This window comes from Amblyraja radiata, chromosome 29, assembly GCF_010909765.2.
Source record: "Amblyraja radiata isolate CabotCenter1 chromosome 29, sAmbRad1.1.pri, whole genome shotgun sequence".
Classification (NCBI taxonomy): Eukaryota; Metazoa; Chordata; class Chondrichthyes; order Rajiformes; family Rajidae; genus Amblyraja; species Amblyraja radiata.
Window position 1 is genome coordinate 25,507,498 of NC_045984.1, and position 144,179 is coordinate 25,651,676.

At 43.0% G+C, this 144,179-nt stretch overlaps 3 protein-coding genes across 6 annotated transcripts in view; 1 reads left to right on the forward strand and 2 right to left on the reverse strand.

Moving 5' to 3' along the window:
• Window positions 1-6,213: 6,213 nt before the first annotated feature.
• On the reverse strand, window positions 6,214-57,401 carry haus8 (HAUS augmin like complex subunit 8). The gene is made up of 13 exons (XM_033046943.1): window positions 57,327-57,401; window positions 47,833-48,020; window positions 39,233-39,257; window positions 35,229-35,266; window positions 33,991-34,055; window positions 31,283-31,316; window positions 30,210-30,305; window positions 29,863-29,918; window positions 25,900-25,980; window positions 23,783-23,941; window positions 15,321-15,462; window positions 12,875-13,007; window positions 6,214-8,369 (listed from the first exon to the last, which is right to left on the reverse strand). Exons 1-13 carry the CDS (start codon window positions 57,344-57,346, stop codon window positions 8,252-8,254), a joined length of 1,155 nt encoding a protein of 384 aa, XP_032902834.1. The 5' UTR covers window positions 57,347-57,401; the 3' UTR covers window positions 6,214-8,251.
• A 415-nt stretch (window positions 57,402-57,816) lies between these two features.
• On the forward strand, window positions 57,817-94,174 carry ncln (nicalin). 4 transcript variants are annotated; one of them, XM_033046947.1, is made up of 15 exons: window positions 57,817-58,177; window positions 72,100-72,290; window positions 72,611-72,755; window positions 73,545-73,639; window positions 75,052-75,132; window positions 78,000-78,103; window positions 79,818-79,906; window positions 80,910-81,052; window positions 81,831-82,009; window positions 83,871-83,958; window positions 84,552-84,590; window positions 85,585-85,748; window positions 88,296-88,349; window positions 90,528-90,606; window positions 92,319-94,159. In XM_033046947.1, the coding sequence occupies exons 1-15, from the start codon at window positions 58,003-58,005 to the stop codon at window positions 92,376-92,378; spliced, it is 1,686 nt and encodes a 561-aa protein (XP_032902838.1). In that variant the 5' UTR covers window positions 57,817-58,002; the 3' UTR covers window positions 92,379-94,159. The 4 variants fall into 4 exon arrangements, with proteins under 4 accessions (XP_032902838.1, XP_032902835.1, XP_032902837.1 ...); XM_033046944.1 differs by having other exon boundaries at window positions 57,826-58,177; window positions 72,608-72,755; window positions 84,552-84,641; window positions 92,319-94,174; XM_033046946.1 differs by having other exon boundaries at window positions 57,826-58,177; window positions 72,608-72,755; window positions 92,319-94,174.
• A 47,867-nt stretch (window positions 94,175-142,041) lies between these two features.
• s1pr4 (sphingosine-1-phosphate receptor 4) overlaps window positions 142,042-144,179 on the reverse strand; it is an 8,698-nt gene continuing 6,560 nt past the window's right edge. The window contains exon 2 of the mRNA XM_033046948.1: window positions 142,042-143,913. Coding sequence (XP_032902839.1) covers window positions 142,699-143,799 — 1,101 coding nt within the window. The 5' untranslated portion in view covers window positions 143,800-143,913 and the 3' untranslated portion in view covers window positions 142,042-142,698. The remainder of the gene's footprint in view (window positions 143,914-144,179) is intronic.

Consider the following 144,179-nt stretch of genomic DNA (forward strand, 5'->3'; position numbering starts at 1 on the left):
TCTGGGATGTGGGAGAAAACCAGGGCACCCATAGGAAACTCTCGGTCACAAGAACGACGGACAAACTCCACACAGACGGCACCCAAAGTCAAGATCAAACCTGGTTCTGTGGCGCTGTGAGATATAATCAGATTGGCTAATGGGATGTTGGCCTTTGGATCCAGAGGTCTGTATAATAAAGGGTAATAAACACTACATACTTACAAAACTTAGCTAATACCTGAAACATTTTATCAAGTACATCTAGGAAGCATGCTGATTTTTTAATAACCAGGTGTAGGTAGATCCCGTAGGGAGAGAGTCCTGGTTTTATTAGACGTCAGTTGATAGTCTATCACCTACAGTGCCTTCCATAATGTTTGGGACAAAGAACCATCATTTAGTTATTTCCCTCTGTAGTCCACAATTTGAGATTTGTAATAGAAAAAAAAAATTGCATGTGGTTAAAGTGCACCTTCTCAGATTTTAATAAAGACCACTTTTATACATTTTGGTTTCACCATGTAGAAATTACAACTGTGTTTATACAGTCCCCCCATTTCAGGGCACCATAATGTTTGGGACACAGCAATGTCATGTAAATGAAAGTAGTCATGTTTAGCATTTTGTTGAATATCCTTTGCATGCAATGACAGCTTGAAGTCTGCGATTCATGGACATCACCAGTTGCTGGGTGTCTTCTCTGGTGATGCTCTGCCAGGCCTGTATTGCAGCCATCTTTAGCTTCTGCTTGATTTGGGGGCTAGTCCCCTTCAGTTTTTTCTTCAGCATATAAACGGCATGCTCAATTGGGTTCAGATCCGGTGATTGACTTGGCCATTCAAGAATTGACCATTTTTTAGCTTTGAAAAACTCCTTTGTTGTTTTAACAGTATGTTTGGGATCATTGGCTTGCTGTAGAATGAACCGCCGGCCAATGAGTTTTGAGGCATTTGTTTGAACTTGAGCAGATAGGATGTGTCTATACACTTCAGAAGTCACTATGCTACTACCATCAGCAGTTGTACCATCAATGAAAATAAGCGAGCCAGTACCTTCAGCAGCCAAACATGCCCAGGCTATAACACCCCCACCACTGTATTTCACAGATGAGGTGGTATGCTTTGGATCTTGGGCAGTTCCTTCTCTCCTACATACTTTGCTCTTGCCATCATTCTGATATAAGTTAATTTTCATCTCATCTGTCCACAAGACCTTTTTCCAGACTGTGGTTGCTCTTTTAAGTACTTCTTGGCAAACTGTAATCTGGCCATCCTATTTTTGCGGCTAATCAGTGGTTTGCATCTTGCAGTGTAGCCTCTGCATTTCTAGTCATGAAGTCTTCTGCGGACAGTGGTTATTGACAAATCCACACCTGACTCCTCAAGAGTATTTCTGATCTGTCGACAGGTGTTTGGGATTTTTCTTTATTATAGAGAATTCTTCTGTCACCAGCTGTGGAGGTCTTCCTTGGCCTGCCAGTCCCTTTGGAATTAGTAAGCTCACAAGTGCCCTTTCATTTGGTAAGCCTAAAGGGCCTGTCCCACTTGGCCGTCATTTACGCGACAGGCCAGTAGTGACTGACGCACGACGGTCGCGCACGTCATCATGCGTCCGCACAGCCGTCTGGATCGCGTGACGTCATTTGAAGATAGACACAACATGCAGGAGTAACTCAGCGGGACCGGCAGCATCTCTGGAGAGAAGGAATGGATGATGTTTCGGGTCAAGACTCTTCTTCAGTCTGAAGAAGGGACTCAACCCGAAACTTCACCCATTCCTTCTCTCCAGAGATGCTGCCGGTTCCGCTGAGTTACTCCTGCTATTTGTGTCTATCTCCAATCGTCTCTGGCCCCGCTCTGGGGGGGGCGGATTCAGATGCGCAACGGCCGTGAGCCCCACGATCGCTTGCCTGCTTCTGCTACTGTTGGAGGCGAGACGTTTCGCCGCGCCAGGGTGTCCCACATGGCCGTCATTTATACGACAGGCCCGGTGGCACGCGAAAAGTTTGTGCAGAACGAAATCCTGGAGCGCTGCGCGATACCGCGCGCAACTCCACACTCCTACACGCCACGCGCCCGTCCCGCACTACCCACACGCTACCAGGTCGTGTAAATGACGGCCAAGTGGGACAGGCCCTTAAGGTTTGGCTGATGTCGCTAACAGTTTTATTCTTGTTTCTCAGTCTCATAATGGCCTCTTTGACTTTCATTGGCACAACTTTGGTCCTCATGTTGATAAACAGCAATAAAAGTTTCCAAAGGTGATGGAAAGACTGAAGGAAAGACTAGGTGCTGAGAACTCTCTTATACCTGCATTAAGGAGGCAATTAAACACACCAGAGCAATTACAAACGCCTGTGAAGCCACGTGTCCCAAAACATTATGGTGCCCTGAAATGGGGGGACTATTTGATTTGATTCAATTTATTGTCATTGCACTTTGCAGTGCAACGAAATGGTTTAGCCTGCAGTCATAACATAGAATAAATAACAAACACTCAACACAGTTTAAGTCCCAAAGTCATTGTCTCTTCCCTCCTTGCTCTCCCTCTGCGCTGAGGCAATCCAATCCATGTATAAACACAGCTGTAATTTCTACATGGTGAAACCAAAATGTATAAAAATGACCTTTTTATTCAAAGTTGACAATGCGCACTTTAACCGCAAGTGATTTTTTCTATTACAAATCTCAAATTGTGGAGTACAGAGGCAAATAAATAAATGATGGGTCTTTGTCCCAAACATTATGGAGGGGACAATATAACTGAGACAGTGAGATCACAAAAGGAGAAGGTGGTATCAGAGATTGTCCAGGTGAATTTGAGGGCAGGGTGGAAGTTCGTGGTGAAGCTTAAAGCTTAATTGCCCAACGTTGATAAGAATTCTACCCAATGTTCAGTTAAAAGAAAGTGGGATACAAGTTACAACAAGAAATGCTCACTTCTTTCACAAAGTAAACTGTGACATTGGAATCGCATCCTTTGCTCCAGTTCATTGGCTATAATTAAGAGGGAGTTAGATGTGGCCCTTGTGGTTAAAGGGGTCAGGGGGTATGGAGAGAAGGCAGGTATGGGATGCTGAGTTGGATGATCAGCCATGATCATATTGAATGGCGGTGCAGGCTCGAAGGGCCGAATGGCCTACTCCTGCACCTATTTTCTATGTCTATGTTAGAAAGAGTTGGAAAACAGTCTGTACATGGAATGTCTGCAGTGTGTATGAGCTCAGAGCTGGTTATGGAAGGGACAAAGAAACAAAAGCTATCAATGATCACGGCTGTGATTCAGTTGTATTACGAGTTGGTTCTCGGGTCAAATATGGGCAGTTTTGCTAAAAAAGACTATGGATACGTCCAATCAATCTAAACAGATAGGGACCAAAACCAGGGGGAGCCGCATCCAGAATCATTCAGAGATAATTAAATGGGAACCAAAGTTTGCCAAGATATAAAAGGTGTACAAGATTATTAAAATATAAAAGTTTTATATGATTCTTCAAATTGCTACATTACTTATATGATTATCTGACTAGCCTTTCGTAGTTTGTAATATTTTGTATTATTTGTCATGTTTTGCATTACAATATAGTTACTTAAGTTCAATAAACTTTGGACAAGTTTGAGTTGTGTTGCTCCCAGCCTTGACTAGTTATAGTCCAACCAAGTGAGTTCATGGCTCATTACAGAAGCTGGGAGGGAGTATTACTTACAAGATACTAAATATTCAACGGCAATCGTATTGGCAAATTTCTGTCACACCCTGGGGATTAACATTGACATAAAACTTAGTTGTATTAGTCACATGAATACAGAGTCAAGAGAGTTTTTATTGTTATATCTACCGAAACAGAAGTGAAATTTAATGCCTAAAAACCACACCAATATAATGCAAGATAAAGCAAAGCCCTAAAGTCCCTAGTGCAATCAAGACAGTTTGTAGGTCGAACATTAGTTGGCGTTTGTAATGTTCAATAGCCTGGTGGGAAGATTGATGTTTGCTGTAGGTCTCAGTCTTCAGACTCCTATACCTTCTTGCAAATGGCAGGAGTGAAATGAGAGTAGCCAGGGTGGTGTTGTCCTTGATGACGTTGACTGCCTTTTTGGAGATAGTGCCTCTAATAGATCCCTTGAATGGTAGGAAGATCAGTCCGTGTGATGGACCGGGTCCCATCCATCACTTTTTGTAATCTACTTTGTTCCTGGGCATTTGAGTTGCCAAACCAGGCTGTGTTGCAACCAGTCAATATGCTCACTACCATACACCTGCAGGCACTTAAGAGAGTATTCATTGACAAACTAAATCTCCTTAATCTTTTAAGGAAATAGACATTGATGGGCTCTCATTACCATTGCATCAATGTGCTGGGTCCAGGACAGATATGCATGCTCAGCAATTTGAAGTTGTTGACCCTACACCACCGACCCAATGAAGACAGGCTTATGGATTCTTAGCCTTCCTCTTCTGAAGAGAACCAGTCCCTTTATCTTACTGACATTGGGTGCATAGTTGTTGCTCTGGTATCAAACGGATGATTGATCTCCCCCCTATACTGACTCGTCACTATCCGTAATTTGTCCAACAATGCTGGTGCTGTCAGCAAATTTAAAGATAGAGTTGCAGGTTCCGGCTATAGGCATCGGTCTAGAACGAGTAAAGCAGGGGACTGAACACATTGCCTTGAATTGTCCTTGTGCTGTGGTTATCAAGGAGGAAGTATCGTTGCCACCAGATGGCACCCGCAATGGCCACCTCGCCAGCAGTCTGTCTTATCCCTTCTGTTTTTATTATTTTGCATATGTCATGAATGTTTGTTTTAATGACTCTTGGTATGTTTTATGTGGGAGGGAAAGAGATTGGGGGGAAACTTTTTTCGGTCACTTACCTTGACGGAGATGTGATTTTTCTCCGTGTCGCATCTCCACCCCACCTTTGCCACCTACAACGTGGTATGGCCTTTCCTGGAGAGCGGCCCGGAGCTTCAAGCCACGGGTGCAGCACGGATTTACCATCGTGGAGCCTGGGATCTCTTGCCGAGGATCGCCAGCGTTGGAGCTCCGACCGTGGGGCCTGTGGACTTTAGCACCGAAGCTGCGGCTGACTCGGGAGCTCCATGCCACGGAGTGTTCCGATCAGTCCCGACGCCGGAGTTTCGATCATCCCGACGAGAGGGCTTGAACAGCGGACCATCGGCAATGGTCCCATTCAAAGACCCCGACCACAGATGAACAAAGGGGGAAGATGACTGAACTTTATTGCCTTCCATCACAGTGAGAAATGTTGATTGCACTGTGGTGGATGTTTATGTTAAACTTTATTTGATGTGCTGTGTGTGTGTTTTTGCTTTTTACTTGGTATGGCTGTATGGTAACTCAAATCTCACTGTACCTTAATTGGTACATGCGACAATTATATTTAATCTTGAATTTGTACCGATTGCCTTCTGTTGATGAAGTCGTCGAGGATCCAGTTGCAATGGCATTACAGAGATTGTTTCCTGAACTTGGTAACCAATTTGGAGGGGATGATGGTGTTGAACACTAGTAGCTGGCGATGAACAATGGCCTGACGTATATGATTTTAGCAAGATCATGTCCCCCATTGTTACACAACAGAAACTCAGTATTCAACAATGGAGATCCTGACACCCCAAACCCTTTCCACCATCTGCAATGTGCAAATCACAGCATTGACAGCATACTCCACATTTAACTGGATGACTGCACTTTTAGCACACCTTGACCAGCTCAATAGCATCCAGGACAAAGTAGCTTGGTTGACATCACATAGACATTCCAAAACATTCTTTTCCTACACTGGCACACCATGGCTACAGTTACTGGCTCAGGGAGCTCCAATTGCAACTCCCATATTCTATCCATGAAGAGCAGCAATCACATGGGAACACCATCGGCATGGAAACAGGCCCACCAAGTCCACACCAATCTTCGATCACTCATTCACACTAGTTCAATGTTAGCCCACTTTCTACACATTTTCGGGATGTGGGATCACCCGGAGGGAACCCACAGTCACAGGAAGAATGTGCAGTCTCCATGCAGATACACACTATTCTTTTTAGTGATGTTCATATCTGTGAATAAACAAGAAATATTTGATGAATGATGGAGTGACATTTAGATGCTGCTGCTATAGCAACTGTTCCATCCCCTAGACAATGCATTCCAAAATTCACAACTTGAGAAAGGTTGAAAAAAAAAAAAAAGTACAATCGCAAAGGATCCTCTTGGCTATTTATGGACACATTGGAAAGAGAACAGAACTGGCATCTTACAATTAAATTATTATGTTTGGCAGTAGACCATCTTCCATTTCAGTCTTCAGCAGAGAGTTGTGCCAATACACACCATGCAGCCTATGGAAGGATAACCAGGTGCATTGCAATATTCCATCTGCAATAACCTAAAAAAAACAACCTTTGAGTTTTGCACTTGCCCACGATGACACACTGGAGATCAGGTATAATGCCAAAGGCAAGAAAAACAAAGCAAAAGCACATTAGCCCTCGTCAAACAGCTGATCGGCAACGCAGAATCAGAAGTCGAACGGGGTGACCTCTGGCTGTGTTTTCTCTGTCGAGTGGAAAAAGGAGACAACTTGGAAAATAGGAGAATTTATAAAACCATTAAGAACTTCAGGATTCATACCAATCCTCAAAACTACACTTAAGTGCAAGCAAAGATGTAATTACCATAAGTAATCTTTAATGATACGCAGCACGGGAATAAAACTGCTTTATTGCAAGTTGGGGAACTACTTTTAATGAGTTGAGAAAACAGCAATTTCTTCTAAAACCTTATAGTGCACGACTGGTGGGATTGATTATTCTGTCGGGGCCCAATTGAATTGCAAAACAGATGTTTATAGCTTAGACAGAAACCCTCGTGGGGATTTAGCATTGCTGTATAATTTAAAAAAATTCCCAGAACAGGATTTATCCTAAAAAATATTATAATTTCCAATCATTATTTTGTTCAAAAGCAGAGTATCAAAACAATTAGCAAGTATGCCAAACACAATCCCTCAAAATATTAATTTCAAAACAATTTCCAACTAGAGCTTATTATGAATGAACTTTTCACCTGTTGAGGTAAAAATATTAAGAGAACAAAATTGGTTGTCATCCATTGAACATAGAACAGTAAAGAACAGGTCCTTTGGCACAAGATCTATGCTGAATATGACACCAAGACAAACTCTTATCTGCCTGCACATAGTACATATTCCTCCATTTCCTCAATATCCATATGCCTATCCAAAAGTCTCTTAAATGCCACTATAACATTTGTCTCAACCACTCACCTCCGGTAACACGTTCCAGGCACTCATCACCCTGTGCAAGAAAATTTGCCCCACACATCTCCTTTAAACTTTGCCCTTCTCACCTTACAGCAATGCCCTAATACTAGACTTTTCCATCCTATGTAAAAAAATTCTGATTGTCTATCCTAACTATGCCTCTCGAAATTTATATACTTCCATCAGTTCTCCCTACAACCTTTGGCGTTCCCGAGAAAACAATCCTAAACAGTCCAAGCTCTCCCTGTAGCTAAAACCCCCCCAATCTAGGCATCATTCTGGTAAACCACCTCAGTGACCTTTCCAAAGTTAACACATCCTTCCTGTAATGGGGCGACCAGCTCCGCACACAATACTCAGAATGTGGCTTAGCCAAAGAACTGTCAACATCCTGACTCGTACTCAGTGCCATGACCTATGAAAGCGAGCATACCATATGTTTTCTTTACCACACTGTATACTTGTGTTTCCACTTTGAGGGAGTTATCGACTCAGACACCAAGATCCCTCTGTACATTGCTATCAAGCGTCATGCCAATATTTGTACATTTTCCCTTGCATATGACTGCCCAAAGTGCCGCACCTCACACTTTCTCGGATTAAACTCCATCTGCCATACAGCCGCCCATTTCTGCATCTGAGCTAATGTCCGCTGTACATATTGACAGCCTTTACTCACTGTTGGCGACCCAGCAATCTTGGTGTCATCTGCAAACTTACTAACCAACCCGTCTGGCTTGCATCCAAGCCGTTAATATACATCAAACTTTTACATCCAGGTCATTTATCTATATCACAAAAGCACAGGTTCATTACAATAAACAGTGGTTGTCAAATTCAAAATAGAGACCATTTATTTAATGATTTCTTTATTCTGTGCATCGTGCATTTGTAAAATTAACTGGTGAGTGATATTTAGCATGTTGCATATATGCAATGAATGCTGGGGAATGGCCTATTTGAAAATTCCCAATGACAAGACATCCATCCCCAAATCTTGTTCATCTAATTCTTGGTGAAGTACAGTCTCTCTGCTGGTGGAAGAGGCCAATTCATCAATCTTCCTGGAAAAGCTGAAAAAGTAAAAATAATTTGGTTTCAAAATATAACAAGATAACCTAGTCAAAGGATCAGACATACATTCTCCTAAAAAAAACAAAACATTTTCACACCAAGCAAGCAACTGAGATGGTGAGCTAGAAGTGTTCATTGCATAACTGTGCATTGCCCTGGGGCACACACAGATAGTAGGCTGATGTAATGCTGAAAGAAACAAATCAGCACCACTTTCAATATCATTGATGTGTGTCAAATATCAGGAAAATTTATAAACGGTTACAACTTCAGGTAGGGAAATATAGCAATTTGTCTATTTTAGCCACTCGCTCTCCAAAATTCCCCCATTCTCTACAGAATGCATCACTTGATGCCAAGCGATAAAGTTTCACAAATATTGGTAAAAGAAGTCCAAGATAACAAGCATCATCAGGATAGTCAACTGTGTGCACGGTTTCGACCCGAAACATTACCCATTCCTTCTCTCTAGAGATGCTGCCTGTCCCGCTGAGTTACTCCAGCATTTTGTGTCTACCTTCGATTTAAACCAGCATCTGCAGTTCTTTCTTACACAACTTCCACTTGTTTAAAACAGACCAAGTGCTGGAATAGCTCAGCAGGTCAGATAGCATCCCTCAAGAACATGGATAGGTGGTGTTCCCTCAGCCTGATGGTGGCGGGGGAAGAAAAGAATGCTGAAAGAGCAGAGGGGCAGGGGAAAGCAAGGCAGCTAACAGACGAGGGGTGTGAGCCCAGGTTTGGCTACAATCAATGTAGCTTACAACTCAACAGTATGAACACTGAATTATCTAATTTTACATAACCTCAAACAGCCCCCCCCCCCCCCATCTATCTTTCTCCCCCACTCCCTCCTTTCTGTTCTCTTATTTTCATTTCATGTTTCACTCAGTTCAATAACTGGGGGTGAGCAGCATCAATACAGTCATCTACCAAAGAAAATTGTTAATTTATATTGTGGTTTAACGCAGCTTTTGTATCGCTATGCTATAGTTATCTTTTATGAAACCGGAAGAGCAGGATTTATAAATCAATTGCAGCTTCAGTGTGAAGATAAAATCAGCACTTTGACGACAGAAATTCAATATATTTACATCATTCATAGTGTTCAACAACCATAATTTGGAGAAGAGTACTGACGTTTCAGGCTCAATGCAGACCAATGCCACAAATGTTAACTTGTTACTCTAGACCTAACACTTTGCCAAACATCTTTACAGAACCAAAACCATTTGATCAGCATGGATATTACTGCCAGGATAGTGTACATTTAAGAATCAAATAATATTTTACATCAGAACAATTTCAGAGCTTAGCACTGGCTAAAGTATTTTTCCATATTCATTGGTCCACAAATAAAAATCAGAAAGTGGTCAGAATACCAATCAACACTCGTGGAGTTAGGAAAAGTAGTTAGTTAAAGTTTCATTTGATGACCTTAAATCAGCAAGTGGAAAAGCTGGAGGAAGTTTTAAGTTACGGGGAAAAGTTAGAGAGATCAGTGATAGAATGGAGGTCAGGAGAGACTGACCAATACAAGGGGCGCTTGTACAAGCCGAAAGGGGGTCGCAAAGGCTGGTGAATTACAGAAGGAAGATCTGGCAAAAGATGTACATGGAAGACAACATGTGAAATCCAAAATTACAAGAGGAAATTATAGCAATGCACGTGATACAAGGCAGGAATGTGTGCCTAATTAAAAGAGGCAGTTCCATTTCTCAAACATAATTGGGCTTAATAAGAATAGTCTGAGAGGGCTACGACAAAGGTCTAACAGCAAATGGCATGAGAATTAAAGTTTCTTTGGAAGAAAGATACCCGATAGAGGAATTAGTCAATGTTAAATTTCCAAAATAAACCACAGTGAGCACTGGTAGTACAAGTAAATAGATTCATTACCTGGGACATGTCTTATTGACTCAAACCTGTATATAGTCAAAGCACATCGACAGGTCGTATCACTGTCTGGTTCAGCAACTCAATCGCCCAGGAACAAAGGAGATTACAAAAAGTAGTGGAAATTGTCTAGTCCACCACAGGTACTGACCTGCCCACCATCTTAAAGATCTAGAGGAGACACTGCTTCTAAAAGGCAGACAACATAATCAAGATTCTACACCACCCTGGCCACTCCTGCCTCTCGGTGTCCCAGTGACCTCCCGGTTCAAAAACGGCCATGAACCGTCGTGGCTGCACCAAAACCTTCAGGTTTTTTAATTTGATTTTTTGGTTAATTATGTTATCTACGAGTGGTGTGTTTACTTGCCTTTTACGCTGCTGCACGCAATTAATAAATTGTTCCATTGTCATTACAAGAGCCAAGCCCAGTCATATGTCAGACATATGACGATGAAACTAGGTTCTTGACGTTAATGGGGTCTTGGAGCAGGGACAGAAGTGGTAAATTGCCAGTGCTGTATTTCTTGCAATTGCAAAAAGGACAGCCGGTCTGATGGAGATGGAACTGGTTTTACTGTTCCACAGTAGTCTAGGTCACTGAAATGGATGTGTTTGTAGTGGAGGGAGGCATTACTTGCTGTTCTATACTTATTATTAAGATGAGCCCAGGCAGAAATGCTTTGGCGTCGCTCACTTTTTCTTTAAAAAGAAAGCACAAATAGCATCAACTCAGCACCCGTCTGAACCACTCTGAAGGGGGAAATTTCTTTATCAGTGCATACTATATAACCAAAAGTGTATTGCATAACCACTGTGAATTATATAACTGTATACATTGCATTGTTCAACAACACAGAGGCTCGACCAGCCCCGATCGCCGGTGCAGGGGAGCTGACATCCCCCGATGTAGGAGCTGATCGTCCCGATGTGGAGAGCCAAAACACCGGCGACTGCGGGAGTCAAGATTGTCCCGTCAACGGAGGGCTCGAGGCCCTCGACCGCAGGAGAGGTCAGGGAAGAGATTTGAACCTTTTTTTTCCGCCTTCCATCACAGTGAGGAATGCGGAGTCACTGTGGTAGATATTTATGTTAAAATGTATTTTGTGTTCCGTTGCTTTTTATTTGTATGACTGACTTGGCAAATGAAATTCCTCGCATGTTGCAAAACATACTTGGCTAATAAAGTATTATTGTGATTGATACACAAGGGTGTTAGCTCACACAGTGGGATATCTTCATATTCCATGGATTTTGGTATATTTTTCCAGCACGTTAGTTTGTACTAAAATTAAGAGCAAATATTAAGCTTGAGGATTTAATTGACAAGACTAGTTACTTGATTGTCTAGAGTGATATCAATCATGACACTAGGGTTGATGAGGTAAATGCCAACAAGTTGTTTTTGTAATCTCTGCATTTATGGTGCAAAGTCAATTTAAAAAAAGTAACAAATTCTACAGATTTACAAAGTAATGTGATGAAAACCATTATTTTTAAATTAGAATCCTTGTATATACGTATCAATTGTAAATGTGCAGTTTTATCATACCCGTTACAAACTGCAGAGAAGCAGAATTCATTCAGAATAGGCTGTGCTGTGGTGCATAGATATTCCTGATTAGAAAACAGCAGCAGATATAGCTCACTCGATCGTGAACTTGAAAGCAAATGTTTAATCTTTGATAATCTCCCTCAAACTTCAAAAGTGAGAGTTCCAATTGAAAAGCCCTTGTCTTCTATAAAACAAGCTGTGGAGCAACCAAGAGAAATATCCACTTAGGCTCCTAACCAGCAATGTGAACTGTATGGAGGTCATAGAAACATAGAAAATAGGTGCAGGAGTAGGCCATTCGGCTCTTCGAGCCTGCACCGCCATTCAATATGATCAAAGGTCATTTAACTCTACTGCGCAGAATCATCTACAATAATTAAGAGGATTTAACTATTCAAAAAAAATCCAGAATCTTGTCAAAAATAACTGACTCAAATTTCATACTTTTTCCTAATGCAAGATGTTGTTGATAACAAATGCAGATGTTCTAAATACAACCTTTCTCCCCCCATATTTGAGAAATACTGTGTGGTTTAACTTAGAAAATAACAATTAACTTTTCCATTGCACACCATTTGCCACCTTACTCTTTAACATCAAAGGGTCCTAAATATAGCAATTAATTCAAGCAGAATACAAACAAAGTCATATCTACCATCAAGAAAACTCAATGTCAGCTGCCTGATGGAGTGACCATTTTGCTATTCATAACTGCATCTCAAAACTAATCGTGGTTGCAAATGTTACAACTAAAGTCAAGCTGTTTTGTGTATCACCATAACTGAATGGTCAACTCCTGCTGAATTTATTGGACTGCATTAAGCCACCAACAATATCACCCAAAGCTAAACATTTTCAAATAAGACTGTGATCAGAAGAGATTTATACAGAAGTTTGAAAGAGAAAACACAACCACGCTGCATTTTAAAGTTTGGATACAAGTCAACTAAATTTAGCTACGCTTTATGTTGCGCCATCTTACAGTAGATAAAGGGATCAGTGAATGGCACAGGATAACTTTAAACAAATTGGAAAAAGATTGTACACCAATACCTTTTTATCTCTTTATCTGTGTTTTCAACAGTCTCCGCAAGCTCCTTATTTTCCGCCAAAGCTTTGGAATAATCTTTATCTATTCCAACATCAAGAAGCTGCTCTGTGGTCCGAAGATGAACTTTTAGATTTTCTGCAAAGGAGGACATTCATAAGTCTATGAAGATACAACCACCTGAAATAGGACAAGGGAATAACTGTTTCTCTTCTTAGAATCAGAGCATGAAAACAGGCCCTTCAGCCCAACTTGCCCATGCCGACCAAGCTATCCCATCTACACTAGTTCCACCTTTCTGCATTTGGTCCTTACCTCTCAGTCTTTTCTATCCATGTATCTGTCCAAAAGTCTTAAATGTTGTTATATGACCTGCCTCAACTACTCCTCTGGCAGCTAGCTTCATATACCCATCTTAGTAGGTGGGAAATTTAGATGAACGCAAGCAGCACTTGGTTTTTCCTGTGCCAACTTCATTCATTAAAAAAAATTACACATCCTTTTCCTTGAACCAGCAATTCCCAGGCAGCCACAAAACAGCTCCAAGTTAAATTAGCAGAGTTACATTAAAGAGAATGGTATGGTGTATTTGGTTAGATTTTAAAAAAAAAATATGCATTTAAGCCTAAGGTTTAAATCAAAACTAGACCAATGGGATGAACATGGCCTGTGCATGAACAGGCCTGGCTAAGAACTTGGGCAGTTCTGGTCCAGTCTGTGCTATAAACAGGCCCAGAGCTCAAAGCAACCCCCAATAAAGCATTTAATTAGCACTCCTACCAGTAAAATCAAGGCAAATATATATGGTTGAGACAGTAAAGCAACTACCAATGCATGATATATCCCTTCAGAAGCCAGCATGACAAGTAATGAATGAATCCGAGTAGTGAAAGCTTCAGAAAGTCAGCCCTCAAGTGCTTGCCCATCAGCATTACCGGCAAGGGCTGATAACTGGCCATTGACATTATCAAATAAATAACATATAAAAATGTCATAACCCAATAGAACAGGCAACGATGCATCTCATTCTTGATCAAACTTCAAAACAGGTGGATGCTGTTAAATAGCAAAGGAGATCTTGCATGAATTGAATGTTGCTTTGCATAATATTTAAATGGATGCATTTTTGACTGGTGTCAGATTATATTAATGCTTTCTCTGCCAAATCCATTCCATGACTCAGACCACCAGAAGCACAATTCATGAAGGGCAGTGCACCTGTTTTCTTTCTCCCCCCCCTTCCCTCTCACCAAATAAAAACAATTTATGTAATATTAATTGGTTGACAATTGCAATGCAGGAGAACATTTTTGAAATTTACAAGACTCTTTCAATGACTCAGCTGATTCAGCAAAAATGCTTCTGTGCTGAGTCACCACCCAGCTGCCCATACTTCCCCTGATCACCAGCCAGTGGCCCATATTAGAAAAGTAAAAGACCGTATCAAGGGCCAGTGCAATGTATTTAACTTGGCTGTAAAATGCCACAAGTTGAATAGCTCCCAGCATCCACCAATGGAGATGATCGAAGTGATCTATGAAACAGAACCCCCGCCTCAAACAAATAATACTGGAAGAGATATATAGTACTATCTTTAGTAATTAAATAACGACTTGATTATTTATCCTAAATAATCAAAGAATTAATAATTCAATAATATTGTAAAAAGCAAAGGTTTAACATTCATGCTTATCATAAAACGGATCAGAGTGCTAGATACAGCGAAAGCTACGATACCGGACATCGTATATTATAGTGTGCGCGCGCAGAAGAATGCATGTCAAAGATGACAATACAAATGTAGAAACTATGGATCAAGCAATTTCGGCCCAAGTTAGTGTCACAGGATGACCCCAAGAACAGCTGTCTATTGTAGCAAGGCTTGTTTGCAACAACAGGCTAGCAAGAGAATGGGCAACATCACTGGCCAGAACTCATCCTTAACCAACAAGCTCAATGCTTCTGTGCTCACTTTGATCTGAAGGTCAATGGAATTACATCTGCCCATAAAGCCTCAAGTTTACTTGTACCCACAGTTACTGTTGCAGATGTCAGATTGGTCTTCCTGAAATTCAACCTACAGGAAGCAACTAGCCCTGATGGAATCCCCAGCCACATACTCAGGACCTGCAGAGCAGCTGGCAGGAGTTTTCATGAACATCTAACATCTTTGCACGCCATTAGTTCTCAAGTCTTAGATGCCAAACTAGCAAACCTAAAGCTAAAGGTTACAACCCATGACCTTTTAAAATTGGCACTATCACCTCTTGCTCTCAAGTGAAAGAGAAAATAAATGCCGTTGTGCCACAGTTGATCATTTCAAGCACAAGGGGATGATTCAATGCGTTTTGTTGTTTGCACTGTATATTTGCACTTTGATCAAAGGAAACAAAACAAAGTTCTTGCATAGTCCACATCATCCATCTGAATTTGAAAAGTATTTAAACTTACCCAAGTCCTCCCTTGGATCGTCTGACATATGTATATTCCTCACTTGAAGGCTGTGCCTGGTTGCATCAAGAGCTTGACCCAAGGATTTGTACTGATTTTTGAACTGCTGTAAACATGGCAATGCCAGTTTTAAACATTCCATCTGCAAGTAAAATTGAATTCAATCTATAATTAAAGTACAAAAGGAATGAATATAACAAGCTCAAGTATAATGCAGATTATGAAAATGCACAATATTAAGGAAAAAATTAGCACCTTGTCTATAATAGTCTTCCTTCCATTGCCTTTAAGAAAAAAAAGTGGATGCCGCGGCATTGCTCCAAGACTTATCCTGACTATTGATGGCAATGCCAAACATCACAGCTGGATTCTCAGTAAATTGTTATAATCAAAAATTGATATCACAGTCCTCACATGCCCTCAGTTTCTACGAGAACTGACAAGGCAAATATACAAATCCTATCAATGCATTTCCTTACAATTCCAACTAGCATTGAAAACAATTGTAAAATTAATAGGCAAACATTTTAAAAAGTGCACTCTTCCTTGGATTTTTCACGCAGAAAACCCAATTGTTGCATTCCAATACCTTGGTATACAGCAAAAATGACCATTCAGAAAGTATACAGTGCATTCAGAAAGTATTCAGACCCCTTCACTTTTCCACATTGTTACGTTACAGCCTTATTTTAAAATGGATTATTCGGGGTTTTTTTAAATCATCAATCTACACACAATACTCCAGAATGAAGAAGCAAAAACAAGTGTTTAGAAATGTTCGCAATGTAATTAAAAATAAATAACTGAAATATCACATTGACATAAGTATTCAGACCCTTTGCTAAGACACTCAAAATTGAGCTTAGGTGCATCCTGTTTCCATTGATTATTCCTGAGATGTTTCTACAACTTGACTGGAGTCCACCAGTGGTAAATTAAATTTATTGTACATGATTTGGAAAGGCACACACCTGTCTATATAAGGTCCCACAGTTGACAGTGCATGTCAGAGCAGAAACCAAGCCATGAAGACAAAGGAACCTCAGAGACACGATTGTGTCAAGACACAGATCTGGGGAAGGATATAAAATAATATCTGCAGCATTGCAGGTCCCGAAGAGCTGTGACCTCTGTCATTCTTAAATGGAAGAACTTTGGAACCACCAGGACTCTTCACAGAGCAGGCTGCCCGGCCCAACTCAGCAATCGGGGAAGGGCCTTGGTCGGGGAGGTGACCAAGAACCCGATGGTCACTCGGAGCTCCAGAGTTCCATTGTGGCGATGGGAGAACCTTCCAGAAGGACAACTATATCTGCAGCACTCCACCAATCAGGCCTTTATGGTAGAGTGGCCAATCAGAAGCCACTCCTCAATAAAAGGCACATGACAGCCTGCTTGGGGTTTGCCAAAAAGCACCTAAAGGACTCTCAGACCATGAGAAACAAGATTCTCTGGTCTGATGAAACCAAGATTGAACTCTTTGGCTTTAATGCCAAGTGTCACATCTGGAGGAAACCAGGCACCACTCATCACCTGGTCAATACAATACCTACGGTGAAGCATGGTGGTGGCAGCGTCATGCTGTGGGGATGTTTTTCAGTGGCAGGAACTGGGAGACTAGCCAGGATCAAGGGAAAGATGAACAGAGCAAAGTACAGAGAGATCCTTGAAGAAAACATGCTCCAGAGTGGCTTCGTGACAAGACTGTTAATGTCCTTGAGTGGCCCAGCCAGAGCCCCGACTTGAACCCAATCGAACATCTCTGGAGGGACATGAAAATAGCTGTGCATCAACGCTCCCCATCCAACCTGATAGAGCTTGAGAGGATATGCAGAGAAGAATGGTAGAAATTATCCAAACACAGATGTGCTAAGCTTGTAGCGTCATACCCAAGAAGACTTGAGGCTGTAATCACTGCCAAAGGTGCCTGAACAAAGTATTGAGTAAAGGGTCTGAATTCTTATGTAAATGTGATACTTCAGTTATTTCTTTTTAATTACTTTGCAAACATTTCTAAACACCCGTTTTTGCTTCTTTTTTAAAAAATTGTGGGGTATTGTGTGTAGGTTGATGATAAAGAAAAGTGAATTTAATCAATTTTAGAATAAGGCTGTAACGTAACAAAATGTGGAAAAAGTGAAGGGTTCTGAATACTTTCTGAATGCACTGTAAGTAGAAGATGAACCCTCATAACTAATATATTTACACATTCATGATCTATGGTTCAGTAATTTTAGTTATCATGACTGACCAGGGTCATGATCTGAATTTTTTTTACTGTGTTAGCATTGATGCAAAATGATTATTTGAAATTTAAATCAAAGAACGGAATTTAAAAGCATATAAATTTAAGTGGGAATGCGATTTATCTTCATCAAGTTCCTTTTCAATTACATTTGCAGAATGAATCTTCTGCCGAGTGTTAGGCACATCATAAATAACATTTGACATCCTATTTTATAATATTGTTGTCATTGTGGAGGATATAGAAGTGGTCATTAAGCTCGTCCTGCAGTCCTGGTAAATTCTAATTACATTTTTCTCTAGGAGACACCACAAACTGCAGGCGAGCAGCTAATGTGCACGCATGTCACACGCATCATGTACACATTTACATTCAAATGTGGACAAGCTTGTAATGTGGACAAGCTTTCCCCTTTGAGAATAGGGAAGATTCAAACAAGAGGACATGACTTCAGAATTAAGGGACAGAAGTTTAGGGGTAACATGAAGGGGAACTTCTTTACTCAGAGAGTGGTAGCAGTGTGGAATGAGCTTCCAGTGGAAGTGGTGGAGGCAGGTTCGTTGGTATCATTTAAAAATAAATTGGATAGGCATATGGATGAGAAGGGAATGGAGGATTATGGTATGAGTGCAGGCAGGTGGGACTAAGGGAAAAAAGTTGTTCGGCACGGACTTGTAGGGCCGAGATGGCCTGTTTCCGTGCTGTAATTGTTATATGTTATATGGTTAAATACCACAGCTTTCCCATGTGGAAGTATTTCACAATTGACCTTCTTAAATACTTCAACCTTAGTGCTTGTACTCTGGTGTTGTAATTACTTAATTTGGAAAAAGTAACATTCCAACTCGCTGCCTCAGCTCTGGCGATTCAAGGTTGATCCCAACCTCAGGTGCTGTCTGTGTAGAATTTGCACATTCTTGTGACTGTGGGTTTCCCCTCGGGTGCTCGGGTTTCCTCCCACAGCCTAAAGACTGCAGGTCAGGAGGCTAACTAGCCTCTAAATTGTGTTTTAGTGTGTAGGGGGGTGGTCGAATCTGGTGAGAGTTGAAGTTCATGTAGGAAGAATAAAATAATATGAATGCAAGTGGGTGGTTGATGATCGGTGTGGACTTAGTGGGTCAAAGGTCCAGTTTCCCTGCGACATCCCTTGGTCTATCACGTGGAATAAATTAACAATATTTCAGAATTTGTCCTCGATGTTACGATGGATACTTCAAACTTTACCTCTCACGCACACAAGAAATTATTGATTTCTGCAGATGCGCACCCTCTCACCAATATCTTTTTTTCATTTATTGTCCAAACAGCTTCCTCTTTACCTCTTCCCAATGAGTTGTTAGGGATAAGAATTGAGATTGTGGCTTTGTTTCTACAGCTACTACAAGCCCTTTCAAGGCAGACTGCAAAAAACTCAAAGCATCTTCAGAGTGTGAGATGCTTTATTAAATTGCTGGGCTGAAGCCAGTGTTGGAATGTGTTGTTCTATGACACCAAAGAGTTACCCAACTAATGATTCATTGTTAATCACTAACAATCTTAGAAAACTCTTCAAGGCTGCCACAGGAAAACAAGATTGTTTTGGCTGCATCATTAGAAGCACAACGGTATGCGAGAAATAATAAAACGTTTTATGCTGCACCTGTTGCAGTTGTTAAATAACCAACCAAATCTCAACAGCACGTTTTCCAGTAACAATGAATACTAAGGACCAAAACATTCATCAGTTTTGATTTTTAAAAATGGTAATGGTATCTTCAATGTTTTTATCTACCTCATTGGTTGACCCTCAGACTATCTTTGTTCAGTCTTTGCTGGCTTTACCTTGCACTAAACGTTATTCCCTTTTCATCTATCTATACACTATGTTCATCATGTATTGTCTTTCCACTGACTTGATAGCTCGCTACAAAAGCACGGACTTCATGTTAGTAGTGGTATCTTCAGTGTTTTATTTCTTGTTTTCGACATAAAAAATGTTGACACTAAATCGCAAGATGTGTCATTTCCCAAAGTACAAAGATTATGGCCATAGCCTTCATATTTACACTGCTGGTTCATTCCCAGCATAATTCATCTAAAAGTCAGTCTTCCCAAGACATTGTGGGCGACAATCTATGTCTCGACTCCAGACACTCTTGATTAGTGAACAAATCAAATATTCTGCTGCAAAATGGTTGGATATATATCCCAACCTCATCCAATGTTCGAGTTTGCACACATTCAGAAAAATATCCTGCTGTTTTCTCAGCTGTTTCTGTATTTGTGATTAGCAAATCATCTGGTTGCAAGGTAGAAATCATATTCGCTCATCCTACATTAGCAAATCACATGAATAAAGCAACAGCAATTAGGTTGTTTAGAACACTGATGTGGTGGGATAATAGAAGACCCATTTCTATATCCTCGAGGTTTTACAATTTGAATTGTTGATTCTGGACTGCCACGGAGTTTAAGAAAAGTGATTAAAATGAAAAGGTTTTTTTTTTTAAAAGAGAAGCTGGCGAAACTTCACTGCTAAAATTATAGCTGTCCCTCTCTTTAGCTAAGCATAATTAATATGTTGCTATTTAATATTAATTTTATTTAAAAGTGCAAGACAAATACTGTGGCTTCTCCAGACCCTCATTTACGGTGTGACAGGCAACAGAACTTGCTCCATAATTTGAGGCATGACACACAAGCTTCAATGTCCTTCTCATGTTATAATTACCAGTTAGGAACAGGTGCTTAGATTATTCAGATATCATATGGTCTCTATTGGACTTAATCCATAGCCATTTTTCGTTTTAAGCACCATCACAAAACCAGTAAGAATCTGAGGTTGTATGGAATTACACTCAAATAAAGATTGGAGCTCTACCATATTTTCTGGTCTCTTCATCTTTACAATATCTTCTACTTTGTCCTTGATGGGTTGTAAAGTATTGGCTTTCATTTTCAATCCAAGATCAAGTACAGACTCAGCGACCGTTCGCCAAACGGTCCACCAAGGCCTCCTGCATCTCCCAGTTTGGAGCCATTTTAACTCCCCTTCCCATACTGACCCCTTGTCCCGAGACTCCTCCATTGCCAGAGTGAGGCCACATACAACCTGGAGGAACAGCACCTCACATTCCACTTGGGTAGCTTACAACCAAACAGCATGAACATTGAATTTTTCAGTTTTAGCTAAATAACCTCCAAACCCCCCAACTTTCTGTGCTCCACTTGGGTGTGCACCCATTTCTCCCTTCCACCTACATTCCTTCCTCTGGCTTCACTCGCCAGGCTTTGTCCTGCCCTTACTCTCCTCCACTCCCCCCCCACCACAATCAATCAATCTGAAGGGCTCTTCAACCGTAACGCTATGCCCTCCAGTCAGTCCATAAATCACAGAATAGTTTTTAGTTTTAGAGATGCATCACAGATGGAGAGATACAACAGGCCCTTCGGCCCACCGAGTCCACACTGATCAGCGATCCCCGCACATTAACACTATCAAAACAGACTAGGGGGTAACAGAATCAACTATTACGCTTATTCCAAAAAAAGATAAAGATTTAGAAGATCCGGGCTCATACAGAGCTATATCACTTTTAAATACAGACCAGAAAATCTTAGCAAAGACTTCAGCAAGAAGATTAAGCAAATATATTAGTAAATTGATAAACCCTGATCAAACGGGGTTTATACCCAAAAGATACTCATTTAATAAATTTGAGACGCCTGTTTAATATAATGTACTCGCATAAAGTAGAGGAAGAAGATATATCAATTATTTCTTTGGATGCAGAGAAAGCATTTGATCAGATAGAGTGGCAATACTTATATAAAGTACTGCAAAAATTTAATATGGGAGAGAATTTTATAACATGGGTAAAATTATTGTATGATAAACCGATGGCAAGAATTTTAACGAACAACATGTTATCTCAAAAATTTCTACTGTCAAGGGGTAATAGGCAGGGATGTGCGTTATCACCCCTGCTATTTTCCCTTATGATAGAACCTCTGGCTGAAAGTATAAGAATTCATCCGAATATTCAGGGCTATAATACTAGGGACTCAAAGAATAAAATCTCATTATATGCAGACAATATACTTTTATATATTACAAAGTCACAAACGAGCATACCAAATTTATTAAATTTAATAGAGGAATTCGGGTCTTTTTCTGGATATCGAATAAACTGGAATAAAAGTGAAATCATGACATTAAAACCTCAAGAACCTACACACTTATTGAAGTTCCCCTTTAAAATCGCAACAGAAAAATTTAAATACTTGGGTATTCAGATTACTAGAAAATATATAGCATTATTCAACGCTAATTTTATACCTTTATTAAATAAACTTAATACGCTGATTAAATTTTGGAAAACACTTCCTTTATCATTATCAGGTAGAATAAATGCAATAAAAATAATCTTCCTACCACAATTACTATACCTATTTCAGTCTATACCGGTATATATACCAAAATATATATATATATTTTTTTTTAAATTAGACTCTAATATTACTAATTTTATTTGGGATTATAGATCACATAGAATTACAAAAAAACACACAGAATTACAAAATTTATTGACTGGATAGTTCTACCCAACAGACAGAATGGATAAAAATGGAGAAAGAGGATTGTCATCCTTGTAATATAGGAACGATCCTCTTCTCCCCGAAAAAACTGAATAACACAATATAAGAAGAACCCAATTATATATGGTACAATAAGAATTTGGAAACAAATAAAATTATCTTTAAAATTAAGAAATGTATCATTGTTAATGCCAATAGCGAATAACCCTTTATTTAAACTATCTCTTATTGATACAACATATAACCAATGGGAAAGTCTCGGAATTAGAAGGATCGGGGATATGTACGAAATGGGAGACCTACTATCATTCCAACAATTACAATTAAAATTTAAACTGAAAAACAACCAATATTTTAAATATCTTCAGATTTGCGATTTCATGAAAAAATATATACAAGGATATCAAAAAATAACTCCTGAATTATTGGAAGAAGCAATGAATATTGAAGCTGACTCACAAAAATTAATATCATATTTATATAATAGTATTCTAAATATAGACCTACCATCGACAGAGGTACTTAGAGAAGAGTGGGAACGGGAACTAATGATAAAAATTACGAAGGTTACATGGGAAAAGTATTTGATATATATTCACAAATGTTCGATTAATGTAAGACAATCTAATTCAATTAAAAATTTTATATTGATTATATTATTCAAAACAAGATTGAACAAATTTTGTCCAAATATATCCCCCATTTGTGATAAATGTCTATCCCAAAACGCAACTATAACACACTCCTTAGTTTCCTGCATAAAACTTTATAGATTTTGGAATGATATTTTCAAAATATTTACAAAATTATTCAAGATAAGAATGGAACCTAATACTGAAATGATTATATATTTGGAGTAATGGAAGATGGGAATAAATTGAACACATCTCAAAATTTATTTTTTAACTATTGTTTAATAATAGCAAAAAAATGAATACTTAAATTTTGGAAAAATACATCAATACCAACGCTTAAAATGTGGATTGCAAGCATGTTGGACACCGCACATCTTGAGGAAATGCGATTCCTCCTAATGGATAAATCAGACCAATTCATAACGAGTTGGTCTCCATTTGTCATCTTTTTGGAATCATATGGTGCAACACAATTGTAAAAACTAACTGTTTCAGGACTGGACGAGGGTTGGTCAAGATTATAAACAATGATCTCCTTACCTTATTTTTTTTTATTTTTTTAATGTCATATTCTCTTTTTTCTGTTTTCTTTTTATCAACTTTCTTCACTCATTCATCTTTCTTCTTTTTCTTCACACACTATATATCTCACGCTTTTCTATCCTTTACTATCTAATTTCTTTTTCTTATTCTAATCTTTCTTTAATATAACAAAAATAATAAGAAGCTGTACATAAAATGTATTATGAAAATATATATTAGGCACTTTGGTGCCATATGATTGTACTTACTTCTAATAAAATAAAATATTTTTTTAAAAACAGACTACGGATTATTTCTATTTATATCAAGCCAATTAACCTACAAATGTTGGAGGAAACCGAAGATCTCAGAGAAAACGCATGCGGTCACGGGGAGAAAATGTATGTGTGGAGAAGTTACACAAAAGGACACATATCTACAACCTATGAATCTTTTACTATAGACAGTTCACATTAACTCACCTGCTGCTCTATTACTGAATTCAACTGCTTTTTATTTTCCCGAATAAGGTACTCTTGTTTATATTCAAACGTCTCTCTACGCGAACGTTGGTTTTCCTCTTCAAGTAGCAGCAAGTTCCGTTCTGCATTTTCTTGATATTTTTCCAAACTAATTTCCCTCTAGGAAAAGGAGATTAAAAAGTGTTCATTACTCTGAACTTTCATTCTACAAATGTGTAGCACAAAAAACATTCAAGAGCTTAAACCAAAATTCCACCTCCCAAATATAATCATAAATGAAGAGCAGTGACATTTACTAACTCTGACAGAATGCTACGAGGCAAATGAAACATACACACCAAAACAGGTTATTAGCTTATCAGATCCTAACTCCAAGATTCAGCAGCGACTTGGAGAAAAGCCTGTAAATGTTTATTTTTAATTTTTAAATCAGCCTTAAATTTGATCAGTAACCAGGCAGGCCAAAGGCTCTCAGGATCAAAACCTAGTTAGTGTTAAGAAAACAGAACTTTGGATTTAAAGGAGTACCATTGTTGGCCTCTCTTCCTTTTGGCTAGATAAAATATTCTGCTCTAAATTGCTGGACAAGGACAAACATCAGGCTGGGATATAATATTCTCAGTACAGAGGTCACATACACAAGTGAGAAACTGCTGGCAAAATAAAAATTAGCAGGGTTCCAGCTGGCACACCTCTTTGAACAGACTCATTTTGATTTAACCTTCATCATGCTAAGGATCACTGCTTTGGTCACATGCTGCATGGAAAAATTGGGGGAAGAACAATGAGGTTCAAATAGGGACATTCTTTGACAGGAACACTCGGCACCAAATAACAGATCAATGTGAGAACAACTGCAGCAACCAAGGGAGTTCACCCATCTAGTTGGGTTTATTCTTGTTATGTGTGCAAGATACACCAAAAAGCTTTTTGTTGTGTGTTATCCAGTCAAAAACCACAACGTTCTTCTAAACCAGAAGACCTCAGACCATTAGAATTGATCATATTTCCAAACATGAAACCTCAATATTTATGTCCCTCAGGGTTTTGTGCTCATTTCCTTGCTTTGCTCCCTAGACGACTACAACTGTGTGGCCAAGTGCAAAGCATACATTAGGGTGGGGTTTTTTTTTTTTTTTGGTTAAATTTTCAGGTTCACTGATAATCCCACTGATGTCAACCAGATCTATGACAAAAATTAGATGAAGTACTGTAAAGAGATCAAGACCCTCATGTCGTGGTGTCAGGATAATAACCTGGCCCTTAATGTAAACAAGATGAAAGAGATAATTGCTGACCTAAGGAAACAAGGGAGTGAATAGAACCTTAACCTCAGCGACAGTGCTAGTTTGCATCTTTATCAACAGCAACGTAACCTGGTCCCTTCACACTGATGCAGCGACCAATAAACCTCAACAGCATAGCTCCTTTCTTAGACACCAAGACTTGGCACATCTTCAGGGATTCTCTCAAACCTTTACAGATGCACCATAGAAAGTAATCTGACAGGATGCCTTTCAACCTGGTACAGCAACTGCTCTGCTCTTGATTGCCTGCAGAGTGTGATGAACACAGCCAGTCCATCACAGCCTCTTCTTTCCATCCAGTCCACCTTCAAGGTGCATTGCATCAGCTTGGCTGGAAGGATTGTTGAGAATGGCCATCTACTCTTTTTTTTCTCTTCTATCTTCTGGGAGACAATAGAGGAGCTTGAAACCTTGGGAACCCAGACTCAACAGCGTCTTCCCCACTGCTGCTATCCTTTTTCACATCCAATTCTAGAGGTGCTCCCGCATGGTCTTAACTCTACCTCATTCGGTTATTTCATTTTGTGCTTTAATATTCTTTGGCACACTCTGATTTTGCACTATAAACAAGTCATTAACCACTGGTCTGGCCATGTTGAGAAAAAAAGCTTGCATTATGAATTCTGCATGAGATTGTGGGTGGTGGGGGGGGGGGGGGGAGGGGTAAACAAATGGTTAAAAGCACGAGAGAAGGTTAGATCGGCTTTCTTGACTATCAAACACTTCTTTCTCAAACAAGTATATTTTGCTTCTTGTTAATCATTTCCCGTCATAAGAGTGTGGGATATATTAAAAACAATTTAATCTCACCGTAATGGCCATATAAGAAAACAGCAAGCTATCGCAATCCATTTTTTCTATAGCATCATCCTCAGACAGGGTTGGAGACACCTGTGTAAAAGTAGTAAGATTCTTTGAAAAATTGTTTAACATGACAAATTGAATTACTCATGGCGAAAGCATCACTCAAACTGTGACCGTTAGCTTCAGATTTTTAATACTTCAAAATATGCTCCTAGGCAGCAAATCTGCAAGGCAACCCTCCATATTCAATCAAAAAAGACTTACTTTATGCAACTTTCGGAAATTATAAAGTGCTGAATAATCGTAAACCAACAAATTACAGTTCATTATGTTTAAGAAGGAACTGCAGATGCTGGAAAATCAAAGGTAGACAAAAATGCTGGAGAAACTCGGTGGGTGCAGCAACATCTATGGAGCGAAGGAAATAGGCAACGTTTCGGGCCGAAACCCTTCTTCAGACTGATCGGGGGGGGAGAAGATAGGAAAAAGGAGGAGCCCGAGGGCTGAGGGAGAGATAGGAAGGGGAGGAGACAACAAGAGCTACCAAAATTGGGAGAATTCAATGTTCATGCCCCCAAATTACAGTTCATGATGTGGCCTTTCTTGCACCATGGGGTAGATAGTTTGGCAGCCAATCTGTACACAGCAATCTCCTAAAATGAAATGACAACCTGGTATGCTTTGCCCCTCACCAACCAACATCCTCCCAACTCCATCACCAAATCTAGCGATCTTGGTGAAAGAGAAATTAGCCAGGCAATAAAGAGATTATAGCTGGTCTTAAGAGTAATAGATTGATAGAGCATCGAAACAGGCTCGTCGGCCCAACTTCCTCACATCGGCCAACATGTCTCAGCTACACTATTCCCACCCGTCCGCGTTTGGCCCATATCCCTCCAAACCTGTCCTATCCTCGTACCTGTCTAACTGTTGGGATAGTCCCTGCCTCAACTACATCCTCTGCAGCTTGTTCCATACCCCCACCACCCTTTGTGTGAAAGAGTTACTCCTCAGATTCCTATTAACTCTTTTCCCCTTCATCATAAACCCAAGTCGATTCATCTCCTTTGAGCAAGACACTTTATACATCTACCCAAGTTATTAATCCCATGATTTCATACACTGCGATAAGATCTTGATATGGACTTGCAACAATACTCTGGGATCATTATTCTATTCGAGAGCCTCATTTTAACATTTCATCTAAATGACAGTATTTTACGTATTCTGCTGAGTGTTAACCCAAATTTTGCACACTGAACTGGAAAGAACCCACAGCCTGCTACTCTGAAATGGGAGTACAACCATTGAGGCACAGATGATACTCAAATGTTATATCCATTGAGATGAGACACAAGGTGGTGCTTATTAGCACAGGTTTGACGCAGTTTTAGATGTCGCCCTCATTGACAACTTGGCAAATGATCCAGTCCACGTCTGTATGGAGCGAGATGAAGACCGTATTCAGAGATCTGCTGAGACGGGGCAAGTACCATTCACACCACAAAGTGCCAGGCAATGATAACGCCAACAAGCAAGTCTAACCATCTACTTTTCATGCCATTACCATGTCATCCCAAATCAACTGCCTGGAGAATTACGATTGACTAGAAACTCAACTAAATTTACATTATAGTGTGGCAACAAGACCTGGTCCAAAATTGGGTCTTTCATTTCCTGACAGCCTGAAACCTTTCAGACAGTCAGGAGTTATACTGAAACTCCATTTGCTTGGATGAGTGTAGTTCCAAGTCTGGCATGATCAGACCAATCTACCATTCCTTCTATTGAGGCAAAGTATGCACCATCTACAAAATGCCCTGGAGTTATGTCTCAGTCTCTCACACAGCACCTCCCAAACTTGTGACATCTACCATTGAGTGCCACAGAATACCACCACCTGCATGTTCCCCATCACACTGTCCCAGCTTGGAAATGTCGTTGGCTGCAGAAACGACATTTCGTTTGGACCTCAACGGGGTCCAAATGACAAATAAATTGAATTGTATTGTATTGTATAGTTGATCATCACTCCCAAATCCAAATTTTGGATCCCCTTCCCCAGCATTAAAAGTATCTTCACCAGAAGACTGACGCAGTTCAAACTGGCAGCTCCTCACCACCTTCTCAAGGGCAAATTGGGATGGATAATAAATGCTGGCCTGGCCAGCAACAACCAGAACCCAAAAAAGGAAATAGATAAAACTATCAAATTTATTTCTACATTCCATTAATGGATCAGATAAACTGAGACAGGACGGACTTTGTGACATAACTGCATTCAATTGTAATGCTTTTGTTTAATTAATGTTAAAATAATCTGATCTCACATGGACAAAAATAGGCGAGGTGTGCAGGTTGACTGGCATCCTCAAGTAGAAGAGGAAACCGCAAAGTGCACAGCAGACCAAATTTACACCCGATCCTGCAAAATTATATCACTCAAATTCAGATTAATCGTTGGAGATAATTTACTGTCAATCATAATCTCAAGGTCACACTACTAAAAAGCTGAATTTCTAGACCATAAGTAGGGAGAGTTATTTTGGATTATAACTATTACTATTTAAAAGATGCCATTTAACATCCATTAAACTGGATAAATGAATAATTACTAGGAGCACAAATCAACTCCTCCATTCAACCATTGATCTATCTTTCCCTCTCAACCCCATTCTTCTGTCTTCCCCATAACATCCTTACTAATCAAGAATAACAATACAAGAAATTGCAGGAATAAACCATCCTTACAGGTACAGCAGGCTGTGAAGAAAGCTAATGGAATGTTGGCCTTCATAACAAGAGGATTTCAGTATAGGAGTAAAGAGGTTCTTCTGCAGTTGTATAGGGCTCTGGTGAGACCACATCTAGAGTATTGTGTACAGTTTTGGTCTCCTAATTTGAGGAAGGACATCCTTGTGATTGAGGCAGTGCAGCATTGGTTCACGAGATTGATCCCTGGGATGGCGGGACTGTCATATGAGGAAAGATTGAAAAGACTAGGCTTGTATTGGAGTTTAGAAGGATGAGGGGAGGGATATTAAAGAAACATCAAATTATAAAAGGACTGGACAAACTAGATGCAGGAAAAATGTTCCCAATGTTGGGCGAGTCCAGAACCAGGGGCCACAGTCTTAGAATAAAGGGGAGGCCATTTAAGACTGAGGTGAGAAAAAACGTTTTCACCCAGAGAGTTGTGAATTAATGGAATTCCCTGGATGGATTTAAGAGATAGTTAGATAGAGCTCTAGGGGCTAGTGGAGTCAAGGGATATGGGGAGAAGGCAGGCACGGGTTATTGATAGGGGACGATCAGCCATGATCACACTGAATGGTGGTGCTGGCTCGAAGGGCCGAATGGCCTCTTCCTGCACCTATTTTCTATGTTTCTAAACATTCACGTCTACTGTGCCATTCATCAAGACCATGGTTGATCTTCCTCTTCAGCCCCAATTTCCTCCATTTTCCCCATATCACCCAATCTACATTCTGAATGACCAAGCTTTCACAGCCCCCTGATGAAAATAATTCTAAAGATTCCCAATTTTGACAGAAATCTGTTATTGTCGGTGATTCATTTAAATTGAAAAAAATTCAGTATTTCCTTCATTTACAATCGTTCAACATACACGTTTTTTTTATAGTCAGGCTATTTTTCACTACATTGAATCATACACCTCGCCACACACATGAAAACATTGTACTGAAAAATCCATTATGCTGAAAAATCCATCCTTTCCTAAAATCAAACCCCCGCTCAACGGGAACAGAATCCTTTCACAAATCATGAAATTCCTTCAGGTTTAAAAAGTTGGGAGCTTAAAGTGCAAGTTCGCAGTCTTCCTTCCGGGTCATCCACACATCTGATCTGCCAAGGTATAAATCAGCCCAGACAACGTTTTAATATTAAAAGGCTAAATAATTCCTGAGGCTGCACCATGTTTATTGCACAAGATGCGCAAATTCTTACCAAAGAAGATTCGAAAGTGGCTGTACATTCTGGGACTTCAACTGGGGAATATTCAGCTGAAATTCAACATGGAAAATCATTTTCTTTATCTTCTATAAAGGCAGAAAATAAATACACAATTTCCAAAAGAGTGTTTTGTTAAATCTGACACAAAAAGCTCAAACAGGTCACAGTTGAAAACATCCATATTCCAAGTATTAATATCATGAACCTTCATGCTATCAAGTCTTGCACATCTTGTTTATATTATTCTTTGTTGTTAAGCGCCCCCCCCCCCCCCCATCTCAAACATATGAGAAAAAGGAATCGGACCTGGAGAATAGCCTTTTCTCCAGGAGGGAACTTACATTTCATAACTGACAAATCCCAGTCTGGAGGCACAAGCATGCTTTCTTCAATCCCTGTAGAATGGAGGTTAAAGAGTTTCTTCTCTGCATTGTGTCCTGTTGAAATAGACAGCACATCAACAACCCACTGTTCAATTCATTAGGCACAACAATTGACTTGCAGTCTGACAAGACTAAACTTTGATACCCCACCATTTGAAAACTATGACTTTGCAGTATCTGTCTAACATTTGGGTAATGTTTTGAATTCTACAGCCAGAAACTTACTGACTTGTTTCCCGCATTCCCTTTAAATTTTTTTGAGTCACTGAAACATCTTTTAAAAAAGCGAATTAAAAGTGTTCGAGTATCAATAAAATAACTTCTGATAGTCCAGTAAATCTGATAGCCTGGCGTCAAAGCCCCAAGTGTACAAGATTAATAGAATTTTACTGTGTTTGCTTATGGGAAGTGACAACACTAACTTTAAAGAAATTTTTTGCACCATAGAATTAAAGCAAAATTATTCTATCTAATCAGGTGCATCAACAAAAACGTCCCACATAAAATAAAACAATTGTATAAAAAGCAGCTTTCTCTTCAAGTCATATCTGCAATATTGTTATCGTTTCACTATGTACCAGTTAACAATAATACAATTGTGGGAAAGTGTTTTAAACAAGGTAAAGAGTACACCACTGGAATTAGGGATTAGCTGAATACACCAAGAATCTTAAGGGTTAAATGAACAAAAATTCATGTTTTGGTGTAATCAATTTTGGCTACAAGTTCTAGATAAAGATTGATTGAAAGATACCGCATGGGAACAGGCTCGTCAGCCAGCTGGGTCCATGTGGACCATCAATCACCCATTCACACCAATACTGTTATCCCACTTTTGCATCCACTTGCTGCATACCAAGGACAATTTTAAAGAGGCCAATTAATCTACAACCCACACATCTTTGGGATGCGGCAGGGATGCAGAATACCAGGAGGAAACCCATGTTGTCAGAGCTCTGAGCAGCTCATTAACTTAGAAAGATCTTTATCTGGATCCTTGGTCCAGTTATCCATTGGTTACAGCTACTTACGTTTTAATTCAGGTCCAGAACTTTGGTCATGAATCTATTAAATAAAGCAGCAAATTGAGATTAGCAACACCATGAAACAATTAACTCACAGAACATTCTAAAGTGGTGGCTGATTTGAGTTTAACTTGAACCCATTTCGCCAATAGTCACGATTTGAGTCTGAAGAAGGGACTCGACCCGAAATATCACCCATTCCTTCTCTCCAGAGATGCTGCTTATCTCGCTGAGTTACTCCAGCATTTTGTGTCTAAAGTCACTATTTTCTCTTTACCAAATTTTTGATTTAATTTTGAGGTTCCTTCTTACACAGTCCCTCAGGTTGGAGGATGACACGTTTTCACTCCAGTTCTATAGATTTCAAGATCACTGATGAGGCTAAAGCAGGACCTGCGGGCTATGCAATGGATAGGGTAAGAAGTGTCCAAAAGGGTGAGCGGTTGGATATTTTGAGCTTCCAGCTCCTTTTGCAATTTCAACTGGTCTACTTTATGCTAGGATCCCAAAAGCAAGTTTCTCAGTGTCATCACAAATGCTCCCTCACTGCTAAGCAGATATAGGTCAGGGAATCCCAGGTGTCACAAGGACAGGAATAGTCTATCCATTCCTTTGAGTCTTCTCCACCATTCATTAAGACTATGGCTCATCATATACTCCAGCACCATTTTCAAGTACTATCCCCTTAAATGTCAATTATCTAAATATTCTGAAATCTATTAATCAATTGAGCACAATGCCCAATACTTCAGAATAAAGATTCCAAAGATTTACCATCTGAATGCACGAGTTTGGAGACAGTGTGGAAGTAGGCCCTTCACCCACCGTGTCTGCGACAACCAACGATCCCTGTACACTTGCTCTATCCTACACACTGGAGACGATTTACAGAAGTCAATTAACCTACAAACCTGCACGCCTTTGGAATGTGGGAGGAAACAGGAGTACCTGGAGAAAACCCACACATGGAGAACGTGCAAATTCTGTACAGCTAGCACCCAATGTCAGGATCAAGCCCGGGTCTCGTGCATTGCAAAGCAGCAACTCTACCGCTGCGCCACTGTGCCTCGCCAGTGATGACATTTCTCCTCATCTCAATCTTAAACAGCCTCTCCATCATTCTGAAACCTTAAGTACATGTCTGTATGTTTTGCAGCCAAACTCCATTTAAACATTTGAAATTCCAGTAATTGTTCGGTACCGTACATTATTTTGTTTCCTCTGGCACATTCACAATCCCAAACTTAATTTATGGTGAAGATTACTTTGGTAGTTGTATTTTGACCTCCGGGCATTAACAAAAAATAGTTTGGGACGCTTTAAGTTATATCTGTACAACATTGACACGATGCCCAGCAGTAGACATGTTCAAGGAGACAAACATCATCACAGATTTCAAACATTGAATCAGAGATATCCAAGGGTTACTATAAGAAAATGCATTTTGGTCAGTTACAATACAATACCATTTATTTGTCATTTAAACCTCACATGAGGTTCAAACAAAATTTGGTTTCTGCAGTCATACAAGAAAAGAACCAAGACACACACCAATACAATTTACACAAACATCCATCACAGTAAATCTCCTCCTCACTGTGCCAGGCGATGTAAGGCCCCGCTCCAGGTCACCTTCAACCCCGCAATTCGGGTGGGAGAAGTCGCCGTTTCCGGTGCCCCGCAATGCGGTCTCCCACCGGGGACCCGCGAGCTCCCGGTGTCACCATCCACCAGAGTCGTGTCGCAGCAGCCCGCCACCACAGCTCTCCACACTCCGAAGCCGGCCAGCTCCACGATGGTAGGTCCGCAGCTCCACCGGCTCCGTGACTTGAGCCCCCAGGTCGTTCCGGTTGGAGGCTGCTCCACGGTGCTAGGCCCCAACGACAGCGGAGACCCGACAGGGAAAAGGTCGTGTCCCCGTACAGGGAAGAGACTTAAATGTTTCCCCCACCCACCCCCCCCCCCGCCCCCCCCACACACACAGTCAAAAACCCACTACAAACTATACCCTCAACAGGACAATAAATTAAAATAAAAAAGACAGACGGACTGCAGAGGCCGCTGCGACGTCGGTCGCACCGCCCACCCGAGTTAGCTATGCAAGCAAAAATAATTACTACTAACCATGCCTAAACATAGAGGCGCTGATTGGGACACACAAAATAACTCATCATCAAACTTCAGAATCTCTAATAAAGGGAACTTAGTATCCAAAAAGAAGCTGCTAGGGTCCTTTTATCTCAAGGATCTTAATGGAACTAGTTTAGATGGGACATCCAAGTCAGCATGGCCGACATGGACTCTGCGTGTATGACTACAACCTTCCAACAAATCATTGCCTTGGGGAAAATAATTTGAGTTAGCAAAACGAATACAATTCAAATGAATATAAATTATAGGAAAAGATAAAATCATAAGACCTTGTGTGTCAGGTCTCATTGAAGCTATACAAGAAAAATCTGCTGAGCTAGATTTAACTAATCTAGTTAAACTAATCTTTTAGCTTTAACTAATCTTTAGTTAATTATTTAATTAAACTAATTTTAGTTAAGTTTAAACAAAAATTTTAAGTTGAAAATTTTTAATCTTAATTTTTAAATTAAGTTATCTTTTACCCTATTAGGAACTGTTACAACATTCAAGTTAGTAAGCAATGCAAACCAATGTTTTATATGTTCTCAGCAAGAATTTCTTCGGAAAGCAACATTTCTAACCTTATTGACTACTTTCTTCTTCATGGCTGCCGCTTCTCGAAATCGAGATGGTACAACACGGCCCCCTACAAGGAAATGCATTGGGTAAACAATTCACAAATGTAAATGCTACATACAGAACATAGAACAGTATAGCACAAAAACAGGCCCTTCAGCCCACATTATCTCTGCCGAACAGGATGCCAAGACCAACTCTTATCTGCCTGCACGTAATCCATATCCCTGTGCCCATCCAAAAGCATCTTAAATGTCACTATTGTATTTTCCTTTAGCACCATCACCTGCAACGTGTTCCTAGCATTCACCACACAGTGTAAAAAATACTTGACCCACACATCTCCTTTAAACTCTGCCTCCCTTACCTAAACGCTGTTTCTAGCATTTGATTTTTCTATTCTGGAGAAAAAAGTTCAACCGTCTGCCCTATCTACACCTCAATTTCATACACTTCTATCAGGCCTCCCTGCAACCTACAGCATTCCAGAGAAAACAATCCAAGTCTGTCCTCGCCCTGCAGCCAATAATCCCAAATACAAGCATTAGTCTGAAACAGATAGACTCAAGAGTACTGTACAGCTGCGATGGGTAGAACACAATTGAGCAGTAGTGAGTAAAGTCATGAAACCAAATGTTGCACTTAAGAACATAAGAAAACAGAAGGTGTTGGTCACCAAGCCAGTCCCATCATTCTGAATGATCATAGTTTGATTCACACTAGCCACAGCTTCCCTTTTATGGCAGTACCCCAGAGTACTCAATTACTCAAACGCTAACATTTATCCACCTCCACCTTTAATATATTTAACAATGCGGCATCCAGTTCTCTCTGCAGCAGACAATTCCACAGGTTCACTGGTTGCAGTTTTAAACACCTTGTCTTGTATCTATTTCCCCTGGTTCATTAATTTTCACCAGGAAAAAAAAAATCTTGACATCTATTTTAAAGATAGAAAAGTGCTGGAGTAACTCAACGGTTCAGGCAGCATCTGAAGGATCCCGACCCAAAACTTCACCTATCCTCTCTCCCCCCCTCCACCACCACCCCATAGCTGCCTGACCCGCTAAGTCACTCCAGCACTTTGTGTCTATCTAAACCAGCATCGGCAGTTCCATGTTTCAATATCTATCCTGTCAAGCCTACTTACTTTCTAGTATATTTGAACCCATTCTTCCCCCTCCCCACCATCTACAATGCACAAATAAATTGGCCCAAACACTTAATTCCAACTTGCTCTCACCTTTCAACTTTTCACGAAATTCCTCCATTGAGGATGTTCTGGAAAAGAAAATAAGCCATTAAAGCCCAATTCAATGATTGAAAACGCTTCATAGATAAAATAGTAATTAAAATAATCAGCATGAAATGCAATGCACTGTACAATGAATTAAGCGCCACGGTATAAATAAAAAGTTATTATCTCAAAGCAATGAAAACATCCAGCCATAAGATTACATATTTTCTTCTTCCAAACTTGGAATATGCCTGGTATGTATTTGGAATAGCATAGTACTAGATTAAAGTGACAAATATTGATTGTTTCACTATTAACAGCAGCCCCCAAGCAAGGTGGAAAAAAATATATGCAGAACCAAACACTTTTCCAATGGTATTTAAAGTCATACAATGGGACCACAACATCAGCAAATCAGTCAACATTTGAAAAATACTTTAAACATCAGAATGCAATATTAAAAATGTTACTTTCTGATCTCAGAAATCACAGGTAAAGACCACAAAATCCTTAACTATTTGGTTCATCTCGGGTATCTCCAGTAAACTCCATTGATAACCTTAGCAAGGAACTGAAGGGTCCCAACTTGAAACGTCACCTATCCATGATCTACAGAGATGCTGCCTGACCTGGGCGGCACTGTGGCGCAGCGATGGAGTTGCTGCCTTACAGCGCCATGGACCTAGGTTCGATCCTGACTATGGGTGCTTGTCTGTACAGAGACTGTACGTTCTCCCCGTGACCTGCATGGGTTTTCTCCAGGATCTTCAGTTTCCTCCTACAAAACGTACTGGTTTCACACTCCAGAGACGTACAGGTTAGTTAATTGGCCTGGTATAATTCTAAATTGTCCCTTGTGTTTGTAGGATAATGTCAGTGGGTGGGAATCGAAGGGCCTATTTCCACGCTGTATCTCTAAACTAAACCTTCTGAATTACTCCAGCACTTTGTCTTTTCTTACCAAGGAAACTACCCAGTCGGCATGTCCATGTCAGTTTATCAACTTTCCAACATCCAAGCTTTGATTTAAAATATAACATCCAATCAAGATCTATTAACAGTCTCATTTTTTCCCCTTTAGTTTGGTGTCAATTTGCTCTATTTACATTCTAGGTTAATGAAACATTTTGTTAAAGGAATTATGCAACTACTCGTTATGTTGACCAAGTACGACTAGGGCTTCTGTTCTGCCTTTACTACATGATTCAAAGGAGAACAAAATGTATTTGGCAGAAGTATACAAAAGTCTACACTGTTGTTATTCCCAAAGGTAAATTCCAGTTCAAACCTACCATAGAATGAAACCTGGGCTTAACAAGGTCCTTTCACAGACAGAGTTTGCAATTAACTTGAGACAAAAGTCTGTTTGTTGGTCTGACCAGGGCAACCTGAAATGTGTTTGGGAATCTTAATTTAGTTTGGAATGGACTCAAGGTTGAATAGGATGATACAGTAACATTTAATGAATACATACACCACTGCTAGAATAGAAGGTAGACAAAAGTGCCGGAGAAACTCAGCGGGTGCAACAGCATCTATGGAGCGAAGGAAATAGGCAACGCTTCAGGCCGAAACCCTTGGGGGAGGGAGAAAAGAAAACTGCACTTTCACTTGACGGCACAATACGAACACAAATATGAGAAACACGGAATTACAGATGCTGTTTTACAAAAAAAGACAAAGTGCTAGAGTAACTCAGTGGGTCAGGCAGCATCTCTGGAGAACATGGATAGGTAACGTTTGGGGTCGGAACCCTTCAGCCCGATTAACAATTGTCAGTTTAAGCAAAAGTTAACAATTATACCATAAAAACAATGGAGAGGCAAAGCAACATAAAAGTCCATGGGCAAAAATTGCCAGTACACGATGCAAAATGTAATCCAAAACGGATAATGCAACATTGACTTTTATATCAAAGTGTTAGATCACTGAAATGAGGAAGTGATGCTTCACAGATATGAAACTCCGATCTGATTGTATCGGGAGCACAGGGTTCAGTTTTGTTACCACTGCCTTAAAATCAGCCTGAACAGGCATTCTGCATGTTGTTCAAGAAGGAACTGCAGATGCTGGAAAATCGAAGGTACACAAAAATGCTGGAGAAACTCAGCGGGTGCAGCAGCATCTATGGGAAGGAACTGAAGAAAGGTTTTGGCCCGAAACGTTACCCATTTCCTTCGCTCCATAGATGCTGCTGCACCCGCTGAGTTTCTCCAGCACTTTTGTGTACCAGGCATTCTACATGTTCACCAGCATAATGCTTGTTAGTACTTGCATTCTCCAGAATGCAATATCGCTGAAAAGCAAATCATAGAACACAGAAAGAAGCCTTTTCACTCCTCTTCCGTGCCAAACACAATTCAATAGAATTGCAAAACACCTTGCGGCTTCTTGAGCCGATCTTACAGCCAAGTACAAAAGGTAACACGAGACCGTTTTACACAAGATACCTAATTCTATATATGGCTGGAGTAACTCTGTGGGTCAAGCAACATCTCTGGAGGACATAGATAGGTGACGCATCAAGTCTTTTGGGGAAGGCAAAGCCTGGCATGTGATAGGTGGATACATGTTGGAGGAGGGTTAGGGTGGTGGTGTGATTGGCAGATAGAGAGAGAGAAGAGGTTCAAAATGTAAAGCCAGAGGGAGAGACATAGGTGGATGGAGAGGAGGGGGAGAGGAAGAGGAGCAGGTGGGATAATGGGAGAAAAGGGTGCACACTGAGGCGGGGAGGTTACCTAAAATTGGAGCATTTAAAATGATCTATTCTTTAAAAGCTTAAACTGCACTAATTAGCTCAACCTGTGAGAAATTAGTTTGAGTGGAACAGAAACTATAAAAGCTGGAGAGTGACAAAAGTTATAGATGGTGACTAGGACATGCAAACCCTGACCAATAACAAGGTTAGCCACAGTTGGATATATTTATATCTTACTGATACACTGAAGGACAGAAGGGTGTGGCCAAAGAGCTCTGTCGAAATAATTGGACATTGCTTCATACCAGTTGAATATTCAGCATTTGCGTTGGATTTAAAAAAAAAAAAAAAAAGTTTTATTCACGCGTTACATTAACTCACTGCTCAATAAGGATAAAATTTACGATAATTTGAAAGACTGATTTATGAAATTGTTTTCCTACTTAGACCTGTCGTAAAATATACCAGTTAGGACTACCATTCTGGCTGTGGTTTCAAAGGACTGCAGGAGCAGTAAAACGCAAAGCCAAGTGCAAATTCAAGAAGTATGCACAGGGGAATCTATGCTTCATTAAACCATTTATAGTCAATGTAAAACAAAAATAAAGAGCTGCAAATTTCCAACTATTTTCCCATATATGAAAGTAATGGAATAGTTGGAAATATTATTGTGCACCACATCTTTGTAATGTTTAACATAAAATTAAAGCATTTACCATTTCATTGAATCATTGAATAAGTATAGCATAGTAGACCATCATGCTGGCTCCAACACTCTACCAGAGCAACTAGTTGCACCCCACAATCCGAAACAGTTCCATCCTCGACAGCCATGCAAACTTTTCTACACCATTTATCCAATTCCCTCTTAGCCATAAATGGCACCTCCACATCTGCATGCAGTGCATTCCAGATTCTAACTAAAGTTCAAGGAGATTGCTAAATTGTAGTCATCTCTGTATTTAAAATTTCCAAAAAATCATCCTATTGGAATCTCAAATTAATTTGCACCCTCAAATTCAATTTCAAACACTAAATTCACTAAAGAGGAAATCATCCTCCTAGTCAGTTCCTCAGGACAGATGATTTAATTTTGTGTGGCCGATGAGACCAAATGGGAGAATCACAGACCCTTCCACAGATGGCACAGGCGGTGCCCAATTGGCCAACCAGGTGTAGTTTGTGAGGTACATTGTTTCTGCCACTTAATCAAGGGCTCTGTACACTCCCAATGGAGGGATTGCCTCAACATCCATTTTAAGCAGTAGCCAGTCGTACATTCGACAAAATCTAGAGCACTTTCAATACTTACAGATTTGATCCACTTTCATCTTTTACTGCAAAACAATTGAAATAAAATTACTGCACTGCATTCCACTGCTGAGAATCATTAAATTTCAACTACAAAGATTGCATCAGTATCCACAGTGAAATGTGACATGCAGACAAAACGAAAAGAAATGTCACATTTTAAAATCCAACTTCTTCAATTACATAGGATTTAGACCATAAAAGCCTACTATCCACAAAACAAATTTTAATAATCTCTTGATGAAATACAGATAGAAAGCTCAGCATTAGAAAGGAACTGCTTTGAAACGCTGGACCAGATACATGGCTTTACCAAGCATGATGCGATTATAACAATCATTTTTCCCCTACTGACCCTCATGACTCCTTGCCCACATTTCTTATTTTAATTGAAAGAATTTGTTCACAATACAGACACTGATTTAGTGTTCATCATCACCGAGCTCCAGAAATAATGAAGGTTATATTGTTAATAAATATGTATATATAAATAAATAGCTGGCTGGGTAGATCAGAAAACAACTTGGTACTGATTGAAAAGATTCAGTGTCCTTGAACTGAAGAATATTACAAAACAAATACTACTGTTAAAAATGTTTGATGCTGCAATTCTTTTCTGGCATTTATTCATAAATGTATTGAATTCAATTTCACAGCTTCCCATGATTGGGTTTGAATGCAATTGCTACAATGCTAGTTAGTTCTACAAATCAATAATGCACCGAGACAAGACTGCCAAACAAGCAAAACATTTTTGGAATTCTGTAGATTCGAAGTTTCTCATTGTTTATCCAGCAAAGGCAGGGTGGGAACACCATTCAAAGCTTTACCATTAGTGTAAATAGGATAGAATAAGGAAAAAAATGAAAACATTTTTTTTTTTTTTTTTTAAATGTTACTTTATTACGAGGGAAACAATGCTCAATATTTTGGGCTCCATCTATAACACCAGTTCAAACTTTACTCAAGGGTCAGGATATTTTCCAGAAACAAGACGGCATTAAAAGTCTAAAAAGAATCACAAAAGTTCCTCTTGGTTAGATGTAGACCGTTCTATCTGCCCAGAGAGTTTACCTCCACTGTTGTGACTGCAGCCTATATCCCTCCTGATGCTAATGCCAAGCTTGCAATGAAAGAGCTGTATACTGCCATTAGCAAACAACACTCACAACCCCGAGGCAGCCTTCATTGTTGCTGTGACTTCAATCACTCCAACCTGAAGACTGTACTCCCCAAATTCCACCAACATGTCTCCTTCGCCACTAGAGTAGACAAGACACTGGACAAAGTCTACACTAACATGGCTGAAGCTTACAAAGCCGTCCCCCTCCCCACCTTGGTCAGTCTGATCACCTCTCATTGTTCCTGCTCCCTAAGTACTCCCCACTCATCAGACGGGTTAAACCTACTGTGAGGACAGTTAAAGTCTGGTCAGAGGAAGCGGACTCCACACTTCAGCAGTGTTTTGGAAACACTGACTGGAAGGAGTTTGCAGCCCAGGCCACCCTTGACTCCCACACGGACATTGATTCATACACATCCTTTGTTCTGGACTTTATAAACTCCACCATCAATAGTGTCACCTCCCTCAAACTGGTGACCATATTCCCAAATCAGAAGCCATGGATGAACAGCGAGGTCAGGCTAGTGCTGAAAGCACGGGACACCGCTTTCAGGTCAGGCGATGCTCGAGCCTACAGTTCATCCATGGCTAACCTGAAGAGGGGCATCAAGAAAGCCAAGCACAGCCATAAGCTCAGAATTGAGGAGCACTTCAACAGCAACTTCGACCCCCGACGCATGTGGCAAGGCATCCAGACCATCACGGACTATAGACCTACAAAACACCACCCCCACATCCAGCAACGCCTCCTTCCTTGAGGAGCTTAACCACTTCTATGGCAGCTTCGAAAGGGACAATCTAGACAGCCATCAAGGCTGTGCTCCCTGCTGATCACCAACCCCTCACACTCACCCCCTACGACGTGTACGTGGCACTGAGTAGGACTAATGCACGCAAGGCTGCTGGCCCTGACGGCATCCCCGGGCGCGTCCTCAGGGCCTGTGCTGCGCAGCTGACAGACGTCTGGACTGACAGCTTCAACCCGTCACTTGCCCAAGCAGTTATCCCCACGTGCCTTAAAGCCACTTCCATCGTGCCGGTGCCAAAACACTCCACTGCGGCAAGCCTCAACGACTTCCGCCCAGTTGCACTTACTCCCATCATCACCAAGTGCTTCGCGAGGCTGGTCCTGGCACACCTCAAAGGCTGCCTACCCCCCACATTGGATCCCTATCAGTTTGCCTACCGCAAGAACAGGAGTACGGAGGATGCCATCTCAACGGCACTTCACTCCGCCCTCTCCCACCTCGACAACAGAGACACTTACGTAAGAATGCTGTTCATCGATTACAGCTCAGATTCAACACCATTATACCCTCTAAACTGATCACCAAACTCGGTAACCTGGGCATCGACCCCTCCCTCTGCAACTGGATACTGGACTTTCTAACCAACAGACCCCAGTCTGTTAGGTTAGACAAGCACACCTCTTCAACCCTCACCCTGAACACCGGCGTTCCACAGGGCTGTGTGCTGAGCCCCCTCTACTCCAATTCCACCTACGACTGCACATGGTACTAACACCATCATCAAGTATACAGATGATACAACGGTGATTGGCCTCATCAGCAACAACGATGAGTCGGCCTATAGGGAGGAGGTCCTGCTCCTAGCAGCATGGTGCGCTTACAACAACCTGGCCCTTAACTCCAAGAATACCAAGGAGCTCATTGTAGACTTCAGGAAGTCTAGGGGCGGCACGCACCCCCATCCACATCAACGGGACGGAGGTGGAACGTGTTTCCAGCTTCAGGTTCCTGGGGGTCAACATCTCCGATGACCTCTCTTGGACCCACAATACCTCAACTCTGGTCAAGAAGGCTCACCAGCTTCTCTTCTTTCTGAGGAGACTGAAGAAGATCCATCTGTCGCCTCAGATTCTGGTGAACTTCTACCTCTGTACCATCGAGAGCATCCTTACCAACTGTATCATACTATGGTATGGCAACTGCTCTGTCTCCGACCAGAAAGCACTGCAGAGGGTGGTGAAAATTGCCCATCGCATCACCGGTTCCTCGCTCCCCTCCATCGAGTCTGTCCAAAGCAAGCGTTGTCTGCAAAGGGCGCTCAGCATCGCCAAGGACTGCTCTCACCCCAACCATGGACTGTTTACCCTCCTACCATCCGGGAGGCGCTACAGGTCTCTCCGTTGCCGGACCAGCAGGTCCAGGAACAGCTTCTTCCCTGCGGCTGTCACACTACTCAACAATGTACCTCGGTGACAGCCAATCACCCCCCACCCCGGACACTCCTCCCACAGGAAAAGCACTATGACTGTATGCATGTAAATAGATTTATTTATTGATATCATATTCTATGTCGCTCTTCCAGGGAGATGCTAACTGCATTTTGTTGTCTCTGTACTGTACACTGACAATGACAATTAAAGTTGAATCTGATATGAAAAAAAAAATGTTTTAAAGTACGATCCGATTGAGTGAAAAGATACTGATAATGTATGAATTTTTTTTTAGTTTTTTTTTTTTTTTTTTTTTTAAACATGCTATCCAGTCAGCAAAAAGTTTATACACGATTACAATAAATCTATTACCAAAAGATAAACTATCACCTCAACACAACATGGCATGGTCCAAAGCCCCATGATTTAGTTAACGTTCATCAATGGTTTTAAAAGCAATAAAAATAAATATATTTTCAAGCGGCATGCTTTGCATTATAAACTGAACGGTTATGTTCCTCATCACCCCAACTGATTTACTCCAGCCTTGGGGTATTACGTACTGAGAGAATTCCTCAAGTTTACAACAGCAACTGTTTTTTCCACCATTAAATATGAAAAAGAATGACATTTCCACAAAGTCAGCAACTTTTCTCAAGTTAGCAGCTGAATGATCCATTGATGCTGGTATTCATAGCTTGCTGAAGTTGTAAATCAGGGCTGCTGCTGCAGATTTACTATGTTATTGTAGCTGTTAGTGGAACAAATGAATTGCATGCATTCGACTGATAACATGGGTAATTCCAACGCCAGGATGAAAAAATAAAATGTAGGTACAGATTACATTTCAGATCTTAACTATTGAAACATCACAGTGGCGTGACTGGGTGGGTCGCAGCTTTGCAGCTCCAGGTTCAACCCTCACTCCACAGCTGTTCATATGCAGTTTGCATATTCTCCCTCTGTCCATATGAATTTCCGTTGGGTTCTCCAGTTTCATCATACATGCAGTGACATGCAAATCGATAGACTAATTAGTCAGCATGAATTGCTCCTTATTTGTAGGCAAATGTTAGAATCGGAAGGGAACTGGTTGACATGTGCGGGGAATAATAGGATTAGTGTAGGGAGGTGCTCGATGGTCAGTGTGGATTCAGGGAAAACACTGACAACTTAATCAGCTAATCTTCACATGGAAAACAAGCTACTATTATCAAACAAATCAGCAACAGAAACTTTGGTTACATTTTTTTTGCCGTCATACTCAAAGTGTCCACTAAAGTCCAACTATGACCCTGGCAGAGAGTAACCAACAATGATTTTCAGGCAATAGTGAAGTCTAGCCACCATCCACATAGCAAGAATATATCTATAATTAAATATAATTAAAAGTCTCATCTTGACCACTTCCTGTCTGCGCTGTACATTGATTTTAGAAAAAGCGCTACCATATATCGCTATGATTTTTGGCCATCTTACTCGGTCCTCCTCCGCTGAGGCAGCCCTGTGGATTTTTCCAATCAATGAAAAATAAATACGATATGAGTGTTTAAAAAAATCTTGAGATCAGCTGATTGACAGGCGAGATAATCAATCACCATGACGTCCCTTCCGGGCTGGGGGTGGGGGGGGCAGGACTATAAAATCCCGGATGCCTGGACACGAGTCAGTCACTCTGGAAAATGGCGAGGGAGAGACAACAACTGTGATTCTAAGCTGCGAATCAACTGAACCACGAGTCTGCAATGTACTTGCAATAAATGATTTGTTAGCCCTTAAGGACAATGTAATGAGTTGTTTGGCAATTTGGTGGCCTGCACTCTGCCCGAAATGCCGTGAAACTGAATTTGGTGGCCTGCACTCTGCCCGAAATGTTGTGAAACTGAATTTGGTGGCCTGCACTCTGCCCAAAATGGAATTTCAAGGAATAGCCATGATTGAACTGCTAGCCCACCAGCCCCGAGTGACTGAGCTGCCAGTCCACCAGGCCTGAGTGACTGAGCTGCCAGCCCACCAGGCCCGAGTGACTGAGCTGCCAGCCCAAATATCCATTTGGCCCACAATGTCCATACTAGCCCTCTGGAAACCAGTCCCTTCGGCCCGTAACATCCATACTAGCGCTCCAGAAAGCACACACCCCCCTACCCCCTCCACCAATATTTGAATTGGAGAAGAGGAGGAATATTGCGTTGGGGGACCAGCCCTCCGATGTGAACATGGGACCCAACGGGTCTCACTTAATCTAATAGTATTGGGAGGTCGCACGGAAGGTCATAAGGTCAAAGGGCATGACGCACGGAGTCGCTCAATGCCAAAATCACTGCTGCTCACTGACTTGCGAAAGAGCAGCGTGTCGGCGGATCGAGGGAAAGTCCCGGCCCACGACCGCTCGTGGCTGGAGGACGACTGAGCTGTCTGAGCCAGAGCACCAAGGTGTAAGCGGCCGAAGGAGCGGATCCCTCGGGACAGCCCCCACTCTTGTCCCGGGGTCAGTGCTGTCCGGCCACGGCCGCCCTCTGCCCCTATTCGGCCACACTGTCATGGGCTGTGGGTCGGCAGCGCCCACACATGGGGCCGGATGGAGCGAGGCCGCGGCTTTGAGCAGCGGACACACAGGGCCATAAACCCAGCAATGACCCCGTCAGCTGCAGCAGAGTTGGGGACAGTCTGGTCCCTCCGCTCACCCAGAGTGACTGACCACACTGCACCGACATCGGACCCGACCCACACACAGGGTGATTCACCCCCCGACCCACACACTGGGCTAGTCACCCTGACCCCCACTCGGGGTGATTCCCCACCCCACACCCGGGTGCCGGGCTGTCTGTAGCCCCGCCGCCACGTTTCAGCCGCCAAAATCTGGCCACGGGGACAGATGGCCCGGGGTCCACAAGTGTGGAACCAGTCAGCATGGAGTCCGGATGCTGGGACAGAAGATGGGCTCGCTGTACTGGCATCCATAGTAAGTGCTTACCTGACGTTCACCACGTACTCCAGAAGGCGTTGCGTGGCAACAGTAAAGGACAAGTGTCAACTGTGAAATCACTCTCTAGACAAGGGATTGCAGATGCTGGTTTACAGCCAAGATCACATTGAATAACAGTGCTGGCTTGAAGGGCCGAATGGCCTACTCCTGCAACTATTTTCTATGTTTCTATGACATAAAGTGCTATAGATACGCAGATCAGGCAGTATCTCCTGAGAACATGGATAGGTAACGTTTCAGGTCAGAACTCTTCCCTCAAAATGTAGCCTATACATGTTCTCCAGAGATCTGACCGACCTGCTGAATTACTCCAGCGCTGTGTTTTTTTGCTGCAATACAATTAACATTTTACACTTTTCATAAAGGGTCCACCAGGAGACCGAGGATAATTTATCTTACAGATCTTCTGCGATTGAAGCACGGATGATTTGTTACAATGCAACCTTAAGTTTAAATTTCCAAATTTCACAGAGGAAAATTACATTTCCTTTCATGAGATTACATTTTGAAACACCACTTGCAATTCTTTCCTGTTTGATTCAGAACATACAAATCTTGAGAATTAAATTAATTCAACTTAAATGATGGCTACTAAACAAGGCCAGCTAAGACATTCAATTGATGGAGCAGCAGAAAGCAAGTAATGAAAAAAAAACGTAGAGCAAACAAAATAGATACATAAAAGGCAGCGGGGGGGTGAATCACCCTGTGTGTGGGTCGGGTCCGATGTCGGTGCAGTGTGGTCACATCTCTGAAGATCTTTCCTGGTCCGAGAACACTAATGCAATCATCAAAAAAGCACATCAGCGCCTACTTCCTGAGAAGATTACGGAGAGTCGGATTGTCAAGGAAGACTCTCTCTAACTTCTACAGGTGCACAGTCGAGAGCATGCTGGCCGGTTGCATCGTGGCTTGGTTCGGCAATTTGAGCGCCCTGGAAAGGAAAAGACTACAAAAAGTTGTAAACACTGCCCAGTCCATCATCGGCTCTGACCTTCCTTCCATCGAGGGGATTTATCGCAGTCGCTGCCTCAAAAAGGCTGGCAGTATCATCAAAGACCCACACCATCCTGGCCACACACTCATCTCCCTGCTACCTTCAGGTAGAAGGTACAGGAGCCTGAAGACTGCAACAACCAGGTTCAGGAATAGTTACTTCCCCTCAGCCATCAGGCTATTAAACCTGGCTCGGACAAAACTCTGATTATTACCAACCACTTTCTGTTATTTGCACTATCAGTTTATTTATTCATGTGTGTATATATTTATATCATGGTATATGGACACATTTATCTGTTTTGTAGTAAATACCTACTATTTTCTGTGTGCTTAAGCAAAGCAAGAATTTCATTGTCCTACACAGGGACACATAACAATAAACTAACTTGAACTTGAACTTGAGTAGTACACTGAACAAAGCTATAAAATAGTGACCTGCTTGAAGGAGAGAACATTTAGCTGATTATCGAGTGTGGCTAAATCTTGAGAATATGAAATTACATACATTTTACATAACTTAAACTGCAAAGCTCATTTAAGTAAATCATATAAAGGTACAAAGGTCATTCAGCACAGAAACTGGCCCTTTGGTCCACCATGCTCAGTTTTTTTATCCACCTACTTTACTCCTATTTCCTTGCATTGGGATTACATTCTTCTATTGTTTGCCAATTTAGGTATCTATCTAAATGTGTATTAAATGGCACCAATCGTATGTGATTTACCACCACCTCTGCCAGCGGTTTCTAAATGCAAAAAACACCAACATTTGTCCCTCAAAGTCCCTTTAAAACTAATTTTCACCTTAAACCCATGTCCTCTTGCATTTTGATATTCCCGCCACTGGGAAAAGATTTGACCATCTAACCTATCTATGCCTTTCAATCTTGCACAGTTCTACCAGATCTCTCCTCAACCTCCTTCAATCCAGGATTAGCAAGCCCAAGCTTTCCAATCACTCTAAATAACCAAAGTCCTCCAGCCCAAGCAACATACTGATTAAACTGGTCCACAAATGAAGATTTAGCTTAAAACACAAAATAAGTGCATCAGAGACTCTTAAAGATCTGTAAGTATTGTTTTCTAAAAATGTAATGCATTGTGTCAAGCCTTTTCACACTGGCACTGGGAGATTAGACAGCAACAGGCTCGAAAGAAACCCACGTAATATCTGCTCTCAAAAGTTCACACATAAATAGTTCTCCTTGAGATATCCACCAATAGACTTCCAGAGCCCAATCAACCACATCACAGAAGTCATGACACTGGAGGTCAGAGTAGAATCTAGGAAGGAGAGCATGTTTAGTTACTTACTCTTATCTTGCCCAAAAGAATCTCTCCGCCTAAGTCTGGTTGTTGAAAGCTTGGTGGTCAATTGACTTGAAGCAGCTTGCATGGTTTCTCTTTGGCAAGATTGCGTTGAAGAACTGCCGGCTATCTTTGGCTCATTCACAGTTTTTGCCTGTTTACTGGCAGTCAGGTTTGTCGATCTGTTAGCTCGTCTTAAAATAATAAAGTCACAAAATTAACACTTGTTATATTTCACAGTTTTACATGCTAAGCATAAAGTTATGCAAGTACCAAACCCAGCCGCTCTATTTTAAGGAGACACTTTGTTAAAGTCAGATTCGCTTCAAACAGATAACAACATAATAAAGTTAGTAAAATGCAGCAGTCTTTATTATGCCCAGGCGGGTGTGGAAGCCAACCTACAGACTTGCTCGTGTTCCACACACCGATGTAATGTTCAGTTAGATGTATTTATACTCCAATAATCAGCAATTCTTTATCTTAGAGAGCACTATACTGCCTCTTGTCTTGTCCATATATGGTAATATCAAAGATTGACAGTTTCTTCTGATAGAGGAGAGGTTATGTCCATATGTTATGTCTTTCTTTTTTACCTTGTTGAATCAATGTCTGTGCATCTTTCTGAATGTTTATATCAATAGGGCTAAATTTCTAGTGTTCTTGTGCTGATATCTCACTAGTGTAGTGCGTGGGTCTCAAAAGAAGGCACGAAGTACAGTGTTTTGAGAGGCACCTTTTATTATGTTCCTCCCAGTTGTAGGGAAGTCCAAACGAGAGGAAGATGGCATTCAAACCCCTGCCTTTAAACCCTCTGGCTAAGGGTCGCCTCCGGACTGAACCACTCCTGTGCCGAGGGGTTCGACACTATGATGGCACGACCCTTGGGAGCCGCCACAGGACCCCCCCCCCCAGAACCAGAGGCACGAAACGCACCGGCGGGAGCACGACCCGGCCGGCCCGCGTGCGGAAGTCAGCTACTCATGGGGCTTGCGGAGGCATAGGTGGAGGGACAGGTCGAGGGACCGGCGGGAGGACAGGTGGAGTGACAGGCGGAGGGAGCCGTGAAGGGGGGCGCCCTCGAGGCCGAGGTTGGGCAACCAGCACCGGCTGGTCAATGTCCAGGTGTGCCGGCTTCAAACGATCAATCGACACTGCCTCCGGCCGGCCCCCCAGGTCCAGGACAAAAGTCGACTGCCCGTGCTCCAGCACTCGGAACGGGCCCTCGTACGGCCTCTGGAGTGGCGTCCGGTGGGCATCACGCGCAGGAAGATGCAAGGGCAGTCCTTGAGGGCTGATGGCACGTGTGGGCGAAATGTCCCATGGCGGGACGTCGGGACGGGTGCGAGCCTGCCAACTTGCTCGCGAAGGCGCTTTAAGGTGGATGAGGGCGTTCCCTGCTGCCCCGGCGCCGAAGGCACGAACTCCCCGGGCACCGTGAGTGGCGACTCGTACACGAGCTCCGCCGATGATGAGGCCAAGTCCTCTTTGGGAGCAGTCCGGATGCCCAGCATGACCCACGGCAACTCGTCCGGGCCGGAGAGTCGTGCCTTCAGTGCTGCCTTTAGCTGCCGGTGGAACCTCTCCGCCAGACCGTTAGCTTGCGGGTGGTAAGCCGTGGTGTGGTGTAGCCGCACCCCCAGCAAGCGAGCCATGGCTGACCACAGCTCGGAGGTGAACTGTGGCCCCCGGTCTGAGGAGATGTGCGCCGGCACTCCGAAGCGAGCAATCCAGTGCGCGGACAACGCACGAGCACACGTAACCGTTGATGTATCGGCCAACGGAATGGCCTCCGGCCACCGCGTGAAGCGGTCCACCATTGTCAGAAGGTGGGTGATGCCCCGGGACGGTGGGAGAGGCCCTACAATGTCTATGTGGAGATGGTCAAATCGCCGGTGAGGTAGACCAAACTCCTGGAGAGGCGCACGGACATGGCGCTGGATTTTTGCCGTCTGGCATGGAATGCAGGTGCGAGCCCAATGGCCAACCTGCTTGCGCAGACCGTGCCACATGAAACGAGCGGCCACTAGTGCCGTTGTCGCCCGGATTGATGGGTGAGCCAGTCCGTGGATCACCTCGAACACCCTCCGGTGCCAGGTGGCAGGGACGATGGGGCGCGGCTGCCCGGACGACACATCGCACAGGATTGTCACTCCCCCAGGACCGAGAGGGACATCCTCAAGGCGGAGGCCGGAGATGGCAGTCCGGTAGGCGGGCATCTTATCGTCCGTGAGCTGTGCCTCTGCCAGAGCAGAATAGTCAATTCCGGGCGCCACCTCGAACACGGCGTTGATAGCGGGGCGGGACAATGCGTCGGCCACCCGGTTCTCTTTCCCCTTGATGTAGCGGATGGATGTCGTATACTCCGATATGTAGGCCAATTACCGCTGCTGTCGTGCGGACCAGGGGTCGGAAACCTTCGCCAGGGCGAAAGTGAGCGGCTTGTGGTCCGTGTAGGCGTGAACGGGCGGCCCTCCAGGAAGTAGCGAAAATGGCGCACTGCCAGGTACAGAGCGAGGAGCTCGCGATCGAACGCGCTGTATTTTGTCTGCGCACGGTTGAGGTGCCGGCTGAAGAAGGCCAGGGGCCGCCAACCTCCGCCCGTCAGTTGCTCCAGCACAGCACCAACCGCCGACTCCGAGGCGTCCACCGTGAGAGCAGTCGGGGCATCTTCCCGCGGGTGCACCAGCAGTACGGCCCAAGCAAGAGCCTCCTTCGCGCCGTCAAAAGCTGCCCCTGCCTCGTGGGTCCATTCAACGTTCTTGTTCTGCCCACCCGCCAGAAGTTGATACAGAGGCCGCATGATGTGGGCCGCGGATGGCACGAAACGATGATAAAAGGCCACCATGCCGACAAACTCCTGCAAGCCACGCACCGTGCATGGGCGGGGAAACCGACGGATGGCGTCGACCCTGTCAGGCAGGGGAACCGCGCCTTGAGCAGTCACGCGGTGGCCGAGGAAGTCAATCGCGGTTACGCCAAAACGGCACTTGTCTAGGTTGATGGCCAAACCATGCTCGCTGAGCCGCTGACAGAGCTGCCGAGGGTGGGCGCAGTGCTCCTGGTGCGAGCGGATGGCCACCAGGATGTCGTCCAGATACACAAACACGAAATCCAGGTCGCGACAAACCCCATCCATTAGGCGCTGAAAGGCCTGCGCAGCGTTCTTGAGGCCGAACAGCATCCGAGTGAACTCGTAGAGTCCGAATGGCGTGATGATCGCCGTCTTGGGTACGTCATCCGGGTGAACCGGGATCTGGTTATAACCCCGTACCAGATCCACTTTTGAAAAAATTGTGGCCCCAGCCAAATGGGCGGTGAAGTCCTGGATGTGGGGTACGGGGTATCGATCCGGTGTTGTTGCGGCGTTCAGCCGTCGGTAATCCCCGCAAGGTCGCCAGCCCCCGCTCGACTTAGGGACCATGGTGGAGTGGGGACGCCCAAGGGCTGCTCGAAGGGCGGACGATCCCCAAGTCTCCATTGTGCGGAATTCCCGCCGTGCCAGACACAGTTTATCCGGCGGCAGTCGGCGTGCTCGTGCATGGAGTGGTGGGCCAGTAGTCAGGATAAAATGCACCACTCCGTGGCTGGGGGTCGATACTATGATGGCACGACCCTTGGGAGCCGCCACACTAGTGTTTATATTAAAAGGCCAAACATTTAGTGTTCTTGTGCGAAAATCTTGCTAGTGTTTATATTACAGGACAAGATATCTGGTGTTATTGTACTGAAATCTTGCTAGTGTTGAGAGGAAAGGTTAGCTTCCATTTTGTAACCTAAATCTACAGCAGAATCCATCTTGTAACTTACTACTTCATTTAACTCTTTCAACTTGTTTTGTTTTTACTAAGGGAAGGTGTGGAAGATAATTTGTGTAGAAGTACAACTTTACTACACAAAGCATTGCAAAAGTCTAATTACACAGCATACTACAAGACTGGTGGAACCTAATAATTTAGCAGTTAGCAGTTGACACATGACAGAGCTTAAAAAATAAAATATCACTTTCAATTAGTATGTACACATATTTACAGTGAAAACTATCAAGATTTTTTGTGGAGTTAACAACCAGCCACACAAAAGCAGCTGAAAGCATATTGACTTTTAATGACCATGTTTTATTAAAATGTTTGCTAGTTGATCACATGAACATGAATGAATCTAGTTTTAGACACATTCCCTTGTAGCTGTGCTTTCTTTGGCCATAAGATGCAAGTCACCGGCCATTAATATAGTGCAAGCTCAACAACTGTACTGCAGCAAGTAAATTTCATTATAGAAATAAGGAACTGAAATGCTGGTTTATACAAAAGGACACAAAGTGCTGGAGTTACTCAGTGGGTCAGACAGCATCTCTGGAGAACATGGACAGGTGACATTTCGGGTCAGGACCCTTTGTTAAAATACAAGACTAATTTTCCAGAGTTCAGTTATGGATATCAATTTTATTAATTGAGCAGATGTCATGATAGAAATTCTAACTCCATAGTAAAAAATAATTTGACAAAGAGCTGTCAAAGGATACTTTATTTCAATGCCTTCTGTTGCCATTATTTGTCAATACTGAACTAAAACAAATGCTATGACTCCTTTCATTAAGACATTACTGTTCGCACCACAAATTTACACAGCATTAACTCTGCACTACACTGGATAATTTACATGCCCATGAAAAGTATATTACATTGCACATACAAATTATGTGAAGTTTCCCACAAGCATGCTCTGCCATTTAATAAGATAATGGCTGATCGGATTATGTTCTCAAATCCACATTGTTAGCATTGCTAATTATTTGTGGCACCTGAATATTATCCAACTGTTAAACATGCACTTGGACACCTAGTTCCCTATGCATTTCACAGCTCCATTACCCCCCTTTTAAATAAAACGCAAGAACATGTCATTTCAATAGTAATCAGTGCCTAAATCCACACCAGCCACAACAGCTATTGCAGGTCTGGGCACATTAGCAAATGGCGGATGTGCGGGAGTGGGCGCCGTCTGTGTATGGCAGCCTGCCCGCAGTCTGCCTCTACACCTTTCTTTATTTTATTTTATGTTAGTGGAGGTCTTCTATGTGGGGGGTGGGGGTGGGGAAGGGGGAAACTTTATTCTTAGTCCCCTACCTGGTCGGAGAGGCAGCATCCCTCCATGCTGTTTCTTCGCCCCGTCCTCGCGGCCTACCACCGAAAGGGGAGCGGCGTTTTCCTGTCGGGACTGGCTGGGACTACAGCTTCGGCGGCGGTGGCGCAGCGCTGGGATACCAACAAGGAGCGGGCGATGCCTACCGGGTCACCGTGCGGTAAGCTCCGGAGCACTTTGGTCGCCGACTTCCAACATCGCGGAGCTGTGGCTGCGGGCGTTCGGCCGCGGGCGGTGCTGGATTTGGATTTGGAGCGCCGCAGAGCCAGAGATCGAGTTCGCCGGGGTCGGAGCTCCAGCCGGCGCGGCCGGAGGACTACGAGTGCTGCGGTCTCCGGTCTCCGGGGAGGGGACAGCCGCTCCAGACTTTTCCAAGCCGCTGAGGAATGTTTCACCCGACGCCGATGTTTCATCTTTACGGCAAGAGGGCCCTGAAAATCATCGGACTGGCTGCACGGCCACAGATGGGCCCTGACCTCGGGATGTTTCACAGAGGAAGAGGACTTAACTTTCTGGTGCCTTTCCCCCGCAGTGGAAATGTTTTGATTCTGCTGTGGGGGGATGTTTGTGTTGAACTCTGTAATATGTTGTGTCCATTTTTATTCTTTTTTTTTTTTAAACCTTTTTCTATGGTTTGCAATGGAACTTATTATTATTTAAATTATGTGAAGCGCTTTGGGGTCAATGCAAATTGTCTTAAAATGCGCTATATAAATAAAGTTTACTTACTTACTTACTTAGCAGATAGCATGCATTGCTCAAGCTAGTAAACAATTTATTGCAATCCACAAACTTTGCAAACACCCAAAATTCTGCTGACTATATCTTAACTAGATCTAAATTCCATTCATCCAAAGACAAAAGCATCTCTGGAGAGAAGGAATGGGTGATGTTCTGGGTAGAGACCCTTCTTCAGACAGAGTCAGCGGAAGAGACAGAGATATGGAAGGGTAAAGTGTAAAAATGAGAGATCAAAGGGGATGAAGGTAAAAAGGAAAATGTAGAATGGATCATTGTTAGCTATGGGGAAGGTGAAACTAGTCTGAGAACTAGGATGGGGAAGGATGGAGAGAGAGAGAGAGAGAGAGAGAGAGAGAGAGAGAGAGAGAGGGAAAGCAAATGTTACTTGGTTAGAGAAGTCAACATTCATATCACTGGATTGTAAGCTTCCTAAGCAAAATATGAGGCGCTGTTCCTCCAACTTGCATTGGGCCTCACTCTGCCAGTAGGAGGCCCAGGACAAAAAGGTCAGTATGAGAATTGGAGAAGGGAGTTAAAGTGTTTAGCAACCGGGAGATCACGTAGGCCTAGGCAGACCGAGTGGAGCAAAACAATCGCCGAGCCTGCACTTAGTCTCCACCTCACTCGCTTGCTAGACCAGTGTCTAACCTAACAGCCTCAGGTTAAAAATTCCTTGCGATTTGGAATTTTCTCCCGATTTATTACCCTGAGATCTTAAGGTTTCTCCAATTGCAAGATATTGTTTTCATCATTCCCATAATGGCAGTCATGCCTTTGTCTGCCAACTAAAAGTTCCAGAATTCCATAAGACAGAATTAGGGCATTCGGCCCATCAAGTCTACAAATTCATGGCTAATTTATTGTTCCTTCTCAACCTCATTCTCCTGCCTTCTCTTCATAATTTATATTGCCTTTACTAATCAAGGAAGCGTATGTCAGAAGTGGTATTTCCTTACTAAACCTTGCCATTTCTCTCTCACCCTTCAAGGGATACCTATTAAACCTACCTCTTTAACCAAACTGAGTTTACAATGTTTTATTATGTTAAATAAGCTTATAATAATGCAACAACCTACTGGAGGAACTCAGAACAAGCATCATCTGTGGGTGGAAAGGAGCAGTCAATGTTGAGTTGAAACACTGTCAAAACTGAGAGAGGAGAGTAATGGGAGTGAACAGAGAGGTGATTGATAGAGGAAAAGTGAAGTACGAGAGGCTTATTGAAAGGGGAGGAAACATAGGAACTGCAGATGCTCGAATCGTGTGTGGAACAAAAAGCTGGAGTAGCTCAGCCAGTCCGGCAGTACTTCTAGAGAACCTGGATAGGCGATGTTTCAGGTTGGACCCTTCTTTAGTGTTAAGATGCAAATGATGGATTTGCGACTCTAAAGTACATAGATAATGGATCAATAAAGACAGAAGAGAACAAAGTGGGCAGATTTTGTGTTTTCACACCTTCCTGACTGCCTCCCAACACCACCATTCACACTTCCCCTTTGGCTCCATATGTCCAATGGAGCTTTGCACCAAAAAGCAAACTTGCTAGTGGATTTAATCATAACACAGATTTTATTTAAAAGGGATAAAGAACACCTATCTTTGCCAATGGTGTAAGAGCACCTATGCCAGTTTACTAAATAAATCTCATTTCTTGCATTGTTCTTTTTCCTCAGAATCCATTCATACATTATCCCAATAACTCTCTGTATAAAAGTTAGTCATATAATCATCACCCCCCCTCCTTTTTATCCTTCTGGTCAATAACCATATCTCCTTCATTATGGTCAATAAAATATAAAGTTATATGGTACTTTGAAACTGAAATACCAATCTGTTCTTTAACTGGAGATTGAGAATTACCAGTTGAACTAATGAAAATTATTTCCTTTCAAAACAAAATTGAAAATTCGGAGGAAAGATTACTTGCAGAAGACTGGAATAGAGGACAGAATTAGTCTGGAGGCAAAGGGCATACACTCAATGGTCACCTTTTATGCTGCAATAATTAGTTACACAAATTATATAATGTCTTCCATTAAATTTGACCAACACGAAATCTTGATCAGGTTTAAAATGAATTCAGTTTTGGGGCCCTTGAAATATCTAAAGTACAAAATAAACTCAGTAATTCATTTTTCCTTCCTCCTTGTGATATTTTGCATTCCTTATTAACGTAGAGACAAATGCCCTGTGCTAATCCACACCTTCTAACAATTAGTATCGATGAAAACAAGCTATTTTGATTTGGCCCGAATACTTCAACACAAACTCCTACCAAAATAAGAGTCTATCCCTCATATCTTTTTCCTCAATTTCTGAAAATCCAAACATCTATAGCTGTCAGATTTGAAAACAAACAAAAATTAAGACTCCAGAGCCATCCAGGATAGTAAATTCTAAAGATTCTGCTTTGTTTAGTAGTAAATGGTGCACATTTATTATAAGAACATGACACCTAGTTTTATACTAATCTACCAGAGGAGGGCTCAACGGTGTCAACAAATGTTGTTTGCTTCAATGAGTCATCTCTCATCCTTCTCAACATCTGAGAATGCAATTACAATTTCCATTGCAAAATATGTTCCATTGCAAGCAAATTTTAGATAAGGGCACTGAAACATTTATGCAATACTGAAGGTATGCTCTCATTATGAGCATGTGACGAAGCATTCATTCTTGCACCCAAAGCCCCTAAAATACTTAGCACATCAAGCAGTATCAGTCAGGGAATGGATAGGCAACATTTCGGGTCGGCACATCGAAAAGTCACTTGTCCATTCCCTCCACAGATGCCGCCTGACGCCCTGAGTTACTCCAGCACCTTGTGATTTCCTTAAGATTACAGCATCTGCCATTCCTTGTATCTCCTCTAAAATACTAGTTGGCTTTCCAATTCCCCACAAACCAAGTCCAAAGCACCCATAAGAATATCATCAATAATATCTCAATCTCTATTTTTTTTTAAACACTTCTGACTTTTAGAAACATAGAAACATAGAAAGTAGGTGCGAGAGTAGACCACCAGGTCCGTCGAGCCCGCACCGCCATTCGCTCATGGCTGAACACTAAACAGACACACTTACCCACAAACAGTAGACACAAGACACAGAACACAAGACACTACCCTCCCCTTTATACCTTTTGTCAGCGTTCCAGCTGTCGTGTTGGTGCCCATTAACCTAATTTGTTCGTGCTCATTAACCTAATTTGGTCGTGATACCCTTAAAGCCTGTTGCATTCTCATATACTTCACGATCCGCATAGTTTTGGCTCATCACTCTAATATACTTAGAAGGGATACCGACCCGAAACATCACCATCCCTGGTCCCGCTGAGTTACTCCGGCATTTTGTGTCTTTCTTCGTATATTTGTTCACCAAACCCTCGGTTAAGACTTCTTCAAACATTTCCTTAAGAAAATCCTAACAGTCTCCTGACACTGTAAAGGGCTCATCCACTTCATGTACTCTGCTATATCATCCTTATGAAATGTTAACCATGATCACCACAGTAAGACCAATGAAATGATTGCAACTTCCTTCCTTTATATGCACTTGCTTCCTACACGATAAATATTAAGCAATTAGCCATAGTCATAAATCCATTTTACTCACAGACCACCACGACCCGCCATTTTTACTTCAAAAACTGCCGCCCGCTTTCCTTTTAACGGCGGAAAGCCCGCTTCCCCTCGCAGCCCGCCCCCACCTGCTTACTATTGGCTCGCATCCACGCCAATCACCTCAACCTGGCTCTGATTGGCCGGTTCTGTAAGTCCCGCTCATATGGCCTTCAACGATAATTGGACAAACCGGACGTCAATCATCGCACAGGCCAACCACTGGTTGCGCATGCGTACCTATTCCACACGATTAATTGTAATCTGAACGTCCGTTTATTAATCCTTAAATATCTGACTGTTTTTTTGATAAAGATACGACAGATAAAACTGGATTACTTGGGGGGGAAATCCATGAGAGAGGGCGAGGCTTGATATGATTGACATTAAGACCAGCCAATAGGAAGGCGGATCTGTCGTCTTGTTGAGAGGAACAGCTAATCAGAGGACAGGGGGTTGGGCTAACGTTAGTCCCGCCTACTTCGGGACTGAGCCGTCCATGCGATGCCTGTAAGACCCTTACCGCAGGGGTAGTGTGGCAACGTGTGTGTACTCGGGTGGGTGTCGAAAGAAATACCAGAGATTTTGTTGTTCCAGATCGTTGTTTTTCTTTGAACATATCGTGCAGAGACGTTCATATCAAAGCGATTGTTGAGAGAAAAGAACCGACAATGTTCGAAGAGGCAAGTGAAGTGTTTGACAACATGTTCAAGGGTTCATTCCCATTGACTTTCATCGTCTTCATCCCCGCCGTGTTGATCCTGGTCTCGCCGTCGCCCACCGAGGCGGCCCACGAGTTCACCGTGTACAGAATGCAGCAGTACGACCTGCAGGGACAGGCTTACGGTGAGTACCCCGCCCTCTGCCTTCCACGCCCACTTTTATTTTCCCCAATGCAAAAAGGCAAAATCAAAACTCGAGCACAGGTAGAAGATGGAGCAACATCTGATGAAAAATCACCCCAACTGAGAGGTTGACATGTTTCCCTTCCACTTCTCCCCATGCCGTGTGGGTGGGGAGAAATGGGAAGGGCCAGAGATGCTTTGAAATGTGTGAGCTGTAACTTTAATACAGGGAGTGAGTTGTATGATCTGGATTTTACTGCCTGCAAAGAATCATTTAAAGCCCTTGAAAATAAGTTGGATAGGCACGAGAAGGAAAGATTTGCAGGGCAATGAAATAAAACTGACGGGGTTGCTCGAAGCCGGTACATTTGATAAAAAATACAAAGTGCTGGAGTAAGTCCGCTGATCAGGCAGCATCTGAAGACGTTGAAAGGTGACATTTCGGGTCAGGACCCTGCTTCAGACTGATGTTGTGTTGTGACATTGGATGTTGTGGCCTGATGTACGGTTACAGTTCTTTAGAGTGGTGGAAACAGAATCCTGTAATCTCTGCAGAAAATGATAGGAGTTAACCTTTCAGGTCCATGAGTTTCCATCAAGTGTTGCCCGACCTGCCAAGTATTAACGTATACCAATATGTTCTCCGTGTTAGTTATTTGTGTTACCCGATTAACTTCCCTGTACCATCCCTGCAGGCAGCGAGTTTCTTGGTAACAGTTTCTTCCTGGTATTTGTCACCCTTCCTCTCCCAAACGATCTTCAAATCAGATGTGGTTAGCTGGGAATTTGCATAATGTAACCCCTGGAAAAGTTCTTTAAGGAAAGCTGACACTCAACAGGTAAATGGTAATTGATGAGAAATCACCAAAATGAAATAGTAACGTTTCTTACTCCCCATAGAAGTTGTTTGGCCGACTATAAGTTAAATTGATCAAATAATATGCTGGTGCGCATATTGACTGAAAGTTGATGAAGAGATATTTGACGTGGGAGTGTGAGAAATAACTGTTTTGACTGGTTCTGATTTTACAGTCAGTCAGGGCTTTGACAAGGACAAAATATTAAAACAAAAAAACTGCAGATGCTGGACTAGCTCAGCTGGTCAGGCAACATCCCTGAAGGACATGGATAGGTGACATTTCAGGTTGGGACGCTGAAGAAGGGATGCTGCCTGACCCGCTGAGTGACTCCAACTTTGTGTGTCTTGCTTTGAAAAGGACATAAGCACTTCAGCAAATGTATTCGTTAAGTTATGAGGAAAGAATAGGGGGCAGGAACTGACTAACTTGTTTTCTGACAGAAACGTCCAAGAGCTATCCTGGTCTCTGAAAGTTTCAGAATGAAGGTAGTGGTTAAAGGAAGAAAATAAATCACTCTAGCCGCCCTATAATTTTTGAGGTTTTGGAGGTATCAAAGAAAAAGTCTTGCCTTCACTTCCTAAAATCCTTTTGAGTACTTTTGAAATGTAGTTATTTCTATATTGTGGCAGTTGCTTCTTTATAGCAAGCTCCCACAAACAATGACTGCAATCGTTCAGTGCTGTTGCTGATGGATAAATGTTGGTCGGAATCTGAGAAATGTTATCTTGCAGTTATTTAAAATGGTACCAAAGTCCTTAATTGAATATTTAACACTTCTGACAGTGTAGAATTCCCTCCATGATCACTCAATGAGCTGAGCGTTTTGGGGAAGTTAACATTCTCAAAGATTTCTGCTTGTAGGACTTGATTTTGAATGTCATCCTTGTTTGAGACTAGAGGGAAGGTTGCCATCTTATTTGATTGTAGATAGCATCACAGCTGAACATTATTCTGCCATTTGATCATGTCCACACAAATGTACTTGACAGTGGGGGGTTTTCAGCTGGTTGCATTATTGACTTGGTGCCTGATCCACAAAAATAAGGACAGTATCATAGCAATGTAATCTTCTATCTTGATGCAATTATCTGTCTTAAAACATTGCAGGTAAATTATAACTTTTGATCTTTGCTACGCCAACTATAACCCTACACACTGACTTTTGCCATTTTAGCCATTGTAACCATATGAAACTGTCCTTAGCCAGCTAATCTGTCAAACGCATTTATAAATGTAGGCAGGGTGTAGGGTGTACTTGATAGCCCTTGATTATCAATCATAAAATTGTGTGCTTGGCCCCCAGTGTTCAATTCTTTACTCTGGATTCCTTGAGGAGATGTTACTATGGATTACATCCTAAAATATTCTGGATTTTCCTGTACGTTTCTTATTGTTTAGGTGTAGATCCAGTGAATCGCCTAAATCAGGGGTCGGCAACCTTGTTATGCATCGGGTCCAGGACGCATGTCTGTGAGCAGATGGTGGGCCACATCCATCACGTGTACACGTGGATCCAGCCCTGGATGGCAGGCATCAAATGACGTGTTCACATAGATCCCACCCCTTCGGGAACGCCACCCGGAGCACAGGCCCCTAGTTACGGGCGCTCACGAACATGGCATACCTACGGACCATTGCCTTGGCTCTGTCCTGAAGGCGGTGGCTCAAATATCACGCTCACTCATCCCCGGCCTATTGACAACCCCGATCCCGACAGTGAAGCCCAGACACGGAAGGTGCGCGGCCATGCCGGCGGCTTTGCGCAGGATGCGGTACAGCCAGAGCCCGACCTCATGCAGAGCGATGGGCAGCAGGATTGAATGCGTTTTTTTCACAGTGTTTCACCTGACCCTCGGTCCGAAAATCACCTTCCAGGTACCGGAGATGACGGACGTCTGCGGGCCGGATGATTACAGGGAAAAAATACACCTGCGGGTCGGATGAGTTCGGATTACGGGCCGCATTCGGCCTGAGGGCCGTAGGTTGCCGACCCCTGGCCCAAGTGCTCGAAGGCTACTGAATGATCCTTCCATAAGCTAAGGTTTTGTTCGATTCACCTGTACCTCGTTGCGGGAATTGGACTTTGTCTAAGGAACTGATGCACCACTGAAATGGTGAACTCTATATTCTGCACTTTGTATCTTACTTCACCTTTGCGCTAATTATTGCACTTAAGTTTGATCTGATTGTAACTACGCATATCTGATTAGTTTGGATAGCATGCAAAACACACTTCTTCACTGTACCTCAGTGCTCGTGACAGTAATAAACTTGAAACTAAACCTAAATATTATGAAATTCTTTCCTTGTGTGCAATAGCCTTCATTTTTTATTGGCCAATGTAGATATACCAAACAACCTCTGTTGACATGAATGAGCCTTTTCCCAAGTTATAGCCCTGGCTTTAATGAAATTTAACCTGCTCATCGAGATTCGTGATTTTGCTCATATTTTCGGGTTGAACAATTACTTTGGAAATTAAAATGTTTTTAATGGAATTAACATGGCAAAGCAGTTCACAAGTGTTTCCAGACAGTTTAACACTGCGCAGAGTGTCAGTAACAAGGAAAATCATCAAAAGCTGAATCCAAGATATGGGTTTTAGGGCAGGAAAAGATGTAGAAATGAGCATTAGCCTAGTTAGGGTAAAAGCACAACGAGATGCACGGAGCCTTAAAATTTTGTTCACGCAAAGTATTCATAGAGATTAAGGGAAATAAAGCATTAAAATAATCTGGACATGAATGATAATTGACTGAGGCATTGCCAACATTGGTCGGCAGCATGAGAAATTGGTGAATGGAATTTGGGGTGAGGGTATGTTGAGCAAAGCTTTTTCATCAGCTCAATTTGGAGGCTGTTTGAAGGGAGGCTAACATAGCCTAACTGATGCACAGATGGAATTTTCAGTATTAGATAAACTGAGTGGTACGGAGATGTAGTGATATCGCATTAAAATGGAATGAAATGACATTCATGTGGGTCTTATCTCTGTCAGCGCATCTCAATTTTTTGTGCTGGCAATGAAGTATTTACAAAGTGTAATCACGGTAATGTTGGAAATGCGGTCGTCAATTTGTTCATGGCAAAGTTGAACTAACGACAGTGTGAAACTATCCAGATGAAATTAATTTATGATATGGTTCCGAAACATGTTGATTGTTCTGCTAACTTAATATTTGTTAGAGCATTTAAAATAAATTATCCTGTTTGAAATCTACTCCTTAGTTCCTCTTTCTGATAGTGACCTTTAATGATGTAAGTCAAGTCAACGATGTTTGTCACAGTAAAAAACTAAACGTTTAAGAAGGAACTGCAGATGCTGGAAAATCGAAGGTAGATAAAAATGCTGGAGAAACACAACGGGTGAGGCAGCATCTATGGAGCGAAGGAAATAGGCAACGTTTCGGATCTGAAGAAGGGTTTCGACCCGAAACGTTGCCTATTTCCTTCGCTCCATAGATGTTGCCTCACCCGCTGAGTTTCTCCAGCATTTTTGTCTACCAAAAAACTAAATGTTTTTATTTTCGGAACTTCTCAAACGTGCTGTGTCTGATGAGCATGAATGACAGTTAAAATGTCCATTTTTTTAACTGAGAACTATCCAGTGCGCACTTGCTTGAAAACCAACCATTTATGTTCATTTTATGTTCATGTTTTCTCTTGGGATTTGCAGGATATTTGAATATAATATTGGTCAAATTAATGAAATTATGGATTTAAATTTCGTGGCATCCATGAGAAACTCCAGACTGAACTTTGATTTCTCAGTTGGGTTGGCTGTATGTTGAAGAACGGTGGCACTCTTTGATGAAGTAGAGGGAGGATTAGTAGAATCTGAACCATCACTACCAGATCGAAAATCTAGAGGGATGCATCTCATTGCTATATGCTTGGGGAATTCTAGCACAGGATGGTTGGTATATCTGTTTATATAACAATTGCTGCAGTGTAACAGCAAATTCTAGTGTATATGAAACACTGTATTCCAACAAATGCATGAATTACGCTTATTTTACACTAACTTTGATAATAATAGTATCCTGAATGTGTAACACTACAGTGAAATTTCATCTCATCCGTAACTAGTAAAGTGAGCAATTGAGATGACAGATTGAGTATATTGCACTAAAAATGTGTTAGTTGGTATCATTTATTTTTTCTTTGTGCTGTAAAAGTACTCTGATAACATGGATGGTCAATGTAAAAAGGCTTTCCACTTTGACCAAACACATAGCTAAAGAGTTCAGAAGGGTGACAGGCTAACAAATTTATTGACTATTGAAAATAGCTTCAGTAACTAATGACTTCAAGTCCTGAGACAAATGCAAACAAGCATTAAAGAAGCTCGTTTTTTTAAATCACCCTTAGTCACATCGTAAAATGACATAATAAGTTATGATTAAACTTCCTTTTCCAATACAGAACAAGTGGATATTATGGCTATGATCTTTTGTGTGCATTGGCCAGTCAAACCAATGCAATGTTTTATTTCTGCTTCAAGAAACTTTTGGTCAGTTGAGTAAATCCAACCATTTTGCCTGTAGAATATCATCACCATTGTGGGTGGGAATGGTAGATTAATGTTATAATGGGAGTTCTTGGGCAGATGACCAAAAAAGATTTTCACACAAATTGTGTTTCAGGAGTGTGTTGAAAGGGGAGATTGGGGAATGGCAATAGTGAGGGATTTCATAGCTCAGAGCCTTGGTAGCTAAAGGCCTTCCACTAACTGATGTGGAGTACAGGTATGGCAGTTAGCACAGAGAGACCTGTCCACAGCAATTTACAGAACAGTCTGATAAGCAATTCACAGAGTTAACACCAATGCCCACTAGCAATACCAAGTCAAAATATTAGACTTCTTACCAAGCATTTTGAAACATTGTCAGTTTTGGGCATTTTATGATTTCCATGTGAGCTGTGTATTGAAGGGAGAGATTAAGCAATGACATTTCAAACACTTATCTGAACAACGGCATTTATGGGAGTGGGTTGTTTCTTCTAATACAGACATTGGACTGAGATTGGTGAAAAGTAACTTACTGATAATAAAGTGGAAACAAACAACAACAGATGCTGGTTTATACCAAAGACAGTAAAAATTACCGGAGCAACTCCGTAGAACATGCATAGCTGACATTTTGGTTGAGACGTCAACTCCCAATGACAACCCCTTGTCCCGTCTCCAACTTCCCTTCTTTATTTCCACATAGAGTAAGGAAAATAGAGTATGCCTAATTTATTTTTAAAATATTTTTGTTATAATTAAATTTGGCAACTTAAATAAATATACAACAGTTTTTATTTCTCTACAGTTACTTAAAACTTATTATTGAAATATTCAGTAAACAACTTAAAATAGTTTTCAAAAATCAATAGTTACAAGAACATAATAATAGGGTGCATATGTAGGCCTCGTATTAATAAATTCAGATTCCTTCATAAGGCCTTTTGGGGGAGAAACATTTGGAGCCTGGAGCTATTGCCATCATCACACCTATATATAGGCTTTCTCTAATGTTTGCATAATGGGTTCTGTTCACAGTCTGATGATTTGTGGAAAATTAACTTGAGCTGGGAACCTTATATAAAAACTTTCAGATTTACTCCATTAGCACAGCAAAAAATCCCGAAGACATGCGGGTTTGTAGGATAATTCACCCCTATAATTCACCCCGAGTATGAGGCAAGTGGATAGGAGAGTGTGAACGGGTGATCAGTAGTCAGTGTAGACCAAAGACCTTAGAGCGGAGCAAGATGGTCCACTCCTGCAAAATCCAATGGAATGACGTGTAGTAGGCAACGTAATCCCGAACCGACTTCAGTTATGCCTCTCGCAGTGTAATCAGCATTGCAGGGGAACAGTTTGCGTGTTTTTAAATGTTTTTTAAATTTCTCTTTTTAAATGGCTCATGTCCTGTGTTTGAATTGATTTTTGTATTAAACTTGCACTGTAATTCTAAGTGTGGACTCTGGGCTGAAGGCCCTATTTTCATGCTGTATCTTTAATTTCAAATTTAATGAAATTCAATCGTACTCCAGGCATGATATAAGAATTCACCTTCTGGTATCCACTCGATTTTGCTAGGGATAGTGAAATTGAACATCTGTTGCTGGCAGCATTTGAGGTGAATTTGCGCTTTTTGACAGCAGACTGTAGGACTGTCAGTGTTCCTGATTTGCATGGATTGGCCCTCACCAGGAAGAAGAATGCAATTTGGCAAAGACATTTCAATAGTGTTGGGTTGTGGATGATTGCATTTGTTCTGATCAGTAGATCAAGAGATGTGACATTTTCCTGAATCTCAAAATGTTTGCTTGCCATTTTTGAGGAAATTGGTAGCACAGCAGTTGGTGACTTTGGTGTTCCTTGAATGATCAGTTGAGAGGCTGCTTTTTGATTTCAGGCATGTGCCAGCTTTGATTGTATTTTTTTTAGTTTTCTGTTAACTATTTTCTAGTCTTTGTGTTGCACCGTCCCTTAGCAATGAAGACTATTTGCTTCCACTCCAGTATTGTGCGTTTTCAGGTGGCTAATGAGGCCAATGTGAAAACCGCAGACATTGGCACAGATGGGCCTGCCAGGGTGGTTGGTTAGATGATTTGTGATAGTGTCTGCTCCTTTCACTGCTAATGCAAGATTCTTTGTGTACTCCTGTGCATGACCTTGAGATTCACAATACCACCCTGAATGTTGATCCTCTACTTGGAGTGGCCATAGACTAGAGATTCCTAGGAGTCAAAGTTATATTTCTGCTAGAAGCTTTGAACATATTGAATCTTTTCCTCTGTTCACTTAATAATCTCTTCCCATGGTAGAGCTCGGAATAGTGTCCGTTTTGGAAGTGTGATTTTCAACACGCAATGATATTGTCTACCTGACCTAAAGACTGAGTTTAAATGGGGCACCATTACTGGGAATGTGGCCTGAGGAGATTGGTCATGTTGATTCCACTTTCCTTCCAGTGAATTTAGAAGTGTTTGTGAATTTTTGTTTCTGGTACTTTCCCAGTCCCATGACATATCTGACTGCTGAATGGGAGACTGCAACTTGCGTGCCAGGTCTGAGGCTTTGATCTTCAAATACCTTTTACCGCCAGTCTTTGTGGAGCAGTGGCTCCTGATATTAGGGAATGGCCAACATTTCCCAGGGCTTCACCATAAATATTTATTGTTGAGGGATATATAGTATAACAGGATTGTGGGAGGTGTATTATTTTCCTCACTCGGGTATTGACGCAAGCTTAACCAAAGACCAGTCTTGCCCTGATCACTCCCTCTTCTCCCCTCACCCATCAGGCAAGAGGCACATAAATGTGAAAATACTTACATATGAGAAATGCATACCTCAAGTTTAGGGACAGTGTCTTCACAGCTGTTATCAGGCAACTGAACCATCCTCTCACTAGCTAGAGTTCGGTTCTGACCTCCCATCTACCTGAAAAGAGACTTTTAACTATCTATCTTACATTAAATATTGTATCATTTATCCTTTATCTGTACACTGTGGACGGCTTGATTGTAAACAATACTGCAAGTTAACACATATGTTCTATTTAGCCACATAATTGACAGTCTTTCTCAAATCCCCTGTTAAAATGAATAAATGCATTAGCTATCTTGATATTATGAAACACATTAATTCTGAAATTGTAATCTTGTGCAACTAAGTGAAAAGATCAGGCTGTGATCTGCTTAACTTATTTTCAGTTAATTCACCGCTCTTGTCATTATAGATTACATAGACAATAGGTGCAGGAGTAGGCCATTCAGCCCTTCGAGTCAGCACCGCCATTCAATGTGATCATGGCTGATCATCCACAATCAGGACCCCGTTCCTGCATTCTCCCAATATCCCTTGATTCCGCTAGCCCCAAGAGCTCTATCCAACTCTCTTTTGAATGCATCCAGTGAATCGGCCTCCACTGCCTTCTGTGGCAGAGAATTCCACAAATTCACAACTCTCTGTGTGAAAAATGTTTTCCTCAGCTCAGTTCTAAATGGCTTATCCCTTATTCTTAAACTGCTCCCTGGTTCTGGACTCCCCCAACATGTTTCCTGCATGACTCACGTGTCCAATCCCTTAATAATTTTATATGTTTCTATAAGATCCCTCTCATCCTTCTAGATTCCAGTGAATAGGCACAGTCCCTCCATTCTTTCATCATATGACAGTCCCGCCATCTCGGGAATTACGCTCGTGAACCTACGCTGCAGTCCCTCAATAGCAAGAATGTCCTTCCTCAAATTAGGAGACCAAAACTGCACACAATACTCCAGGTGTGATCTCACCAGGGCCCTGTACAATTGCAGAAGGACCTCTTTGCTCCTATACTCAACTCCTCTCGCTATGAAGGCCAACATGTCATTAGCTTTCTTCACTGCCTGCTATACCTGCATGCTTACTTTCAGTGACTGATGTACAAGGACACCCAGGTCTTGTTGTACTTCCCCTTTTCCTAACCTGACACCATTCAGATAATTCAGATAACCTGACACCATTCAGTCTGAAGAAGGGTTTCGGCCCGAAACGCTACCCATCTCCTTCGCTCCATAGATGCTGCTGCACCCACTGAGTTTCTCCAGCATTTTTGTGTACCTACCGTTCAGATAATTATCTGCCTTCCCGTTCTTGCCTCCAAAGTGGAAAACCTCACATTTATCCACATTATACTGCATCTGCCCACTCACCCAACCTGTCCTAGTCACCCTGCATCCTCATAGCATCCTCTTCTATTAAATAGCTGTGGTCCCAGCACCGAGCCTTGCGGCACCCACTATTCACTGCCTGCCATTTTGAAAAGGACCCGTAAATCCCTACTCTTTGTTTCCTGTCTGCCAACCAATTTTCTATCCATGTCAATACCCTACCCCCAATACCATGTGCTCTAATTTTGCCCACTTATGTGGGACCTTATCAGCTTCCTGAAAGTCCAGATACACTATATCCACTGGCTCTCCCTTGTCCATTTCACTTGTTACATCCTCAAAAAATTCCAGAAGATGTGTCAAGCATGAGTTCCCCTTCGTAAATCCATGCTGACTGGGACTGATCCTGTTACTTCTATCTAAATGTGCCGCTATTACATCTTTAATAATCGACTCCAGCATCAGTCAGGCTAACTGGTCTATAATTTTCTGCTTTCTTTCTCCCTCCTTTCTTGAAAAGTGGGATAACATTAGCCACCCACCAATCCACAGGAACTGATCCAGAATCAATAGATCATTGGAAAATGATCACCAATGCCTCCACAATTTCTAGAGTCACCTCCTTGAGTACCCTGGGATGCAGACCATCAGGCCCTAGGGATTTGTCAGTCTTCAGTCTCATCAGTCTACCCAACACCATTTCCTGACTGATGTGAATTTCCTTCAGTTCCTCCATCACCCTAGGTTCTCTAGTCCCCTAGGACATCTGAGAGATTGTTTGTGTCATCCTTAGTGAAGACAGAACCAAAGCACCTGTTCAACACGTCTGCCATTTCCTTGTTTCTCATAATAAATGCACCTGTTTCTGTCTTCAAGGGACCCACATTTGTCTTAACTAATTTTTTCCTCTTCATATACCTAGAGAGGTTTTTACTATCCTCCTTTATATTCTTGGCTCGCTTACCTTTGTACTTCATCTTTTCTCCTAATGTGGGGAAAAAAGATAGAATACTCGGCGCCTGACAAATAGAATTAAATGGGTCCTCTTTCTAATTGTAAATTATATGTTAAATATTGCAGTGTGGAATTATTGCAAATAGTTACACAATGGACTGTAAAGATTAGAAGAGGAGTTCGAATGAGCTACAGATATTATTCTGTAGGAGATAATTTAGTTTAATTTAGAGATACAGTGCGGAAACAGGCCCTTCGGCCCACCAAGTCTGCACCGACCAGCGATCCCCGCACATTAACCCTACCCAACACAATTTGCATTTATACCGAGCCAATTAACCTACAACCTGTACGCCTTTGGAGTATGGGAGGAAACCGAAGATCTCAGAGAAAACCGACGAGGTCACGGGGAGAACTCCATACAGACAGCACCCGTAGTCGGGATTGAAACCGCGTCTCTCGCACTGAAATGCTGTAAGGCAGAAACACTACTGCTGCGCCAGCATGCCGCCCTTAATGTAGTAGGGAATATAGTGAGTGTTTCCCGGTGCACACTGATAAGGACTTCAATAAACCGACTTGTTCGATAGACTTACCACTGATCTACAAACTACATTTTGTGTCTGTACCTATCTGAGTAGAATCTGATATAGGGTAAGGGTATTGCACAAAATTCCTTCCTACAGATAGTCAAAGGACGTAACGTTTAATTCTCTTGAAATTCTGCAAATAATTAAGTTTGCTGAGAAAGCAATACAAGATGCTATGTTCTGGCATCCACCTGAAATATTATCCCTGTTATTGTCCCACAGACACAACCTGGTCTGCTGAGGATTTCCAGCATTTTCGATTTTATTTCAGAATTCTAGCATCTGCATTTTATTTAACTTTCAATGCAAACGTTTGCTCGATGCAGGGTACAAAGGACAAAACAATGCACCTGGAGAAAGGGGAAGTTACAAGAAAGCATCAGCCAATGTAAAGCTGCAAGTTCAAGCCCCAATCCGTGCTCGTTACTTTCATCATGACTTTTGTATCATTTATAACATACGTATACTTCATACTATAGGATACGGAACAATATCTACTTTTTAATTGATTTACGGGATGTGCACAATACTGATAACCTTGGGGTGCTCACTTTGCTAATAACCAAATGATCATGCAGTAGGAAGTGACCTCTAAACTAGATGTTGTGCATTGATTGGTATCTTAATGCAGTTTACCAGGAGCCAGTGTTTATTGTACAGTTTCTGACGTTTTTCTGGTCAACTTTGCCACTCAGAATACACTGTATATTACCAGAATAATGTCACATGGATGGCTACATGTCTCTGCAACCATGGGATTTGTTTTTCATAAGTCTGAGCCAAGAAATAAATAGGTGACAATTCATACAAAAACTGAACAAAAGCAACACATTTCATCATTCAATAGTGAAGAGCCAAACTTTCTTTGGCCTTTTCTTGGACCTCATTTTAGATTCAAGAACAAAGTCATGAAATCAAGAAGGCACCTGGATAAGAAATTAGGCAGAATGAATCAAGATACACCTTAGTCTTCTCCCTGACAAGTATGTGCCTATTCATGTCTCTCGTTTCCCTCTCCCTTGACTTTCAGTCTGAAGATGGGTCTTGACTCGAAACATCACCTTTTCTTTTCTCCAGAGATGTTGCCTGACCCACTGGGTCACTCCAGCTTTTTGTGTCTATCTTCAGTGTAAACCAGGCTTTGCAGTTCCTTCCTACACAATTATATTTTTGGCCCATTTTTTTTACTTTATTCAAGCTTAGAGAACTTAGTCATGAAATCAAGAAAGCAGCAGGGTAAGAAATGAGACAGAATAAATCAAGATACACCTTATTCTTCTCCTTGACAGCATTTGTTAGTATAGGGTGATTTCACGAAAGGTCACTGGAGCGTAGATCCGCACCCACGTGACCGCAAAATTTAACTGGGGGACAAGCGTCACTTCCGGTACGTTAGTGAATGGGAAAACACGCACTTTCACACCCGTTAAAAACATCGAAAACGGCCAGTTTCTGAGCTGCAATTTACTGTACCAGTCGGGGTGACCGTGAGGCACAGCTACCTAAATTTACAGTAAAAAAAAAAGATAGAAACTAAGGTAAATTCAAGAGGGAGCTGAAGGTGCAAAAACAGCGGAAGTTGTTAGCGGACATTTGTCGTGGAGATTTAAAGATCCAAAATATCGGGAATTATCGCGTTTGCTCGCTGCATTTCATCAAAAGTAAGGCATTATTGGCTTTGTTATCTTTATTCATTTGTTAGATGAAAAGTATTAAATGTTAGAAATCCTTCAGTAAAATTGCAAAATCGCCCATTGTTCTCAGGTGGGTTTTAACATGCAAAATGAAAACGCTTCTGAAGCTCCATTTACCATTTAAATAATCGTAAACTCTCAATGCGTTTGGAAATAAATTTTACTCAGATGCAAGCTAAGGAATGGGATAATTGTCAGCTGTTAGTTGGACAAAATCAGGAGATTTTATTATTTGCCAAAATATATTTCTCAATGTCTCTTGTTTAAAGCCTGCACAATCACCCAAACTACTTATTTATTTATCATCTAATAACAGACAAGCCTGCAGCATGGAATGATGTCAACAATCCTGATTGGGCACCCACTGTGAGCAGGATAGACAATGTGCACAAGAACGCCATGCACGTGCAACAAGAAGAGAGTATTAAAGCAGATTTGGTCGCAGCTCAAGCATCTATAGCTCTGCAAGTTGATGCTGAACTTTGAATGATTATTTAAATGGTAAATGGAGCTTCAGAAGCGTTTTCATTTTGCATGTTAAAACCCACCTGAGAACCATGGGCGATTTTGCAATTTTACTGCCGGATTTTTCACTTTTAAAACTTTTCATCTAACAAATGAATAAAGATAACAAAGCCAATAATGCCTTACTTTTGATGAAATGCAGCGAGCAAACGCGATAATTCCCGATATTTTGGATCTTTAAATCTCCACGACAAATGTCCGCTAACAACTTCCGCTGTTTTTGCACCTTCAGCTCCCTCTTGAATTTACCTTAGTTTCTATCTTTTTTTTTTACTGTAAATTTAGGTAGCTGTGCCTCACGGTCACCCCGACTGGTACAGTTAATTGCAGCTCAAAAACTGGCCGTTTTCGATGTTTTTAACGGGTGTGAAAGTGCGTGTTTTCCCATTCACTAACATGTACCGGAAGTGACGCTTGTCCCCCAGTTAAATTTTGCGGTCACGTGGGTGCGGATCTACGCTCCAGTGACCTTTCGTGAAATCACCCTATACAGAACACATTTTTTCTTTTCTAAAGGAAATGCGTGACTGATCCAGCTTCCCATGTGATCTAACCACTTCAATGGTGCTAGTTTGACAGCTGCAATAATTATGCTGTCTGGGGAGACAATGGGTATTGACAGCCAGTTAAAATGCTGTTTCATTTCAGGTACAAGGAACGCAATGCTGAACACCGAAGCGCGGACAATCGAAGCCGACGTGTTGAGCCGCCGGTGTGTGCTCATGAGATTAGCAGAATTTTCATTTGACAAATTTCAGGAAGCCTTACGGCAAAGTGCTGGGGCAGTGGTGATAATTCTGCCCCAGAACATGTCAATGATGCCTCAGGACGTCATACAGGTAAAGCAGCTTTCTTGCATTTTACCCACTCATATTAAAACTGGCAAAAAGGCAGCAGTGCAGAAAGGATGAGGGATACCTAGTAGTGATTGAAAGTCAGGCAAGTTTTGCCAATGGGTTTGGTTTGCACTGTGTGAGTCGATGGGAGTTAACAATGAATGTTTGCTGCAGCTAGTTACTGTTAAGTGATCTGTACAGATTCCAGCTTGAGTGCTCATGTTGAGGAGAGCTGGGCGATGGGGGTCGGAAGTTTGAACTGATTTTGCACTTCCCTAATTTGACACTTTGTTACTAGACTGACTTTTGCTTTTAACTAGCAGCAGTTCATGGAGATAGAACCAGAACTTTTGGCGACTGAGACAATTGTCCCAGTGTACTTTGCCTTGGAGGATGATGAGCTCTTGTCAATACACGAGCAAACACATTCAGCTTCTGTCTCGCAGGGCACTTCTTCAGCTGCTGAAGGTAAGTTGAACCTATTGCAAATAAGTTCCGGGTAAGATGCGCCAGGCAGCGTTTCAACAGCTTGTGTCCTGTTTTCTGATTCCTTTCCCTCAGCAAGTGGACCCTGTCATGAAAGGTTAAAATGTTGTTATGCCTATAATGTATTAATGCAAAAAAAAAGGTAATGTGGCATGGTTGGGATTCCTGGATTTTCCAGACTTTTGGATATAACTCCTATCACCAACTATAGAGAGCTGTCTTGACCTATCTTCAGTACACTGGAGACCCACAGACTATCTTTAATTATACTTTATCTTGCACTAAACGTTATTCCCTTTATCCTGTATTTATACACTGTGGACTGCTTGCTTGTAATCATGTATAGTCTCTCCGCTGACTGGATGCACAAAAAAGCTTTTCACCGTACCTCAGTACACGTGACAATAAACGGACCTAACTAAACAATTGATACACCAACACATTTTTAATTTGACCTGCTCGAGGTTCATGGTTTTCAGGACTGTTGGCATACTTGGGATTCATGGAATTTCCCGACGGTAGGATATTATTTCTATTAATACACCAACACATTTTTAATTCGTTTCACAAAATAATATAAAGTTTCGAGTGAAGCTGATGTGTTTCAGGGGAGCACAGAGCATCAACTGGTGAGCCAGATCATTAACCTTTAGGTTTTCCGAATAGTCGGAGAGCAGATTATCGGTCTTGTTCTAGACTGTGAATAATAAGTTTCTTGATTCTACCAATATCATAATACCGTGAATAAAATACAATTTGTTCCTTTCTCAGTTCTCTTGCATACAGCCACAGCCAACGGCTTCCAGATGGTCACCAGTGGAGCCCAGAGCAAAGCTATTAGCGACTGGTCAATAACCAGCCTTGAGGCAAGTTGGAATTACTCTTCTCAATGCAATGTGTACATAATGATTGGTGATGGTGCTGCATGGGACATTTTTACAGGCTGAATAGTACCATCACCACGCATTTGTCTGGTCTGAAGATATAAAGAACTGGACAGTAAACTTAGAAATAATCTTGCAGTTTGCATTTTGGTTCTTCGTTTTTTTATTAGCTGAAGATGCACATTTTGCCATGATGCAGACTTTAGGTGGTGTTCATAAGTGTCCGCCTCCACTGACCATGTACCACCTATCTCTGGTCAGATTATTTCCTCATGATCATTAGGAACAAGAATGTGAAACGTTGAACTGTACTGTCTAGCCATTGAGATCAGGTCACGGGTAATTGCCTCAGCTCCATTTTACTTGTTGCTCCCTATCCCTTTATATTCTTAGAAAAATATAATGGTAGATGAGCAAAATACGAAAGATGCTGGAAGTCTTAAATAAACATAGTTAATCAGGCAGCACCAATGGAGAAGCAATTAACATTTCAGATCAATGACCTTTCACCATAACAAATAGCAAAGTTCTGATGAATGTCATGAAGCATTAACTGTGTTGCCGTAGCTGGGATTTGATCAAATGAATATTACCAGTATTTTCTATTTTTATTAATATCTAGATCACATCATGAAAGTTTCATTTTCTGCAACCCTTCCCTCTCCAATAATTAGAACGTACATATGAGGGATAATTGTGCATTCATTGTTCTATCTGGGACACACGATGACAAAACTCTCTTGACCCTCTTGAGATATTAGTTTTACTGAGTTGAAGTGTTTCTTGTTAAAGGTCTGAGTCGAGTTCAGACATTGAGTGAATTTTCATGCAGCGGTGCCCAATTTTTGTCATGATTCCAGTAATATCTGATAAACCTCAAGGAGATTAAAGTGGTGAAGAGAAAGATTAAACAAGGTGGCGAAAACATGATTGATGACCTAGATGATGAGTAGCCCTTTCAACAAGGAACAGCTAGAAGTGTTCAGCGAGAAAGAGTTGTTGGGATCTGGAACGTACAGTGAGAATGAGAAAACCAAGGAATGTAGAGCTTGAAATAAATTTGAATGCTTTTAATACCAAAATATAGAAATGCCTCACTTTTTTAAAATTTGCCTTACTTTCCTGATCTGCTGATCTTGGCGTTTTCTTTTCATTTGCATAGGTTCATGTTAAATTGAATTCAGCAGTTTCTGGCAGAATTTTATATCTATAGCTATTGAGATGATTTTATGCTCTCAGAAATGCAGCTGCCTCAGTTAGTTAATTTAGTGTTTCTTTAGGGTTTTTTTTGCTTTGCCATTTCTGATTCCTTTATAAACTAATTAAAAGAACGTGATTCCTGAAAATGTGAGCTGTGCATGTCCTGATAATATATGCTTTTGTTGTTCATTTAGGGCAAATTGACTGGTCTGGGTGGCGAGGATCTTCCTACTATTGTAATAGTAGCACACTATGACTCCTTTGGAGTTGCTCCTGTAAGTACAACCATAGTTATCACATCACCTGGTAATTACTGCTATCAATTATTTATTTTAAACCTGCCTTTTAAGGCTTTTTAATGACAGTAAGGTTTCAGAGAGGTTGAGTGTTTGTGAACTTTACCCTATGAACAAAAGCCGACACTGAGGCTTTTACCCAACTAAACTTTGATCTTGCAGAGTATCACACTCTGCAGGTAATGCAACTAAATTTTAAGGTATTGTGCCATGCCATAGAGATTGAGGCCTGAACTCTCTGGCAGGGCTTGGTAATGTGACTTAAACTTGCATTAGTATCCCTGGGTTGTGGAAATAGGGCAGAGGTTAGGTTTAGTTTCAGCTTCAGATTCAGTAATGCAATATTGTCCGACCAAGGGTGAACATAGAGGACGATGACTGAACTTTTATTGCCTTCCCTCACAGTGGGAAACGTTGATTCCGCTGTGTGGGGATGTTCATGTTAAATTCTATCGTGTGTTGTGTTCTTTTTATTTGTATGGCTGTATGGCAACCCAAATCTCGCTGTTCCAATTGGCTAAATCTCGCTGTACCAATTGGCCAAATCTCGCTGTACCAATTGGTCAAATCTCGCTGTTCCAATTGGCCAAATCTCGCTGTACCAATTGGCCAAATCTCGCTGTACCAATTGGCCAAATCTCGCTGTACCAATTGGTGCAATGACCATAAATGTAAACTTGAACTTGAACTTGAAACTTGTCGGGTGAAAAGTAAATGAAAGTGACTGCACTGCCGTTTAATTGTATATTTTCCTGAACAAATAACAATGTTGATGGTGATTCCAGATTTATATGTTAAAAGTTAAAAACAGTTGCTACAAAGCCATAACCCAGCAGGGTGTTGTAATATATAAGTTTTTGGAACTAGCTTTTATGTATAATGACCCACAAAGTCTATAACCAGATTGTTTTAAACGATTGCTTCTATAATAAGCTTAATCAGATGAGTTTAATCAGACGAGCTTCTCAATTGTGGGAAGGATGGGCTATTTTTAATTTCTAAGTTGTACTGTGTACAGTCATGTCCAATTGTAGATCAATGGGTAATGGAATTATTCCTAGAGCAGAAAAAGCGCTGAACTATATTCTAAAATTTGGAAATAAAAAAGGAAAGTGTTGTAGATTTGCAACAGATTCGGCTGCATTTGTTGACAGACAAAGAGAAAAAGAATGTTTCAGATCAATGACTTTTCCTCAGAACTAGAAGAAAATAGAGATCAAATGTTTCAAATTGGGGCAGTAGAGAAGAGGTGGAGAGAACAAAGGGAATTTGTTTTGTGGAGATTGAGGATCTAATCCAAGCGGTGGTGGTATCCTGGATCACTATGAAACTTGGCTATCTTAATGAGGAAACATAAATAGATAGAAGGGAAGGGAAAAATGCAATACTGGAACTTGGATTAAAAAATCACTGCTCGTGCTAAAAAATCTGAAATAAAAGAATGCTGGAACTACTCAGTAGATTCATCACATGATGTTGATATCAGTTGTATTTTCATCAAAACTGCTCAGTTCTGATTCTGGTTGGAATGACAGGTTATCTGAAATTGTTGAGTATCATTTTGCTGATAACTTAAACTGGTCAGAAAATAAGATGCTGTGCTTCGAGATTAGAGTGGGCTTTATTGGAACAGTGGCAGAGGCCAGAGTGGGAGTTGGAATGAAGAATTAGTGACATGACCTCTCATGAGGACCGCACCTATGGCTGTCTGTTGTAAACTATAACTGCAAAAATTGACAGGAATTCTAAAGGCCAGGATAAGGAATTGATCACTTGATGAATCTGTTCAAACAGAAATGTGCTTTATCACTAATATTGCCCAAAATAGTAAATTAGATAAATAGAACAATTATATATTGAAAAGTTACTGAATTTTACTTTCAATGTTTCTGTTTGATTAACTCAAAGATTCATTTTAGACAGACAGGGTACATTATTAATTAGTAACACAAAAGCTAATGACATATAAAACATTCTAACTGCGACCGACATCGAGGCTCCGGAGGCAGAGCCAGCCAGGACTCACCAACGCGAGGATGGCCAAATTCGGAGCTGTGGCGGCGTTTGGGCGCTCCGGTGAGGGCGGCACGACTCGGGGCTGAGACGGCACTCTGGTGGCAGCGGCACGACTCGGGGCTGAGACGGGGCTCCGGGTGAGGGCGGCCCGGCGCGGGGCTGAGACGGCGCTCTGGTGGCTGAGACAGCGTTCCGGCGGCAGCGACCTGAATCCGGGGCTCGGCCGCAGGCCAGTGGACGACATCGTCGGGAGCTCGCAGGTCACAGGCTGGTGCCTGTTTTCCGGAGCTCCCGCGGCAACAGCTGCGTCCGCTGGACTGGAGGGCCGCAACTTCGACCACCCCGGGCCGCGGAGCTTGAACCGGCCCGTTCGCGGAGCTCGGTTGAGCCGCGGGACTCACTACCATCGCCCGGTGGGGTAACAACATATCGCCTCAGCGCAGAGGGAGAATAAGGAGGGAAGAGACAGTAACTTTAAGACTTTTGCCTCCATCACAGTGAGGGGGTGCCTGGTCAACTCACTGTGGTGGATGTTAATTTGTGTTTATTGTGTGTTTTGTTGTTTATTATTATATGTATGACTGCAGGCAACGACATTTCGTTCAGACCGAAAGGTCTGAATGACAAATAAAGGATCTAATCTAATCTAATCTATCAGGCAGGATATTTAAGTCAAAGGCAATGAGGAGTGTGAAATGTACGTTAGTTGATAGACAAGTTAAGGCATTTGGCAGACAAAGTTGGTACATATTGATTTTGGGTTATTGTACATCAATACCATAAAATAATTTATTTACCCTCTTCTCCATCCCATGCTCTTTCCGTAACAGTGGTTGTCTTATGGTGCTGATTCCAATGGTAGTGGTGTGGCAGCTCTACTGGAACTGGCTAGACTATTTTCCAAACTCTATACTTACAAGAGGACACATGCTGGGTGAGTACAAAATTGCTGGTTTGTGACCTATCACCAGAAGTAATTTCAAAAGTTTTTATTCATAGCTGATTTCAGTTCGTATTGTTTGTCGTGTTGAGCTGAATGGAAATCTAAAGCTGAGAGATTTTCCGACTTGTACCTGTAGGCTGACTCTCAATATAAATAATGGGTCCAGTGAGTACATTTGCTCTGCTTTATCTTGCCCTGCCTTGATAGATTGATCCTGATGTCACCAATATCTTAACAGTGTAAATCCCCCCCCCCCCCTCCCCCGTGTGGAGGGCACAGCAGGTAGTGCTGCTGCCTCACTGCTCCAGCGTCCTTGGTTCAATCCTGGTCTCTGATGCTCCTTGTGTGGCATTTGCACATTCCTCTTGTGACCGTGTGCTTTCATTGAGTTCCCCAGATTCCTCCCACATACCAAAGACGTCCTGGTTGATCTGTAAGTTCGCAACTGTAAAGTACGCCTTGTTTAGGTGGGTGATAGACGAATCAATGTGGAGCTGCTGAGCATGTGAGAAAGTAGAGGTAACAGAGAAATAACGAGATTGCACATTGAGCCAGCCCAAACTCGCTGGGCCGAATGACTCCCTCTATCTCCTGTGAGAAATTTAGAGCCCAAGTGTGGAATTAAGCAGTATCGAATCAAAGAATTTGAGGTTTACTTCCTATTTCAGTGCTGATCTCATCCAATGACAATAATAGTTGTTGTTTGCATTTCTGTTTTGCATTTAGGAAATTACTGCCTCACATTTTTGTTCTGCTCTTGACCTGTGCTAAGAAAATACATAATTAGCATAATTCTCATATTGTCAAGTGTGGTTACCTCCATTGTCATATTGTCAGCTCACAGCCACACAGAAGTTGCTCTAGACTGTTTCCAGTGGGGGAGGGGTGGGGGGGGGGGGGGGGGGGTAGGAATGGAGAATGGAGATGAAGTTCAGTAGATCAGTGAAATAATAGAAAATGCCAGCTTGGACATTCTAGAAATAGAAAGCAAACCTAAAGCCCCTGTCCCACTTTCACGACCCATTTGGCGACCTTCTGCCGAGTTTGCCCTTGACTCATACTCGCAGCATGGTCGCCAGGAGGTCTTCATACTCTTCCTCATGCTCATGAGTAGTCTCCGCGTACTCGTGGCCTCAAGTAGGTCGCGGCGTTTTTTCCAGCCTGATAAAAAATGTCCACGAGTAAAAAACAAAGGTTGGCATCGAAAAAATTGATGCATTTTACTCGTAGATAGGTCATAGTAGGTCGTGGTGGTAGGTGGTCGTAGATAGTCGTAGGTCGGTAACTGGCCCGAGAAAAAAAATGCAAACATGACATCATTTTATCGTGTGATAATTTTCCACTCGTCGCTAGTCGTAGTTGGTCTTAGGTGTGGAAGACTCAGGTCGAGGGAAGTCGTAGACACAGTCGTAGTAGGTCGTAGACATAGTCGTAGGAGGTCATAGACATGGTCGTAGGAGGTGGTAGACATGGTCGTAGGAGGTCTTTTACTTCGGCGAGTCAACACGACCATGACATTTTTTTCAACTCGTCTCGGGTCTTCTAAACCTGTGGATTAGGTCGTCCAAGTGGGACAGGCCCTTTACTCTCTGTAAATTCTGTGTTATACTTCTTGGTTAAAGACTTGGCTGTTTAAAATTAAAGTTATAACCTTTATTTGGGTGTTTTATTTCGTTAAAATACTTTTTCTCCAACAATTTTATAGGTATAATATAATGTTTTTTGTATCGGGAGGTGGAAAATTCAATTACCAGGGTACAAAACGCTGGCTAGAAGACAATCTGGATCATACAGGTAAGGTGAACACTTGTACCTGTGCACATTAGGAGGGAAGATGTGATTTGTCCAGCAGAGGTGCGTGCCCTTCTGAAATTGAGTTTTGTATACACCCGACTACGATGAAATTGCAATCCTCATATACGTTATCCACGTTTAAATTGGACAAAGATTACAAACTATTTGCCATCCTCATTACTGTTGCTTACAACATAATTATGTGGACCGTTTTGGCCAGAAACTGATGTTCAACGTACTTTGCACTTCATTAAAGTATAATAATATAATTATCTGTCCTTGTTTCATATGGCTTGATGTCACATTGTTTCTATGAAACACCTTGGGACATTTTGTTACCTTTAAAGATATCATGCCACGACAAGTTATTGTTGACGTTCCTGGGGTTTTGTTACATTATCATATCGGGCTGAGAATCACTTGGAACGTTATACAAAGTATGATTAGGACAGAACTAAAACAAATTCTGATTTTGCATCAGTTCTGCATTGAAAAGGGTAATTATTAACGTGGGTGGTTTGCAGACATCCATCTATACACTTCAAAATTGTACTTCAAACAATCTATTGCTTTAATCAGAGCCATGATAAAACCACTTGAAATCGTTGCACATAGTTCCACCTTTTTATTAAAGGCATTAGCTTGCAATAAAGATTCTGCGTGCCCAATTTTAAGAAAGAACAGAATATGATTTCATGAGAAATGTCTCTGAAGAAATGAGAAAGTTGTACTCGCTTCATGGAGGGTTTGAGGCAGATCACATGGGTGCTTTGAAGGAGAAGTTAAATAACGTGGGGATAAGGAGTAGAATAGTGTTAAAGAGGCAATAGTTCATCCTGTTGGCCTGAATGGCTTGTTTCCACATTATAAAATTGCGTGTAACAATTCCCTTGTAGACATCTTCTACCTGTTAAAATGGTTTGGATTTGCCTTGCTTTTGTGAGAGGATAAACGGTGTCTGTACTTGGCTGTAAACTTATGGTTGGACTCCATGTTTTCCCAGATTCAAGCCTTCTCCAGGATAACGTTGCTTTTGTTTTATGCCTTGACACATTGGGTGGCAACGATGATAGCCTCTATCTCCATGTGTCAAAACCACCTAAAGAGGCCACACCTCAGCATGCATTCCTGAAGGAGCTAGAAACAGTAAGTGCTTATCACCTCGTTGTCAGGTTTCCACAGAACTTGAGCTTCTGCCAGAGATTCAATTGCAACATATAACAGGAAACATCATGTCTTATTTTTCCCAATGGTGTTTTCCTGCATACCTCCCGATATTTATTTAGATAAAATAAAGATAGAAAATGCTGGAAATACTCAGCATAACTCAGCAATATTTATGGAAATAGAACATAGAACAGTGATGCACAAGAATAGTGCTTCAGCCCACAATATCTGTGTTGAACATGATGCCAAGACCATCACTTAGCTCTCTGTATATAGCCCATATCCTTCTGTGGAGGAAATTATTTTTTCTTCCACACCTTCCATTCCCTGCACATCCATATGCCTATTCAAAAATATTTTAAATGCCGCCAATATAAATCTGCTCCAACTACCACCCTCAACAGCGAGTTCTAGGCACTCGCCCCACTCTATGTAAAAATAAAACTTGCCCCGCACATCTCCTTTAAACTTTTCCCCAGATGGAAGTTATGCCCTGTATTATCTGACTTTTCTATCCTGGGGAAAAAGATTCTGACTGTCTACCCTATCTATGCCTTTCATAGACAGATCACAAGTGGGGTTAACTTTTCAGATTAGGCATACTTCATGACAACTCGAAAAGTGGTGATTTGGAACAAATCTGTACTTGGCTGAGCATATCCAGGAGAGAGTGTGGGTTGGGGAAAGGGATTGTGTAATGAAATGTCTGAAATATAAAACTAATTCATTTACTGAAATTCTAAATCGTAAAATGCAGGTGACCTCCAGCAGGTTTCCAGAGGTTAAATTCTCTATGGTCCATAAAAAAATCAACTTGGCAGAGGACATGTTGGCCTGGGAGCACGAGCGATTCGGGATTCGACGACTACCAGCATTCACAGTATCACGCCTAGAAAGCCATAGAAACAGCTTGAGAACCACTATTATGGACATGAGGTGAGAGCCAGCTCATAAACGTACAAACAGGTTTGAGGGTCAGGTTTGTGCGGTTCAAAAGCAACCCAATACGCAACAAAGTCCAAACTATTTGGACTTGCTATCTATGATTGTTCACCAAAAAGCCTTATTAGAACCCCCAAGTAACATTCGGCAACTATAAATCAGTGAAATCTCCCAGAAAACCTCACATTTTTAATTTTATCTCATGCTACCTTGACAGGTCTTGATACTTCTGCCTCTCATACTTTGCTATGTACAGTATATGCACCCATATTACTATGAACAGCTCTTTATCTATATCAAATCCCACTCAATTCAAACCAGCTAATAAGTTTGACAAAACAAAATTACCATGGGAGCTGGAAATCTAAAATAAAAATAATTAAGAAATGAACTTCAACTACCTAAGTTTAAAAGTTGTCTTTTTAAGGGAGAAGTGAGCTTCGGGGCCCCAGCTCAGATGCAGCAAGGTTTGCTTATACTGAGAATCTATCGGATTCTCTGTTACTTTATCTGCCACAATTATCTCCTGTTTCATTAAGCTAAGGCAGGTTGGAACCAATTTTTAAATTCGCATTTTCCTTTGTTGAATCTACAGAAATCTCTAATTTTTATATCCTTAAAAATGTCCTTCAGACCCCTCTCCTTAACTGACAACACCCCAATGAGAGACAACAAACACACACAAAGCAAGCTGCTTTCTTGTTGGTACTTTAGTTTCTGGGTGAATGGATTAAAGTTTAAGACCTACCCATGACAATAGAGTGGTGCTTAAAGCGATGCTGAGAGAATTTTTCATTTGCAGGAGTTGATGCCTTTCAGATGGGTGAGACACTAATGTCCTTGGTGCCTGCCTTGATGTTGAAAGCTGAAATGGAAGAAGGGTAGGATTTCCAGGATCAAATGGCTATTTAATGTTCACTATTGTGATTGCTTAGGAGCAGTCAGGGCAAGGTTTCCTTAAATAAAGAAACCTGACGTTATCTAGAAAGGGTGTTCCTTCCCTAGTTATCATGGCATTATTGCACTGGGACAAACACGTGTGAAATTCCAGTTTGAATAGAGCAGTTTGTAAAACTAAAGCTTTTAAGATCATGATGGAGACCGAAAAAAATGCTAATTAATTACTGAGTAGAAATGAAATGGTGTGAACTTTACAACAAAACGAGCAATTTATGTGCACATAAGTGGAACTTTTGATCCCAAATGTTGGGTGATGAAGAAGTTTCAACGTTTCTTAACGTTTTTATTTTATTGCTTGTGCAATTAAGGACATAAAATGATCATTCTTTAAATGAAATGACAACTCTCTATCTACCCCTTCATTCGGATGATCTATTGTTTTCCCCGATGGGTAATGTACTCGTTCATGGATGCCTGAAATAAAAGGTGATTGTGATGTGAATCTCCCCGTCTTCTGCAGTAACGTACTAGAACGCAACTAGAGGTGTTGAAAGGAGGGAAAAAGAAAAGCTTTCTGGGAAGTTACTGAAACCAATCATATCACCGTTCATGCCCTTTGTATTCCATATTCTCTAGTTTCCCTCTTCCCTCTCTCAGTCTGAAGAAAGGTCTCAGCGTGAAAAGTCACCCATTATTTCTCTCCAGAGATGCTGCCTGTCCCGCTGAGTTACTCCAGCATTATGTGTCTCTCTTCGGTGTAAACCAGCATCTGCAATTCCCTGCTCCACATATCCATGAACTTGAAGCATTTGGATGAAAGAGAGCATTGGAGGAAAGGATTGAGAACGCAGTGCTGGGCTACCTAAACAAAAATCACGGTTTGCCTCTAAAATACTGGCAACCAGCATGATTTTGCCATGAATGTCAAGTTTTCTTTATTTCTTTTCAAATTTAGGTCCCAGGTTGATATTCAAAAGTTGTGTCGCAATACCAAAATAATTGCCGAGGCACTGGCACGGGTAATTTACAACTTAACGGAGAAGGTATGGGCGTTTCAATTTCTTCATGTTTTTTATGTTGTTGCTTGTGGAATTAATGGTGTAAAGATGTCATTCTTTAAATGAATTGACCCGACTATGTGCTCCTTGGTTGGGAGGATCCATTTTCCCATTTGGTAATGTGCCCATTCCCAGATGCCTGAAATAACAGGTGATCTTGATGTGACGCTACCTTGTGTTCTGCAATAATGCCCTACAATGCAACTTCCTACCTGTAATTTTACAGCATTGTGTTAAAGTTCGCTTCTTAAACCAGACAACAATTATGCTTCCAGCTTCAGTTGAACACTAGGAAATGCATTTACGTACAGAGAAGAGAGGTTTCAGAAATGCCTTGCTGCTACCCTGGGTTTCCTTTTAAACATTTCATTAAGCTATCACTTGCACTGGTCTTTGACCCCAGCCATATTTCAAAGTCAAGCAGACTATCACACAAGTGATCAAGTGGGTGAAGAGGTGATCCTTGATTCATCGTTAGTGATGAGTGCACTCTTGGGTGGTTCCAGAGGTGTTTTGGTTAGTTTTCATGTTCGGTATTGGACAGGTTTTCCATTATTAAGTTTGTTCCCTTTTTTTAGGGTGCGCCAGAAGACCTTCAAATCTTCACAGAACAAATGGTAAGCAGAGAGCTACCTCATTCTTCTAACCTTCACTTCTCTCTTTTTAAGGTAAATGACATCCCAACTACTTTTTCTTACTGTTGAATTCCATGATAGCTATAATGGGTCTACACCAAGAGAAAGGAATTAAGAAGAGACTGTTGTTGAGATGTCCCAAATTACAAGTGTTAACTTGTGTGAAAAGTGTTCAAAATATATGATTTGCGACTTTGTCCTCGAATACCTTTTAGCTTTAATTGTCTCAAGAGAGTCACATAGAGGCGATCAAAAACGGGCTCTTTGGTCTACTGAGCCTTTGCCAGCTTTCAAGCACACATTTTACAATAATCCTACATTAATTCCATTTGTTTACTCCTAATCCGCATCAGCCCACCACACCTTTACAGATTCTACCATTGTCGTATATACTTGAGACAGTTTGGCACTGGCCATTCAATCTACCAGTCAGATGATATTGGCACGAACATATATAAATGACAGCAACTTGATTATCTTGTTTAATGGGACTAAAGCATGGTTAATATCCAAATCCATTGGAACCCCACAACTATGCATGTTGAATTCACGCCAGGTTAGGCATGAAAAGTTATCAGTTCCCCGGCTCTGGTCTGGTTCAAATCATGGTGAGGTAAGGTGTGAGAGATAGAGAGGGGCAAGACCATAAGTGATTTTTGAAACAAGTGATCATCTTAAAGTGAAGGCTAAATGGGATAGTACAATAGCAATAATGTGTGAATGAGATTTGGGGAGGGTTGGAATACAGCGAGCGGAGGTTAGGATGAACTCTTGTCTTCAAGGTAGAATGAAGGAACTTATTTGCCTCTGCTTCTTTTCAAGTCTCTTGGTGTCATGCAGGCCTCCAATAAATACCACTCATAATTCACAACTCAAATCCGAGCATGCGTAACAAATGAAAGTCAAACGCCAAAGGGAAAGAAGATGCTTCAAATAAAGCCTCCAGCTCACTGTAGGTTTCTTTTTCCTAATTTAGCAGCTACAGGAGAACCAGCTATCATCGGTACTCGACTGGCTAACAGCCCAGCCGAGGGCAGCACAGCTCGTTGATAAAGACAGCATCCTCATCTCCACATTGGAGTATTACATGAATCGATACTTGAAAGATGTCAAACGTCATTATGTGAAGGCGGACAAAAGGTGCAATATTATTACAATATCAGCAAGCCAGATACCAAGTATGGCCAATTCCAACGCCTCTTTGCACCCCCTCAATACTTGCGATTTTAATATGTACATAATCTTGGTTGTCACAATAGTGCTGTGTTAAAGGGTTACTTTGCCTGTCTGATCAAGCTTTGTTTTGCCTTCATCAGTGGATGCATTTTATACATCTGTTGCCTTAAGTCTGTTATCCTGTAACTGAGTAGTTTACTGTGCCAGTTTGGAGAGCTATTAAGATCCAGCTCTAATATTTGCAAGAAACTAACCAAGGACAACAAATTGCCTTTTCTGAAGGACACTGGTGAATCAGATGAGTATTTACAACGAAAAAAGATACAAAGTAACTCAGCGGACCCGGAGTGACTTTATTCAAACATACAAGATCCTGAGAGGCTTGAGGTAGTAGATGTCAAGATATTTTTACTTGTGAGCACATCCCAAACAAGGGGACAAAGCTGCCTTTCGCAATCCACTGCTTTTTTTGATGATCAATCATAGAAAATATTAATTCCAGATTTATTTCATCATCAGTTTAAATTCGTCAGCTTTTGTGGTGAAAGTTGAATGAGTACTTCTACATCATTACTCAAGAACACAAGGAATTAAGAGCAGGAGTAGGTCACCGAGCCCCTCAAGCCTACCCTGCAATTCACTATGATCATGTGTGATCTATGCTGGTGTCAACAACAGTACCACTTCCCCATAGCCCATAGTTCCTCGATCCAGAACTGAATGTAGTGCAAGGGAGATGGTGGCCTTTGTAAACCTATTTTCCATGTAAGCGAGGGAGCTACATTGTTCTGAAGGCTGGCCCAGATGTAGGCCAATACTAATTTTTCAGAGCACTTCAGTGTGGTTGATGTTAGAGCTACTGAGCAGTAGACATTGAGTCTCGTTATTTTATGTTGCTTGGAGACTGGAATGATGAAAGTTTTCTTGAAGCAGATAGGGACAATAGCCTTCTGAAGTGAAAGGTTGAAAATGTCAGTGAAGACTGTGGCCAGTTCATTGACACACGATTTCAGAACCCTTCCACGGACTCTACATATGGCTTCCACTACCCTCGGGCAGTGAATGTCTGAGAGAAGATATTGCTGCAAGCCTCCATTTTAAATGACAAGCCCCTTATTTTGTAGCTTTGTCTCTTTGTTTGTGATTTGGCAACTGGTAAAAAAAGATCTCAACCCAGTTAAGCCTCTTGGGATCTTGCATGTTTGAATAAAGTCATCCATCATTCTTCTAAACTCCAAGGAATACTGACCCAGACTATATAGTGTATCTTGACAGGACCAGTCTCTCTTCAGGAATTAGCCTAGTGAATGTTCAGTGAACCGATTTAAGCCAGGTTATTCTCCTTGTATTATCTTCAAAATACACTTCAGTTTCTCCCCTTGGTTACTCTAGCATTTTATCCCAACCTTGCGTTCTCTATCACCAGGAACGGGGAGATCTTATAGAAACTTACAAAATTCTTAAGGGGTTGGACAGGCTAGATGAAGGAAGATTGTTCCCGATGTTGGGGAAGTCCAGAACAAGGGGTCACAGTTTAAGCTGAAGGGGGAAATCCTTTAAAACCGAGATGAGAAAAACATTTTTCACACAGAGTGGTGAATCTCTGGAATTCTCTGCCTCAGAATGTAGTTGAGGCCAGTTCATTGGCTATATTTAAGAGGGAGTTAGATGTGGCCCTTGTGGCTAAAGGGATCAGGGGGTATGGAGAGAAGGCAGGTACAGGATACTGAGTTGGCTGATCAGCCGTGATCATATTGAATGGTGGTGGTGCAGGCTCGAAGGGCCGAATGGTCTACTCCTGTACCTATTTTCTATGTTTCTATGATCTTTAGGCCCATGGGAATTCAGGCCCACACACTGGTTTCCCTCTAAATCTCACACCATTCTGGCTTGTAAATATTATATTTTTTATTGTTACTGGATCTAAAACCTGGAATTCCTTACCCAATAGAACTGTAGGAATACTTTCACAAAAGCACTGCCGCCGTTCAAGAAATTGACTTGCCACCAGTTTCATTAGGGCAGTTGAGAATGCTGGCCAAAAATTCCCAGATTCTTAAAAATGAAAGTTTTTTGCTTTGACAATTGGTGCACTAAGGTAGACATATGCTGCTGTCCCTTAAAATGGTGTTAAAGGTTTATTGGCACAGCTCAAAGAAAAGCAAGCCGTTTTATTGATATTGGTCAATACTTTACGATGATTGAAAGAAGTAACAAATTACTGTATAAATGGAGGTACTTTCTTTGAATGATGCTTTTAAACAAATTGGACTGCCTTGGCAGCAGTTTGAATTTACTTGCACCAACCTCTCTTTCTTGAAGTTCATTTTCTTCGCAATATAGAGCTTAATATGGGTAACAATAGGGATATGTAGAGATGGTCAGCATTAATCCTTTTGGGTATAAAATCTGTTGGATTTTTTGGAACTGTTACTATTACCTGTTACAAGACTAACACATTTTTAAAGTGTCAATGAAATGGATGAAGAATTATCTTTGTGTTGATTACAGAGATCCAGAATTCCTCTTCTATGATCAGTTAAAGCAAACCATGAATGCATACAGGTACGTAATACAGCCCAGTAAATACCATTGAGTTGGATGATCAGCCATGATCATATTGAATGGCGATGCAGGCTCGAAGGGCGAATGGCCTACTCCTGCACCTATTTTCTATGTTTCTATAACTACTTTAGCTGTACATTCATGCACTGGGCCAATGTGTCATTGAAGTTGAGAAATTTCCATCCTTTGTAAGTCGGGAAGGTGTTTTGAAAGCAGGATCCTATCCATCCTATCACATGGATAGGACAGGTTTGGAGAGACATGGACCAAATGCTGGCAGGTGGGACTAGTGTTGCTGAGAATTGTTGGCCGGTGTGGGCAAGTTGGGCTGAAGGGCCTGCTTCCGCATTGTATCACTCTATCACTCTATTGCTGGTGTCAAGCAAAGAGCGTTCACGTCGCGGCCCTGTTTCCACCAATCTTTCCACCACCACGCACAAGAAGCACAAGACAGACGCCATTGTATGCAGATGCCGAGAAGTGTGTTCAGCTCTGGCTGAACAACTTCTAATCTTGTTTGTGGATTCGATAAGAAGAAGAATACTCTTTGCTATTCGTATGTACTATTACAATCTACTATTTATCTATTTATTACTTTCTATCGATACCAATCTACTATCTATTTCTATTACTATTTGTAAGTCTGTCGGAATTGTTAGTGCTGATCATTAAATGAAAATGAAGAATTATTACTCGAGGACGAATGTGTGGTCTCACGTGAGAAATGGATCACGTTCAGCTGTGAAATTATCCACATTTGAATAGGTTTCTAATACACAATTATGGGTGAGTTACCGGGAAATGGGAAATGGCATCATCTTCAGGAAGAGTTGAGGTATTGGAGGAGTGCTATGAGCTGTCTAATTAGAGGAAGTCGTGGTTGATACTAGGCACATTGTGATATATCCACACAAACTGGTTACTTACCAATACTAATTTAAGAATGGTGTTTTGTATGATTTATCTTAGAGCACTATAAATACATACTGGCAGCTGTGTTTTGGATTTGGTTAATGGTACTTGATTAATGATCACAGATGCCAGTAATTTTTTCATGTTTTTCATACCTTATTAATATAAATCAGATTATTTTCTCCAGTATCTATTTCCTTCTGTGGTTTATACTTTGCAATATAAATTGAACATTCAAACCCGGGTAACAATCACTTCAAGGAATGGTCAGATCTGGTGATGTACGAGTTGGGATGGTTTGATGGCTTCCTTGTATTAGATGACGTACGGTGCAAAGAGAAAACTGTAGAATTTAAATTATTCATTAAGGGCACCAATGCATTTTGTCCATTTGCTGCAGTGGTATTACTTGGTGTACTGATAAAATATACAGAAGCCTTCATATATTTTCCTAAATATGAAGGCTAGTTATAAATGGCTGAGCCAAGCACAAAACGGTGAAGGAACTCAGCAGGTCAGGCAGCATCTGTGGAGAGAATGGACAGGCGACGTTTCAGGTCAGGACTCTCCTTCGGACTCAGAGATCTGAAGAAGGATCCAGACCTGAAACTTTGCCTGTCCATTCCCTCCACAGATGTTGCCTGACCCACTGAGTTCCTCCAGCATTTTGTGTTTTACTCAAAATTGCAGCATCTGCAGTTTATTTTGTCTCCAGTTATGAATGGCTATCGGGCACCCTCTTCTCTTAAACCTATGTTTACACTTGGGACCCTGTTCTTACACCTTTGTTGATAGAATCATAGAATATATACTCTTCACTGTTTAAATCTTGATAGACAGGCTGTCTGCATTGACAATGTAAAGTCTTCCTCTAGACATGCCTTCTTACTAGCCTCTGCAATTACAAAGCAAAGTACTTTGAAACTAATCAATCACCTTACCAAGGCACTGTGGTAGATTTTTTTTTGTCCTCACTCTAAACCACGGCATTTGGAGTATTTACATTGAATTGAAGGGTCTTGAAAATGCAACTTTAAATGAGGCCATTAATGCAAATTAAAATGCTTGTTCTGCCTATACTTACCAGGTGGCTGAGCGCTGAATTTAAAATGGTAAAAATGAGCATTGTTAAACAATATTTTTCCTTAATCCTAGGATTTCTGGATATGCTACCTAATGTTGTCAAAAGACTTCGGTTTAAGTCTTGGTTTCAACTTCTTGATTTCGCTATATAATTGACATTCTTCATTATGTTTTCTTTTTCAGGGTTAAGCCGGCCATCTTTGATCTGCTGTTGGCATTGTGTATAGCAGCTTATCTTGGACTTACTTATTTAATTGCCCAGGTAAGAAACCCTTGCAAGTACGAAATAAGAGTGGCGCAGTTGGTAGAGTTGCTGCCTCACAGTGCCAAGGCCTGGGTTCGATCCTGACTTCGGGTGCAGCCTGTGTGGCGCATGCACGTTCTCCCTGTGACCACATGGGCTTCCATGGTTGCTCCGGTTTCCCTCCCAGAGTAGCCTCTAAATTGCCCACAATGTATAGGGGATGGATGAGAAAGTTGGATAAGATAGACCTGGTGTGAACGGGTGATCGATAGTCGCAGTGGACTTACTGGGCCAAAGGTGTATGAAGTCCACTGATGTTGGTTTAAATCGAAAATATACACAAAGTGCTGGAGTAACTCAGGCAGCATCTCTGGAGAGAAGAAATATGAAGTTTTGGGTCGAGATCCTTCTTCAGACTGATGTCAGGGGAGAGGGAGATACATAGATAAGGAAGTGTAAAGTGTGAAAACAGGCCAAAGGGGATGGAGACCAAGGAAAATGTAGAATAGATCATTGTTAGCTGGGAGAAGGTGACAATGAGCAAACCAAGATAAAATGTAGTTGGAGACAGTCAGACTGGTCGGAGAACTGGGAGGAGGAGGGATGGAGAGAGAGGGAAAGCAAGGGTTACTTGAAGTTAGAGATGTCAATGTTCATACTGCTGGGGTGTAAGTTGCCCAAGCGAAATATGAGGTACTGTTCCTCCAATTTGCGCTGGGCCGTACTCTTGCTAATGGGGGAGGTCCAGGACATAAAGGTCAGTGTGGGAATGGGAGGGGGAGTGAAAGTGTTTTGCAACCAGGAGATCAAGGTAGGTTTAGGCGGACTGAGTGGAGTCTATTTACTGGGCCAAAGGGCCTGTTTCCATGGTAAAAATCTTTCTATCAATCAAGGAGGGGAGTATGCTACTGTTTTATGTGGGTGAAGCTGATTGCACAAATAAGATAGGAGCAGCATCACAAATTATTGATAAATTAATCCATGTGATTACGAGATTTGCAATGCACCTTTATTTTAAATAAGCAAGAATGTGGGAATCTTATCAAAAGTCAGATTTGTTTTGGTTGTGATTTTCCCCGCTGACTCATAAAGTGTGGACCAGAGAGTTATCATCGGGATCGATAAAGAACGAGGAGTGGGAATTTTTTTGTAGAAACAATGAACTGCATATGCTGGTTTACCAAGGAAAGATGCAGAGTGCTGGAATAACTCAGCGGATCAGGCAGCATCTCGTAAGAACATGGATAGGTAGAGTTGCTGCCTTACAGCTCCATGCAGCGCCAGAGACCTGGGTTCGATCCTGACTACGGGTGCTGTCTGTACGGAGTTTGTACGTTCTCCCCGTCACCGCGTGGGTTTTCTCTGAGATCTTCGGTCTCCTCCCACACTCCACGTACAGGTCTGTAGGTTAATTGGCTTGACATACGTGTAAATTGTCTCTAGTATGTATGGGATAGTGTTAATGTGCAGGGATCGCTGGTCTGTGCGGAGTTTGTACGTTCTCCCCGTGACCACATGGGTTTTCTTCGAGATCTTTGGTCTCCTCCTACACTCCAAAGACGTACCGATATGTAGGTTAATTGGCTTGATATAAGTGTAAATTGTCCCTAGTATGTATGGGATAGTGTTAGTGTGCAGAGATCGCTGGTCTGTGCAGACACGGTGGGCCAAAGTGCCTGTTTCTGCGCTGTATCTCTAAACTAAACTGAAGACTTGTACTTCCTTTGCAGAATTTTGGCTTCTTTTACAATCTGATGCGAAGAATCACTCTAAAGCAGAAGCAGCACTAACCACATCACCTTCTATTACCACCTTCACGCAATGGATGGATTCTTCCAGTGCAGCCCCCTGGTGTTGTCATGGCTGGATCCGACCCTCAGCACTGAGCCAAAACTCTCTGGTTATGCACCATCAGCAACTTAAGGGTTGCAAGATGTTCCATAAATAACGGCACTGGTCCTGTTTGATGTACCACACCATTTTCTTCAATTTTAATCCAATACAATCCACATTAAACACTGCTCAAAATGGGCCTCATGCCCTCTGAAATAGAACATAAATTTAAGAACTTCCTGCAGAATGAAATCAGTCATGGCTTGAATGCATGAAGGTATGTTTGGTTATAATTTAAGTTGCCAGTTTAAAAAGTCCCAAGTAAATGACTGAATTGTGAGCACACTGCTAAACGTGATTAACATAATCTGCTTGCTAATTGGCTATTATATTTTAACATGGCCAGAGAGACACCTATACAGATGTTGTCTCTGGGGATATCAAAGTCCTTTGTTGTCTTGAGCTGTGTACATTTTCATTGCCATGTGGCACTTGAATGGAGTGCTTTGAATCCCATGGCATCCCATTATGGGCAAACCCATCTAGTTATTAATTTTGTCATTTTCTACGTTGCTGGTGAGAGCCAATTTAGCTTGAGGAAGTATCTTTACAAAATATGTAGGGCCAGAAAATTAAAACGGAGGGGAAGACATAGTGAAGAAAGTTTGATCACTGAAGTTGCCCGGGTTTTGAGGGAGCCATTTTGCTTGCTCTTTTGTACGATCCTTGTGCACGTTGCACTTCTTTGCATTGGAGGGTACACTTATGGCATGCTGCTGGATACAAAAGAGGAAAGCATATTCTGTATTCAAGCCTAACCTAACATGTCTGGTACTGAAGCCTGCCCAGAAGGGAAAGATCTCCATTCCCCACCACTTCCCTGTCTCATCTTTTTATAAGCACACACAAAAAAAAAATCAGGTTTAAATATTTTTGCATTCTTTTTCTAAATTCCTGATTAAGACTGTTAACATTTAGTTAATAAAATCTTTGTTTTAAAGCCCTTGCGTGCGCAGATTGCATCCAGATGGGACGTTTTATTAGGTTTTATTCATTCAGTGAATCAGAAGTGGCTGTGCAAAACTGGTACAAAGGTTTGATTTGACCCAGGTGAATCAGTAATTCAATACTTCTGGATAGTCCAGGAAGAGGAGGAAAATCTAGCTGGCTATTACAGCCTCCCCCACAACACATGATAGCCGTATTACCCAAAGTATTGTGAACACGAGAAATTCAGATTAAAAACATGAGATGCTGATGGTGCGTTCAATGGGACAGGAATCTCGCGAGGGTAGTTCTGCTCTGACCAGGTTTTGAACACACGGCCCTCTGGTATGTAACCACCTCTCGGTCAGTGCATGTGCCTGAGATCTGGCCTCATCTCCACACACAGGTCTGGTTTCCGTGAAGAGATATGGCATCATAAATCTAGCATTAAGAACAAAACCTCAAACTTGGCTTCCCATCTTTTCAATCTGTAAGAAAACGGCAGCTTTTATCCCGAGAATCCAGTATATCTTTTTTTTTTTAAGGAACTTGATGGGGCTTTTCTTTCCATATGAATTGCTGCATCTTCTCAACTGTTATTTATGTCTGTATTGGTTACTTGTTGAAAATCATTGATGTTGATGTTTATTTCCTAATTTGTAACAAAATGGATTATGGGATAACAGTGGCGTTGTATTGAACACCGGCATTCATCATGACTGTTCTATACAGAAGGAAGGAAACAATAAAATGAGGGGAAAATGGATTGAGGGTTTGACGAGCGTTTGTGTTGAATGTTCTGCTCTTATTTTTCAGTTGCCACACTACCAGTCTTTACAACTTGCAGGCAATAAAGATCGCGGCACTCCTTGAGTTCTGTCTCTGACACCCTAGAAATCTCTTAACCTCAATCATTGACACAGCTTAAAATATTTTGTTGACCAAGTTTTTATTATTTGTCATAATGTCCCCTTGTGTGACTCTTGGAGTTCTGTGAAATGGCTTGAGTTGTTTTTACTATCATTAAAATTGCTCCATAGGTGTCAGTGTAATCTAACCACCCCTTTTGCTTCTCCTCACCAAGTCCGAACGGCACCTCGTCCTCGGTTACACAAGGAACTGCAGATGCTGGAATCTTGAGTGAAACACAAAGTGCTGGAGGAACTCTTGCTTAATGACCCACTAAATCTCTTCAGCACCATGTGAACTGCTCTTTGGTGATAGTGTCACCAGTTCCAGCAGTATCCTCTGTAGCTCCAATTCATTTGTCAGCCTATCACTATGCTGCTGGGCAGCTCCTCATCACCAAGGGTTATTTTGTCCACCATCCAATATGCTTTCAAGTGGGAGTTTTTATTCTGTTAACAGTTGATGATAATAATAATAATAATGGATGGGATTTATATAACGCCTTTCTAATACTCAAGGCGCGTTACATCGCATTATTCATTCACTCCTCAGTCACACTCGGTGGTGGTAAGCTACTTCTGTAGCCACAGCTGCCCTGGGGCAGACTGACGGAAGCGTGGCTGCCATTCTGCGCCTACGGCCCCTCCGACCACCACCAATCACTCACACACATTCACACACAGGCAAAGGTGGGTGAAGTGTCTTGCCCAAGGACACAACGGCAGTATGCACTCCAAGCGGGATTCGAACCGGCCACCTTCCGGTCGCCAGCCGAACACTTAGCCCATTGTGCCATCTGTCGTCCCAAATATGATAGTCTTCCACCTATCGCTAACCACTCATCGCTAACTTGCCTTTAATCAATCATCTCAGTACAGATAAAGGAACCAACAAAAATAAGTCCGAAGCAAGAGATCTTGTTTTCTATGTCATATTTCACGCGTCCAGGTTATCCATAAGAATGTTGCTGTTGGGCAAAAAAGGACACAATGCTGGAGTAACTCTGTGTTCAGGCAGCATGTCTGGAGAGCATGAATAGGTGCAAAAAAAATGGCACAAAGTGCTGGAGTACCACATTGGGTCAGGCAGCATGTCTAGAAAACATGGATAGGTGCAGAAAGCAACACAGTGCTTGAGAAACTCAGCAGGTCAGGCAGCATCTCTGGAGAACGTGGATAGGTTAAAATAACTACACAAAAGTGCTGGAGTAACTCAGCGGGTCAGTTTACCGATTGAAGAAGGTCTCAAGATATGCCTACTTTGAAAATGTTCCCTACGTTGTACTGTTAGGTATTTATTTTTTAATGGTTTTTGGTTCTTGGTCCTCCAAAATATTCCAAATGGAATTTAAACTGGAGGTGGCGGAGAGAATATGAGAATAACCAGATGATCTGTGGGTTAATGGATAAATAATGGGCAGTTCACTAGTTATATCTTCACTACTAGTCTTCAAAACAGTTCTTGGTCTATCATGATGGAGCAACCCAGGATTGCAATCTCAGCACATCTGTCCCAAAGGACTAAAACATCCACACCTGATCATGCTTCAGTGGACGTCTAATTAGTGGAGGATTCATATGTGCAGAGAATTAGCTCTGATAATTCGTCATGTTGCAGTGTTAAATATAACTCCGATGGTCCACTGTCTGACCATTCAGAATTCCTGATGGTTTGGCATCTGCCCCACCAGGTTATGTTTGCCATTCTCATCCCACTCTGGTTCCCATGGTGTTCTCGAACTTGCCAGCTTCACTGGAAATTTATCATGCAAATCTAAAAAATCTAAAAATGTGTGTTGTGAGCATCCTTCTTAGGCCCCCTTCGGTCATGACTGACCATGGGTGACTCCAGGACACCAGTGCGTGACTTTGTTCAACGTGGGGAGACTGGTGCACAGACAGCCACCACACAGTCCTTGACAGATCTGGGGCAGGATCCAGTGGCATGGAGTTCAAGACGACCGGAGACCCTTTTCTGCTGCAGCCTTCATCCGCCTTCCCAGCCATTGTGACGCTCCACTAAGGTCAGCCATCATCCTCCACCGTTGAGGTCTTGTTTGGATTGCTCTTTGTCAAAGACCTCCCCCTCGACGTTACCGCCATGGGTGGCCCTACCAGGAGCCTAGCTGCAGACAGCATAGCTCTCAGAATCTCAGGACCACACAAGCTTCCAAACCACGACAAGGTGACAATCCACGGAGAAGTTTAGCATCCAATAGGTTGGGATATCTTCTAATATGGCACTACCAGAGCTCTGGATTATTGAACAATTACTGTTTTAGCATATTCTTTCTTGGTTGACAGTGCAGGAATGCTACACGCTTACAAATGTTTTAACAGTAATGGCAGCGTAGAGATGGGAAGCACAATGTGGATTGAATGTTGACACAAGGAACCTTATGCTGGAACCTTGAGCAAAACACGAAGTGCCGGAGGAACTCAACAGATCAGGCAGGATCTTGAGAGAATGGGTCAGAATCCCTCAGACTGAATCAGAGAGGAGAATATATTTAAAGTGGGCATAGTTTTAGATTTTTCGGTTGAGCAGTAAAACAGACGCAAGAAACTGCAGTTGCTGGAATCGGTCTGACGACAGAGGTCCCGACCCAAAACGTCATTTGACCCGCTGAGTTCCCCTCGCAGTTTGTGTTTTGCGTGATGCATGTTGGCTGCTTTTTGATCTTTAATCTTAGATTAAATAAATGTAAAGTACCACAATATAACCAGGAGAGGGTGCAACATCCTCTCGTGAGCTGCAGGCAACGCATATGAACAACAGATGACTTGTACAGGATTATCTATATTCACATTTTCAATGAATGCATGGAGAGGGCCATTTCCCTCTGAAGGTTTTAGAATGGAGAAGTGGATTTAGTCGGCGTACAGGATGGAGGTGGAGCTGCTCACAGGATGGTGCAAATCCCACAACCTCATTCTCAACGTGGGAAAAACTAAGGAGATGGTGGTTGACTTCAGGAGGGCGGGAAAACAACACCATACACCTCTGCACATCGATGGAGCTGATGTGGAAAGGATCAGCAGCGTGAAGTTCCTAGGACTCCACCTGTCAGATGACCTGATGTCCACAACCAACACCACAGCACTGGTCAAGAGAGCCCAGCAGCGACTACACCCTCTCTGAAGACTACGTAAAGCAGGTCTCCCCACTACACATCTACGAACTTTTTATAGGGGGACAATCGAGAGCACATTAACCAACGGCATCACTTCCTGGTTCGGGAGCTGCAAGGCATGCGAACAGCACCAACTTGACAGGATTGTGAAGACCGCCAGCAGGATTATTGGTGCTCCACTCCCTTTCTTGCTGGACATATACAGGAAGAGATGTATCAACAGAGCCATCTCCATCATCAAAGACCCCTACCACCCATCGCATCACATATTCTCCATCCTGCCATCTGGGAAGAGGTACAGGAGCATTAGCTGCAAAACCAGCAGGATGCTCCTCAGCTTCTTCCCGCAGGCTATAAGACTGATAAACGGACTTAGCCCCCTGCCAAAGTATCGCGCACCAACCATCAACCTGGACATACTGCAGCAGAGCCACTGTCGTGCCGCTGCCGATTGGAACGCCTGTTGATGTTTAGTAGAGAGTAAAGTGTTTAATTTAATTTGTTCATGATATATGTTTTTTATTTCTAGTTATTTGTTGTTATTTGTACTGCACACTGAATGGACACTGGTTGAGTAACATTTTTTTGTTTCCTCTGGGTATGTGAGTACTCAGGAAAATGACAATAAAGATATACTGATACTGATACTGATTTATTCTGGAATATTATTACTTTATTTGTCATATTGTGCATACGAGCGGAGCCATGTTACAGCATTCTCAATGAATACACCTGCGTACTCTGAATTTCACAGGTTTTAGTGAGATTTTGTTTGGAGGCAGTCAGTCATAATCCCAGTGTTATAGCTTTACACCATTGCTTCCTCAGAAGCGTTCACAAACTGCTGTTTGGTATCTCAAGTAAATGTAACGAAATTCACACAAGGTGCCCTGACTAGAGCCCAGAAACATAAATGGTCCCACAAAAACCTGTCAATACAATCCATGATAGTCCAAAATGCTGGAGAAGGGTAGCGGGTGAGGTAGCATCTATGGAGCGAAGGACATAGGCAACGTTTCAGGTCAAAACCCTTATTCAGTCTGAAGAAGGGTTTCGACCCGTAACGTTGCCTATTTCCTTCGCTCCATCGATGCTGCCTCACCCGCTGAGTTTCTCCAGCATTTTTGTCTACATTCGATTTTCCAGCATCTGCAGTTTCTTCTTAAACAATAAAATCCATGAATCTGTTTAGTCACTTTTCAGCTAATGTTTCTTGTTTATGATTGGTCCTGTTGAGTCTCATAAGCCCTAAATGTTTGCAACGAACGACCTTAATGTTGCTGGACTTTTCCCCGGAAAATTCATTATTTGTTCGATGTACATCTTGACTTTAAAGTTATTAACTGCCAAAAACAAGAGACTGTCTGTAATTTGAGCATCCTGGTTTCCTTTGACTCAAGACTGGGGCGTTGCTGTAATGCTGCTTGTAATATTGAAGCAGATTAACCATGGCAAACTGAATTTCATAAGAACAAATAGACACAGAATTTGTCCCATTCAACCACTCACACCACCTCTGCCATTCAATAAAACCGTGGCTATTCTTTTGCCTCAGTGCCAACAATGTGTACAAAATTCAAATTGCCCCAAATTCTTTAAATGTCAATTGTCCAAAAGACAATTGATTTTTTGTTAGAAGGTTTAGTGTTCTTGTCACGGAGGATGTGCTTCTGAGCAATGCTGACTCCGATTTTTACTTCTGTCATAGCTACATAGCTACAATCTATGGATTATGACTGACTGGATCCTAATCACAATCCCACCTAATCCTGTGAAATTCAGTGGACTACAATGAGTGTGCTTGGTCAGTGTTTGACCTGGAATCATAAAAATGATTGATACTCACCATCTGGTAGAGCTGTTGGCTCACAGTGCCAGAGACCTGGGTTCTATCGTGATCTCTGATGCTGTCAAATGTTCAGCGATGCTGTAATTGGCACACGAGCGAAGCACAAATGTACTGTGAAATTATTTTCTTCCAAACGATCCAGTAGAATATTGCCAGATCCAAGCACATCCCTGATTAGCAAGTGAATAGTCCACTGATCCCACGTACAAAAGGCGCCATGTTTTGGCACCATTTTCAAAGTCTGCGGCGTTTGCATGCTCTCCCTGTGTGACAGCGTTGGCTTCTTCCGGGTACTCCATTATATTTCCTCCCACATCCCAAAGACGTGCAGGTTTGTAGGTTAATTAGCCTCTATAAAGTTTGTGCGGAATGGGATAACATAGAACTAGTGTGAATGGGAGATGGATGGTTAGTGTGTACTCAGTGGACCGACGGGGTTGCTTCTATGCTGTATCTAAATTAAACTAAATTTGGCTGTGTCTCTCTAGTAACAACACCCGAGGAACTATTTGGAGCAGTCACAGGCACATACACTAACTAATGGGCCTGTCCCACTTAGGCAATTTTTAGGCGACTGCTGGCCACTGTCATAGTCGTAGTAGGTCACCGAAAAGACGGCGACTGGACTAGTGGGCCTGTCCTTCTTGGGTGATTTTTTTAGGCGACTGCCAGCGAATACGACGATGAAATTCACCGAAGTCAGCACTGGCGACAACCTATATCATCCTGGCGACAACCTACATTAACCCTGGCGACAACCTACGACAGCACCTACGTCAAGCTACGCTCATTGGCGTCAAACCCACGGTCGCCACTGTCGCCGAAAATTTTTCAACATGTTGAAAATTCAGCGGCGACCTGAAAGATGCTACGACTCTTTGGCCGAATGAGGAGACTACTTACGACCATACAGGCGACACCCCGGCGACCATGTGGCCACAGCCAAGTGGCCTGTAGTCGTCTAAAAAATCGCCTAAGTGGGACAGGCCCATAAATGCTCATCAAATTTGTATTTACATCACAGTGTCTAATTTTCAATATTGAATGAGGTTTATCGCAGGAGTCAAAGTAGATTCGTTGGGTAACCTGGATGGGACCCTTTTAAAATGCACAGGATGTGTACTGTACCTATTGTGAGGCAGTACTGTACTAGTTATATGTGTCAGTTATATATAAATTAAACATTTATCTCTAACTTCTCCCAGATACAGGACTGAGCAGCCGATGAAGTTCAAACGTTTGCGCTACTTTGACTGATTAGAGCAAAGCACTGACTTTATGCGGCACGTTAGTGCAGCGGTAGAGTTGCTGCCTTACAGCACTAGAGACCCAGGTTCAATCCTGACTACGGGTACTGTCTGTGGAATTTGTACGTTCTCCCCATGACCTGCGTGGATTTTCTCCGGGTGCTCCGGTTTCCTCCCACACCCAAAGACGTACAGGTTTGTAGGCTAATTGGTTTAATTGTAACTTGTCCCTAGTGTGAGTAGGATAGTGTTAGTGTGCGGGGATCGCTGGTCGGCGCGGACTTGGTGGGCCGAAGGGCCTGTTTCCACGCTAATAAAAATTAGTTGTTCCACAACTAATAAAACGTATTAGTTTTAAACTATAAAACTAAACTAAACAAGTGACCTGGACAGAACAATTACTAAACTGGGAGAAACCTAATATCCAGAAGAGATTTCAGATGTCGACATGGGCTTCCCAATGAAGAAGGAGATCATATTAGCCAACAAATATTTAAACAGAGGAATATTCCTGACAAGGTGAATGAAGACAGACTTATTTAAGGTAAATCCTGACTTAGGCTGGCCGTTCTATTAATCTCAATCTGAAAATAACAGATGAGAGAACCAATGATGCTACAGTGAATATCTAAGAAGCCCAATTATTGTAGTAACTGAGACGGTGTACACTGTTATCTGAGCCAAACAGCATACTCTGTCTGAATGGTCATAGTCCAGTTAACATCAGAGGCTGTTGATAATTTTCTCAGAAATGAGCAAGCATTAGAAAAAGCATGTTTATACAAATCTTTGCGAAACATGATATAACAATTCTCAGAATGGCAACAGCAACGCTACTGGGCCTCACAGCACCAGAGACCTGACTTTGATGCCGACCTCGGTGTCGTCTGTGTGGAGTTTGCATGTTCTCCCTGTGACCGCATGGGTTCTCTCCCGGTTGCTTCGGTTTCTTCCCATATCCCAAAGGCGTGCGGGTTTGTAGGTTAAATGGCCTCTGTAAAAATGGCCCCTAATGTATAGGAAGTGGGTGAGAATGTGGGATAATATAGAACTAGTGTGAATGGGTGATCGATGGTAGGCATGGACACGGTGGGCCGAAGGGCCTGTTTCCATGCTGTATCGATCAATCAGTCATATATAAACATCATGGACTTTGGGAAGTCGTTGGAGATTACAAGTCCCACCAAGTGGCCATAAGTTGATTGTGTCCATAAGTCAGAAAATGTATTGTGAATAAACAAAAGTGCTGGAGAAACTCAGCGGGTGAGGCAGCATCTATGGAGCGAAGGAATAGGCGACATTTCGGGAAGTGTCTCGATTTTTCCAGCATCTGCAGTTCTTTCTTAAACAAATGTATTGTAAAAATCACTCAACGTGGTAATTATATCTCCACAATATTGTAATGGATGCAATAAAAGCACTTAAGGCTGGTAGGAGGGAACAATTACTCTAAGTGGAGAGAGAGAATATAATTGTTCTGCTGTTTACTGGAACAAACATATGCGCGTACGTCAGACTTCTGAATTTACTGATAATACGGGAGTATGTACGGGATTTATGAAACTCATAATCCAGCGAAGGCCTGTAATCACGGGACCAGCCTGCGGCATATCTGTAGGTGTACAGAATCCCTCTCGGTATTATCAACATGATCATAGGCTCCTGCTTCAATTTTATATGCAGTCTTGATCACTGTGAACTCGGATTTGAACTCAAAGCAGCAGTGAGCCTGGTCTGTGTCAAACCTGCAAATCCCTTCAATGTTTACGTTGATGGGATAATGCTGTGTACAAGACAAGACATGCCAAGAAACATCAGATGGATATGCTTAACAGCCTTTGAAGACCTTGGCTTCACAGATGATCTCATACTCCAATCAACACCACATTCAAGCGAAAAACAATCTGCCTCAATACATTGGGCTATAAAATTGGACCGAAAATTAACTGCAACATAGAAAATAGGTGCAGGAGTAGGCCATTCGGCCCTTCGAGCCTGCACCACCATTCAATATGATCATGGCTGATCATCCAACTCAGTATCCCGTACCTGCCTTCTCTCTATACCCCCTGATCCCTTTAGCCACAAGGGCCACATCTTACCCTCTTAAATATAGCCAATGAACTGGCGTCAACTACCTTCTGTGGCAGAGAGATCCAGAGATTTACCACTCTCTGTGTGAAAAATGTTTTTCTCATCTCGGTCCTAAAGGATTTCCCCTTTATCCTTAAACTGTGACCTCTTGTCCTGGACTCCCCCAACATCAGGAACAATCTTCCTGCATCTAGCCTGTCCAACCCCATAAGAATTTTGTAAGTTTCTATAAGATACCCCCTCAATCTCCTAAATTCCAGCGAGTACAAGCCGAGTCTATCCAGTCTTTCTTCATATGAAAGTCCTGATATCCCAGGAATCAGTCTGGTGAACCTTCTCTGTACTCCCTCTATGGCAAGAATGTCTTTCCTCAGATTAGGAGACCAAAACTGTACGCAATACTCCAGGTGTGGTCTCACCAAGACCCTGTACAACTGCAGTAGAACCTCCCTGCCCCGATACTCAAATCCTTTTGCTATGAATGCTAACATACCATTCGCTTTCTTCACTGCCAAAACAATATCTTGTCTTACCATTGTCAATACAGTTAGAAGGTTACGTTCTCACCAACACAGACAAATCTGATACTTAAGCAGCCACAGGAACAAGCTTGACCCTCTTGATAAGTCCATAAGGTGCAGGAGCAGAATTAGGCCATTCGGCCCATCAGGGGCCATACTATGCCATTCAATCATGGCTGATCTACAGTATCCTTCCCTCTCATCCCCATTCTCCCCATAACCCTTGACAAACTCACTAATTAAGAACCTATCAATCTCCACCTTAAAAGTAACCATTGACTTGGCCCCCACAGCCTTTTTGGGGCAATGAATTGCTCAGATTGAAAACCCTCTGACTAAATAAATTCCTTATCTCCTTTCTAAAGGTACGTCCTTTTATTCTGTGGCTATGGCCTCTAGTCCTAGATTCTCCCACTAGTAAAAATATTCACTCTCTCCAGGCCTTTCACTATTCGCCAAGTTTCAATGAGGTCCCTTCCTCATCCTTCCAAACAAGGATCCTGAAACAATCATGAGTGGGAATTTCAAAGGCAACACCAAAATCATTCTCAAGATGCACCAGAGCTGCAGGCTATCAACACTGCATATTTTCATACTTTGGGGTGGCACAGCAATAGAGTTGCCGCCTTACAGCGCCAAAGACACGGGTTCAAACGGGTACAACACAGAACAGGCCCTTCAGCCCACAATGTCTGCCAAACATGATGCCAAGACCAACTCTTATCGGCCTGTGCACAACACATTTCCCTCCACATCTATGCCTATCCAAAAGTCTCTTAAATTCCACCATCGTATCTGCTTCAACCGTATCCCCTCTCCCGTCCCCTCCCATCTCTATCCCTTCCTCTGGCTTCACAATTCATACCTCTTCTTGTTTTATAACATTTATCTTCTTTTTATCTTTGGCTAAGCAACCCCCCCTCCTCCACGCCCCCTTCCCCTGTATCCACCTATCACTCACCTGGCCTTGTCTCGCCATCACCTCTCTTCCACTTTTCTCCCTCCTAATACAATCTGTATGAAAAAGGATCCCAACCTAAAAAGTTGCCTATCCCATGTCCTCCAGAGAAGCTGCCTGACTGACCCACTGAGTTAGTCCAGCACTTTGCACCTTCACATGATTTTGTAATATCTAACTACCCTCAAAGACCAGGGGAGCAAGTTATAAAAGATCACCTGCAGCAGTTCAGAGAAGCTTATTTCAGTGGATTATTTTATTTAATTGTCTTAAGCAAAGGGTTCCTCCCCGTAGCTGCGCCAGTGCACAGACAGCTGCTCGCCACAATGATCAATTTCTTTCTTTTTGCTCGCTCGTCCTGTACAAATGCCAAGACAAATTGGATGAAGGAGAGCTTATTTTCCAACAGCCAGAGCTCTCCACTAGTCACGCTATACACCTACAGGGAATTAATGCGCTTAAAAGGTTTCTCTGGCTGTAAAAACACAATAAGAGTCTTCTTTGGCTGACTCAGTGGAATGAAAAGACTGTGATACTGAAAGAGAAATAATGAACTGTTTATAATGATATAAATGGATGAATAATGGATGGCTGATGTTGGATATTCTGACTTAATGGAACTTGGCTTCAATTGTTTCCATGCTTTGTGTTGTCTTGTGTATAAAGAGGAAATCGCTCAGCGGAAAATATTAAAAACCGAACTCTACTTCGAACATTAGCAGAGCAGGAGATTCTTGCTGTTCACAGCCTCTGTCCAGATTTGTGACAACCATCTACCTCAGCCCCTGTCTTCTCCTCTCCCTCCTCTTCAGCAGTGGCCGACGTTTTGATAGAGTTTGGAACTATCAGAACACTCCCCACAGGTCAGCACGGTGGCGCAGCGGTAGAGTTGCTGCCTTACAGCATCAGAGACCCGGGTTCGACCCTGACTACGGAGTTCCAATATTCTTCCTGTGACCCTGGACGTAGGTTTCCTCCGGGCGCTCCGGTTTCCTCCCACATTCCAAAGATTTGTAGGTTAATTGACTTAATTTGTAGGTTAATTTTGTAGGTTAAATGGCCCGTCGTGTGTAGGAGAGAACCAGTGATTGCTGGCCGGCATGGATTCGATGGGCCGAAGGGCCTGTTTCCACACTGTATCTCTAAACAAAACTAAACTAAACAGTGTAAGAGATCATTCTTCATCCATGCATCTCCACAGTGATGGCAAAGAGGTGATTCAAACTTGATAGGGATCGTGAGGTAGATCTATTGTGAGTTCGATAGGGACTCGTTATCTGCTCCTTTGATTATGAGCAAGAAACTGTGACTGGTTTGCTCCCAAGTCCTAACCCCACCATCCACAGGCTAATAATATTGAAGCAATAATCAGAGAATCCCAATGAGGAACCAACACAATAATGACTAACAGAAAATATAGTCGTCTTTCTAGTGTTGGCAGCACAGCAGCACAGCTGGTAGAACCGCTGCCTCACAGCGCCAAGGACCCGTGTGCACTTCTGACCTCGGGTGCTGTCTGTGTCGAGTTTGCATGTTCTCCCTGTGAATACATGGCATTCCTCCGGGTGCTCAGGTTTCTTCCCACATCCCAAAGACGTGCGGGTTTGTCGGTTAATTGGCCTCTGTAAATTGCCCTAAGTGTTTACATAATGGGTGATGAAGGTGGGACAACATAGAACTGGTGTAAACCAGTGATCGATGGTCAGCGTGGACTCGGTGGGCCAAAGGGCCAATTTCCGTGCTGTATCTCTAAATTATACCAAACTCAATGTGATTTTAGCAAACCTTTGAACCACTCCTCTGTTCCACTCCTCCATGATATGATATGAATGAATGAATGAATAAATAAGTTTATCGGCCAAGTATTCACATACAAGGAATTTGCCTTGGTGCTCCGCCCGCAAGGGACAACATGGCATACAGTGACAGTTGGGAATGACACATTAAACATTAAACATTAAACATATCCATTCTACGTCTGTATCCAAGCAAATAAACACTTTTATTTCTTCACATACTCAGGACGTTCTGATGCATATTTCAAGCAAATGTGGCAGATTATTCTTTTTTTCAAGCACCCACAGACAGCATTCTAATAATGATCAGATAATCTGCTTGCTTATTGTTTTTGAGATGAGTACACAATTACTGCCATGGGATCTTTGACATAAGCTCGGGAGATCTGACAGAGCCTTGGTTTATTGTCTTAGTTAAAGACAGCACTCCCTCTCTGCTACGAGTCAGTGTCAGTCTGGCTTTCTGTAGCGATTGTAACTAAGGCAAGAGTATGATCTACTGAAGGACACAAAGTGTGCAGGAAGGAACTGCAGACGCTGGTTCAAACCGATGATAGACACAAAAAAGGCTGGAGTAACTCAGCGGGTCAGGCAGCATCTACGGTGAGAAGGAATCCGTGACTTTTCAGGTCAAGACCCTTCTTCATACTGAGGGTCAGGGGAAAGGGAAACGAGATTTAGATTTAGGTGATTGGTGATTTAGAGAGATATAGAACATATGGTTGAAAGATATGCCACAAGCATCGATGATCAAGGAAAGGTGGAGCCCACAATGGTCCATTGTTGGCAGTGGGATAGGTGCTGGAGTAACTCAGCGGGTCAGGCAGCATCTCTGGAGGACATGGATAGGGATGTTTTGGGTCGGGACCCTTCTTCAGACTGGGCTGAATGGTAGTTGGTTGTAAATAGGGAGGAATACGAGCTATAGATTAGAAACTTAGAATACAGCCTGATATCAAGAAATGACTGACCGAAGACCAGCCATATTTATATTAAACATGAAGCAGCCTGGAGAGTCACATGGTCTACTCCTGTCCCTATTGTTTATGATATTTCTTCTCTTGGGTCCTCCACTCTAGAGGATAATTACAGCAACTCTGCCATTTCCCTTAAAGAGAACTCAGTGAACGTACAGTAGCTCTTGTCATATATGTACTTTTCTGGTTGTCCGAAATGTAGTGGACTGCCCGTTTGTTAATCAATTTACATCCCCTTCCCATTCCCACACTGTCCTGAGCCTCCTCCATTGCCAGAGTGAGGCCACACACAAACTAGAGGAACAGCACCTCATCTTCCACTTGGCTAGCTTACACAACCTGACATATGAACATTGAACATTTAACATCCAACAACCTCCCCTCCCCCCTACCTCCACCTCCACACCCACCTTTCTTCACCCATCCCCTCCCCCCCCCTCCTGTGCCATACTGGGACTCACATTGCTCCCACCCTCTATTCGTTCCTCTGGTTCCTTCCTCCACAATTCGCAACTCTTCAATCCTTTTGTCTCACCCCTTCTGTTTTTCTCATCTCTAGCCTTTGTCCAACTATCTGCCTATCAAAAAACCCCACTGGACTGTGTTCATCTATCACTTGCCATGCTATGTCCTGCCCCTCCTCTCTTCCAGGTTTCTTCCCCCCCCCCCCCCCCCCCCATGCCCCCCCCCCCCCCCCCCCCGCATGCCCCACCACCCTACAAACAATCTGAAGAATGGGCCCAACCCAAAACATAAACTATCCACATTCCCCAGAGATGCTGCCTGACCCGCTGAGTTACTCCAGCACTTTGTGTCTTTTTCAGGTTGCCCAACAACTGTTTCACCGTAAATGCACATACACTTCCTATTTCCTGTTAATATCCCTTTCATATGGCAGAGCATGTGGTAAGAAATGAAAGTTTTATGTTTCTTTCACAATGTCCCAAACCACTTTTCAAATAATGATGCGCGTTTGGCATGTGGTAATGTGGGAATTGCATGAACCAATATTACACAGTGATGTGAAAATGGCCAACTATTTATTAGATGTCGATTGAGAGAGAGATTTTGGCTAGGATGTGATAGCTTCTTTTTGTTTCTTAATGTGACATGATTTGTTATCGCCTATTCCTTCGCTCCATAGATGCTGCTTCGCCCGCTGATTTTCTCCAGCATTTTTGTCTACCTGTGCCTTTACCTGATCAATTCCTCTCGTGATGTTGTACGCTGCTGCGTACACAGCTGTAATGTAGGAACCACACAGCTGGTTTGCATTTGGGAAGATGCAATAAACATTCAGGTTCAAATTCAGATTTATTGTCACATGCATGAGTAATAGTGAGCACAGCTACACTGAGAAGTCTTGCTCGCCCCACAATCACAGGCAGATACTCAGACAAGCACACACACAAAAATAAACAAATGATACATTTCTTGAGATAATTTGTTTCAGTGCTATTGGTTCATTTCTGAATGTTGGCCATGCCAATGAGGTTCAGGGTTGCTTCCATCTGATGAAATTCAGACTATGTTCTCGCAATCTCATGGAAATATCCTAACCAACAATACAATATCCCACAAGCCCATATCCCTCTAAACCTGTCCTATCCACGTACCTGTCTTAATGGTAGGATGTAGGTACATATTCAAAACACAAAGCGCTGGAAGTAACTAAGTGGGTCAGGCAGCATTTCTGGAGGCCGTGGATAGGTGTCAACTTTGAAGTCCATTACCAGCTAAACACATGGCACCTCCCACAAGGTGATGAGGAATGGTGCTGGCAGCAGTGAAAGAGGTGTGTAAGAAGGAACTGCAGTTGCCTGGTTTATATCGAAGATAGACACAAAGTGCTGGAGTAACTCAGTGGGGTCAGGCAGCATCTCTGGGGAAAAAGAAAGGGCGTCATTTCGGGCCGGAACCCTTCTTCAGATTCCTTCAGACTTCAGACATGCAGCAACAGAGAGCTGGGTTAACATCAGTGGCGGTGCAGGGAACATTTCAGCGGCTGTGTGTTTTGAGCGTTACCTCACGGAGTAGTAGAGGAAGTGGGAGAATCAGCTAGGGTTCCTGCTCTCCGTCATAGGGACCCTAGGTTGGAAAGGGAGAGGGTGCGGGAGAGGGAGAGGGGGAATCAGCCAGTGATCCCTGTCACTGCCCAGTGATCCTGGGATAGAGTGAGAGAGAAAGAGAGAGTGAGGGAGTGTAGAATTCATTGCCACAGACGGCGGTGGAGACCAAATCAATGGATATTTTTAAGGTAGAGATAGATAGATTCTTGATTAGTACAGGTGTCAGGGATTATGGAGAGATGTCAGGGGAATGGGGTTAGGAGAGAGAGACAGATCAGCCATGATTTGGTCTCCTAATCTGAGGAAAGACATTCTTGCCATAGAGGGAGTACAGAGAAGGTTCACCAGGCTGATTCCTGGGATGGCAGGACTTTCATATGAAGAAAGACTGGATAGACTCGGCTTGTACACGCTAGAATTTAGAAGATTGAGGGGGATCTTATAGAAACTTACAAAATTCTTAAGGGGTTGGACAGGCTAGATGCAGGAAGATTATTCCCGATGTTGGGGAAGTCCAGAACTAGGGGTCACAGTTTAAGGATAAGGGGGAAATCTTTTAGGACCGAGATGAGAAAATCATTTTTTACACAGAGAGTGGTGAATCTGTGGAATTCTCTGCCACAGAAGGTAGTTGAGGCCAGTTCATAGGCTATATTTAAGAGGGAGTTAGATGTGGCCCTTGTGGCTAAAGGGATCAGGGGGTATGGAGTGAAGGCAGGGATGGGAAACTGAGTTGGATGATCAGCCATGATCATATCGAATGGCGGTGCAGGCTCGAAGGGCCGAATGGCCTACTCCTGCACCTATTTTCTATGTTTCTATGTTTCTATGATTGAATGGCAGAGTAGACTCGATGGGCCGAATGGCCTAATGCTGCTCCTATCACTTATGAACCATTGAACTCAGCATCCCTAGTTCTGTTCAATTTAGTTTACTGTCACGTGCACCAAGGTACAGTGAAAAGCTTTTGTTGGGTGCTAACCTGTCAGCAGAAAGACAATACATCATTACAATTGATCCATTTACAGTATATAAATACATGATAAGGGAATAACATTTAGTGCAAGGTAAAGTCAGCAAAGTCCGAGGATAGTCCGAGGGTCACCAAAGAGGTAGATAGTAGTTCAGCACTGCTCTCTGGTTGTGGTAGGATGATTCAGTTGCCTGATAACAGCTGGGAAGAAACTGTCCCTGAAACCTGGTGGTGTGTGTTTTCACACTTCTATCGATCGATTCTGTCTCTATTGATTCACACTGCAGCTTCCTCCTTCTCCTGGTCCAACCATTGCTCTTTAACTCCCCTGCAGCAAATTTTAATTGAAACGAGAGCTGATTATTCCACCCTCGAGAATGCCTGAAGGGCCGATGTCATTGACGACAGCCTCCCGTCATGCGAAATATTCTATATCTCTCTGGAGAAGGGTTTCAGCCCGAAACGCTGCATATTTCCTTCGCTCCATAGATGCTGCCGCACCCGCGAGTTTCTGCAGCATTTTTGTCTATCTATATCTCGCTGGATTCATAATCAGCCGTCAACAGCAAGAGGTGAGAATTGTTCATTTGTGCTGCTCTGATTTCTACTATTTCCATTCGCACCCTTGTCACTCAGATTAGTGGTGAAGTGTATTAACCGCATCCTTCATTCTGCATCCAGTCCCACTGTGAACAGATTCAGTAGCACAGAAAACCTTAGAAAATTAATGATCCAGACAGTGGTTGTTTATCGCATCATGAACGCGCTGGTCAATAGTGAGCCACGGAAACTAATCCAAACTTAGAGCCAAGGATCCAGGCAGCAGGGAAACAGGCCCTCTGGCCCAATTTGTCCATGCCAATCAAGATGCCCCATCTAAGCCAGTTCCAATTCCTGCATTTGGCCCATTTCCCTCTAAACCTTTCCAATCCATGTACCTGTCCAAGTGTCCTTTAAATGCTGTTATAGTACCTGCCTCAACTACCTCCTCAGGATTGAACCCGTGTCTCCGGCACTCCACTGTGCCACCCACTGTTAGATGAGTAGAAGGGTGAACTCCGACTCGTGAGGTTGCCGTAATGATCCATATGATCTGGAGGAACTCAGCAGGACAGAGTCGTTGGAGATATGCCAAAGTTTCCTGAGGAAGTCGAGGCCTTGATGTACTTTATTTGGCCCTGTGCATTCTTTGACCGCAACTTCAATGTGGTTGGTCCAGGACAGATGTCGGTGATATTAACACCATGGCACTTGAAGCTCGCAACCGTTTCCACTTCACCACCATTGATGCTGACTAGGGCATCTACTACACCTGCTGCCTGAAATCAACGACCAGCTCCTTCGTCTTGCTGGCATTGAGGGAGGGGTTGTTGTATTGACACCATGTTACTAAGCTCTCTATCTCCTTCCTGTGCTCCCATCTCGTCATTGTTGATGTCACCTGATAGAGTTAGACCAGAATTTGACCGCGCATTTGTCAGTGTATAGGGAGTATAGTCAGGGGCTGAGAATGCATCCTGAGGGGCACCAGTATTGAGAATTATTAGTTTTGTTTCGTAATGCAGGTCGGAAACAGGCCCTTCAGCCCACCGAGTCCATGCCGACTAACCCATCCCCACACATTAACACTACACTATCCTACACACAAACTAGGGACAATTTACAATCTTTACCAAAGCCAATTAACCTACAAACCTTAGCGCCTGAAAAAATATCCATGAGGTCATGGGGAGAAGGTACAGACAGCACCTATAGTCAAGGTCGAACCTGGGTCTCTGGCAGCAACTCCCACCTCGCCATCCTTGTGAAGGATGTTTTGTTGCTTATCCTCACTGATTATGGTCTATAGTTCAGAAAGTCAAGGATCAAGTCAAGATTCCAGCATCTGTAGTTTCTTGTGTCTCCCAACAGATCTGAGCCAGCTGGGCATCTCCTGAATGTTGTCCTTTATTCTAAGACAAATGTTAACCAGAGCAGAAGAATTGTGCATGGACTTAACAGGACAATCAGGGTTCTGATAACAAGCAGCAGCGACCTCCCACCAGTAGCTCCAGATGTGAAAGGCTTCATAAACTGATTCATTCAGGAAGACAGACGAAGAGTCAGAAATTTAGGTCATTAGTTCCAGATTAATAATATATCAGAAGACTAATCTTCAAAAGTAGTTCAAGGGCTGCAAATCACTTTGGAATTAATAAAAGATGCTATTGGGAAAAAAAATTATATTTTCCATTTCAATTGAGGGAAATGTTCTGTTTCGATAGCAACAAATGTTTTTGTTTGGATAGCATGCAAAGCAAAGCTTTTCACTGTACCTCGGTACATGTGACAATAATAAGCCTAAACCTAATCCTACAATCAACCCAACTTTTTAAATCTCTTTCCACCCATAAATCGTGTACTAAAATGCTGAGAGCTATGTTCTACCCTCTGTATATTTCTCTTCATGCTACCTATTGCACTTGAGTTTGGCTTGCTTGTATTTTATGTATAGTATTATTTGATCTGATGGATAGCGTGCAAAACATTGCTTTTCACTGTACCTTAGTAAATGTGACAATAATGAACGTAGACCTAAAATGTTCCACAAAGATTTAGTTTTGCTTTGAAAAGATTAATCAAAATTACTGGATCCTATGCTGGGAATGGAGGGATATGGATCACATGCAGACAGATGAGATTAGTTTAACTTGGCATCATGTACAGCAGGGACATTGTGGGCCAAAGGGCCAGTTCCTGCGCTGTACTGTTCTATATTAAATGTTTTCACTGGTGAATCTTTTGCAGTCTCTGGCCAAGTAACCCACAACACCAATGTGTCCCGATGACTGTGTCTTTAGTTTTTTAGAGATACAGTGCAGAAACAGGCCCTTCTTCCCACCAAGTCCGCACCGACCAGCGATCCCCACACATTAACTTTATCCTACACTAGGGACAATTTTTTTTACATTTATACCAAGCCAGTTAACCTACAAACCTGTACGTCTTTGGAATGTGGGAGGAAACCTAAGTGCTCTGAGAAAGCCCATGCAGGTCACGGGGAAAACGTACAAACTCCATACAGACAAGCACCTGTAGCCAGGATCGAACCCGGGTCTCTGACGCTGTAAGTGCTGTAAGGCAGAAACTCTACCGCTGCACTACTGCCCAAAGTTGTGTCGACAACTTTCAAATGAGACAGATGGCAGGGACTTTATTAAGCATTAAAGGGTGGGTGTTTATGTTGTGGTTCGTTTCACTAAACAGACAAAAACGCAAATAAAATCAGTAATCAAGCAGTAATCTTTATTTCGCCAAGTGGCGGTGGTAAAGACTCTTACAGTATGTAGATACAGACTATACAGAGTATCCCGACATAAAGGGGCAGTGATTAAGTACATATATTTATACTCCAATTATCAGTGATTCTGCAATACCTTATCTACAGAGCATAATACAGCCTCTTGCTTCTTAAGATTGACAGCTTCTTAAGATTGACAGGTTCTTCCGAGAGAGGAAGGGTTAGCCATATATGGTTATATGAGAAGGCTATTTTTCTGCAGAACAAGCATTTTCGTTATTTTACTAATGTCGCACATTATAATCTTATAGAGCAAGGATGGGAGCTGAGTCTGAATATCCTCTTAATGTTTATATTATAGAGGAGACATTCGTGAAGTTGTGCTTGTTATCTTGCTTGTGTTTATGGGAAAATGAACATAAACATCTTGTTAGCCTTGTCAGAGCTTTTTGCTGGCTTTGCAATTGATAAGAGAAAGGTAACAGCCTGTCTTAGTTTGAGCTGAAACCATTTTTGTCAAGTTTAAATCTTTTAAACTTCCTCATTTATTGCTGCTAAAGGAGGTATTAATCCAAATGTTTACATTTTAATCATCCTCAACTTCCTTAGAAGATTGAGGAGATTCGGCCTGTGAACGAATACCCTCTTGATCTTCTACAGGTGAACCGTCAAGAGCATATTGACTGGTTGCGCCAAGACCTGGTTCGGCAACTCGAACGCCCAGGAATTAAGAATATTGCAAAAAGTGTAGAACACTGCCCAGTCCATCACGGGTACTGACCTCCCCACCATCGAAGGGATCTACAGGCTTTGCTGCCTTAAACAGGCAGCCATCATCACCAGAGACCCACACCACCCTGGCCACACTCTCATTTCATTCCTGCCTTCAGGATGAAGGTATAGGAGCCTGAAAACTGTAACGTCCAGGTTCAGGAGCAGCTTGTTCCCTGCAACCATTAGGCTGTTAAACACTGCAACCTCAAGCTAAAACTCTGATCTACATAGACCTGGGGGCATTGTTTTTGTCTTTGCACTAACATTGTAGGGTTTTTATCTATCCTGAACATTTTTGTCGTATATTATGCTATTTACGGAGTACTATATTTTACATATCTGTTGTGCTTCTGCAAGTCAGAATGTCAGTGTTCCGTTTCGGAACATGATAATAAAAGACTCTTGACTCTCCCTCGGGATAGGTTGTCTCGTTGGAGAAAGGTTCATGTTGTGGGAGGAGAATTAGGCCATTCAGCCCATCGAGTCTACTCCGCCATTCAATCATGGCTGCTCTATCTTTCCCTCTCAACCCCATTCTCCTGCCTTCTCCCCATAACCCTTGAGACCCTTAATAATCTGTAAATCTCTGCCTTAAAAATACCCATGGACCAGGCCTCCACAGTAAATGCCACGGATTCACCACCCTCTGGCTAATAAATTCCTCCTCATCTCCTTTCTTAAGGCACTGTTATTGTTTGTTTGTTTGTTTTTATGAGTATGTGTGTGTGTATATATATATATATATATATATATATATATATATGTAGAACTTATTTTGTTCGTTTATTATATTGTTTACAGTGTACTATGTTTACATGTTTAAGAAGGAACTGCAGATGCTGGAAAATCGAAGGTACACAAAAATGCTGGAGAAACTCAGTGGGTGCAGCAGCATCTATGGAGCGAAGGAAATAGGCAACGTTTCGGGCCGAAACCCTGAAGTGGCACAGTGGCTGCTGCACCCACTGAGTTTCTCCAGCATTTTTGTGTACCTACTATGTTTACATATTCTGTTGTGCTGCTGCAAGCAAGAATTTCTTTGTTCTGTCTGGATCATATGACAAATAAAACACTCTTGACTATTTTATTCTGAGGTTGTGCCCTCTGGACCAAGTTTCAATGTCCCCCCTCCCCCTCCCTCCGCCCACCCTTCAATGAGATGCTACATAAATGTAAGTGGTGGTTGCTGGAACTGTTGACCCATTTCCTGAAGAAATCCGAATGTTCCTTCGAACAGAGCTGCCAGTGATTCAGAGTCCCGAGTGCAGCACACACACACACACACACACACACACACACACACACACAGCCGGGGTGGACCCGCTCTCTGCCTCTCTCTCATTGCGAGTTAATTCGATCGGAGCGAACAGGAGATTGCAAGTCTCCGAGGAGCCTGGTGCTGATCTCCGAGACACCGGGGCAGTGTTGCAGCCCTCGTCCACACCCTCCCGGGGGGTGGCAACCCTAGAACAAGTTGCATGAACGAGAACGAAAGCATCAGTTCACGGTTCAGACGGATATCTATAAAGATTTGCAGGGGGGGGGGGGGGGGGGGAAAAAAACGGGGGTTGAAAAGCCACGGATTACTAGCTCGCTGGAGCGGGGTTGTTTATCTAGAAGACGCCAGAAATGTTGATCGAATTCGTCCGGATTTCTTAATCAGGTAAAATTCATCTTGGATTTAACCGACCGGCTGCAGGGGGGATGTGGGAGTTTGTTATTAAAGTTGCTGTATCCGCATATGTTGAGTTTGTTTTTAGTGCATGGGAGAAATGGGCCGTAGATTAATTGCAAATATGTTTTGTTTAAATTCTCCCACCCCATAACATAACCCTCGCTGTATTCTGCAGGTAAAGCTGAAGGTATAACTCCCTGTAATGTGTAAGTCACAAGGAACTGCAGATGCTGAAATCTTGGAACAAGGCACAAAGCGCTGGAGAGACTCAATGGGTCAGGCAGCATCTGTGTGTGTGTGTGGGATGGGGAGGGGGGGGGGGGGGGGGGGGCTGGTTAGGTTACGTTTCGGATTTGGACCCTTCTTCGGACAGCAGTAATACTGAGACACAACAACTACATATGCTGGAAACTTGAGCAAAACACCAAGGGTCTGATCAGCCATGATCATATTGAATGGCGGTGCAGGCTCGAAGGGCCGAATGGCCTACTCCTGCACCTATTTTCTATGTTTCTATGACCCGAAACGTCGCCTGTCCATTCCCTCCACAGATGCTGCCTGACTCGCCGAGTTCCTCCAGCACTTTGTGTTTTGCCTCTAACGTGCGCTTGTTTTTTTGTGGTCGCGTTGAGATGCAGTGTTAAAAAAAAATGCCCCTTTCCCCTTTGGTGTCTCGTTTTCACACCATACCCTTCCATATCTCTGTGTCTCCCTCTCCCCTGACTCGCAGTCTGAAGAAGGGGGTCTCGACCCGAAACGTCACCCATTCCTTTTCTCCAGAGATGCTCCCTGACCCGCTGAGTTACTCCAGCTTTTTGTCCCTATCTTCTCTTGCCAAACTACTAACTTGCTAAACAAGTCTTGTATTTTCAAGAAAGTGAGACAACGTGACTACGCTTGCCTCTAACGTGTGTTGTATTTTCTTTCTCGCTGCTGATGCATTATTTCCGCAATTGGTCTCCCCGCAATGTACCCCCTTCCAGCCTTTACAGTTTTCCCATTGTGGCTGGATTCAATTCATTTCTCGACTCAGTTCCTATCCAGATGCCTGGATTTACGCTTGAGAAGGCAGGCGGGGAATGCCGGTTCTCTCTCCATCTCTCTACTCATAGAGCGCTCCTTAAAGGAAATATCCCGATCACAGTCAGTGTCCCACTGTCCCGTCCCACGCCATTCCCTTTCCTCGTAGCTCTGCAAAATGACTCTGCCCCCGTAGCGATTTGGGAAACGCTCACCGATCGCTTCCAGTCCACTGAGCCCGAGATCTCTTTACCATCCCTTTGGCGGAGTTTGTTTAGAAAATAAAATGATTTCCTCGAAGATAGACCACAAAAGGCTGGAGTAACTCAGCGGGACAGGCAGCATCTCTGCAGAAAAGTAACAGGTGACGTTTCGGGTGGAGACCCTTCTTCAGGGGAAAGGGAATCGAGAGATATAGACGGTGATCTAGAGAGACACAGAACAAGTGAATGAAAGATATGCCAAAATATAACGATGATAAAGGCAGCAGGGCATTGTTAGCTGTGGGCTGGGTGAAAACGAGTTACAGACAATGAAACTCAACAAGGCGGCTTTGAAGCTGGTACAACGACTTGGGTCGGGGAGGGGTGGGGAGGGGATGGACATGGGTTACTTGAAGTTTGAGAAATCGATATTCATACCGCTGCCCAAGCAAAATACGAGGTGATGTGCCTCCAATTTGCGTTTGGCCTCTCTCTGACAATGGAGGAGGCCCAGGACAGAAAGGTCAGTGTGGGAATGGGAAGGGGAGTTAAAGTGTTTGGCTACCAGGAGACACACTGGGCAACCTAGGCCACAAAGTCTGTGTGGAGTTTGTACGTTCTCTCTGTGACCTTGTGTGAATCCTGCAGGTGTTCCGTGCAGGGTTTGTTGGTCAATAGGTTTCTGTAAAATTGATCATCGTGTGTGGGATGTGAAAGTAGGATAATGTGGAACTAGTGTACGGGTATTCTAGAGAGATACTCTGATGGTCTCTAAACTAAATTCCACACTTTGTCTCTGGAGAAAATGGACAGATGATGTTCAGGGTTGGGATCCTTCTTCTGACTGAGTGTAGGGGGGGGGGGGGGGCGCGGGACAATTATGGCCGCGGGACAATTACCATCGCCCGCTGGGGGCTTTGACTCTGACATCGGGGGGGGAATGGGGAGTGCAGGGGAGAGATAAGTGTTTTTGCCTTCCATCACAGCGAGGAGGAGATGCGCTGTGATGGATGTCTGTGTAAATTGTGTTGTGTCTTGGGTCTTTTTTTTCTTGTGTGTATGACTGTAGAAACAACATTTCATTTGAGCCTCTATGAGGTTCAAGTGACAAATAAATTGTATTGTGTATTGTGGGGGTGGGGGGGGGGGGGGGGGGGGGGGTGAGGGGTGGAACTGGAAGCTGAAAAATACCAGGATACATAAGGGCTGGTAACAGATGACCCCAGGCAGGGGAAGACACGCTGGAAACTGGGATGTCTTCCCATTGACCTTGGGAAATGAAGTTGGATTTGGGTGTTGTCTCATTCATTAACTCATGCAGTACCAACCTGCATTTATATAGCAACTTTTAAAGAAGTTGTAAGGTATCTTGGATGTGAATGTAGGAGGGTCCCACACCCTTGTATGATTATGCCTATGTCTAGTAAGATTTTACTGAACTGTACGCAGAAAAGGAATACGATACGATAGAACTTTATTTATCCCAGGAGGAAAATTGATCAATCGCACTGTACCTAGGTACATTCGTTTTTATTTTAGAGATACAACACTGAAACAGACCATACAGGGTCCATATCAACCATCGATCACCAGCTCCATGTTATCCCACTTTCACACCCACTCCCTGCACGCTAGCGGGCAATATTACAGAGATCAATTAACATACAGACCTATTAACCTATAACAGACCTATTAACCACACGTCTTTGGGATGTGGGAGGAAACCCGAGCACCCGGGGGGAAACCCACGCGGTCACAGGGAGAACGTGCAAACTCCACAGAGACAGCACCTGAGGTCAGAATCGAACTCGGATTTTCGGCGCTGTGAGGCAGCAGCTCTACCAGCTGCGCCACTGTGGTGCCCCTGGGACGTGAGACAATTAACTACCAGTGAACCATTGAATGACGAGAGAGTTTGCAAAAGAGACAATATTTGATGGAGTGGTGGATAGTGAGCAAAGTTGTTAACTACAGGAGTTGATCGGCTACAAAATTGGGTGGACAGTTGGCGTTATCCCCTTATCATGTATCTATACACTGTAAATGTCTCGATTGTAATCATGTATTGTCATTCCGCTGACTGGATAGCACGCAACAAAAGCTTTTCACTGTACCATGGCAATAAGCTAAACTGATTTAACCACAACAAGTGCAAGTGATACACTTTGGGAAATCGAACAGGAGCAGGGCATGTAACAGTAAATGGCACACATTAGAAAGAATATTGTAATTGTAGAATTTGACCTATCCGATCTAGTCTGGAGTTTCTCTCTCCCCTCTCCCCCCACACGAGCCTCCACCTATCAAACTTCATCTGACCCCATCAATATATTCGCCTTCCCTGTTAAAAGCTATTGAGGATCTTACATCGAAGATAGACACAAAATGCTGGAGAAACTCATGTGGGACAGGCAGCATCTCTGGATAGATGGAATGGATGACGTTTCGGGTTCAGACTGAGAGTCAGGGGAGAGGGAAATATACAGAGATATGGAAGTGTAAGGTGTGAAAGCGAGACATCAAAGGGGGATGAGATCATGGAAAATGTAAAATAGATCATTGTTAGCAAGGGGAAGCTGACAACGAAGCATACAAAGGTAATATTTAATCAGGAGGACAGTCTGGCTGGTCGGAGAACTAGGATGAGCGAGGGGGATGGAGATCTTCCCCCTTGCTTGAGAGCAGGCATTCTTGCTGTTAGCACAGTCAAGTTGCTCTGCATCAATAAAACATCTCCCCTCATCTCTCCCTGTCAAATGCATTGCCATTTCCTTTCCCAGCTCCCACTAGGAACCAGTGTAGACTTTCTCACCAACGCCCCTGACTTGCAGAAGTGTACAACAGGGTGAGTCAGCACCTTCAGGAAAGCTGAGAGGAAAATTAGGGAACAGTGGGAGGGGAAGGGTGGTGATGACTGATGATGGAATGTCTGGCCTCCTCCACTGTCAGAGTGTGGCCACAAGCAAATCGGAGGAACAGCACCTCATATTTCTCTTGGGCAGCTTACAACACAGCGGTATGAATATTGACTTATCTAACTTAAAATAACCCTCTCTCTCCGCCCCTCCCCCACCCTAGTCCTCCTGCTAGTTCCACTGTTCGCATCCATATATACCTTCGTTATCACCTCTTCCACAGCCAACAATGGACCATTGTGGGCTCCACCTTTCCTTGGTTATCGGTGCCGGCTCTGATTTGTTCTGAACCTTTTCATACCTCTAGTTTCCCTCCCCCCTGACGTCAGTCTGAAGAAGGGTCTCGACCCGAAATGTCACCTATTCCTTCAGAAGGGGATCTCCATTCCCTTTGCCCTGTTTTAACACCTTCACACTTCCTCATCTATCTATCTCCCTCCCCCCTGGCGTCAGTCTGAAGAAGGGTCTCGACCCGAAATGTCGCCTGTTCCTTTTCTCCAGAGATGCTGCCTGACCCGCTGAGTTACTCCAGCATCTTGTGTGTATCTTCGACCGTTTTTACAACCTAGGTGTAACAAATCACGGCACGGTGGTGCAGCGGTAGAGCTGTTGCCTTACAGCGAATGCAGCGCCGGAGACCCTTGGTTCGATCCTGACTACGGGTGCTGCCTGTACGGAGTTTGCACGTTCTCCCCGGGACCTCCGTGGGTTTTCTCCGAGAACTTCGGTTTCCTCCCACACTCCAAAGACGTACAGGTTTGTAGGATAATCGGCTTGGTAAATTTAAAAATTGTCTCTAGTGGGTGTATGATGGTGTTAATGTGCGGGGATCGTTGGTCGGCGAGGACCCGATGGGTCGAAGGGCCTGTTTCCGCGCTGTATCTCTAAACTCAAATCATTTAGAATTAGGAAAATAATTGGCCCTTCATTGAAATGAGAATCTTTCTCATTCTAAATCATTGACGTAGACAATATCTTGCAATATTTAAGTGTTTCAGATGAAACAGGAAGGAATACTCTTAAACGATGCCCCCGGGGGGGGTTCAGACTCAATGCATTTTTGAATGAAGAATTTCTTCCTGCTTGGATCGCAATTCAAAAAATAACATGAATTCTTATTCCGGATGTTTCTTCTTAGAACACTGGCAAGCATTCTATTTGCTTTTGAATAAGGAGTTTTTTTTATTTAAAGAAACAATGTCCTGCCCCAGATCTTCAGTATTTTGTTTTTGGTCTCTCCATTATTTTCAAGACCTGCTTCTTTGTTGCTTGAATGGATTAGGTTGCAACTAGTTCTGAGCAGGTTTCTGCACCAGTTTGCCAAGGGCAAATCTAGGACAGAGGCTGTGCAAGTCTTTCTTAACGCAGGCTAAGATTATATTTATGTGCACTTTTGAGAGATAATCATTTTTAAAAAAGGCCTGAAACAGACAGAGCAAGTTGCCACAAACAGGAAAGAGATCATAGTCTAACATATTATATTTTGGTAATGTGTGGGAAGGAACTGGAGGTGTCGGTTTATGCCACAGATAGACACAAAATGCTGGAGTAACTCAGCTGGACAGGCAGCATCGCTAGAGAGACCCATTCCTTCTCTCCAGAGATGCTGCCTGTCCCGCTGAGTGACTCCATCACTTTGTGCCTACAGTTTGGTAACGATGGTGATGAGAATAAATTGAGACTATACACTTTAAAGATACAGTGCGGAAACAAGCCCTTTGGCTTACCGGGTCCACACCGACCAGCAATCACCCCATACACTACCACTATTCTATACACAAGGAAAATCTACAATTTATTTTACCAAAGCTAATTAACCTACAAATCTGTACTTCTTTGGAGTGTGGGAGGAAACCAGAGCACCCAGAGAAAACCCACACCATCACAGGGAGAATGTAAAAACTCCGTACAGACAGCACCGACAGTCAGGATCGAACCTGGATCTCTGGCGCTGTAAGGCAGCAGCTCTACCCGCTGTGCCACCGTGCCACCCTATTTGTTAGGAATCGGAAGATAGGGAGAACAGATGGGAAATTGAACTTGGGACACGCATCAACGATGATCTTATTAAATGGTTACACAAGCAACTGCAGATGCTGGGATCAGCAAACACAAAGTGCTGGAGGAACTCAGTGAGTCAGGCAGCATCTGTGGAAGGAATAGTCAGATTATGGAGCTGGCCAAAGTTGACTGGAAAAAGACCCTAGCAGGGATGACGGTGGAACAGCAATGACAGGTATTTCTGGAAATTATCCAAGAGATGCAGGATCATTTCATTCCAAAGAGGAAGAAAAATTCTAAGGGGAGTAAGAGGCAACTGTAGCTACAAGGAAAGTCAAAGACCGTATAAAAATAAAAGAGAATACGTATAATATAGTAAAGATGAGCGGGAAGCCAGAGGATTGGGAAACTTTTAAAAATCAACAGAAGGTAACTAAAGAGGCAATACCGGGAGAAAAGATGAACTACAATGGTAAACTAGCCAAGAATATAAAGGATGATAGTAAAAGCTTCTTTAGGTATGTGAAGAGGAGAAATTAGTTAAGGCAATTGTGGATTCCTTGAAGACCGAAACTGGTGAATGTATTATGGGGAACAAGGAAATGGCAGACGAGTTGAACAGGTACTTTGGTTCTGTCTTTACTAAGGAAGACACAAATAATCTCCCAGATGTACTAGGGGACAGAGGACCCAGGGTGATGGAGGAACTGAAGGAAATTCACATTGATCCGCAAATTGTGTTGGGTAGACTGATGGGGCTGAAGGCTGATAAATCCCCAGGGCCTGATGGTCTGCATCCCAGGGTATTCAAAGATTGTGGATGCATTGGTGATCATTTTCCAATGTGCTATAGATTCTGGATCTGATCCTGTGGATTGGAGGGTACCTAATGTTATCCCACTTTTCAAGAAAGGAGGGAGAAGCAGGGAATTATAGACCAGTTAGCCTGACATCAGTGGTGGGGAAGATGCTGGAGCCCATTATCAAAGATGTAATAGTGGTGCACTTGGATAGCAGTGACAGGATCGGTCCAAGTCAGCAAATCCCCTTCCCCTTTGCAGTCGTCTTTCTTACAGTTTGGCTTTCTTCCCAACCAATTGTTCAAGCGCTTTTGATTGCAACATGCGCCTTAATTTAGTTCAACAAAGAAACTGACAAGTTACTAAAGGATTTGCAAAGGGGAAATCATGCTTGACAAACCTTCTGGAATTTTTTGAGGATGTAACAAGTAAAATGGACAAGGGAGGGCCAGTGGATGTAGTGTACCTGGACTTTCAGAAAGCCTTTGATGAGGTCCCACACAGGAGATTAATGGGCAAAATTAGAGCGCATAGTATTGAGGGTAGGGTATTGACATGGATAAAAAATTGATTGGCAGGCAGGAAACAAAGAGTAGAGATTAATGGATCCCTTTCAGAATGGCAGGCAATGACTAGTTTCAAGGCTCGGTGTTGGGACCACAGCTATTTGCAATATACATTAATGATTTAGATGAAGGAATTAAAAGTAACTAATGATTTAGATGAAGGAATTAAAAGTAACATTAGCAAATTTGCAGATGACGCAAAGCTGGGTGGCAGTGTGAACTGTGAAGAGGATGCTATGAGGATGCAGGGTGACTTGGACAGGTTGAGTGAGCGGGTAGATGCATGACAGATGCAGTATAATGTGGATAAATGTGAGGTTATCCACTTTGGTGGCAAGAACGGGAAGGCAGATTATTATCTGAATAGTAGGAAAAGGGGAAGTACAACGAGACCTGGGTGTCCTTGTACATTAGTCACGGAAAGAAAGCATGCAGGTACAAGAGGCAGTGAAGAAAGGTGGCATGTTGGCCTTCATAACGAGAGGAGTTGAGTAAAGAAGCAAAGAGGTCCTTCTGCAGTTGTACAGGGCCCTGGTGAGACAACACCTGGAGTATTGTGTGCAGTTTTGATCCCCTAATTGGAGGAAGGACATTCTTGCTATTGGGGGAATGCAGCATAGGTTAATTCCCGGGATGGAGGGACTGTCATATGATGGAAGAATGGAGCGACAAGGCTTGTATTTCATTGGAATTTAGGATGAGTGTGGATCTTATAGAAACATAAAATTATTAAGGGATTGGGCACGCTAGATGCAGGATACATGTTCCCGATGTTGGGGGAGTCCAGAACCAGGGGCCACAGTTTAAGAATAAGAGGTAGGCCATTTAGAACTGAGATGAGGAACATCAGAGAGTTGTGAATTTGTGGAATTCTCTGCCTCAGAAGGCAGTGGAGGCCGATTCACTGGATGCATTCAAAAGAGAGTTAGATAGAGCTCTTAGGGTTAGCGGAATCAAGGAATATGATCAATGGGGAGAAGGCAGGAACGGGGTACTGATTGTGGATGATCAGCCATTGTGGCGGTGCTGCCTACTCCTGCACCTATTGTCTATGTATCTATGTAACTCCATGATGTTTCAATTAATCTTTTTTATCTCTAGACTTTGTCACTTATTCCACCCATTTGCCAATCAAACCTTCTTCACATGTATCCACCTGTCACTTGTCAGGTTTCGGAGGTACAGTGAAAAGCTTTTGTTGCATGCTAACCAGTCAATGGAAAGACAATACAAGATTACAATCGAGCCATCCACGGTGTACAGATACATGATAAACGGAATAACGTGTATAACGATAGTGCAAGATAAATTCCAGTAAAGTCCGATCAAAGATAGTTCGAGGGTTTCCAATATGGTAGATAGTAGCTCAAATTGCTCTCCGGTTCTTGGTAGGATAATAATAATAATAATAATGGATGGGATTTGTATAGCGCCTTTCTAATACTCAAGACGCTTTACATCGCATTATTCATTCACTCCTCAGTCACACTCGGTGGTGGTAAGCTACTTCTGTAGCCACAGCTGCCCTGGGGCAGACTGACGGAAGCGTGGCTGCCAATCTGCGCCTACGGCCCCTCCGACCACAACCAATCACTCACACACATTCACACACAGGCAAAGGTGGGTGAAGTGTCTTGCCCAAGGACACAACGACAGTATGCACTCCAAGCGGGATTCGAACCGGCTACCTTCCGGTTGCCAGCCGAACACTTAGCCCATTGTGCCATCTGTCGTCCCAATGGATGGTTCAGTTGCCTTATGGCAGCTGGGAAGAAACAGTCCCTGTATCTGGAGTCTGGATCTGAACCTTTCCAGGAATAGTGTAGTGTATATGACAGCTCATTCAAACAGACCAGCAGTCTCCCCAGACATTGACTATACAAGGCAATGGATGTTCAGTGCTGTTGTGATGCTTCTTCCATTAATGTCTCAGCATTGAGCACTAGGCAGCCAGTCTTTGCCTGTTGGTAGATTAGTATTCACACAGCTTGTTAAATGGCCTCCCAATTAATGGTGATGAATTATATATAAATAGATGAACTTGCTGACAAGTGGAAGGCTTGGTGGGATTGGCTGAACAGATGTATTTTGTCAATGGAGTTAGTCTTTTATTTATTGATTGTCAACATAAACAGGAGTTTTCAGAGGGAAATGCAGATTGGAGGGAGATTCCTTTCCCTGATACACAGTTATTAACCTGATCGCCACAACAATTCACTGATTTTGTGGCCATCATTACTGACGTTGGTATGTTCGCCCTGTGACCGAGTGGGTTTTCTCCGGGTGCTCCGGTTTCTTCCCACACTCCAAAGACATACAAGATGGTAGGTTAATTGGCTTCAGTAAATTGTAAATTGTCTCTAGCGTGTAGGATAGTGCTAGTGTACGGGGTGATCGCTGGCCAGCATGGAGTCAGTGGGCCAAAGGGCCGGTTTCTGCGCTGTATATCTTAAGTTTACAGCAGGGTTGTTTATTTATGATTTATTTTCCCTGGGATTTGAACCCAGGGCCCTGAAACATTTGTTAAGTCTCTAGATGACTACACAAGGCATACAATACCAATATCTAGAATCGTAAAATTAACAGGAAAAGCTAGAAGGGCCCAGTAAGTCATACGACATCAGTGATTTAAAAACAAATGATCTGTTAATTTTTATATTCCAATATGGGACTTTGCAATATAAAAAATGGCTGTCACATTTCCTACATCATGCCAAAATACATTCCACGTTACTGCAATTCATTGTCAAATTTGTGATGTATTTTGGCAAGCTCTGAAAAGGATAAAAGTTCTGTAACAATGCAAAACATTCCACAGCCATGTGTTGTAGATATTACGTGAATTTCCACATATTAGCCGTATAAGGATATATTCAAACATATTCTAACAAGGCAAGTTGCAGGGAAGATTTGAAAGATGCAATAGGAACCTGAGGGGCACCATTTGCACACAGAAGGTGGTGGGCATATGGAACGAGCTGCCAGAGGAGGTCATTGAAGCAGGTACTATAACAGCATTTTAAAGACACTTGGACAGGTACACGGATAGGAAAGATTTAGAGGTGTATGGACCAAATGAAGGCAGGTGGGACTGGTGAAGATGAGGCAACTTGGATGGCATGGGAAAGCTGGGCCAAAGGGCCTGCATCCAAACTGGTATGACTCTATGAAAGGATGACAGAGGAAATTCCGGAGCTTAAGGATCAGACACCCGAAAGCCAGCAATGTTAAAAGCTCTTTAAAAATTGGGAATGTGTAATTGGACCCAGATCAGGAGGAATAGAGACGGTGGGGGCTCGCAAGGGGAGAGGACTATACAGACATGGAATGTGGGGGGGGGGGGGGGGGGGGGGTGGGAGAGATGTCACCAAGGCCGGATTAGAAATCTGGAATGAGCCGTGTAGACAGCTGTGAGATGTGCGAGTGTTGAGGTCAAGCCTGTTACAACAAGAGGGCGTCACGGTGACGCAGCGGTGGAGTTGCGGCCTTACAGCACCAGAGACCCGGGTTCGATCCTGACTACAGGTGCTTGTCCGTCACGTCACTTTTATTTATATAGCACATTTAAAAAACAACTCTCGTTGGCCAAAGTGCTTTACATTGGTATAAGAATAGTATAAACAAACAACAGTAGTTCGTAGATTAAATACAAACATCACTCCATACATATAGCCCTCGCTCAGAGGACGTCAAAAAAGGCTTGGGAGTAGAGATGAGTTTTAAGTCTCGACTTAAAGGAGTCGATGGAGGGGGCAGTTCTGATGGGAAGGAGGATGTGGAGTCCGTGTGGAGTTTGTACGTTCACCCGGTGACCTGCGTGGGTTTTCTCCGGAATCTCTGGCTTCCTCCCACACTCCAAAGACGCTCATGTTTGTAAGTTAATTGGCTTGGTGTCATTGTAAATTGTCCCTAGTAGTGTGTGCGGGATAGTGTTAGTGTGCGGGGGTCGCTGGTCAGCACAAGGGCCTGTTTCCGCGCTGTATATCTAAACTAAACTAAAGGTGGAAAAAAAGAAACATACAAAACTATAACAGAGAGAAAAATAGCAGGTACTATAACACCAAAAAAAAGAAGTAAAGATGGTAAAAGGCCAACTTGGACCTGTATCTAAGCCAGAACGTCTGCAGGCTCACACCATTGTTTCAGTGGAAATCAAATATCTCACAAGATCACCTCCTCTTCCTCCTTGTGTTCTCCGTCTGCGTGGCGTTTATTATTCGTACCGTCAATGATTATTTTTGTGTGAACCTCTTGGAAACAGGATCTCTTGGATCACAATGTGACCTGCAAAGAGGGTGAATGACTTGGTTTTCAATGGTTTCGAATTCTCAGCGCTCTCTCCAGCAAATGGCGAAATGTAGAGGTGTTTCCATTGTTGTCTTTGCAGGTAACTTGGCAGCCGAATAAGCGCACTCACAAATGTCACCATGACAATGGCCAAATCCACTTTAGTCACGCTGTTTGGGGGATCATTATGAGGCCCTTCAACACCAGGACAATGGGATCTGCTGCATCCATTCACCTGAGAACAAGCGAGCCCACAGCTTAACGTTCCTCTCTGATAAACGGCGCCCAGCGCTCTCTGCGCACGGCACTTGATGTGTGCTTCCTGAAGTTTAGCCCAATAACCTGATCACTCGGAGCCAAGAGCACATTGGTGTTGGCTTATATCACAGGCTTTACCTCTGGGGGTACATTTTTGTAACCCCACTCTGAGCACTCATGTGAACGCCCCTGAATACACAATCCGAGCTCGTTCAGTGTTTGTTGTATCGAAGTTCCATTAACCAAACTCCTCTCACTTGTATCCACCTCTCAGTTGCAAAGCCGGGGTCAAGCAAAGAGCGTTCACGTCGCGGTCCTGTTTCCACCAAACTTTCCACCACCACGCACAAGAAGCACAAGAAGCGACAAGACGGACACCGTTGTACGCAGATGCCGAGAAGTGCGTTCAGCTCTGGCTGAGCAACTTCGAATCTTGTGTGTGGACTCGACAATAATAAGAAGAAGAATTTGCAAAGCTTTGTCCCACCCCCACCTCTCTTCCAGCTTTCTCCCACTGCAATCAATCCGAAGAAGGGTCCCGACCTGAAATGTCACCCACCCATGTTCTTCCGAGATGCTGCCTACCTACTGCACTGAGTTACTCCAGCACTTTGTGTCAAGCTTTGGTACAAACCAGCATCTGCAGTTCCTTATGACTTCAGTTTGTTTTCCGCTTGCCACTTTGAAGACTTAGGAAGGTTCAACAATGGTTAGAAGTTCCCAAGGCTTTTGTACAGCCTTGGTTGTAATATTTTGGTTTTCTTTTGGTGTTTCTTGCAAAGGTTTCCTCTCGTCCCATTTGACTTGAAGGAGTCAGGTTCCATCGACCCTTCAGCCCAACTTGCTCATGCCAACCATAATGACCCATCTACACTAGTCCCACCTGCCCATGTTCTCTCCCATTTATTTGCTCACCAAGATACTTAAAGATAACCTGTAATTTAAACTACCAAAGATATGTTATTTAAATATAATGCATAAAAAATCTATAACTGTACATTGCAAATTGAATCACTGCCAATCATAATGAGCGTTAAATGTTACAATTCCGAGTAGTGCTAATCAATATTGCATTCTTTGCATCTCTGTTGTTAATGAAATAATAATAATAATAATAACTTTATTTATAAAGCACTTTAAACAACTACAGTTGCCACAAAGTGCTGTACATGAGAAATCATGAACAAAAAGCTATTACAAACAATTAAAAACCATTAAAAACCGTAAAACGAAGGACTATAAAAAACACACTAAAAATTAAAAGACATTAAAAGCACTAAAAACAGGAGCAATGCCTCAGCCAGTGTCGAAAGATAAAGGTTTGAAAGCAAGCATGCAAAATAAATGGAAGATAGACACAAAATGCTGGAGTAACTCAGCGGGAGGGGCAGCCTCTCCGGAGAGAAGGATTGGTTGAGACCCTTCTCGACCTGAATCTCCAGAGATGCTGCCTGTCCCGCTGAGTTAAGGGCCTGTCCCACGATGCGAGTTCACCCAAGAGCTCTCCCGAGTTTAAAAAAAAAATCAAACTCGTGGTAAGTACGTAGAATGTACGTAGCGGGTACGTCGGAGCTCGTGGATATCTCGTAGCGGCTCGTAATGCTAACGGCAGGTACTCGGGAAACGCGGAAACTCGTGACGTTTTTTCAACAGTGTGAGAATTTTCCACGGGTAAAGAAATACTCGTGATGAGGTACCACGAGTAACATTTTTTTTTAACTCTTGTGTGAACTCGCACCGTAGGACAGGCCTTTACTCCAGCATCTTGTGTCTATCTTTGATTTATACCAGCATCTGCAGTTCTTTCCAAAGCGAAATAAATGTACAGTCTCTGTGCATCTCTTCGTTCAAATTCCTCCAGACAATTGGGTCTAAAGATGTGGTCCTATTCCATTTCACTGTGGAGGAGCAGGTCGTGTTTGTTTTGTTTAATTTAGAGATACAGCATGGAAACAGGCCCTTTGGCCCACAGAGTCCACATCAACCAATGATCACCCATACACTAATTCTACCCTACACACTCGGGACAATTTTCAGCTGCCAATTAACCCACCAACCAGCCATCTTTGGAGTGTTGGAGGAAACCGGAGCACCCGGAGAAAACCCACGTGGCCACAGGGAGAATGTATACGCTCAGTAAAGACAGCACCCATAGTCAGGATCGAACCTGGGTCTCTGGCGCTGTGAGGCAGCAACTCTACCGCTGCGCCACTGTGCCATCCTAGGTTTGCCATAACCTTTGTTTGGTTTGGAGTGTGGTATGCATTGAGTCACCAATGCCTTCTTGTGACATTCAGACAGATAGAGGCTTTATCCACACTGTGTCTCCCAACAGGTACCATTGTTGCAGCATTCTCCCTGTATCTTTTTTGACCACTTCCATTTGTCTTCAAGCACCCATCTATAATCCCTTGTCTGGGAACATTACAGTTTCTAGTTTTAGTCTTCGAGATACACCATGGAAACAGGCCCTTCGGCCCACTAAGTCCACGCCGACCCATCAATCACCCACTCACACTAATTCTGCTGTTGTACAGGGTCTTGGTGAGACCACACCTGGAGTATTGCGTACAGTTTTGGTCTCCTAATCTGAGAAAATACATTCTTGCCATAGAGGGAGTACAGAGAATGTTCACGAGACTGATTCCTGGGATGTCAGGACTTTCATCTGAAGAAAGACTGGATAGACTCGGCTTGTACTCGCTAGAATTTAGAAGATTAAGGGGGGATCTTATAGAAACTTACAAAATTCTTAAGGGGTTGGACAGGCTAGATGCAGGAAGATTGTTCCCGATGTTGGGGAAGTCCAGAACAAGGGGTCACAGTTTAAGGATAAAGGGGAAATCTTTTAGGACCGAGATGAGGAAAACATTTTTTCACACAGAGAGTGGTGAATCTCTGGAATTCTCTGCCACAGAAGGTAGTTGAGGCCAGTTCATTGGCTATATTTAAGAGGGAGTTAGATGTGGCCCTTGTGGCTAAAGGGATCAGGGGGTATGGAGAGAAGGCAGGTACAGGATACTGAGTTGGATGATCAGCCATGATCATATTGAATGACGGTGCAGGCTCGAAGGGCCGAATGGCCTACTCCTGCACCTAATTTATATGTTTCTATGTTATGCCACTGTCTGATCCACACTCTAGAAGCAATATGATTTACCGAGGCCAATTAACCTACAAACCCACATGACTTTTGGATGTGGGGGGATACCGGAGCACCCGGAGGATGTCAGTATCTTCTCGAGTCAGGAGGAAGAGGAAAGAAAATCGAGGGGAAAAAAATCATGAAATCCATTCTTTTATTTTCATAATTTTTTGCAGATTAGCCTCGTTGCAATTCCTGTTGAGTATTTCTGGTTGTTTCAATGTTTGCAATGTTGTAAGGACGTTGTTGCAAGTGCAGTCCGGCCTTATTTCCAATCCATCAGAGAAGTCTTCACAACATTCCTATAAATTGATGTCTCTGAGCCTGAGAGCCTCATTAAATATGAGACAATAGCTCAGCAAATCGACCCAAGAGCTCAGACCGGCTGCCAGGTAATTGAATTGGATTCCATTAATACATTACTTTGCTTCCTGTCTGCAACACTCACTGTTCATATAACATTTATATTTTCCAGAGGAATAATATGTGATGCGGAGATTAACGCTGCTCTAGTTTTCTGTCTGTATATTCAGACTGGGCGATGCAGTAACACAGTGGTCTGAGTTGCCGCGATCACATCTGAAACCTTCAGTGCAGAAGAAGCATTCAGGATGGTATTGAGAACATCAAGTCAATGCTCCAGAGACATACATTCCAAACCCTCCAAAGATGTACAGGTCTGTAGGTTAATTTGGCTTTGGTAAAAATTGTAAATTGTCCCTTGTGTGTGTAGGATAGTACTAAGTGTACAGGGATCGCTGGTCGGTGCGGACTCGGTGGGTCGATGGGCCTGTTTCTGCGTTGTATCTCTAAGCTAAACCCCTCAGATATGGAGAGGAAGTGAATCTTTCACCATGTGGAAACAAGGAACTGCAGATGCTGGTTCACACAAAAGTACTCAGCGGGTCAGGCAGCATCTGTGGAGAACATGAACAGGTCTGAAGAAGGGTCCCGACCAGAAACGTCACCTGTCCATGTTCTCCGGAGATGCTGCCTGACCCGCTGAGTTGCTCCAGCATTGTGGTGGGTGTATGGAACGAGCTGCAAGAGGAAATAGTCAAGGCAGATACTATAACAACACTTAACAGACATTTGAATGGGCACATGGATAGGAAGGGTTTAGAGGGATATGGGCCAAACGCGGACAGGTGGGACTAGCGTAGATGGGGCATCTTGGTTGGCATGGGCAAGTTGGGTCAGTGATGAGCTGAATTAACATGTGTTTTGCTTTTTCTCTATCTCCCTCCCTTTCTCTTTCACAACTTCATTGAGATCTGGTCCTTCGTCGGCTTGCCCACCTGGTCATCGTTGGATGGAAACGGAAGACCTCTCCCCTACTCGCCGAGGAACCGGTGTCCTCTCTTCAATTCTCTCCTCTCGCTGTGATTGTGAGGGTTCCTGGCATCGTGATTTGATAATTAAAGAAACATGAGAAATCACATTGCCAGGGATTACCACACAGTTACAGCCACGGCCAGCTGTAACCGACCGACCCAACAACAAGACCTTAAAGCTTGAAGAGTAATCGCTCCCTGTTCAAGTGAGTCACTGGGTGTGAAGTCATTGACTTGTTGCTTTAGTTCCAACTCTAAACTTTTAACAATTTTAAATATGGAAACGAGTTAAATTATGTCGATACAAGGACCTCCGGTGGCACATTGGCGCAGCAGTAGAGTTTCTGCAGTACAGCACCAGGGACCCAGGTTCATTCCTGACTATGGGTGCTCTCTGTACAGAGATTGTACCTTCTCCCTGTGACTGCAAGGGTTTTCTCCGGGAGCTTCAGGTTCCTCCCACACTCCAAAGGTGTGCAGATTTGTAGGTTAATTGGCTTAGTAAGAGTGTAAATTGTCCCTGGTGTGTGTAGGATAGTGTCGGTGTGCGGGGATCGCTGGTCGGTGCGGACAGTGGGCTGAAGGGATGGTTTCCGCGCTGTATATCTAAATTAAACTATACTAAACACTCTGCAATTTAAAAACAACTTGTTATGTTTCTCTCTCTCTCTCAGGTCACATCAACCTGGATCATTAACTATTTCTCTACCCGCAGATGGTTTCTGCCCTGCTGAATGCTCCAGCATTTTCTGCTTATGTTTCAGATGTCCAGCATCGATAGATTTTTATCTTTTGATTTTAATTTGTTTCGCTGATGTTTGATGAGATGTAAACATTGGGCCAGGACAATTCTTCTTTGAATTAGTGCCTCGTAAGACATGGGAGCAGAATTAGGCCATTCAGCCCATCAAGTCAATAGACAATAGACAATAGACAATAGGTGCAGGAGTAGGCCATTTGGCCCTTCGAGCGAGAACCACCATTCAATGTGATCATGGCTGATCATCCCCAATCAGTACCCCATTCCTGCCTTCTCCCCGTATCCCCTGACTCCGCTATTTTTAAGAGCCCTATCTAGCTCTCTCTTGGAAGCATCCAGAGAACCTGCCTCCACCGCCCTCTGAGGCAGAGAATTCCACAGACTCCTCTCCACCATGTACGCTGTAGAGATCGGGTTGTCCTCAGTTTAATGTTTCTTTTGAAAAATGGCCCCTCTGTCCATCCAGTACCCCCTCAGTACTACATTGCTTTAGTGTTTAATCTAATTTACTGGTCAAGCTTTAGACTTTATAGTGTACAGGGTGGAAACAGGCCCATCGGGCCACCAAGTCCGTGACACCAGTGAATACCCCGTACTATCCCACACACCACACACCACACACCACGGACAATGCCAATTTTAACCCACAAATCTGAACGTCTTTGGAGTTTGGGAGGAAACCGTAACTCCCGGACAAAACCCACGTGGCCACGGGATAAATGTCCCTGGATAACGGATACAACATGGACAATAAGCGCCTTAACTACCTCCGCAGGCAGCTCCTTCCATACATCCACCATCATCTGGATGAAACAGTTGCCCCTCAATGTATCTTAATGTCTCTTAATGCATAGATGTCAATCTGCTTACATTGCAGGTGTCAGAGCTGACAGTGTTACAAAGATGAAGATATATTTGCATCTGATTCTGATTTTTGCGTCTTTTGGTAAAAGAATTGTTGGTGACCCCTTCAACTCCACGAGGCAGAAATACCTCTTCCTCCTCCTCCATCTCTGAGCTCCAAAGAATGCACTCTTCAGAATGGCACAGAACTGAGCTATTTGGAGAGCAGAGCCTTGTCTAAAATCCTGTTCACAGTGGCTAAGTTCAGTTCCACCGAAGAAAAAGCCTTTCTCCTCCCCCCCACCAGCTGTCTCTTTGGTTGCAGGACCTGTCAACGAACGACTGCTATTCGCAATGCGCCTTAAACGTAGCAAGATATCTCACCTGGGGCATTTTGAAAACATTATACTGGTAAAGAGTTGGGACTTACGAAAGGGAATTGCATGGACATGTGAGAGATAGTGACTTGCATGACCATGAGGAAAGGGACAAAGTGAAACTGGAGTGAATTAATTACTCTATAGAGACTGAGCATTGTCTTGATCTTAGATGACACTTCAAAATGACACCTCTGTTCTAGTATTCTCCTAAGATGCAACCAATTTCTCCATGAAAGAGGGCACAGTATACGTTTGATGATGTTCTTGTGAAACGCTTTAGGACACTTGGAATATTAAAGCAGTATTCAAATTATTGTTATAATCAGCTTTGATGCATAGATTTAGGGTTATCAAACAATCAGCTTTGGGGAGTATAGAGCCCTATGACATGGACACAGGCCCTTCGGCCCATCTCGCCCATGTCGACCAAGATGCCCCATCGACACTAGTCCCACCTGCCTGCATTTGTCAGTCAGTAAGTTAGTTTTATTGTCACGTGTACCAAGGTACAGTGATAAGCTTTTGTTGCATGCCAATTAGTCAGCAGAAAGACAATACATGATTACAATCGATCCATCTACATGATAAGGGAATAACGTTTAATGCAAGGTAAAGCCAGCAATGTCCGATCAAGATAGTCCGAGGGTCATCAAAGAAGTAGATGGTAGTTCAGCACTACTCTCTGGTTGTGGTAGGATGATTCAGTTGCCTGATAACGGCTGTTATCATATAGGGATCGTGATTAGCTGTTGTTATGATTATCCCTATCCTGTAGGGAACTGTAAATTCATCTTCCCTGGATATGATGTGGAGCCATGCAAGGCGAATGTCACAAAATGGTCAAAGGCACTTACTTATGGACAATAGACAATAGACAATAGGTGCAGGAGAAGGCCATTCAGCCCTTCGAGCCTGCATCGCCATTCAATGTGATCATGGCAGATCATCCATACTTAAAATTCATTTTGATCACTTTGCTAACCTCGAAGCCGATGGGGGATTGATATTGGTTCATAGCTTCCAGTTGAGATGGAAGGAAATTGGTTAGCTGTGAGGAGATAGAGCATCACCTGGATACATATGATGGACGTTAAAAGTGCTAGGTGTGGGTTTTCAAATCAGGCAGCACTGGACTAGAGGGGCTGAATGGTCTCACTTTGAGGCACCGCCAGGGATACTGTCCAGATGCTGGTAATGCTTCAGGGAGATCTACGGAGTGGACCAGATCTCAGTGACAGTGGTGAGGCGATGTCATTGATACAGGCCATGATCTCCTGTGCCTACTGAGCTGATGACAGTGAGTTTGTGAAGTACTGGCTCAGTTCAGCAGGAACTGGAGTCGGGTCTAACGATGCCTGTGGGGGGTGTGGGGGGGGGGGGCGACAGGTGAACAAAAGGACCCCTGTTTCAACAGAACACCTCTTCCTGCCAAAGAATTGCTTTGCGTTCTTGAAGTGGCTTAAATGCGGCATTTTGTTTCTGCAATTAGCAAGGGTTTGGAAACGGTGAAGAAGACAAAAATGTTTCGGAAGGAAGTGCAGATGCTGGTTTACACTGAGGATAGACACAAAATGCTGGAGTAACTCAGGCAGCATCTCTGGAGAGAAGGAATGGGTGATGTTTCGGGTCTTCTTCCTCTTGCGTATGGCGTGCACAGCCTAAGGTTGTTGGACAACTTGTTCATATTGATCTATTTGTTTGTGCATGTCGGGTTGATTGCATTCGTCGAAACAGGGTGGACCACGTGAAGGTTGCAATCTCCCATCCCCATGTTTCGGGTCGAGAAGTGTGAAGACGGGTCACGACCCGAAAAGTCACATATTCCTTTTCTCCAGCGATGCTGCCTGAACCGCTGAGTTACTGTTAAGTCTTGTATGTGAAGAAGAGTCATTCGGGTAACATGTAACTGTACTCCAAAATGAGCCAGGGCTTCGGGAAAGGGAGAATAAGGACGTTATTTTTTTAAACAATTAAAGGATAACAAACTGAATAAAGCTCCAAGCAGCCATGAGCTCCAGGGCTGAGATAAGGTCCCTCTGCTGGTCGTCTCTGGTCATTACAGAGAATGAGGGGGAAATCTTAAGAGGAAAGCAATTCAAGTTGATGGGAATCATTGCATGACACGATACGATAGAACTTTATTTATCCCAGGAGGGAAATTGATCTGCCAACAGTCATAAAATCACAAAATACATGAAATTAAAGTGACGAGTGGAAAGGATTGGGGATGTGCAATGATTGGGATGGGGAGGGGGGGGTGGTGGTGGGGTTGGGGGGAAGGGGGTAATGCCCCTGTCCCACTTAGGAAACCTGAACGGAAACCTCTGGAGACTTTGCACCCCACCCAAGGTTTCCGTGCGGTTCCCGGAGGTTTTTGTCAGTCTCCCTACCTGCTTCCACTACCTGCAACCTCCGGGAACCGCACGGAAACCTAGGGTGGGGCGCAAAGTCTCCAGAGGTTTCTGTTCAGGTTTCCTAAGTGGGACAGGGGCATTAGTCTACCCCATGACAGAAGGGGGAGGAGTTGTACAGTCTGATAGCCACAGGGAAGACGGATCTCCTGTGAAGTTCTGTTCTGCATCTTGGTAGAGCCAGTCTGCTCCTCAGGTTGACCAGTGTGTCATGGAGGGGGTGAGCTGCATTGTCCATGATGCACTGCGGTAAAAGCTGTTGCAAGATTTTGGAGGCAAATCTCTGAAGGCTTGGGCCAATCTCTGCTTCTGAAGTGCAGAAAGAAGATCTCGACCCAAAACGACGTTGCCTCTCCATGTCCGCCAGAGATGCTACATTACTCCAGCATTTTGTGTTCTTCTCCGCTTCTGAAAGGTGTGTCCTGATGAAACAGTGATCTGGAGTCGATGAAACTGCTAGAGGCATCTAGGGAGGTCTCATTACTTGATCACGATTGCCCCCACACTCTCCCGCCATTAGCACATCCATCCATGAGACCAATAGCAAGTGTTAAGCAAATATTCCTCATTAATAGTCAATACACAATAGGTGCAGGAGTGGGCCATTCGGCCCTTCGAGCCAGCACCGCCATTCAATGTGATCATGGCTGATCATCCCCAATCAGTACCCCGTTCCTGCCTACCCTCCATGTCCCCTGACTCCGCTATCTTTAAGAGCCTAATCTAGCTCTCTCTTGGAAGTATCCAGAGAGCAAAGAGCTGGAGGAACTCAGCGGGTCAGGCAGCATCTCTGGAGGACATGGATTGGGGATATTTTGGTTTGGGACCCTTCTTCAGACTGGGTTTAGTAGATGGGGGGAGGGAAGAAAGGTGGAAGAGAGGTAGGGGGCGGTACAAAACCTGGCAAGTGATGGGTGGAAGATAGACACTAAAAGCTACCTTTGGCGAGAATCCGTATCTGCAGTTCCTCCTCATATTGGACTATCCTTTTTGCTCTGAAATCCAACATATTCTGATCACATGTGATTGTCAACAAAACCCTAGAACTACACGCAGCGACTGCAGTGACTCATACGAGGCGAGGTGAATTACACAATAGGGTTTTTTTTATTAAATTCAAAAATATTTACAACGTAGATGACAATTGTAATGCAGTAAGAAATGGTTTAAAACAACTTTGTTGTGCAATAATTTTATACGCTGAAGAAATACATTCCAGAGATACTTGGTCGTAATCCTTTAAGACACAAGCACCATTTCAGAGACCATCAACAACTCATCCACCCAGTTCATATCACAAGGGATAGCTCGAGCACATGTGTGAAACTCTTTATGGGGGAAATGTCACAACAGTGTCGAGTTATATTAAGTTGTGTGGCTATACAATAAATAGAGGCTTGAACTGCACCCGGCTGAGATACTGCAACTGTGTACGCAATCATATTAGCACATCCTTGGGTGGGGGGTCAATTTGGAAATAGTAAAATCTTATGGGAGTGGTATTTTGAAAATGGTTCACTCTCTGGATGCAGTAGGCTGGTATTTCATAGCCTATTCACAGTTTCCGATGATGAAATGCTGCTGCCTTGAACTGCTAAGGCAGACTTGCTTCCCTAGTTCTGCCAAAATGGATTTTGTTTTGGAAGATCCAGCATGGAAACAGGCCCTTCGGCCCACCGCGTCCATCCTGACTATGGATCACCGGTTCGCACTAGCTCTATGATGTCCCACTTTCTCATCCGCTCCCTACACACTAGAGGTAATTCACAGAAGCCAATCAACCTACACCCAGAGAGTTGTGAACTTGTGGAACTCTCTGCCACAGAAGGCAGTGGAGGTCAATTCACTGGATGAATTTAAAAGAGAGTTAGATAGAGCTCTTGGGGCTAGCGGAAACAAGGGATATGGGGAGAAGGCAGGCACGGGTTACTGATTGTGGATGATCAGCCATGATCACAATGAATGGCGTTGCTGGCTCGAAGGGCCGAATGGCCTCCCCCTGCACCTATTTTCTATGTTTCCCTGCTTGCAAACCTGCAAGTCTTTGGGATGTGGGTGGGAAACCGGACAACCGGATAAAATCCACGTGGTCACAGGGAGATCATGCAAACTCCACACAGACAGTAGCCAAAGTCAGGATCGAACCCTGGCGCTGTGAGGTAGTAAATCACCTGCGCCATTATGATTTTAACTCAGCAACGTTTACTAGTGATATGCATTAGTGCCATTTCCACACTTGTTACTACAAATCATTTAAGGATTTACATTTTAATATCTGTCCCATTTACAAATATATAGGCTAGCCTCCAGGCGCTTCATCTTGTACGTCTCAAATTTGGAAAAAATCTTAAGTCTGACACCAATATAATTTTATAGCAGCCACGCCCTTTAAATTAACACATAAGAGAGCATTGTGTAGAATTTGCTGTTAGCCCAACTAACCTCCACGGAGGTTTATGTTCCACACAAACCTCATCCCACCCACCTTGGCCTGCCCCCTGTGGCACACCCACCATCCCACTCTAGTTGGCCAATTTCTCCCTGATTGTTAGCATATTTCTGTCCTGGGGAGTGTTGAACTCAGGTCTCCAGTCCCTGCTTATGGGAGACACACAGTGCTTATAGGATTGCAAATAGATTTGTGCTCTTTTCCCAGATCCCAGTGTAACTGATGTATCGTTTACTGTTAAGACCAACTGTTTAAAGTTGCTTATAGGTGGTTCAACCATTACAGCAACCCATAGAACATAGAACAGTACAGCACAGGAACAGGCCCTTCAGCCCACAATGTCTCTGCCACACATGATGAAAAGACCAACCTTTATCTACCTGCACATAATCCATATCTCTCCATTCCCTCCATATACATGTGCCGATCCAAAAGCCTTTTAAATTCCATTATCATATTTGCCTCCATCACTGCCATTGGCAGCACATTCCAGGCACTCACCACCCTTTGTGTAAGAACACTTGCTCCACACATCTCCGTTCCACTTTGCCCCCATCACCTTAAACCTATGTCCCTCAAGTATTTGATATTTCCATCCCAGGAAATTACTGAACCCTACTTTAAAAGAAAGTGGCTTTGGGGTGGGTGCAAAACATATCTCCATGTATCAGCCATGGTTTGGATTCACCTCATAGAGTCATGGAGTGATACAGTGTGGTAACAGGCCCTTTGGCCCAACTTGCCCACACTGGACAACATGTCCCAGCTACACTAGTCCCACCTGCCAGCATTTGGTCCATATCACTCCAAACCCATCCTATCCACCTGCCCTAGTTCTGTGCATTCAGTGTGGAAAGTGATTACAACTCCTTGCGAACTATCTTACACCAGTTTTGCGATGACAACCAAAGACACATTTCCCCCTCCAGAGACTGCATGGTATTAGGGCATTCCTCAGAAGCATAAGAAGGCATTTAGCCATTAATGCCAAACTTTCTTTTGCATATGTTCTCCAGTAATTCCCTCTGATGATCATAAATGCAACTTTCCTTTTGTTTTGAAAGAGCTTCTCGACTTTCTCGACCAACGATGGACTGTCACAGTTTTTTCCTGGAGAAGGGAGTCTAAAACTAGAGGGCATAGGTTTCAAATGAGAGGGGAAAGATTTAAAGGGGAACTTAACATTTTTCCACACAGTGTTCGGTAGGTTAATGTAATAAGCTGCGTGAGGAAGTGGTAGAAATTTGCAGAACGGTTACAATGTTTAAAATACAACTGGACAGGTAAATGGTTCGGAGAAAAGATTGAGAGGGATATGGGCAAAATGCGGGCAACTGGGACTTGCTCAGGAAGACATCTTAGTTGGCATGGACGAGTTGGGCCAAAGGGCCTGTCTCCCTATTGTCATACGTGATAGGAGAAGAATTAGGCCATTCGGCCCATTCAATCATGGCTAATCTATCTCTCCCTCCTAACCCCATTCTCCTGCCTTCTCCCAATAAACCCTTCACACCCGTACATTGGATAACATTGTTCCTATGACTGACTCTCTACCAAGTGCAGTAATACATTTATGTCAAAACACACGATGAAAGAAGAGCAACATTGCAACATCCGTAGCAGTGATGAAGAGTGCAGGCAAACTGTTCAACAGTTCGAGCTTCCCATTCACCAATCAATTGGATTCCTTTGGGGGATCAAGGGTTATGGCTCAGCCACCGATCGGTAGGGATGATGCTGGAGGCTTCAAGAGTAAATAGTTTCTTATTGTCCTTATGTTACAAAGAAAATGTCTGTAATGTACATTCTTGTCTCAAGTGCAATACTGTTTGATATAACATGATATATATTTTTATTTAAACAGAAACAAGAGCATTCTTATAACTTGACGGCTTGATCCACTGCCAATTTTCTTGAATGCTTATGTAAGATTTTCCAATGCAATTGAGCGCCGTGGCCAGTGATGATGTTTGACTATGGTTTATGTTGGTTTATGGAAGCAATATTGTTCAACAATTTGAGAAAAAACTAAGTGAAAATAGAATTCTATCCATTTGTTTAAAAAATATCAAAGGTGTACAATAGCAGTCCATTTCGAGGTACCAAAGGCATAACACCAGCAGTCCAGTTCAATAAAGTCGATTTGCTGCTGTCATGCTGAGAAATAAAAATGAGGTTCATTTCCACGCAGCAGAATTGTGTAAAACAGCGAGATTAACAGACCAAGGCATGGGGAACTGCAGGTGCTGGAACCTTGGGTAGAACACAAAGGGTTGGAGTAACTCAATGGGTCAGGCAACATCTCTTGGATAGACAGGAAAGCATGTTCCCGATGTTGGAGGAGTCCAGAACCAGGGGTCACAGTTTAAGAATAAGGGGTAGGCCATTTAGGACTGAGATGAGGAAAAATGTTTACACCCAGAGAGTTGTGAATCTGTTGAATTCTCTGTCACAGAAGGCAGTGGAGGCCAATTCACTGGATGTTTTCAAGAGAGCGTTAGATAGAACTCTTAGGGCTAACGGAATCAAGGGATATGGGGAGAAAGCAGGGATGTGGTGCTGATTTTGGATGATCAGCCATTTCGCTTTCCTTTGATGCAGAGAACCGACTGAGTTCTTCCAGAATTCACTGCTTTTTCGTTTCAGATTCCAGCATCTGCTGTTCCATTCGTTTACTGAGAGAATTGCCCTGGATTCTTCCAATCGTGAAAATATAGCTAGCAAAAAAGTCTCAAAACACTTCACAGTAGTATCATCAGGCAACATTTCCATATCCTTTCCCCAAAGGAGCAACATGCCTCTTGTCCCATGCCTGACATGAAAGAAAGGTGACTCCTTTCCGTGGGCGGCGCTCCTTCAATACTGCACTGGACTGTAACTCATAGGATCAGGCAGCATCTCTGGAGGACATGGACTGGCCACGTTTCAGATCGGGACCCATCTTCAGACTGGTTTTAGTCGAGGGGGGTTGGGGGGAGTGGGGGAGTGAGAAAGTTGGAAGAGAGATAGGGGCGGTACAATACCTGGCAAGTGATGGGTGGAAGATAGACACAAAAAGCTATCTTTCGTGTAAGCCAGTATCTGCAGTGCCTTCCGACACAAGGGATGGGTGGATCCAAGTGAAGGTTGGTTGATCGGCAGATGGGCGGACAAAGGTCAGATATGAAAAGGAGACAAAAGGGGTGAGAGATAAGGAGAGGAGAGACGTGACATGTGAGGCCAGGGGAAAAGATGTTGGTGGGAGGAGACGGGGATGGGTGGGGGAGGGGGGGGAGTGGAGAGGGAGGGGAGGAGAATGGGGAGGCAGGAGAGTGGGAGAAATGGGTGCAAATCCTGATGTGGTGCAGAGATGACGGAAGGTTGTTGGTTAGTTTAGCTAAAATTGGAGAATTCAATGTTTATACTGTTGATTTCTAAGCTACTGGCCCAGTATAGGAAATGCGGTTCCCACTATGATCAGTCTGAAGAAGGGTCATGAGCCAAAACACCCCCTATCCATGTCCTCCAGAGATGCTGCCTGACCCACTGATTGACTCCAGCATTTGGTGTGCCTGAGACACGGCTAATTGCGATAGGCTCGGGGGTTCCTCCAACCGAGTTTTGCTGCCATAGAGATGAGACTATAGAGAGCGGAATTCCTGGGCATCTTCCAGCGTTGAGAACTCAGATCCCTTCTGACTTGGGCAAGGTCTTCTTGGGACTCAGCAGCTTTGAGTTTCGGAAGCTCTCCCTCATCCTGTAGGAGCTGTCGGTGGAGCCGCTGAGGACGGACTCGCTGCGGCTCAGGAAGGGCAAGGGGGTGCCGGCTTTGATGAAGCAGAAGCACAGGATCCTGAGGATGGCCTTGCGCACGTCCTCGCTGCCCAAGGAGTAGATGACGGGGTTGATGGCCGAGTTGACCACGGCCAGGGTGATGGTCCACTCCATGGCGTGCAGCCTGACGCAGACCGACGAGTTGCAGTAGACATCCAGGAGGAGCAGCACGAACAGGGGGCTCCAGCAGACCACGAAGGCGGCCACGATCATGAAGACAGTCTTGAGCAGCCGGACCGACTTCAGGCGACTCTTGCTGCTCGACGCCGACTTGGCGCTGGTCTTGACCAAGTGGTAGATGCCGCTGTATAGCGCCACGATCCCAATGATGATGATGCTGAACATCACCACGCAGAAGAGGATGTAGCTCTTGGAGTAGAGGGGGAGCAGAGTGGAGCACTCTTCCAAGTTACAGATGCAGTTCCAGCCAAGGAGTGGGAGAAGCCCTATCAGGGAAGCCAGCAGCCAGCACAGCCCAATCAGGCAGTACACCCGGTAGGTTTTGTTGGCCGACGCGTAGGGGAAGGGGTTGACCATGGTAGCGTATCTCTCCATGGCCGTGATGAGCAGGCTGAAGGTGGAGGCGGCCAGGGCAAAGAACAGGACCCCCTCTCTGAGGAACCAGATGGTGGGCGAGATATGGAAGGTCTGCTCCCCCGACAGGCACAGGTTGATGATGTAGGCACTGCCGGTCAACAGGTCGCACAGGGTGATGTTGGCGATGCAGTAGTACACCCAGCTCCTGAAGCGACTGTTGTGCAGGATGGCGATGAAGACCAGCAGGTTCTCCACCACCACCACGCAACTGACCACGATGAAGATGATCCTGATGAGTCCCATGCCCTCGCCGGGCGGTCGCCTGTTCTCCAGTTTCCCCGTGTGGTTGTAATGGAGCAGAATGATGCTCGACTCCTGCCTCGCAAAGGACGCCAGGCACTCGCTGATATTCATGTTGTTGAGGAACGTGGACTCTGGGGGCCCAACGATCGCCCGCGAATATCGATAGGGCTTTGGGTTCTTTGACGCCAACCGATGACTTCAACAGAGCGTCAAACCTCGAAGGATCTGGGAGCAAAATGAAGGATATTAGAAACATAGAAACATAGAAAATAGGTGCAGGAGGAGGCCATTCGGCCCTTCGAGACAGCACTGCCCGCCATTCATTGTGATCATGGCTGATCGTCCCCAATCAATAACCCTTGCCTGCTTTCTCCCCATATCCCTTGATTCCACTAGCCCCTAGAACTCTATCTAACTCTCTCTAAAATCCATCCAGTGACTTGGCCTCCACTGCCCTCTGTGGCAGGGAATTCCACAAACTCACAACTCTC

Bases quoted from the DNA above. Each gene is read 5' to 3' on its own strand.
- haus8 (XM_033046943.1), bottom strand. From the start codon at position 57,346: ATGGCGGGTCGTGGTGGTCT. The intron at 48,021-57,326 runs GTGAGTAAAATG...TATTATTTTAAG, and splicing joins ATGGCGGGTCGTGGTGGTCT to ACGAGCTAACAGATCGACAA. The intron at 35,267-39,232 runs GTAAGTATTGAA...TTTCTTTTCCAG, and splicing joins GATGAAAGTGGATCAAATCT to AACATCCTCAATGGAGGAAT.
- ncln (XM_033046944.1), top strand. From the start codon at position 58,003: ATGTTCGAAGAGGCAAGTGAAGTGTTTGACAACATGTTCAAGGGTTCA. The intron at 72,291-72,607 runs GTAAAGCAGCTT...GCTTTTAACTAG, and splicing joins TGCCTCAGGACGTCATACAG to CAGCAGTTCATGGAGATAGA. The intron at 82,010-83,870 runs GTGAGAGCCAGC...TTTCAAATTTAG, and splicing joins ACCACTATTATGGACATGAG to GTCCCAGGTTGATATTCAAA.